We start from the raw sequence: 121896 nt of genomic DNA, 5'->3' as shown, positions 1-121896 counted from the left end.
GTTTGCATGGTTCTCCCCGTGTTTGTGTGGGTTTTCTCTGGGGGTTCCAGTTCCCTCCCACCATTCAAAATGTACCAGGAGTGTAGGTTAATGGGGTGTAAATTGGGTGGCAAGGGCACATGACCCAAAGTAGCCTGCTACTGTGCTACATATGTATGTAGGTATGTATGTAGTACAAAGGGAAGCAATTCAAACCATTGAATCCATTGCAGAGTTTGCCCATATCAATGAAAATGATCTAGCCTCTAAAGAATAATTGAACAAAACACATTTCAAAATAATTTAACATAAATGGAACTGAGAACTAATCTCTATGACCTTGTGTTATACACTAAAGATACTGGTAAATTCAATCTTTTTTGTCTCTCTGAGCATGTAGCAATTGTATACCTTAGGTGGGAGCATTAGTACTACAGAATGTTGTAGCCTAGTCAACCATCCAAGCTCCTTGGAAAACAGATTTTCCTTGGATCAATTCGATCCACCAATTCAATCTTAGAAGTTAAATTAAAAGCATGTCCCATGTAACTATTCCAAGGTTAAAAAAGAGTCTTTCCCAGGTATCTAGTATTTTTTCTTAATGCTGATATTGGTCTGTGGAAAGATGTCAATCAACATGACTCAAGTTAAAAGATAATTCAAGTTAGAATAAAATAAACACTGGCAGATTATTAGGACCAAAACTTTGACATTATATTCTAACACTGTAACAAATAGTTCCAAGGATTAGGATAAGATTCATTTTATTTATTTTCATCCATCTGAATATTGAACGATGAGGTAAAGAAAATATGGTAAAACAAAACTTGAGTTGGCAGAGAATTTGCACCCAACAGAACAAGGCAGATGGCTGTGCGGAAGAATACAATCCCTGGATCAGGATGCTCCAATTATCAGGATTTTCCAATATGCAGTACTTATAGTTATTCAACTGACTTGCAAAACTCCCATATATACATGAGCTTCTACAATCAATATCCTTTATAAGGAAAGTGATACCTTATTACCTTAAAAGTCTGTGTTATACTCTTATTTTTGTATCACTTTTCCTGTTGAATTGAAGACCAGGAACTCCAAACAATATATTTGATGCACTCACTCAGTGTGAAACATGAAAAGCCGCCACAACTCCAAAATGTCAAAGCTCAAAGAGATGAAAGAATATAACATGACAGCAGAATTTGAAATTAAGAGGTTTCATATCCAAAGATAAAGAGCAAAATTGCTTCTTTCCAAATTGAGCATTTGGTGCCTGCTCTACTTATATGATTTGTTCACTTATCCTGGCCATTTGTCAGGTTCATGGGAGCTTTCAGAATAATATAAGGTAGTGAGACCATTTGTAAACATGTGACATCTCCAGTTGTCCTTTCTTGGCTGATGCCCAAACTGATTGATGGGTCCAACAGCTGAGAATAATTGATTAAATTCCAATGGAAGGGCAACTACTTGAAAGGATAACTCAGTTTTTCTCCCTCTACAAATGCTGCATGACCTGCTGACAATCTCCATGGTTTCATTTTTTTTCAGATTTCAGATTTTACTTCCAATTTTCAGCATCATTTTTCAATTACATGATCATCATTTGCCTTAGCAACAAAACAGAAAGACCGGATCATGTTCTCAGATGTAGGATTGTAGAATCAATACTGTCGAGTCAAGCTTAGATCTGTAAATGATTTGCTGAAAAGGGGTTTGTAACATAGGCTTGAGACAGTTTCTACCCTGAAATGCTGGAGGAACTCAGTAGGTCCATCGGAGGTAAAGATGCATTATTGATGTTTTGGAACTGACCCCTTCCTCAAGGTATGAATAAAGAAGAGCCAGGTGTCTCAAGCACTGCCAGACTATGATCTCCCACAAATTGGAGGAACAACACCTCATTCACTCTGGTACCCTCTAACCAGATGGCATTTACATCGACATCCAGTTTCCATTAGCCCCCCTCTCCCATTTTCCCCTATGTCTCCAGCGCACGCTCTCTCTCTCTCTCTCTCTCTCCCTCTCTCTCTCTCCCTCTCTCTCTCTTCCCTTTTTCCTCTGCCTCCTTTCACAGAGCCAAAAGCAAACCCCCTCCCCAATCATTTCTCATCTTTCCTATCTCTTGTCCCCTTATCATATCCAATTAAAACCTTTTGTCTGTGGGTCTGTACTCCTCCCCCTACCATTTTTCCCTTTTCACCAGTCTTTTAATAGAAGACCTCTCCTTTCTTTACTCATACCTTGAGGAGGAAGAGCTCAGGCCTGAAACATCAGTAATATATCATTACCTCCTATAGAGGTTGTGAGACAAGGTAAGTCCCTCCAGAATTCTGTGTTTTTACTCCAATCACAGCATCTGCAGACTTCATTTAAGACACTTTCAATCTTGTGGCAATATAGAAGCTTTCACAAAAGTAATGTTAGCATCATTAATATTTGTTATGAGACAAAAGGAAAAGAGTAATTTGCATAGGTGGCTGAGTAAATCCTAGAATCTAACTGAGAAAGATGGTTTGAGTTAGGGCGTAAGCAAAGCAGCCTATTTATAAGGTAAATGAAAATTATTGTTATAATTGGGATTGAAATTATTGGGATTATACCATATTGCTCATTTAATCTATTGCAAAGAATGGTGTCAGATAATGTGAATGTATCTAAAGAGTTTGATATTCCAGTTTTGATCTCCTCAATTGTGATGGAGCAATTTAATGTAGTAAAGTGTTTTACCTAACACTCTAGGCACAGGGTCAGAAATTCCAAATTGTTCCATCTCATATGGGTGTCAATTAATTAAAATAAAATAAAAATGACAGAAACCTGAAACACTCTGCAGGTCAGACAGCATTGAAAGGGAAATAAAGGGAACAAAGTCCTTTGCAACAGAAACATTGGCTTTCCTCTCTGTAAATTAATACTGGAAACTTTTAATACAGTTATAATAAATGTAGTCTGTTCACTGAGATGGAAAGATATAGAATGTAGGGCAGGCTCCAATAAAATTTACCATCTCCTCAACTGAGGAAGGATGGAGGGAGGTCAAAGCATTTTGTTAGTAAAGAGTTAAGGGAACAAAAACAATGATTACGGTTCAAAAGAAAATTGTACAGATAAAATATATGGGAAATTTCTCTGTAAAAAGAGAGCTCAAATCTTCACTTAAGATGTGTTTCCTCAAACACATATTGAAGTGCAATTTATTTTTGAGGAATTGGCTGTTGCTCTTTGCAACTTGATAGCCGACCTTTGTTCTATAAGAGAAATGGAGTTTCCTTTACATAGTTGCGAGATCAGTATTTGGCAGGAAGCAATTTAGTGGCATTTATATGGTTGGGGTGTGGAATCTTATGTACTTTCATGGATGAAAATTTTCATCTAAAATACTTGGAGTATTTTCTACAATATCTAATCTTCTCTCCAACAATATTCCCCAGTTCTAGTGAAGATGGCCAGCATAAATGTTAAAAAAAAAGAATTAAGAAAATAAACTTTCTGGAGAACCATTTACACATGCAAACTTCCATAGGTATTTTCTAGCAGGCACACTTTTTCTCATTTGAGTTGGGAGTTTCAAGTTTTTGACCAGAACTTCCAGTGACCGATTCAGGTATTTGATTCTTGTCAACACACTCGTCCATACGCTGCATTATTAAGTCCAACAATGCATTTATAGAGTCATCAATTCCGGTTCCAGTGGCTGCACTAGTTTCAAAGTAGGGAATTCTGTGGAATGAAGAGAAGATTAGCTAATCTTCCATTTTATTTGCAAGGAAATTATGTATGGCAAGGAAAACAAAAATGAGGAGTTTGCTTATTCATTTGATTGTTGGAACATATCCTTACACTCAACAACTTTCCCTTTGATTCCACTTAATCACTCCAGATTAAAAATGTAGCTATGGGAACTCACATCAGTCCTAACTAGACCTGTATTTTTGTGGATATATGGACAGATCGAGTTGCAGGTTTAACTTTTTTTAAAATTTAGACATATAGCACGGTAACAGGCCATTCTAGTCTGTTAGGCCGTTATAGGAAGTGCCACCCAAATTCCCCAATTAACTTAAACTCCCGTATGTTTTGAAAGGTGGGAGGAGATCGGAGCACCTGAAGGAAACCCACATAGACATGCGGAGAAAATACAGATACCTTACAGATAGTGCCAGATTCGAACCCCGGTCACTGGCGCTGCAACCTCAGCATTGTGCCAACCTCAGCACTAACTGTGCCACCTTGTACCTGTCCAAATATCTTTTAAATGTGATGTGTCCCTGCCTCTACCATTTCCTCTGGTAGCTTGTTCCATATACCTAACAGCCTCTGTATGAAACAGTGTCCTTCAGGTCCTTTGAAAACCTTTCTCCTCTCACCTTACATCTTTGCCCTCCAGTTTTAAATTTCCCCTGTCCTAGGGAAAAGGCCTTCATAGATAGATGTCCTTACATAGACATACTGTAGATAAATTTACCTTATCCAAGCCCCTCATGATTTCATATACCCCAATAACATTCCCCCAACATCTTTCACAACCCCACAGACTCATTCAGTTGTCTTGACTATACATTCTGTTACCCTGTTTCCAGTAACAATACTCTTTCTCAATTTCTTAATTTCCATTGTATTTGTTCCATTGGTGAAGCCTTCTGCTCTGATGCCTTGGAAATGTCTTTTATCATCCTGAAATGTAACTTCCCTCTGCCAGAATCAATGAATCTCTTAGTTAAGTGCTCTATTTACCTCATCCAGGCACTTACTCCTTTTCCTAGATCAAAAATAAAATACCTCTGGTACTTGTATTCTACCCCACCAGTTCTCACATTCAGAACATTGGTCTTCACCATTTCCAGTGTGAACCCAGCTAATGATTCCTGTATCATTCCCATTCTTCTCAAGCATAAAACCATCATGCAACAGACATGGCAGCATAAACCACTATCTGAGGTTATATTCCAGTTGCTTCCTGTCTGCAACAAATAAGAAGGCACCAGTGATAAAATAATGATTTCTAATGAGTCTGGAAGTCAGTGAGTATTCTATCAAACTTCCACAGGTGCACTGTAGAAAGTATACTGGCAGATTCAGTAATTCTAATGCCCTGGAATGCAGAAGGCTGCATAAGGTACTAAACATAGTCAGGTCCATTCAGGCTCTGATCTCCCATCCATTGAAAGCATCTATGTGTAGTGCTGCCTCAAGAAGACACCCAACATCATAAAGGACCCCATCCTTTTGGTCACAACCTCTTCTCATTGTTACCTTGGGTAAGAAGGTATAGAAATTTGAAGCCCAACACCTTTCAGTTCAAGAACAGTTTATTTGCAACAGCTATCAGGATCTTGAATCTCCCCTTGTTACACTAATCAGGGACTGCTCCAATACCACCAAAAGACTGTCTGCAGAATTGCAAAGTCACTTTTTTCTTGCACAAGGATAACTGTGAATTTTGATTATCATTTATCTTTTGTATTTCATGTCTTTTATAATTCAAATTATGCATACTATTGCAGACTTTTATTTTAAGTATTTGTTCAACTACAGTAAGCAAGAATTTCAGTGCATATGTACAATACATATGATAATAAACACATTTTCAGTATTGTTATGAGTGTACAATTTACTTGTGAAGCAGTAACAAGTTTCTAATTCACGCCACCACCAAAAGTTAAAAATCACACCCATTTTAATTGACAAGTTTTCAAAAATGCTTCTGACAGGTCATATACAGAACACAGTTATTTACAATTGTTTGTTCCCAAACATACTTGATCAGAACAAACAATTTGCCACTGTCTGTGCTCCGAGAGAGCAAATAAAGAAATGACCATTTCAGCAAGCATAAGACTCACCCATATTTTTCTGCAAGCTCTTTTGCTTGCTTCTCGTCTACCTCCCTCTGATGAGATAAGTCTGCTTTGTTCCCAATTAAAACCACATCAGGATTCTCACAGTATGCATTTGCTTGAAGCTGACCTGAATGAAAAAAACAAGTAAAGAATAATTAGTAACCCAAGCAAACTGTAGGTGGCAGCGAGGAGTCTGAGATATTTCAAAGCAGGAAATTCAGAGCTAAATGCCGCTTGGCAAGCCAAAACAGCAAGAAACTTAAAACACATCTTTGAAGAAGTATGACATAGTCATAGACTTCACAGCCCAGAAACAGGCCCCTTTGGCCCATCTTGTCCATAATGCCCATTTGCCTGGTTTCGTCCTTATCCCTCTAAATCTTTCCTACACATGTACATATGTAAAAGTGTAGAAAGAGTTTAGAAGGATATACATGTACCTAAGTCCCACCTTACCCATCTTCATCTTATAATACAAGCCCCTCAGTTATAGCAACATCACTTTGAATATTTTCTGCACACCCTCCAGTTTAACAATATCCTTCCAATAGTTGGGTGCCCAAAAATTGTTCACAATACTTCAAGTATTGTATCAACAGTTGCATTCTGGCCTCCCTTCTCCTGTTCTCAATGCCCTGACCAATGACGCCAAGCATGCCAGACACTTTCTTCACCCTCCTGCCCATCAACGTCACCTCTTTCATGGAACTCAATACCTATAATCCCAAGAGTCTTTTTCTCTACAAAGCATTCTGGCCTCCCTTCTCCTGTTCTCAATGCCCTGACCAATGACGCCAAGCATGCCAGACACTTTCTTCACCCTCCTGCCCATCCACGTCACCTCTTTCATGGAACTCAATACCTATAATCCCAAGAGTCTTTTTCTCTACAAAGCATCACAGGGAACTACCATTGACAGTGCAAGTATTACCCTAGTTTAACCTACAAAAGTGCAACAGTTCAAACCTGTCCAAGTTAAATTACATCTGCCATTGCTTGGACCATTTTTCTGTTTTAATCTTAGATAACCCTTTTCACTGTCCATTAAACCAGCAATTCACCAATTTTATCCACCAATGCACTAACTATGCTTTCCCCATTGATATCAAAGTCATTAATATAGATGACAAACAACAGTGGACCCAGCTCCGTTCCCAATGGCACACCACTGGTCACAAGCCTCCAATATGAGTATCAACCCTCCATTTGTGATCCTACCATCAAGCCAAATCTGTATCCAATTGTCCATATGGAGTACCTGCTCTGTCCTCATCACTTCTCTTGGTCACAAAGAATGGAAGCATTGTGGACAGTGAGGAAGGCTTTCGAAGCTTGTTGGGAGAAGGGACTGAGAAATAGCAGATGGAATATAATGCAGGCAAGTGTGAGATGTTGCATTTTGGAAGGACAAATTAAGAAAGGACATACACAGTAAATGATAGGTCACTGAGAAGTGGAGTAGAACAGAGGGATCAGGGAATACCGAAACACAATTTCTGAAAGTTGTGCGAAAGGTAGATAGGGTTATAAAGAGAGCTTTTGGCATATTGGCCTTCATGAATCAAAGTATTGATTGAGATGTTATGGTAAAGTTGTATAAGACTTTGATGAGGCCAAATTTGGAGTACTGTGTGCAGTTTTGGTCACCTAACTACAGGGTAGATATCAATAAGATTGAAAAAGTGCAGAGAAGATTTACTAGGATGTGAAAGGGAAAGATTAAATAGGTTAGGACTTTACTCCCTGAAGCATAGAAGAATGAGAGGTATTTAAAATTATGAGGGGGATAGACAGAATAATTGTAGATAGGCTTTTTTCCACTGAGGGTAGGTGAAATACAAACCTGAGGACATGGGTTAAGGGTGAAAAGGGAAAAGTTTAAGGGAAATATGAGAGGGAACTTTTTCACACAGAGGGTGTTGGGAGTGTGGAATGAGCTGCTTGCTAAAGTGGTGAATACGGGCTCAAATTTAACATTTAAGAAGAATTTGGACAGGTACATGGATGGGAGGGGTATGGAGGGCTATGGACTGGGTGCAGGTCAGTGGCACTAGGCAGAATAATAGTTCAACACAGACTAGAAGGGCCAAAGGGCCTGTTTCTTTGTTGTAAAGTTCTATGTTTCTATGTTTCTAAAGCCATGTCTGATTGTCCTTAATTCGTCTTTGATTTTCCAAGTGCATGTAGATCCTATCTCGTAGGATCTGTCCAGTAGCATACTCACAAATGATGCTAAACTCCCTGGTCTGTAGTTCCCTGGCTTACTTTTCCAAACTTATGTTTTAAAATAAAGCACAATACGAGCTCTCTCCTGTTCTCAATGATGATGCAAATATTTCTTTCAGGGCTCCTGCAGTTCTTTCCCTAGCTTCCCATAATGTCCCAGGAGGCATTTGATCAGGTCCCAGGGATTTATCCACCTTAATATGTTTAAAACCTCCAGCACCTCCACTTCTGTAGTATGGGTTCTCTTCCGGGTATCACGATTTAGCTTTTCAAATTCCTTCGCCTCTATATCTTCCTCCATGGTACACACAGATGAAAAACTTGTTAAGAGCCAAAGTCATCTCTTGTGGTTCCATACGTAGATGGTCATTAAGGGACCCTATTCGTTTCCCTACTTACTCTTTTACCTTTCATATACTTGTAGAATCTTTTGGGATTCTCCTTAACCTTTTTTTTTTTACAGAGCCACCTCCTGATTTCCCTCTTAAGTGAACTTTTACGTTTTCTATTCTGCTCAAAGGATTCACTTGATGTCAAGTGTCTATAACTGAACATATGCTTTGTTGATTTTTTTTTTTTGCCAGGTCCTCAATATTTCTGGTCATCCAAGAGTTTGTTTGATCAGCTGCCTCTCTGCCACTTTTGACATGACCTCCTCTGCCACTGGTGGGTTATGGTCACCAGAGTGTACTTTCAATGGAGCAGATTACCTGCAACTTTTTGCCAAGGTTTCTTTCTTCCACCTGGTGTGACAAAGACACTGAAGATGTATGGGGACACTCTAAATATGTATTAGCATTTCAGAATTTTCACTGCTTGGTAAAAAATGCTGGAAATTGTTGTTTAACAGCATGGGTGAGTGGATAACGCCTTACCATATAAAATATATATAATTATGAGAACACAGGAGCAAGAGTAGGCCACTTGGCTCACAAATCTGCCTCACCATTGGACATGGGGGTAATCGATTTGCCCTGGACCTCACTGCCCCATAACTTTCAAATTCCACACCCCTGATCTTTTTTTCTTAAAAAAAAAAGCTGCTGTGCTTAAAAAAGTTGATTTCTCACATTTCCTCAAACTTGGGCTGATCTCAGTTAAGTCTTGACCACCGACAAGAATGGAGACATTTTTGAAAGGCTATAAAAATTCATCTGACTCATCAACCAGGCAAGTGCCTGGTTTGAGAAAGTTTTCCATTGTTAACTCAATGTTCTTGAGGAGACTGTAAGTTCGCAATAACCACTGCCTTGACAGGGTTACCCACATTCCAACAACTAACTAAAAACTGTTTCAGTTATTTCAACAGGAAAGTCTGTAGACACTGTAATATAGTAGAACAATAGACAAAAGTGCAGGAGAAACTCAACAGGTCACACAGCATCTATGGGAAGTGGAGGATAACAAACCCCTTTGACCTAAGCAAAAGGCAGACAGGTGCCTGAATAAAAACATGGTGGAGAGGATAGGAGGGAGGAAGGGGGGGTGGGGTGAAGGAGCACAGGCCAACAGCTCATCAGTGGATATGGGTGTAAGAGCGCAAGAGAAAAAGCTGAGGTTATGGGGGAGGGGGTGGTCCCTGAATGAATAGGGAAGAGGGATGGGAGCTGTAAGTTATAATTATTCTCTGCTCTGCAGGTTTTCAGCGCATTGATGGTATTCTGAAGAAAGACAACATTTTCTTTGATCTGGATTTGTGAACTTAGAATGTGCGTGTTCTAGGCCTTCACTTATAATTCTCATTAAAGGTCACTAATTCATTCATATTTCCAAGGCTTTTTTAAACATGTATCAGGCCAAGATCATGGTTGTTGCCAGATATCTTATGATAAAATATTTAGTACTTTTGGCCTCCAAGGCTGTTATATCCTATCATATCTCCAAATCCCAACGCATCCAAATCTCAAATTGCATAAAGTACTAAAATGAACCTATGATTGTGTGGTTCAAAATGGTAATGGTATTTTTCTCAACCTTTCTCTGATCTCAGCACAGGAGTCTAAAACGATTTTCAATTCTCTATCACCAGTATGATTTAAAATCTCATTTGAACTGTGCAAGAGCATCACTGGCAAAGTTGGCAATTTATAACTGTCCCATTGTCCTGGAGAAGGCAGTGGTGAGCAGGAACTTTAATAGGATAAATGGTTTACACTGGAGGTAAAACATGAAAGTCTGCAAACAATGTCATTAAAGTAAAAACACAATAGAGAAACTGAGCAGGTCGAACAGTGTAGCAAAGTTAAAAATACATAACCAATGTTTTGGGCTTGAGTCTTTCTTAAAGGTATAGACAAAATGTCAGCAGGCGCCCAAACTAAATGGAGGGGGAGAGGAGCCCGGTCCCACAGGCAGGAGGAAATTGGTGGATAAGGGAGGGAGGTCACAGCATCAGGCAGGTGAAGAGGAGAAGGCTCTGTGAATGGAGAGGGAAGGAGGTGGAGAGCTGGAGGAAAGAAGACAGAGGGAATGGGAGGGAAGGGAAAACTAATTTCCTAGCCCAGTTCAAATTCACTTCAATTTCATGAGTGTCAATTTCAACTTGGTGTCTCTTATGTGTGGCATAATCAAACCTTCCTGGAGGTCCTTAAGTAAAATATACAAAGTTATTCCCTCGTCTATGTTTCTGGTCATCTCTTCAAAAAAATAAACAAACATGCTCCTCAGGCAAGGCACTCTACAAAGCGATGCTGGCTCTATTTAATCATTTCAAACGTGTTCAGTTCCTCTATCCATGCTGTCAATCTAGTATTATCCTAATAATAGATGTGAGACCAACTACTTTATGATTTGTGGATTTTCCTCTTCTTTGAAATAGTGAAGTGACATTAAATCATTGTTCCAAACTTGGGAAGATTATGTTCACATCTGCCTAATTGTACTATGGATGAATATCATTTGGTCTTGCAGTTTTATTATATTTTATATAGGTGACATTGTTCTTTTTTATTATTGTTACTGACACCTGATCATTATTGGACAGCAAAGATACATTTTATCGATTACACTTCACCACTGAACAGTATCGTCCCCTTGAAACTGATCATCAGTCTCCAAGACCTGGGACTCAATATTCTACTGTATGACTGGATCCTTGATTACCTCACCTACCAACTACAATCAGTGATGATTGGTAAGAACATCTCTTCCACAATCTCCATCAGTACTGGAGCACCACAGGGCTACACTCTTAGCAGCCTGCTCTACTCATTTTACACTGATGTCTGTGTGGCTCAGTATGAAAACAACACCGTCTACAAATTCGCTGATGATACTATAGATTGTTTAAAAATGGTGATGAGTCAGCTTATGGGAGGAAAATTGAAAACTTGGCTGAATGTTGCACCAACAATGACCTCACACTTAATGTTACCGAAACCAACAAGCTGATTGTTTACTTCAGGAAGGGAACACCAGATGTATACAATACTGTGATCATTGGGGGATCAAAGGTGGACAGGGTGAGCAAACTTAAGTTCTTGGGAGTCACTTTCTCAGAGAATCTTTCCTGGATCCAACACACTGATGGCATTGAGACGTAAGCACATCAGAGTCTCTACTTCCTCAGGAGTTTGCAGAGGTTTGGTATGAGATCGGAAGCCCTGGTAAATTCATACAGATGTGTGGTGGAAAGTGTGCTCACGAGCTGCATCACATTACCCTTGAGCATAAAGCCCTGCAAAAGGCAGTGGACTTATCGCAGGATATCATAGACAAACTCTTTCCCACCAAAAAGAACATCTACAGCGAAAGCAGGTGTCGGAGAACGACAGCAATCATTAAGGATCTACAACACCCAACAAATGCTCTGTTCTCACTGCTACCACCAGGAAAGAGGTATAGGTACCACAAGACTCACACCATCATGTCCAGAAGCAGCTGTTACCCCTGTACTATCAGACTCCTCAACAACAAACCCAATCAGGAATTCATTTAAGGGCTTTTACTTTTGCATTTTATTGTTTGTGTTTCTTTTCTCCTCTCTGTATTACACGATCAGTTCCTTACATTCATTTATTTGTTTACATGCATAGATTGTGTACAGTTATTTTTTTGCCTGGCCTGCAGGAAAAAGAATCTCAGGGTTGTATGCGATGTCATGTATGTACTCTGACAATAAATCTGAAATCTGAATTTTTTTCTGTTCATTTTATTAAGTGTTTGTCCCTCATACAATATTAGTTTTCTTGTTCAGTATCTAACTGTACACCAGAATGTGTATATGGATTAACTGAAGGTGTTCAAATAAATGAAGTTATGATGTTTTCAAGGCAAGTTGAGAGAAATTCCAACTCACAATTACCCAATTGTTTCTAAGCATTTTTGCATTTCTCCATGTAGACAGAGAGGTTAGCTCGATCAATGACCACACACAGACATGAAGCACATGGCATGTGTCCTGAAACCTCCAGCATACAACGACATGCTTTTGGCCCAGATCCAAGGCTGGAATTGAGGGAGGAGACTAGGACTGTCAGCCTTTATTGGAAAAACTATGGAGAGGAGTTACCAGATCTGAGGCAGGCCAGCCTGAGCAGTCCATTGAGGTATTCCACCACACAGCCTTCAAAAAATAACTTTAATTGCAGCTGTTTACACAGTAACTTACTTATCCAGTTTCTCACATTCAGGAAACTCTGCTGATTGGTTAAGTCAAAGACCAGTAAAAATCCCATGGCATCCCTGAAGAAAGCAGTGGTGAGACTTCGAAACCTGCCAAAAGAAAACAAATGCATTGCATTGAACCATTTCCAAAATCCATACTTCAGTCAGGCAATCAATCATCATGGTTTGCCAAGATGAAATGTCTCATTGAAGAATTTCTATCTTTGCAAATGAGTCACTTAAATTTATAGAATATAATGTTTTGAGCATTACTTCCACTTTGCAGTGATAATTCGGCTTCATGGAATTCAAATGTGGGTCTCAAGGAGAATTATAGAGTGGGATAGAAACCAGAATACCACTCATAAAATAAGAAATTGTGAAAATTATAGAAAAGCCTTTGTAATGCCACTTTATATGACTAAGCAAGGAAGGAATGGCCTATTAAATATACGTTTAGGTTTCAGTCTAAGTAATTTAATTATTTAGAACTGATGGTACTCAGAACAAAACTTTGCATGATAGGCTTTGCATTAGTGAATGCAGCTCATTGTCTGAACAATGAGTGAAAGAATGAAGGGCGGCACAGTTGGCTCAACACCTTTACAGCACCAGTGGTCGGGACCTGACCGGGGTTTGAATCCCACACTGTCTGTAAGAAATTTGTATGTTAACCCTGAGTCAGAGTGGGTTTTCCCCGGGGTCTCCAGTTTCCTCTCACCATTCAAAATGTACTGGAGGTGTAGGTTAACGGAGTGTAAGTTGGCCGGCACAGACTTGTGGGTCGAAATGGCCTGTTACCATGTTGTATGTCTAAATTTATAATGTTTTTAAATTTAGGAGGAATCAAGCTGCTTGCTCATTATCTCGCTTACAACCTGCTGAAATCCATTTACAGAAAAGCAACATTTTCCAAATGTTGTAATTCAGAAATAAAAACAAACAAAATACAAGGAATGAATAACAATGTCACCTATATAAAATATAATAAAACTGCAAGACCAAATGATATTCATCCGATCTCATACCAAACCTCTGCAAACTCCTGAGGAAGTAGAGACTCTGATGTGCTTACTTCTCAATGCCAGGTGCCATCGGCAGAACGAGGAAAAGATTTAATGTTCGAAATGGAAAAAGATTGGGGAGCAAAGCAGAGAGGAATGAAAGAAGAGAGAACAAAGAGTTTCAATGTCACCTTAGTAGTTATCAATGAATAGATCCTGAGAGGGTAAGAAGCCAAACAGAGAAGTCCAGGTGGATTTGGATTTCTGAAGAGAGGCAAATTATAGATTGGGTGACACCTTTGCAGAATGGTTCCATGCTGCCCTCAAGAGAGACACTGAGCTCCCAGTTGTCTGTCACTTTAATTTTCCAACCCAGCCTTGCTTGGCCTCTCTGAATTTAGACCCAGACATTGTTGCAACGACTCCCATCCTAAAGTCATGGAACAGCATCTCATCTTCCAATTGGCACAAGACTTAACACTGGATTCAGCATTGTCATGCAACCAAGCCTTTCAGTTTGTGTCAGAACTGACCAAATATCACAAAAGGTCATCAGCCTGTAACATTTTCTCTTTTCAGAGAAATTATTGACTTGCTAAGTTTTTCTTGAGTCTCTTTTATTTCAGTTTCAAGGTTCTGTATTGTTTTATGTCTCTCAGTTCGAGCATCTCCTACTTTCTCATTTATCTCCTTCTATTTATGTCTCCTCCAGACATGTTATTTGTGATTAAGAAACCATTATTATTGCCTCTTGGCAAGCACCACAATTGCTTCTGCCATTTACTCTGCATTGGTTTCAACCCTATCATCGTCAACCTCTTCTGTGTAACTTTAACACCTCAACCTCGCTCCCTCCCTTCATATATTGTCTGATCTGTTGAGCACTTCCACCATTGTCTGTTTTATTCCAGATTTCCAATATTCACAGCTTTGTTTTTCTTAATTGATATTCTGGAACTCAGTCATTGATATTGAAGTTGTTAGTCAATGAGGTGTTGGACATTTTCTGTGGCAGCCAAACAGCCCGCAGTGTTTGTTTGGACATCCCATCTGTAAACTTCATTTTTACATCGGTGGACAGCGAAGTGTCCACCCACACAAGTAGAAGCAGCCCAGACTGAGTGCCCAGAGTTGCATCGCAAATGTTAGATCAGTTTTGGGGAAACTTGTCATAGACAGCACCCGAGGTGAGGACTGAACCCAGGCCTCCGGCACTGTGAGGGAATGACTCTGCTAGGTGCACCACTGCATCACCCATTCATCCATCCCCAGTTGCTCCAGTGCCAAGGATACAGTTAAAGATGGGCACAAAAAGGCCAAAGGACCTCATTCTGTGCTAGGGTGGCCATTCCAAAGGAAGACATGATCATAGATTACCGTATATTACTATATATATGCACACAATGCGTTTGCATTTGTTGTTTTTCCAATACCGTTTAATTTTTAAAAGATTATTTTACCATATATATATGGTAATATATAGTAACCTATGACTATGTCCTCCTTTGGAGTAGCCACCCTAATTGCTGTGCCTTTAACTTCAATAATTCTCTGCTTCTGTCTCTCAAGCCTTCTCTACCAGTAAATTATACTGCAGGGCACTGGCCTGCTGCACAGGATAATAGACTGCCGAGATTTTGCACGGAGCCAACAGAGTCTAAGGTTGGAAATATATTTCAGACAAAAACCCTTTCATTTAAAACCTTCTCTGCGATTCTCTCTTAGGTCTCTGATATGCAGCCACCTAATTGTAGCCCAAACCCTCCTTTTATCACATCCCAAACTCTATCCTATACTATTAGAGGGCAGATGATAATATTGATCTTAACAATTCATGTTAACTTTTACTTTCATGTGAATGCTATTTTTGCCACTTAAGAGATAAACTCACTGTTTGGTTTTATTATAGGGAAGAAATAAAATACACTACGAGTTTAATTAGGTGCAGTAACAAAGTAATGGGGGTTAATCAGTTTTCTTTTGAACTGGTTGCATTTTCCTTCAGTGACCTTCAAGTAGGGGAGGGCTGAAAGGGAAGGATTTGTTTGGTTTTTCAAGGTTGTTATTAACAATTTATTTTTTCTTCTTTTGTTTTGCAGCAATGATTCACAGATGCGGCCTCTGGACTAAAGGTGAAACATGTCCATTCATTTTGTTCTATATGTAAATAATGGCACCTATTAAAATTATATTATGGAATTTGAATGGGCTTAATGGGCCCATTAAAAAAAGGTTACTTGCTTATATTAATCATTTAAAGGCAAACATTACATTCTTTCAAGAAACACACATTAAAAAGGCAGATGTAGATAGACAAATGTTTAAATGGGCAGGGCAATGTTACCATTCATCTTCCAAAGCTAAAATCAGGGTGTCTCCTTTTAAATTCAACAAAATGTCCCATTTCTACTCCATAATAACATCATAGATAAAATGGGGTCCTATATCATCCTCACTAGGGCAATACATAAATTGATTGTTTTAGTTAATATTTACGCTCCGAATGAATGAACCAGGATTTTTTTTCAAAGATTTGTTGCCTTTTTACAGGATTTATCTAAATATTCACTAATTTTAGGTGAGGATTTTAAATGTTGTCTGAACATTTGAGTAGTGAATGTTTGGAATTCTCTAACCAGGGAAGTGGTTGAGGCTGCTTCATTAAACATATTTAAAATTCGGTTAGATACATTTTTACATGATAGAGGAATTAGGGGATATGGGGAGAAGGCATGTAGGTGGAGTAGGGTCATAAATTAGATCAGCCATGATCTTAATGAATGGTGGAGCAGGCTCGATGGGCCATTTTTGGCCTACTCCTGTTCCTACTTCCTATGTTCCTATGTTCCTATGACCATACTTCAAATAGAAAGGTTAATCTCTCCAAATCAGCTTTGGCAATACAGTCTTTCTTATCCAATAAGGGAGTATCTGATATATGGAGATTTTAAAATCCCTCTAGTAGAGATTTTTCTTGTGTGCACCGTGCTTACACCAGGATAGAATATTTTAAATTGATCATCAATTGATTAACATGATTAAATCATGCGAATATCAAGGCAAAGTTATATCAGACCATGCTCCAGTAATTTCAAATTTGGAGCTTCCAAGTATTCCAAGTGCTAAAAAACAGTGGTGATTTAATACCATATTACTTAAGAGCAAAGAGGTTTAGACTTTTTCGAAAATCAGATTCAATTTTTTCTTGATAGTAATTCAATCCCAGAGATTTCCAACTCAATAATCTGGGATGCAGTGAAAGCCTACTTACATGGTAAAATTATTTCATATACAGCTAGAATAAACAAGAAGACCAGAAAGAAAGAATAGATTTTATCAATTAGATTAAACAGATTGACCTAAAATTTGCCCAAAGTAGAGACCCAGAGTTATTTAAGGTGAACTGAATGCAAAACTAAATTTGATCTGCTTTCCACTAGTCCAATTGAACAACAGATATTGAGAATGAGTCAATTTTATATTCATGGAGAAAAATCTGGAAAATTACTAGCCAATCAATTGAAAGCTATTTCAATTTAAAAAAAATCAAATTAATAGGATTTCTCTCCCTAATGGTTCAATAGCCGCTAACCATTCTAAAATAAATAATGTTTTTAGAGATTTCTATTTTAAATTTTATTCTTCTGAATTTAACAATGAATATTATCTGATTAATTATTTTTTTTTACATAATTTGGATATACTGATGATATTCCAGGAAAACCACCAAAGTTTGGAAGCTCCAATTTCACAAGAAGAACTGCAAAAAGCAGTATCAGGCAAATCTCTGGGTCCAGAAGGATTTCCAGTGAAGTTTTACAAATTACTCTCTAAACAACATATTCTGCAACTAAACCTAGTACTGAATTATTCATTTTGAGAAGAGAAATTACCTCCTTCTTTTAGCGAGGATGCCATTTCTGTGATTTTTAAAAGAGGAAAGATCCTAATAATTGTGTGTCCTACAGACCGATTTCTTTACTCAATGTTAACCATATAACCATATAACTGTTCATGGCACAGAAACAGGCCATGTCGGCCCTTCGAGTCCACACCGGTTCACTCGAATAACTCCACTAGCTCAACCCTCCCACTCTCTGTCCATAACCCTCCAACTCCCTCACCTCCATATACACATCAACCTTCTCTTAAATGACAGAAGGGACCCTGCCGCAACTATCTCTTTTGGAAGATCATTCCATTCTGCCACCACTTACTGAATGAAAAAGCATCCTCTAATATTTCTCCTAAAGTTTTGCCCCCTTACCCTTAAATCATGCCCTCTTGTTCCAACCTCCCCTGACCTTAGGGGAAAGACTCTATTTATAAAAAATTTTAGCATATAGATTCAAGATTATTTTATCAGGAATAATAAATTTAGACCAAATGGGTTTTATAAAAAATACATAATATTCATAGATATTCACTTTGAGACATAGTTAGTCCTAATTTATGTCTGACCAATTTAATATTATCCAACAAAAATAACATCAGGTCCTGCGGGAGTTTAACCCCTAAAATTTTGTCCAAAAAAATTCCTACCTCTAACCAATAAGGTTTTACTCAAGGACACTTCCAAGTAGAATGCAAAAGCAAACCAACTTCATGACCACATCTAAAACATAAATCTGATAATATTGGATGTAATTGTTAATTTTTTTTGTGGAGTTAAGTATAATTGATGCAAAAAATTATATTGAGCAAGTCTATACCTAACATTAATAATTTTTGTCATATTTTCTTTACATAATTGCATTCTGTCATTTTCATCTATTTGTTTATTTAAATCAACCTCCCATCTGAACTTAGGAGCTTCTTTTTGTACATCTCCAAAATGAACATATTCAAGTCACCCTTACATATCAATAATTCTAATTCATTCTGTCTTGGTAGTATCAAATTAGGACCTAGCCTATCTACCAAGAAAGCCCTAATCTGATAATAACAGAAAAAGGTATTATTTGGAACATTCATTTTTCCTTCATTCATTGAAAAGTAATAAATTTACCAGCTTCAAAACAGTCTTCTATTTTTCCTAATCCCCATTCAACTCCAAATCTTCAAAAAATGATTATCCATAGAACAAGGAAGGTATATTTTGGTATAAATGCATTTTTCAAGAAATCAGACCTTTTCCTCCTATTTCTTAATCTATTTTATTCCATAATTAATCAAATGTTTCAAAATAGGCATATCTCTACTTCCTATTAACAATTTTGAATTCCTTTTGTAAATAAAATCCTACATGTTGTTTGCTCCTATTTTACTCAATTCTATTGAAATTTTACAACTAGCTTTAGCTGTTTCTTGGAAGTGTATAGCCATTACTTAGAAATCAGATACAGATTTAGGGATGGAGAGATGGCATGCTGAGTTGTGCACTAGTATTCCACTTGAGAAAGTAACTTATAATTTATGTAATATGTATCTTTTTTTAAAAATATGGAGCCCATACTTACAACACATTGGTTTGATAATTTGAAAGCCCATCCTGTTGGTAGCCCCCAGTTCCATTATTAGTAGTATTCATACTTTAGATTTTTTTTGACAGTCTCCCAACTCTTTCTTTTTTCCTTTATTTTCTTTGATATACTCTGAGGAGGAGGATGAGTGGGTGGGGGGAGGTGGAAGGCAGGGAGGTTTATATAGATAGATAGATATAGATAGAAATATATATAGATACACACACACACACACACACACACACACCTGTGTAGTTTTTTTCTCTCTTGTAGCTTTATTGAATATGTATACATAGTTGTGTTTTTAAAATTCTTAAATAAAATGTTCAACATAATATTCATAGATTAATGAATATTATATATTCTCCTACTCATCCTAATGAATATATTCCTTCCTTAGATGCTGAAGAAGCATTTGATAGAGTAGAATGTGAATACCTAATTGCCACTATAGTAAATTTAATTTTGCACCAGATTTTATTCAATGGATAAAACTTTTATATGCATCTCCAATAGCATAAATCTTTACTAATTTGCAACAATCAAAGCTTTTTAAAAAAAATTACAACAAGGCATGAGACAGGGTTGCCCTCCCCCCCAAGCCCTCTGGTTCTTGATTTAATAGTTGAGCTGCTAGCTGTTGTTATAGGAGCAAATGAAGGTTTAGAAGCTTGTTTAAAGCACCTATTAAGCATAGATTATCTCTATATGTAGATGATCTTTAACTTTTTGTGTCCACTCCAGAGGTATCCTTACCAAAGATATTGACATTACTTATATGCCTTAGTAAATCCACAGGATGTAAATTTAATCTGCATAAAAGTAAACTATTACCACTAATACTCTATATTCTAATTATCCTTTTAAAAGAGAGAAAGATTAATTTTAATATCTAGGTATTATGATAACTAAGATTTTTGTTTTAAATCTTTTTAAAGAAAACTTTGTAGTTCAATCAAACTAAAACAATATTTTCTGGATGGTCATTACTTTCCCTAACTATGATAGGCCATATTAATTCAATTAAAATGAATATTTTACTAAAATTTTTATACTTCTTTCAATCATTACCAATTTTTTATTTTTATGTCTTTCTTTGACACATTTGAATCATCTATTATGTCATATATATGGCAAGAAAAGAAACCAAGAATAAATAAAAGTTATCGTCAGAATACAAGAAATGATGGAGGACTGTTTTTACCTATTTTTAGATTTTATTATTGGGCAATGAACATAAAGAATATGTTATTGTTTTTACAGTTTGGTAATAGAGATGACTACCCCAAATGAATAGAAACAGAATCGAAATCCCTTAAGAATACTTCCTTATGGGCAGTATTGGGCTCACCTTTACCTCTCTCTATTCCAGAACTTACAAAGAATTTAATAATGAGACATATATTGAAGATTTAGAGTCAATTTATAAATTCTTTTGGAACTATGGAATTTATATTTACTAGTCCTATTCTATTCAATTACTTATTTCAACTTGCCATTTTAGATACAAACTATGAAGAATGGGATAGTTTAGGAATTAAAAAACTTTTAACGATCTTTTTATCCAACAAAATTTTGCAATGATGACATGTCAAACAGATATTTTTTTAGATATCAAATTAGACATTTTATTCATTGCAAACTTTCAGTATTTCCATATCTTCCAGTTCCAAATTTCATAGACAAACTTTTTGAAGTACAGTTTGTACATGAAGGAATAATATCCACGTTATAAAATATTGAATTCAAAAACAGTCTCTTTAATTGAGATCAAAACTGAATCGGAGAATGATCTCAATATGTCTATTTCAGATGAAGATTGGGTTTCAATTTTGGCTCTTATCCATGACTCACCTCTTGTGCTAGGGCACAGTTTGATTCAATTTAAAGTAATGCATAAAGTACCTTTTTCTAAAGTTATGCTCAGTCAAATTACCCAGATAGCAACTCACTGTGTGACAAATGTAAAAGATTTGAAGCCTCTTTCATACACATGTTTTGGTTTTGTCCCAATCTAGAAGAATATTGGGCAGCTATTTTCAGAAAATTTTCAGCCATTTTTGGGATCGATCTAGAATCATGTCTATCTGGCTTCTCCAGTGATGGAAACATATATTTGACATTTAACCAAAAACAGGTCTTAGCATTTTTTACATTACTGGCTAGAAGGGGAATATTGCTTAAATTGAAAGAGGATTTTCTACCCACCCACAGACAATGGTTACTGGATATTATGTCCTTTCTACTTTTGGAAAAAAAAAATCAGACATAATGTTAGGAAGATTAAGATCGCTTTCATTAAGTCTGGGGTCCATTTATAGCTTACTTGGAATAATACAAAAATGCAGTAAATGAGCATGTTTTGTTGGATCTCCGGAGCTGCTGCTTGATTTCACGTCTGTTTGAATATCAATTTCAACCTTGGTTGGTGGAAGGGTTTAAATAATTGTAATCAACCTTTTTTTCTCTTTTTGTCTTTTTTCTTTTCTTTTTTACTATTCACTATATGCTTAGATTGGAATATGAGCCCATGTATTATTATTTCTGTATGATACAAATTCAAATATATTATATTTAATTTATATGGACTTATAATGTATGATAAAACTCAGTAAAAATAATTTTAAAAGTAAAGGAGATAAATTCACTGAGTTCAGACAATGTGAGTGGAAACCAAAAGCAAAATTCCATCAAAAATTCTCCATTTTGTTTGAAAAAAATGTGCTCTTAATATCATTATTTTCCAACATTTTATTCATTCGCAGGAAATAAATGTTGGAAAATAGGAATAATTCGCAAGGTTAGCAATTTTTGCATATCCATGATTGCCCCCTGAGTTGCATGACTCAAGGCAAGCAGTCAAATATAAATGAGATTTATGGACCTGGCCAATTAAGATCAGCAGATTTCTTTCTCTAGAAGCATTTATAAATTGGGCCATCCATTGGCTTCATGCTCACCAAAGGCAGGTTACACTTCTAATTGCATTTAATTCCTTAGATTTAACTTCCCCCAGCTGTCCTGGTGTGATTTCATCTCATGACAATAGACAATAGGAGCTGGAGTAGGACCTTCGGCCCATCGAGCCAGCACCACCATTTTACAGATCATGACTGATCACTACCATCAGTACCCCTTTCCAGCCTTATCCCCATAACCCTTAACTCCTTTGCCCACTAGAGTCTTATCTAACTCTCTTTTGAACATAATCAGCGAATCTGCCTCTACCACCCTCTGTGGCAGAGCATTCCACAGATTCACACTTCTCTGGGTAAAAAAATGTTTTCTCATCTCCGTCCTAAAGGGCCTACCCTGTATTCTTAAAGTATGCCCTCTAGTCCTCGTCTCCCCCATCATTGGGAACAAGTAATCCGACTTCACCCTGTCTATCCCCCTGATAATTTTGTATACCTCAATCATGTCCCCCCTCATCCTTCTAAACTCCATCGGATACAAGTCTCATGTCACTGGATTCACAATCCAGGGGACACAAAGAGAAAGCAGATGCTGGAATCTGGAGCAAAAAAAAAACTACCTGCTGGAGGAACTCAGAAGGTCATTCAGCAAGAGTGGGAGAAAAAGAATTTAGAGAATCATAGAAAAACAGTGCAGGAGTAGGCCAATTCAGCCCTTTGAGTCTGCACCACCATTTGATATGACCATGGTGCACTTTCCCTATTTTAGATTCATAGAAACATATTTCTGCTCCATATTCCTTGATTCCATTAGCCATAAGGGCTACATCCAACTCCTTTTGAATATTTCTAAAAAGTAGCATTAATAACTTCATGTGGTAGGGAGTTTCACTAGTTCACAACACCCTGAATGAAGAAGTTTCTCCTATACTCAGTCTTAAATGGCTGTGATTCCCCATGTTTCGGACTTCCCTAATATTGGGAGCATTGTCTTATCCTGTCAGAATTTTATATGTAGCAATGAGATCTCATCTCATTCTTCTAAATTTCAAGTCTTCAAATTGTCGATGTTTGGGTTTGGATTCCTTCAACAAGACAGTCTTGATGAAGAGTTCCCATCTGAAACAGATAAATCATTGGTTTTCACTCAACAACCCAGGCCTCTAGATTACATAACCAGCTATCATATGTCAATGGCCTGATAGCATCAGGAAAAATTATGGCATGAGAACATTAAATTGGTAATTGTATTGCATACAAAAGTAATTGTAAAAACAGTATTTGAATTATTACCTTTCCTGTCCAGCTGTATCCCATAACTGGAGATGGATTTTAACAGGGGTACCTGTTTTACCATTTGAACTTCCAGCATGGTGCACCTTAAATACAAATAAAGTTTTTTTAGTGGCTTCGACTTGGGATGGCAAAGATGGCTTACTGCAGAGGGCGTAATCCATTGAAATAAATAATTATCTACAGCAGCCTACAGATATTGCCTAAAATGCAGGGGAACACAGTTTTCTTTGGGGTCCTCTCCATTTCACCTGAAAGATTGTACAGTAAATAGGTATGCACCCTCCAGGCCCGTTGCAGGCTCTTGCATATACCCCTCATTTACCCTGGCTCTTCCCTGGAACTGACTGATCACCCACCCCATACCCACCCAACCCATTAGTTTGTCTGCTTTTCTCTATGCAAAAGTGAAGGTCCAGCCGAGTGCTAACAACATGCTAGATCTGCTGAGTTACTCCAGCAGATTGGTCTGATTGTTGTAATTTGATTCTGGCACATCTTTTGCAGTGTCCACCAACCCCCCTCCCACCCACCCCCCCCTCCCCCGTCCCCTCTTCTTCCCCACCAATCCACCTCTCCCCAGTGTCCGAATCATGCAAATCTTCTTTAAGAGACCTGAATAATCCTTCCTCCTCAAACAGGCATTTTGAACAGATTTATCTGTAGAAATGTCACAGCAACTTTGGACTTTGGTTATATGGAAAGAGGTAGAAGAGAAGGAAGCATTTTAAGACAAGCAGTATAAGAATCTCTTTAATGTCTCAATCCTTTCATATTAAATAGTGCTCTTAACTGTGATATTTGATAAGGATTGTACTTAGCTTTCACTGTGGTCATTTGAGACCTACCATTTTTCCTTTCTCCTAGACAGTTAATTGAGCAACAGTGAACAACTTCATAAGAATTACAACAAACAACTGAATGGGATAGGTTTGATCATAGATCAAGAGGCACATGAGGTATGGAAGGTCAAGACTGGTGGCTGTTGGTTAGTTCAGAGCTTCCTAACTTTCAGTAGACCTGGTTTCAGGATTCTGAGACACCTCATGCTGTCAGTACTGATCTCATTTTACCAGATCTTTTGCCCAAAGGATGCTTCACTTGTTTAAAAAACATTACAATTAGTCTATCTCCAATAGATAGGGAGTGGTAAACCACTGTAATTAGCTACTGCTGGCTGGACTGCTTCGTGAGACTGATCCTACCAATTACCCCTCTGCATGCTCCCCACTCTTCCTGCCATGATCAGTCAATGAGGTTGGTTCCTGCTTCAGTCTATAGTCAATAAAATCCTATCAGTTTCACAACCTCAGTGTTTTGTGGTTATAGATGGTTATTGACTATATTTTTTCATATTTGCATTAAGATTGAAGGGGGAAAAGTTTAGGGGGAATTTGGTGGAATGAGCTTCCAGTCAAGTGGTAGATGCAGGTTCGATTTTAATATTTAGGGAAATGTTGGATAGGTATATGAACAAGAGAGGTGTGGGACAATGGAACTAGGTGGGAGAAGGTGTTCGGCATGGATTATAAGGGCTCAGCTGGCTTGTTTCTGTTCTGTAATTGTTACATGGAAAATAGATCAATACCTGAAACCAGAGAGACTCAACATAGAGCCTCGATATCCTCACACACCAAACATGTTTGAACTCTGGCTACCTTGCTTTGAGGAATTCCTGATGGCAGACGTGAATGTCGTTAACATGGACAAGGACAGAATGAAGCTCCTCTTCTCACGAGTCGGACCTCTGGTCTTCCTAATGATCAATGACATATGCAGAGGCCATGGGCACACTGGAGGTCCAGTATTGCAGAAGGACAAACGAGATCTATGCACAGCACCTCCTGGCCACCAGGAAGCAATGACCCAGTGAGTCAAATGTCGAGAACTCTGGTCTTTCTGCAGGGCATTCAACTGCAAAGTGTAACAGACACCCAGAACACAGAGGACCTTATCTGGGACACCTATATGGCTGGCATCTAGTCTGGATACATAAGACAGCAACTCCTGGAGCTGAAAGCACTCAACCTGCAAGGGGAAGTTGAATTAACAGAGATCCTGGAGGTGACCCTCCAAAGCTCGGATGACTACTTGGCTGCCTCTTGTCCGTCACGGGTGCCTCTATCTTGGGACAGGGAACCGTCTCACACCGTAAGCGAATGGTCACAGGCATGATCGAACTCCTCTAGCAACCTGACCTTGGGCGCTGAGATGGGTGATCATCTAAATTGTTGCTTCTGTGGGCGGGGCAAGCACCCTAGGAAATGATGCCCTGCCAAGGAGGCGGTATGTGCTAGATGCGGAAAAAGGGAACATTACGTGATATTGTGCCAGTCTAAGTTGCCCGCAAAACCTCGCCGTGCTGCATGCAGACAGCCACCACCCCAGGCAGCATGATTGGTGCCATTCCCTCTGTGGATCAGCAAATCCACGTGTGAGTCATGAGGCCACCATTTTGAACTGCACATCCGGTGCCATCTCCTCGGGCCTTCAGCACCATGGGGGAACAGGAAAGGTGGCCATCATGGGAACTTGGTCCCTCATTGGACTCGGATAGTGAGTCCATATTGGCCTCTATTACCCTGAACCAAGAGGGACCACACAAACTCACCAGGTCCATGATAGACGTCCAAGTAAACGGGCACGTAACAAAGTGTTTGTTTGTTAGCATGAGTATAGAAAGCTTTATTCACCCCAATACTGCTAAGTGTCTATCCCTTGAAGTTCGGCCAGTCAGCCATATCACTCACGTCCAAATCCTATAGGTAGACGTCCATGGGTCCTGTATGGTGATTTTGAACTTTGGAAGCACAGTTTACAAACACTTCAGCCTCCTTGTTATGCCACAGCTCTGAGGCCCCTTGCTACTGGGGCTGGACTTCCAGTGCAAACTTAAGAGCATTACATTCAAATTCAATGAGCCCCATCCTCCCATCACCATTTGCAACATACAGTTCATAGACGGCCCTCTGTGCATGGCATGTGGGTTCTCGACCCTCAAGGTAACCACCCCCCCACCACAGCCGTTCATGAACCTCACCCCCAACTGCTAGCCGGTGGCCACCAGGAGTAGGCAATACTACACCTAAGACAGAGTATTAATCAAATCAAAAATGCAGGGTTTGTTGGGCATCATCGATCAGCAATAGTCCCTGGAGAGCCCAGGTGAATGAGGTGAAGAATAGGATGGTCATACACTATAGCCAGACCATCAACCAGTACATGCAGCTCAATGCATATCCATTCACTTGCATATCCGATGTGGTTAACCAGATTACACAATATTGTGTATTCTCCACGATCGACCCCAAGTCGGCCTATCACCAGCTCCCAATCCACCTGGAGGACCACCAGTATACCGCATTCGAGGCAGATGGCCATCTCTACCACTTCCTCAGGGTCCTCTTTGGTGTCACCAATGGGATCTCCATTTTCCAGCGGGAGATGGATCGCATAGTGGGCCAGTATAAACTGCAGACTACTTTTCCATATTTTAACAATGTGACCATCTGCAGCCACAACCTGCAGAAACAACCTGTTCTGGACAATCTGTTCTGGACAACCTGACTAGCCATTCTTGGTTGCATGGTCAAAATGCTCAACAAGTCCCCAACTAGGTGGACAAGGCTCGTTCATTGGTCAAAGCCAACTCTTTCCCCCTTTTGGCAGAAGCCCCTGTGTAGCCTTCAGCCATATCAAGGACAAAATTGCCAAGGTGGCAATGCATACAATAGATGAGTCCTCACCTTTAAAAGTAGAGAGTGATGTGTCCGGCTTTGCCATGGCAGCCACATTGAACCAAGCGGGCAGACGCGTCACCTTCCTCTCACGCATGCTCCAACACCCTGAAATCCACCACTATTCAGTTGAAAAGGAAGCCCAGGCCATCATGGAGGCACTCCTTTGCTGGCATACGCTTCACCCTCCTCACAGACTAGTGGGTGGTCGCCTTCATGTTCAATAACAAGTAGACAGCCAAAAGTCAGGAATGATAAAATCCTCAGGATGAGAATTGAACTGTCCATCTATAACTACGATAACCTGTACAGGCCTGGCAAACTTAATGAGTCCCCGGATGCCCTCTCCATGGGACTTGTGCCAGTATCCTAATGTACAGACTGCAGACCCTCCACAACAGCCTCTGCCACCCTGGAATGACTAGAATCTTCCATTTCAATAAAGCACGGAACCTACCATAACTCCATTGAGGAAGTCAGAACAATGACCAAAAACTGTCAGATCTGCACCAAGTGCAAACCACACTTCTACCATCTGGACAAGGCACACCTGATCAAAGCTACTCGCCCATTCAAGCACCTTCCTCAAATTGGAGTGTATACTTCCTCACTGTCCTCGATGAGTATTCTCATTTCCCTTTCGCCATCCCCTGCCCGAACATGACCACGACTACAGTCGTCAAAGTTCTCCGCAATATCTCCACACTGCTTCATCCACAGTGACCAGGGACCACATTCATGAGCGACAAACTGCGGTAGTACCTGCTGGCCGGGGGCATTGTCGTGAGGAAGACCACCAACTAAAATCCCAGAGGGAATGGGAATGTGCATCGTAGAGGATTTTTAATAGAGTAAAGAGAGACAGTTTACAATGGATATCTGTGTATGTAGTTTTGAAACTTTTTTAGAGAATAAGAGCTGTTTTTGTTTTAAGTTCTACGTTAATAGCAATAAAAAAAATTAAAGTTCAATGCAGGGTTAAACCTGGGGAAAAGTTTTACTTTTTCTTATACTCTTGACATGAAGAGAATTTCCTGCAGTGTGCAATGCTTAGAAACATATTATGAGAAAATTCATCAAGGGGAATAGCAGAAGATAATTAATAGTTCATCCAGGTTTGGACATAAACCTCTAAACCATGTCACACTCTCTTTTGGGAGATTCTTTTTTCTTAAATGAAATAGGAAAACAAATGTTTGCATAAATATTTAAAAATAACTGCGCTAAAATATCCAGGCAATTTGTCTTTGAAGGCTTTCACGGAGAACAAGATTTGCATTACACATTTTTAAAATATTTTATTTAAAATTTAAACAATGATACATAAAATTAATAAACAATACAAATTGTAAAATATTAATAGGTATACGTGGCATATAACAAAAACCCCTCTAATCTCCCTTTATATACCCCTTACCTAAAACCACCTCCAAACTCCCCCCTAACTACCCCTTAAAAAGAAAAAAAGAAGAAAGGAGATGTAACCTATCATGACATAGATAAATATCATGGATTGAGACATTTCGCCACACCAAGGCAGAAGTATTCAAAATTTTAAACCGATATAATCCAAATAAGGGCTCCAAACATGCATAACTCATTTCATATTAATGGAAAGAAGTTCATCGTGGCTAGTAGGCAAATTGTAATGTGTGTTATACAATCCACATTCCATAAATGGATGAGCAAAGGGGCCTCAGCAGCTGGTGGGAAAGACAGAGTAGAAATATAATTTGTCTCGGCCTTGCTTATCCACCAGAAAGCTATGAGAGAGGAAGTGCAGAATGTTCTTAACAATCATTTCGATAGATATGTCCCTGGGATAAATGCTATATACACCAGGTTACTACAGGAAGTTAGAAAATAGATTGCTGGGAGGTTGACAATAATCTTTGTGTCCTCCCTGGCCACAGGAGAGGTACTGGAGGATGGAGAATAGCAAATAGTGTGTAGTCCCCTTGATCAAGAAAGGTAATAGGGAAATCCTTGTAATTATAGAGCAGTGAGTCTTATGTCAGTGGTTTGAAAACTATTGGAGTGGATTCTCAGGGAGAGTATTCATAAGCACTTAGAGGAGCATGGTCTTCTCAGGGATATACAACGTGACTCTGTGAGGTGCAGGATATGCTTCATGAGCCCAATTGATTTTTCGAGGAGGTGGGTGTGGTGATAATGGACATTATTAAGATGCTTTACAGGGTCCCCCATAGGAGGCTCATTCAGGAAGTCATGAGGCAGGGGATCCATTGAACCTTGACTGCATTGATTTGGAATTAGCTTGCCTACAGATGGCAAAGAGTGGTAGGAGATTAAATATATTCTGCCTCAAAGTCAGTGACTCGGTGTTCTGCAGAGATCTGTTCTTGGACCCTTGCTCTTTATAAGTTTTATAAATGACTTTGGACAAAGAAGTGGAGGGGTGAGTCAGTAAATTTGCATATGACACAAGGGTTGGAAGTATTGTAGATAGTGAGAAGGTTGTCATAGGTTACAATAGGATATAGACAGGATGCAGAATTGGGCGGAGAAGTGAAGTTCAATCAGGATAAGTGAATTGATGCACTTTGGAAGGCTGAATTTGAAAAGAGAAAATGTGGGTCATGGCAGAGTTTTTATGAGTGCAGAGGAGCAAAAGGATCTTGGGGTCCAAGTCCATAGAAACCTCAAGTTTGCCACACAAATTGGCAGAGTGGTTAAGAAAGCGTGTGGTGTGCTGGCCTTCATTCGTCCGGGGATTGAGTTCAAGAACTGTGAGGTAATGTTGTAGCCCGATAAAAGTCTGGTTAGACCACACTTAGAGTATTGTGTTCTCTTCTGATCATCTCATTGCAGGAATGATGCAGAAGCTTAAAAGAGGGCATAAGAAGATTTAGCAGACATTGGAGAGCATGTCTTATGAAGCATGGTGGACCGAACAAGTGTTTAAAAATTTTTTTGGACAATAGAGATTTATAAGATTATGAGAGGTATAGAGAGAGGGAATGCCTACACCTTTTCCCTGGGATAACAGCAAATAGCAGAGGGAACCTGTATGAGGTGATGGAAGGATAATTTAGGTGAGACATCAGGGGTAAGTTGTTTTACACAGATACCTGGAATGCATTGCTGGGGTTGATGGTACAATGGGAGTATTCAAAAGAGATGTGAGATAGGGAAGGATTAAATTGTTGTGGTGTAGGTTTGCATAGGTTAGCCCAATATTATGGCCCGAAGAGCCTGTAATGTTTTATGTTCTATAAAGAAGCAATCACAGCACTCAGCAATTTGTTTAATAACATAATATTTTTGCCTCTACAGTCCACTTAGGGAATGCAATGCATTGTTATTTGCAGAATGTCTAATTCCACTTTTATTGAGGGTAAGGTTGTAATTTACTTTTTTGATATATAATGTACCACAAGAATTTGAACCAACCCTTCCATTCCTGTTTATTTTTTTTTCCCGAGTTGGGACAATAACCTTGGATTTATTGCACTCGGTTGTTAAGAGGTGTGTAGATTTTGTGTAACCATGTAATAGAGGGAATATTGAATTGGCAGCATGCATTACAACTCTCCTTGTGTTCATGTCTGTTTACGTTTGTAATCATCTGTACGATTAGCCATTTTTGTACAGATGCCAATATCTTGCTGAATGTTTCCATCATTTTCTGCATTTATTTCAGATTTTCAGGATGTATATTTGTTTTATTTTCATTGGTGTCACTTGTAACCAAAGGGCTGAAAATGCTTTGCTAAAGGTTTCAGATGAAATATAACATACTGATCATCTCAGTAGCTTAAAAGCTAAAAATTCCATGGGGGTATTTGAGGCTAATTCTCAGCCTGCACATTTGTATGATACTTCTTTTACATGATAGAACCCGAATCAGAATCAGAATTTATTGTGATGAACAAGTCATGAAATTTATTGATTTGCTTATTGTTGTTTTGTGGGAGAATTATGTTGCAAACATTCATATTAGCCCTCTCACAAAAATAAATAAAAATGGTGCACAAAAAGTGAAAGTGAGGCAGTGACTTTGGTTCATTGATCATTCAGGAACGTGATGGCAGCGGGGAACAAGCTGACCTTGTGCCGCTGAGTGCTAGTCTTCTGGCTCCTGTACCTTTTTCCTGATGGTAGCAGAGTGAAGTGGGCCTGGGTGATGGGGGTCCTTGAGGATAGAGGCTGCTTTCTTAAGACACAGCCTCCTGTAGATGTTTTTGATGGAGTGAAGTCTGGTGCCCTTGATATTACAGACCGAGTTAACAATCTTCTGGAGTTTTTTTCTTCTCATTGGAAAATCCGTACCAGACGGTGATGCAACTAGCCAGAATGCTCTGCACAGTACACCTGCAGAAGTTTTCAAGAGTCTTCAGTGACATACCCAATCTCCTCAAATGCCTCAAAGTATAGCCGCTGGTGAGCATTCTTCATGATTGCATTAATGTGGAGACTCCAGGGCTGATGTTCAGAGATGTTGACTCCTAGGAATCTGATCTTCTTGAACTTCTCCACTACTGAGACCTTGATGAGGATGGTTTGTGTTCTCCTGACTTCCTCCTGAATCCACAATCATCTTCTTGGTTTTGCTAATGTTGGGTGCAAGGTTGTTGTTGTAGTGACACCAATCAACAAGCTGATCCATCTCCATTCTGCACACTTCCTCATTGTCGTTTGTGATTCTGCCGACAACCATGGTGTCTTTGATAAATCACGCATCCCTGAGATACGCCTGTGTTGAAAGTCACTGAGGAGGAGACGTTGTTCCCAATTCATACTGATTGTGGTCTTCCAATGAGGAAGTCAAGGATCCAATTGCAGAGCAGGATGCTGAGGCCCAGGATTTGGAGATTATTGACCAGCACTGAGGGAATTATTGAAGGCTGAGCTGTAATCAATGAAGAGCAGCCGTATGTATGAGTTGCTGTTTTCGAGATGATCCAGAGCGGTTTGGAAAACCAGTGACATTGCATCTGCTGTGGAGCGATTGTGACGATAGGTGAATTGCAGTGGGTCCAATCCTTTGCTTAGGTATGCATTAATTCTGGCCATGACCAACCTCTGAAAACATTTCATCACAGTAGAAATTAGTGCTACAAGGCGATATTTGTTGACATAGCTCACTCTGCTGTTCTTCTTGGGCACCAGGATAATTGATGAATTTTTGAAAACCATAAAACATTTTAACACAAGAACAGGCTCTTCACCCCACCTGGTCTGGGCTGAACTATTATTCTACTTAGTCCCTATGACCTGCACATGGATCATAGCCCTCCTTACTCGCCATATTTATGTACCTATCCAAATTTTTTTTTTAATGTCAACATTGAGGCTGCATTCACCACTTCAGCTGAAAGTTGTTTCTGCAGGAAGGTTTCCCCAAATGTTCCATTTAAACATTTCATTTTTCATCCTTAATCCATGTCCTCTAGTTCTTGTCTCACCTAACCTCAGTAGAAAAAGCCTGTTTTTGTATTTGTTCTATCTATACCTCTCATTATTTTGTATACCTCTATCAAATCACCCCTTCTACACTCCAGGGAATCATGTTTTAACTTGTTCCCTGTAACTTGGTTCCTCAAGTCCTGGCAATGTCCTTGTAGTCTTCTCTGTACTCTTTCAATCTTATTGGTATCTTTCCTGCAGTTGGGTAACCAAAACTGCATACAATACTTCAAATTTAGCCTCACCAATGTCTTAAGCAATTTCACCATACCATCACAACTCTGATACTTTGATTTATGAAGATCAACATGCTAAAAGTTCTCTTTATGATCCTATCTACCTGTGACACCACTTTCAGGGAATTATGCATCTGTATTCTCATATCACTCTGCTCTATTGCACTCCTTAGTGCTCTACCGTTTACTGCGCATGTCCTAAAATTCCATCTACCATTTTTCCAGCTGATCTAAATCCTGTAGAAAGCTTTGAATCCTTCTTCGCTGTTTACTACATGTCCAATTTTTATGCCATCAGCAAATTTGCTAATCCAATTTATAACATTATTATCCAGATCGTTGATGTAGATGACAAACAACAATGCACTCAATACTAATGCCGGAGGCATACCATTATTCACAGGCCTTCAGTCAGATCATCTACTACCTCTCTTTGCTTCTCCTACAATGCCAATGTTTAATCCAATTTAGTACCTTATCCTGAATACTGAGCAACTGAGCCTCTTGCCTAACTTCCCATGCGGGATCTTGTCAAAGGCCTCACTAAAGTTCATGTAGACAGCATCATTCCTTTTCCTTCATCAGCTTTCCTGGTAATCTCCTTGAACAACTTGACAAGATTGGTTAAACATGACCCATCATACACAAAGTCATGGTGACTGTCCTTAAACATTCCCTGTCTATCCAAATACTTGCATATCCAATCTCTTAGAATACCTTCCAACAACTTATCTGCAATTGATGTTATGCTCACTGGCCTATAATTTCCCAAATTATTCAGAGAATCTTTTTTTTTTTAAAAAATAACATCACAAAATTAGCCATCCTCCAATCCTCCAGAACCTCACTCATGGCTAAGGCCATTTGAAATACATTTGCTAAAGCCTCTGCAATTTTTACACCAGCCTCCCTCAGTGTTTGATAGAATATACTGCCAGGCCCTGGGGAATTTACCCGCCCTTATTTGCCTCAAGACTGCAAGCATCTCTTCTTCTTTAATCTGTATAGGTTCCATCACCTCATTGCTGGTTTGCTTCCCTTTTACAGACACCTGAGTAAATAGAAATGAGTTTTGACTCCATAGATAGCTCAAGAGGATCAATTTTGTCCCTTGATATTCTTTTGCTCTTAGCTGTCTTAGTTTTAGTTGATTATTTGCTGTAAAGAAACCAGGAATTTGACATGTCTGTTTGTACAACATATATTTTGTCATTCTATCTTAAACCTAATTGAAAGATTATTTCAAGAAAATGTATGATTTAGCTCTTGTTACCACAGATTTAATTACCTTCTTGGGCTAAGCATTCTACTCTTGGCATCCATCCTTTCCTATTTTTGACAATCCTCTCTTTAATTATGAATCCCTGCAGCGATGTCTTAAAAAAAAAAACAGCCTCTATTCTCAAAGACCCCCAACACCCAGGCCATGCCCTCTTCACTCTGCTACCATTGGGATAAAGGTACAGGAGCCTAAAGACGAGCACTCAATGGCACAGGGACAGCTTTTCTCCATGCCATCAGATTCCTGAATAATCAATGATACAAGGACACGATCTTACTTTTTGTGCAGTATTATTTTTTTTTTAAATTGTAATGTTGTGAGATGGTTATAATAAGAATGTTTGCTCTATGACGCTGCCACAAAAACACTGAATTTCATGACTTGTTCATGACAATAAATTCTGATTTTGATTATATATTTCATTTTTTTTTTTATTCGATGTTGGAGGGGAACACAACAGATCATTCCATCACTTGCGAGATTTTAATTTGATATCAACATGTGGCTGACAATATTTATAAATGTGTTTGTGATGCAACAACATTACTTAATAACTCTAACCCTTTTAAAGTACACTGTTTGTACACAGAAAGAGGAGAATACTTTATTTGTAATGTGCTGACAAAATTGTGTCAGGTATATTTGGTTCTGCACTTCACAAAGTGCTGTACATATGAATCATATTGTCAAAGATAGTATTCCTGTTCCATATTTGAAGTACTCTTTTCTTTGGTGACACCCTGTGGTTGCTTGGTCAGACCAGGAGAAACTATTCCCATTGGCAGGGAAAGGGGGGAGTGGAGACATCTTTAATCCTAGCATCAGGGAGGCAACACATCATGCTGGGTTCTTGCAGATGGTCGTAGAAATCCCTGTCTATCTCTCGGTCTAACGAGTCCTGTCATTATTATTCACCTCGATTTGTCTTGTGCTGCTTTACAATTGAGCCCATCATGGTGCAAATCCTCTAGCTTCATTGTAATTTAGCAAAGAGGAGCTCTCCTTTCTCCAGCACTCACATCAGTATACGGTCACAGGACACTCCTGCACTAACTGCCTGCCTCTCCTCAGAGTGGTGAAGGGAAAGGGGAGGGGGAGAATCACCAATCTATCTTACTGAACCTTTGGTGTAACCACCTCTCTGAAACTCCTATCTATGACAATTATTTATTCTCCCATTAATTCCCAATAAACTCCTTATTTCTCAATCAAACTGCTATCAAAAGAACACTACAAAATTTCAGTAGGTGCACTGAGGAAAATATACTGACGGGTTGCGTCACAGTCTGGTGAGGCAATTCAAGTGTCCAGGAATGCCTAAGACTGCAATAGATATCAAACGTAACCAGGTCCATCAAGGGCTCCTACCTCTCACCCATTGCAGACATCTATGTCAGGCGCTGCCTCAAGAAAGCAGCCAATATCATAATGGACCCCCACCATCCTTCTCACTGCTACCTTTGGGCAGAAGATAGAGAAGTCTGAAAATCATCACCTCTGGGTTCAAGAACATTTTCTTTCCAACAGATATCAGCCACTCGAATCTCCTCTCGGTACACTAATCATAGACTGATCTAACAGCGCAAAAAGACTTTCTGCACCATTGGACATTCACCTTTTTTTCTGCACGGATTACTGTGAATATTTGTTAACTATCTGATTTATTTATTGTCTTTTTTTAAAATTCAATTAATTTTATTATTATATTTTTCTTTTAGAAATATCTGTTCATCTGCAGCAAATAGAATTTTGGAGTAAATGGGGGACATTGTACAATGTATATGATAATAAACTAATCATTATTATTATTATTTTTATGAGTAAAATTACAATAAAACTATAAAGTATAGTTAGTTGCATTTCCTTCGTTCATCCAGAATTTGCCATGCATTATGACATTAGATTAGAGGTGAAACAGTGGGAAAAAAAGTAAACACTCACCAGTCTCTTTTCCCGAAAGTCAATTCCCACTGTGGTGACAAACTTGGGGTTGAATTTATTCTCTGTGTACCAATAGAGGAAGGTGGTCTTACCAACGCTTGTGTCTCCGAGAGCCAGAAGCTTAATCAGATAATCGTAGTCCCCATCAGTCATAGTGTTAGTTACTTTAATGCTGTGAAATTCAAATCAGAAATACTGCCCTTGAGATACACAATTTCAATGCAAAACCTTATTTTACTCTTCAGCTTCCATCCTTATTTTCATTAATATATAATTATGTTTCAATTCATTACAAAGATACAAGGTCACTGAATGATCCTCACCCTAGCAGCTAAATTATTTAATCAAAATATGCAATGTTACCGATGCAAGTCGCAAATTAATATTAAATCTAAAGGACACTGAGATTTGAGCAAGAGAACCTGAAATATAAGCAGGAGTGGGCCATCCAGCTCATTGGGCCTGCTCTGCCATTTAATTAAATCATGGCTGATCTCGCTGTGGATTCAACACCACTTATGCGCCTTTTTCCCATAACTTGATTCCCCTACAATGTAAACATCTGTCAAACAGTCCTCAGCATATTTAATGAGGTGGGCAGAGAATTCCAAAGATTTACTACACTCTGGGAAAAGCAGTTACTCCTCATCTTCATCCTATATCTACTCCCAGAAACTTAAGACTTATGTCCCCTCGTTCTACTCTAACCTAACAGTAGAAGCAACTCTCTGGCCTCCATCTCATCTATGCCTTTCATAATTTTATATGTTTTTAGAAGATCTCTCATTCTTCTAAATTCCAGCAAGTAGAGTCCCAGGTGACTCAATCTCTCCCCATAAGCTAACTTCCTTATTTCTGGAATCAATCTGGTGGACCTCCTCTGTGTCAACTCCAAGGCCAAGTACTCACCAGTACCCTGTACATTTGCAGCAGAACCTCTCTGCTCTTAATTTCAATCCCTGTAGCAGTGAAGGCCAACATTCCATTCACCTTCTTGATGACCTGTTATACCTGAAAATCAACATTCCGTGATTCATACACAAGCACCCCATCCCTTTGAACAACAGAGTATTACTATCTTTCACCATTTAAATAATAATCTGATCTTCCGTTTTGGAAGGAAAAATAGATGACCTCACATTTACCATAAATTGTAGGAAGTAAAACACCAAAGTCTGCAGACACCATGGTTGAAGTAAAAATACAACACTGGAAGAACCCTGGCCCTGGCCGCCACAGCTACCAACTTGAACCCTGGCCCCAGCTGTCTACTCACTGGAGCTCCCGACTCCACAACTGCCAACTTGAACCCTGGCCCTGGCTGCCTACCCACTGGAGCTCCTAATGCTGTGTTAGCCATCTTGAATCCTGGCCCGAGCTCCCTACTCACCAGAGCTCCAACTCCACAGTTGCCAACTTGAACCCTGGCCCTGGCTGCCTTCCCACCAGAGCTCCCAATGCTGCAGCTGCCACCTTGAATTCTGGGCCTAGCTGCCTACTTACCAGAGCTCCTGACACCACAGCCATCAACTTGAACCCTGGCCCTGGCCACCTACCCACTAGAGCTCCCAATGCTGCGGCTGCCACCTTGAATCCTGGCCCCAGCTGCCTATTTACCGGAGCTCCCAACTCCACAGCCTCCAACTTGAACCCTGGCCCTGGCTGCCTACCCACCAAATTTCTCAACACCGTGGCAGCCAACTCCAGTCCTGGCTGCCCACTTACCAGTGCTCCTGACAAGTTGGCTGCTGACTCCAGTCCTGGCTGCCTACCTGCAGGAGATCTCGACACTTCAGCCGCTGACCCTCACCTGGCCCCCGGCTGTCCTTGGGCTAGAGCTTCCCACACTGACTTCCACCATGACTCTAAATGTAGACACCTACTGTGGTCCTGACCTTACTACTAGATCCGACTCACTCATTCCCCAATTACCATTCCTTACCCTATCCCCTAAACCTCTCCCTACTCTAACCCCATCTCCACCTCTGAGCTCCCTTCCTATTCCCAACACCCTAACCCTCAGATCCCCCCTTCTCTCTAGTTCTTCCCCCTTCCCCTCCCCTATCTTTCCCCTCTGACCTCCCCAATTCTTTCCTTCCCCTTCTGACTTCCCCAACCTTCCCCTCCACCCTCTGACATCCCCAATTCTCCACCACCCCCTCTGACCTCCCCTACCATCCTTCTCTACCCTCTGAATTCCCTAACCCTCCACCTCTTCCCAACATCCTCCACCACACCGATTCCGACTGACCCCTGCTTGGTCTTTACCATCATCTCTGAACTTCCCCTCTCTGAGACAGAGTGCTCAGTCCTCAGTAATGGCCTTACATTTGTCCCCCTCCACCCATACCTGCGATGGTGAGCTTTTCTTCCGTCATCTCCATTTTCAGGACTACTTCCACAACTGCGACTCTCCACCCCCCTCCCCATCCCCTACTCCCCCCCCACCCCCTACTCCCCCCCCACCCCCTACTCCCCCCCCCACCCCCTACTCCCCCCCCACCACCCCCCTACCCCCTACTCCCCCCCCACCCAATATGCTTTAAGCCTTCTTGCTCCTCTTGGACACCTTGTCCTGGCCAGCTGCCTGCTCTGGATTCAATTGGCGCCAAGACATCAACTTCACCACTCCCCTCTCCTATTCTAATTCTACCTCCTTTGAACAGACTGTCCTCTACTCTCTGCAATAATTCAAACATCACCATCAAATCCGAGGACAAGGATGGTGCTGTTGTACTCTGGCATGCTGACCTCTACCTTGCTGAGGCCAGATGACAGCTTTCAGATACCTCCTCCTACATACCCCTTCCACAGGACCCCACCACAGATCATTAAGCCACCATCTCAAACCTCATCACCTCTGGTCACCTCAATCCTTGGCCTTCATCCTCATTGTCTCCCATCCTTACATTTCCCAGTTCTACCTTTTACTCAAGATACATTAGCTCAATCATCCTGCCAGACCCATTGTTTCTACTTGCTCTTGTCCCACCGAACTAGTTTAGTCTTACCTTAACTCTATCTTTTCTCCCGGTCCAATCTCCCCCCACCTACATCTGCGCTACTTCATGCCCTCCATCTCTTCAATTACTTCAGATTCCTCGAAGTGGACCACCTCATTTTTATGATGGATGTCCAATCCCTTTATACCTCCATAGACCTTACCAGTCACTGTTTACCACCACCCTCCTCCTCCTGGAAGAACTTGTCCTCACTCTAAACAACTTCTCCTTTCACTCATCTCACTTACTCCAAATCAAAGGAGTAACTATAGGTATGTGCATGGGCCCCAGCTACACCTGCCTGCTTGTAGGCTTTGTGGAGCAATCCATACTGCAAGCCTACACAGGCAAGACCCCTCAACTCTTTCTCCATTATATTGATGACTACATCGAGGCTGCCTCCTGCACCCACAATGAGTTTTTCAACTTTATTCACTTTGCGGCCAACTTCCACCGCAATCTCAAACTCATATGGCCCATCTACAACAACACATTCCCCTTTCTTGATTTCTTTGTCTCTATCTTGGGAGAAAAGATTTATACTGACATATATTACAAACTCACAAACTTCCACAACTACCTCGACTACACTTCCTCAAACCCTGTCCTCTGCAAGGATTCTATCCTCTTCTCGCAATTTTTCTGTCTCCATTGAATAAGATGAGGTCTTCAAGGCCAGATCTTCCGAAATATCTGCCTTCTTCCACAAACTTGGTTTTCCCTCCACCACCATTTCCTGCTTATCTGCCCTGACACGCTCTGCCCCCAGATGCAACAAACACAGGCTTCCCTTTGTCCTTAATTCTCACCCCACCACTCTCCTCATTCAACACATTATATCCTCTGAAATTTCCAGCGCTTACAACAGGGTCCAACTACCAGACATATCTTCCCCTTTCCTCCCCTCTCTGCCTTCCATATGGAATGCTCCCTGTGGTGATGCACCACTGTACACAGTTACTTGGTTACTGGCACTGTACATATGTTTGGTTCATATGTACGGCTGGCCCACCTCCTTCAGTGACTCCACCTCATGGAATCCCCTAATTAAGACAGTTAAGCCAAGTCTCTCCCTCAGTACGAGTCCTGGGATTGGGCCAGAACAGGAGCATGGTCCAAATCTTATGGTATTAAAAGTCTGTCATCCTGAAACTCCAATCTTGCATGAATTTTAATACCACAAAATTTTGCAATGGACAAGCTGCTAAAGCCGGACCATCTGGATGTAGATCCACAACTGCCCAATCACCTAGACCAATTTGAGCTCTGGCTTATCTGCTTCAATGACTTCTTGCATGCCAGCACTCAAGTCGTGAGTACCGACAATGACAAACTATGCTTGCTGCAATCGAGGGTTGGCCATTGGGCTTACCCCTTCATCAGAGGCTGTATGAGGTTCGATGAGGCCATGTGTAAACTCCAAATCAGATACAGCCCAAGACTCATGCAGTCTAGACCAGGCACCTCCTTGCTAAGTGCAAGCAATGGGCTGGTGAGCCCCTTGAAGAGTACATTCGGGCCCTGCGTGATTTTGAGAGGGCCTGCGATGGTAAAGACATAACTGCAGAAGTCTATACAGAGGAGCTCGTCCATGATGCCTGCTATGCAGGCATCCACTCAGACTATTTTTGTCACAGGCTATTGGAACTTGATGAACCAAGCTTGGAAAAAGCCATCAAGGTCACTGGATGTAAACCTCCATAACTCAGACTCTTTCGCATCTGATAACGCAGCTGCCTCGTGGGGATCATGGGCACCACCATTCTGGGATCCAGGGGTCCCACTCCGCCGCTCCCGAGCCCCCAAAGTGCTACTACTGCGACAGGCCGAAGCACCCCCAGAAAGACTGCCTAGCCAACGAAGCAGTGTGCTCAGGCTGCAGGAAGAAAGGGCATTCCGCTAAAGTGGGGTCAGCTATCTTGGCTGACGTCACTTTCGTCCCCGAACAATAGCACCGTATGAACACCAGGGAAGCCGCCATCTTCCTAGCCCTGGCTGTGGGCACCATCTTACCGGTCTGATATTGACAGCAACTAAGACCGGGTACTGGCTTCCATTTCAATCGAACAGCACAGCTCTCACCAACTCGCTTGCTCAATGATAGAGGTGAAGCAACACTGAAAGTTTTGTGCATTGGCATTGTGCAGGACTGTTCACTCGTGGCAAGTCCATCCAGTTGCAGGATATTCCTGTCATCCCAGTTACAGTAAGCAGGGACTCTGGGCCACTGCACGGCATCACTAACTGTACAGGGCACCAGTTATGATAGATTTAAACTGTTGGTCATGCCCCAGCTCGATGCTCTGGTAATCCTGGAGTTGGACTTCCAGTGTCACTTCAAAAGTGTCACTTTGGAATTCGATGGGTTCCATCCTCCTTTTACGGTCTCCACCACCAATTTTTAAACCGCATACTCTCCCAATGGGCACACCGTATCCTATTCACTGCGTCTGACCTGTAGGCTATCCACCCTTGGGTATTGCCCCACCCCTGTTTGCTAACCTCACCCCTAAATGCAAGCCAATCACTACCAAGTGCAAGCGACGGGGCATTTATCAAGTCAGAAGTGCAATGGCTACAGGCCGAGGGGATCAGAGAACTGAGCACAAGCCCCCGGAGGGCGCAGGTCGTGGAGGTCAAGAATGGGGAAAAACTCCGCATGGTTGTTGACTACAGTCAAACCATAAAACGGTTCACGCAGTTGGATGCGTACCCCCTTCCCCGCATCGTCGATATGGTAAAACAAATTGCCCAATACCGGTGTTCTCTACCATTGATTTAAAATCGGCATATCACCAACTCCCGATCCGCCTCAAGGACCATCAGTATTCCGCATTTGAGGTGGATAGTAACCTCTACCACTTCCTAAAGGTCCCTTTTGGGGTCACCAGTGGGGTCTCCGTTTTCCAACAGAAAATGGACCAGATAGTGGACCAGCATAGGCTCAAGGCCATGTTCCCATACTTGGATAATGTGACCATCTGCAGCCATGACATGAGGGACCAAGACACAAACCTGGAGAAATTTCTCCAGACAGCCAAGGCATTCGACCTCGCTAACAACAAAGCAAAATGTGTGCTCCGCACATCACGCCTGGCCATTCTCGGTTTTGTGTTGGAACAAGGTGTCATTGGGCCAGACCCTGACCCCCTGATGGAACTCCCTCTGCTTTTCAGTCTCAAGGTCCTGAAGAGGTACCTTGGATTTTTCTCTTATTATGCACAGTGGGTTCCCAATTAAGCCGACAAGATCCGACCCCTGGTGAAAGCCACATCCTTCTCACTCCATGCGGAAGCTCAGGAAGCCTTTATTACATCAAAGGGGACATCGCCAAGGCCATGATGCATGCTGGGATGAGTCCATCCCTTTCCAGGTGGAGAGCGATGCCTCTGATTTTGCTCTAGTGGGCACTCTCAACCAAGCGGGCAGACCGGTAGTGTTCTTTTCCCTCACCCTCCACGGCTCTGAGGCCCTGAGATATTTTTTGGTCTACTGCCTGTTCCAATATAATGTTATTTGGTGGCCTATAGACCCTCCCACCAGTGAAGTTTTCCCCTTACTACTCGTCATCTCTACCCTGATGAACAGGGGCGCAGTGCTAATTTTTTTAGGTGCTGGAGCTCACTATCATCTTGATCTCAGACTCAATTAAGTGGTGTTACCTCACCTCCCTAACTTTCCTGCCCATTTTTCTGAATCACCTGATACCCTTGGCTATTTAATTCCCAATCATTTCCACTCTACATCCCTGTTTCTGTCATGGCCACTAAATCATACCCTTTTACACTAATTTGTGCCACGTTCTTTAAAATTGTTTTGAACGCTACAGGCATTCAAGGAAAGTTCTCCAACACTCATTGACCTTTGGAATCTAGTGATCTTTGTGCTTTTTTCATTTGAATTTTTCTGTATTTCACTCTTTTTCTTTGGTCTTTGTATTGCTCCCTTCGGTCTTTCAGCATGGATTCCCATTTCCCTTCCGTATCAACTTAAACCCTCCCTGAGATCATTGATCCCAGTCTGAACCAAGTGTAGACCATCTGGTTCCACCTTCCCCAGAACTGGTTTCTATGCCCAAGAATCTAAAACTCTCCCTCCTGCATCACTGCTCTACCCATACATTCATCCAGACTATTTTGCTATTCATACACTGACAACTAATTGAGACATTCCTACCTTTCAGATCTTAATTTATCTCTCAACTCCCTAAATTCAGCTTGTAGGGCCTTATCCGACATTTAACCTTTATCATGGGTATCTACATGCATGATGACAACTGGCTGCTCTTCCTACCCTTTCAGCACTCTCCGACCAGGGGCTTGGACAGGCCTCACATAATGTTCCGCTCAGTTGACTGAAAAAAAAACCCAGTATGGTATAAACTGGATTTCATGATGAAACATCATCTGTTCTCCCCAAATGTATTGTCAAGTTCAAGTTTATTCTCCAATTCACAAAGCGAAGATAGAGATTTTTGACTAGTAGGCATATCATGAATAATATAAACATATAAATGTACAGAGTTACAGAGGTCAATTGGTGTGGTGCAAAGGAGACATTTAGTATTTTTAGCTTAAATCTGGAGTCTGATAATGGTGGGAAAGGAATCTGGTGATGTGTGATCTCATACTTCTTCCTGATGGGAGGGGAATGAGGAAAATGTGGCCAGGGTGGGATGACTCTTTTTAATATGCTGGCTGTTCTACCAAGACAGAGAGAATTATAGTTGGATTGAGGGGAGGGGACGCACGTGATGGCCTGAGGCACATTTACAATTCTCTGCAGTGGATTGTCAGCTTGTCGCGATGGAGAAGCTGTGTGGTCCTGAGATCCCGTGAGCGATGCCACCTAGGGGGTATGCTCCTGGTAGGGCCACCCATGTGTGAGGTCTCTGACAAAGAACAATCCAACCAAGTTCTCAACAGTGGAACAGGCAGACAAAGTTACTTCGAACTCAACAGTTGTAAAGGCGGACGAAGGCTGCAACAAATCCATCAGCTCCAATTGTCGTTTTTTCCATGCCAGTGGAATTAGTTGATTGATCAGTGAAGTATCATGTGCTCTTTGGAGTGCAACATTAAGTACACGTTAAACAAATATATGTGTAGGCATCTTCTATCTGTAGAAAATGAAATGAAGTCCATCATCCTCATCCTGAGGGATAGCCACAAGGACGGCAGTGTTGTGATGACCTGAGTGGACAGTTTCTGTACCAAGTAGTGATGCTTTCCGATAGGATGCACTCACTGATGTATCTGCAGAAGTTGTGAAGGGATGCTGACGACATTACATATTTCCTCAGACTTCTGAGGAAGTAGAAGCACTGGTGATTGAGGCCATTGAAATGGTTGGACCAGGACAGGTCACTGGTGATGCTCATTCCTCAGAACTTAAAACTGTCTACTATCTCCACCTCAGCACAATTGATGTGGACTGGAGAGGTGAGTCCCGTTCCACCTTCGGAAGTTTAATAGTTTTGCTAAGTTTGAGAAAGATGTTGTCCTGGCACTGAGACTCATGTCTTCTATACTCCCTCACTGTTAGAGATCCTGTCTGTGATGGTGGTGTCATTCACGAATTTATAGATGGAGTTGGAGGTGTGTTTGGCCATGCATTTATCAGTAGAAAGGGAGTTTAGGATCAGTGTACTCTTGGGTCTCCCGGTTTGGTCAACCATTAATGATCAACGTGTATAGTAAGACAAACAAAGAAGAAATGGCCTTCAACAACCTTTAGGACAAGGTATGTTGATGGAAGATTAGTTGAGACTATTCATGTAAGAGAACTGATATCCATTACAGCAGGACTTGGTGAGGCCAGATACCAAAAACAGAGCAAGGAGAAAGTGAATTGATATCCAATTCTATGAGGAAATCACAACACCCTTTCCAGCTCAAAGACACTTTGTCAGAACTTTCATTTCTGATTTCCAGCTTCTGGAGTTTCTTGATTTTCATTCACGAAACATTGTGATGGTAGAAAATCTATTCTGTTAAAAAATGTTGCTGTGTGAAGTTTAAGAAACATACCTCTGCCAGTTAAAAAAAAGTTTCAAAGGTGGGACTAAATTTGATATTACAAGTAGCTTTCCTTCAACAAGGATGTTGAGGCTCTCTTTCTGAGCAGCATACAGGGTGGAACTGCTATAGCAGAATTTGACCTTTCTCTATAGTTTATGTACCATCTTGTTCTTGTCTACTGAAATATGTTTAATGTGATACTTAACGCTAGAATAATTAATTCCTGTATAGTCAGTGTGAAGACTATTATATTGATCACTGTATTAAAATCCTTTTTTTTCCAGAAATAAGTGGTTATGGAAAGGCTGCAGGTGGTTATTTAAGCAGATAGATATTGAATAATGTGAAACGTATAATGTCAGGAAGGAGACAGCAACTCAATGGAAGGATTGCCAAATCCTCTGCCTGTACCTCAATCCCTGTAATAGTAAGTGAAAATTATCCTATCGTGTCCTCTCAATTATTTCACCCATAGAGTATAACAGAATTTCCAATTTGCTGCAACTTCCCCAACTATTCAGACAAAGTTGGGACAGTTGAGAAAATTGATCACAGAAGAAGGCCGTGCCTCATCTATTTTGAAAAAAATGAAGTCAATCCTCATGAAGAACATTAATTTTCCAATTACTTAAAAGCATGCATGCAGTTTAGAAGGTGTGTGATTGAGATGCAACTTCCCAGATCTTCCTGGATCAGCCCTATTTCTGTGTGGAGCACCGTAATATTCCATTTAGTGTGGCCATTCAGTCAGCCCTGGGAAAGTGATCAGATTGCCAATTCCCTCTTTTATTCCCCAGAGGGGATGGGTCTTCAGCACCATAAGTATGTTTGCACTACTTTCTCAGCACATTTTTGCACTACCAGCTATTTCCACTTAGAATACAGAATTTAGAACATAGATCAATACAGTTCATGGTCTTCAGTCCATAATGTTGTGCTATGTAAACCTACTCCACAGCAATCTAATTTTTCCCTAACTCACAGCAATAACATTTTTTTTCTTACATCCACGTACTTATCTGAGCCTTTTGAATGCCCCTATTGTTCCAGCCTCCACCTCCACCACCACCAGCAATGGTTTCCAGGCACCCACCACTCTGCGTAAAAATCTTGCATCCTAAACCTCCCTTATACTTTCCTCCACTCACCTTACACAGATGTCTATTGGCTTTTGCTATTACAGGCCTGGAAAATGGTGCTCTCTGTCCACCATTTAACCCCACCACTCTCCCACAGTACAGCACAGAAAAGGGCCCTTGAGACCACCATATCCATGGCCCCCTTTTGCCCTTCTACACCAATCCCATTTTCCTGCATAAGGACCCTCTCTTAAACATTTAATTTTAAACTGAGTGTTTATTGATTGGCTGAACTGAAGCGCCTCTTTGAAGGTGCTCATAATAATCCACAAATTTTGATTAGTTGGTATAGAAGAAGGAATATGCTAAAATCTAGTGGCCTTTCTCCTAGTTAAGTGTGTTTCACTCATCACTGCCAGATTTTTATTGGCCCAGATTGTATAAAGTTTTCATTATATTTAAAAATAAATGTAAACATGAGAACTTGTTTTTCTTTATGTAATGCAACTGACAAAGAACGTGGGATGCAGTGGGGCACAGGATTAACATTAATCAGGATTGTTTAATATTGTAAAGCTCAGCACGAATAATGAGCCATTCCATTATCAGATTTCTCTGCTCTGCCCTAAATATCTGAACATTTCAATATAATCTATTTGGTAATGAAGCATGTACAGAAAATTAAAAGCAGTGGCAATTCACACTATTTAATCTCTCACTCCGTCTCACACACTCTTACACACAACCACATAAATGCAGGTATGCGCATACGCGCACATGCCAGCACACACATGCACACATGCTCTCACACTCATCTCTGTTCGGCTAATAAGAAAATTGTAGCTGTATGAGCTACTCAAGACATGGCTTCAATCTTACCCATGAACTCAAATTGATACAAAAACATATTCCCTTTCTGTGGTCTTGGATCTAATTGTAGTTCTAATACTATGAAGCACAAACACCTGAAGAATGAAACCAATTTAGTTCTCATTGCTTCAAAAGAAAAACCCTTGCAAATGTATAAATTATCTCTGACAGCATACAAAGACATACTGGATCTTCAGCAGACCCTCGGGTCTCAGAGATTTAAAAAATGCCAAAAATTTACATGGGTCTAAAAAGTTGACACTGGAATGGATTCATCAGGTCATAAGTTATACTACTAAATTCCAATGCAAGGTCATGGAACTAAATTTTTATCTATTTGGCATGATAAGGATTTCTGGCATTTTTTTTTAATGAATTTCTCAATTTCCAGCTTTATTTGGTGCTATAACTACAAGGGGATAGTTCTCCTTTGAAGATTAATGTATTTTTGGAACAGAACATGGAAGTATCAACTGGAGCTAAATCTAGTTTGCCAACACTCCCTATTTACACTGTAAAAATGCTCCACCCTTCCAACATATACATTCCTTTCAATACCTAAAAATAGGACAGCAAGTCAAAAGGAATACTCTCTTTGTTCATTATCGCAAATACTCTGAGGAACAATACACATATTCCTTGTACTTAAGGTTCATTCATGATTGATGCGGAGAACCTAACACCAGATAATCTGCAAAACACCATCAATTATCATTAAAAGTTGTCAGATGTAATGTGGCAAATGACAATTCTCCACTGGAAAATCCTGGACAAGGAGGGCAGGTAGAAATGCACGAGAAGTGCAAGTGCTGGAACCTTCAGAAAGCAAAGAGGAGCCAGTGTAACTCGATTGGTCAGGAACCATCCACGGAGATAAATCTTTCACCAATGAGAGATCAATTGAAGCAATGTGAAGGAAATTGTCTTTGAATCCAGAGGTTTGTGGTTTTATGTATCTTTCACTTGATAGAAATGGTGGAGGAGGGGGTTGGAGTGGGTGGGGAGGAGGTGAAGAGAATATGACTGGGTGGATTGAGAGCTTTAATATATTAGCGATTTTCTCAAGACCTTCAGAGGGCAAGACAGATTGTTCTCGGAACGGCTGCATTGGAGACCGTCGCCCACCTCTTCGCCGTGTGTAAATTTGCATAGAGTATGTGGAGAGGGATGCAGGCGATTTTGTCACAGTTTATCTCTAGTGGCAGTGTGATCTATGGACTGTTCACAGGAACACATTCTGAGTCCGACATCCAGAACTGCTAGAAGGCCATCACCTCAGTGAAGAACACCTTTGGTTGGCCCGAAACCTGTTGGTTATTCAGAGATGTTGGTCCAGGAATCCTGCCGATTAGTCCTGAGGGAGGCGCTGAGGCTTAGAACAGCCAATGTGAGGGCAATGTGGAAAAGTAGCACAGTTTAGAGGCACCGAGGGGCTGACACTGAGGGGATTCCCCACAACCAATGAGGGGTCGACAGGAGAAACAAGGTGCCACAACGGTTCCACAGGGGTGCTAACAAAGTATTAAGAGAAGAATGTAAAATGTGAAATGTACATTGATGAGATGATTGATGCTATGTAAAAAGCTCTGAACAGTTTTTCCTGTATCTTAACTATTGTAAATTATTTGCCCAATATGATTGAAACTATGAATGTTAAAATCTTGAACAGTTTTTCTTTTCTTGTATATAATTTATTGCAAATAATGTATATTTTTTGAAAAAATGCTCATCAGTTGGTTACTGCTGTGATAGTCCAGGTCACTAGTTCTTCTTCTTCCCCATATGCTCCATTCTATTTTCTTCAATAGCACTCAACACTCTCCAACCACTTCAGGTTGAATGGTGACTCAGTGTTACATTATAATATTGTGAGGGGCTTAGAAAAGGTGGTCAGCCAGCACCGTTTTCCTGGGGTGGCAATAGCAACTACCAGTGGACATTAGTTTAAGGTGAGTGGAGGAAGGTTGAGGGGATACATCAGTGGTACAGGTATAACCTGCTTTATGAAAGTAGAGCGCTCCTAGGAAACCTTTCATAAGCCGAAATGGCGTAAAGCAAAGACCCATTCACTACTATTGTAGGGTATTTTTGTGAAAGTGAAAACCTATTCAAATTTCTCTCGGATACAGAATGAGTGGATGCCTGAAATAGATTGTTGGGGGTGATGCTGGAGGCTGCTACAATACGGACATTCAAAAGTCTCTTCGATAGGCTCATCTTGTAAACCAGGGGTTGCAAGTTCGTTCCTTGCTGGGGCCTCATTTATGTGAGGGGTGCTTGACAAAGTGGTGACTCTCTGTCATCCTTATGGTAGAAAAAAGTTAAAGAATTTCATGTGTGTTACTTTCTAAATGTAGTATTATATGAGAGTAATTGAACCTTTACCTTTACACGGATGCAAGAAAAATAAAGAGTTATGAGAATGAGGTCAGGAGAAATTAGATTATTGTGGAGTAGGTTTACACAGATCAGCAGAACATTAAGGGCTGAAAGGCTTGTACTGTGCTATAATGTTCTATGTTCCATGTTCTAAGTAATCAGAGGTGGAACCACCCCCCCACCCCCTCCTCAGATGTCTCTTGCCAGATGCATTTTACTTACCATGGAGGGTAAGTTGCCCAAATATAAACAGAGTAAGACGCATCATGTACTCTCAGTAGGAAGGTTGGGAAATATTACTAGAACCTGTAGATAACTCCCATCTGGTAGAAGATACGGGAGTATGAAAATACACCATCCCCATATACAACTCCTTTTCTGCTGTTATCAAACTCTTGATAACTAGAAAGTTCTATTAAGTATAAAATGCAAATGACAACAAACCCAAGGAAATTCTTGTTTTTATTTCCACCACGTTAAGTCCATAGTTGTGTTACTGCTCTGGTTATAGGACTACCTGGTTAGATGGTTCTTCCTAAATGGAAACTCTGCTTTGGCGTAATTAAGTAAGCCATTTACAAGTTAAGGCCTGTCAGACACCAAGGCCTGTCAGACACCAAGGCCTGTCAGACACCAAGGCCTGTCAGACACCAAGGCCTGTCAGACACCAAGGCCTGTCAGACACCAAGGCCTGTCAGACACCAAGGCCTGTCAGACACCAAGGCCTGTCAGACACCAAGGCCTGTCAGACACCAAGGCCTGTCAGACACCAAGGCCTGTCAGACACCAAGGCCTGTCAGACACCAAGGCCAGTCAGACACCAAGGCCTGTCAGACACCAAGGCCTGTCAGACACCAAGGCCTGTCTGACACCAAGCCCTGTCTGACACCAAGCCCTGTCTGACACCAAGCCCTGTCTGACACCATTGGTTTTGATTCAGATTCTGTTCAGCCTTTCAGATCCACCTAATCCTGGAAGATAATCACTTTAGGTAAGAAACGGTTACAAAGGCACCAACAGATTACTCAGAGGTCAATAAATATTGCAGAGGAGTGCAGGCATTCCTGAATTAATCCTTCGACAGAACTATCACACAGCAGCTCAAGTGCAACTTTATACTGGTAAAAACATGTTTTTACACAAAACAGATACCCTAAGTGAGCAGTAGTACAAAGCAAATCGGCTATCCCACCTGAATTATCAACATCCATGAGGATATTTAAGGTAAAGATTTACTTACTGCGTCCAGGGACACCCTTGCTCTTTTTCCTGTCACTCTGCAAGTGAAAATATTTTTTTTTCAAAAAGGCTCCACCTTAGAATACTATTTGACTGCAGACCAAAGGCGTGGCTTGCAGCAGCAATTTGAGAAATGTAACTAGAGCTAATCATTTTTTAGATGTGAACTTACCTGAGTGGAGAAAACCAAGTCTCAGTTGAATATCTCTGCAAATATTTCAGTCATGTGGCCCATCCTTCTCTTAACACAACCCCAAAAATAAATAGACAAACCAGGTGCTTAGAATAAGTGGTTACAACTTTTCCCATTAGGAATTTACATCAACAAAATTAACACTGTTGATACAAATCGACAGTCTTCAAGAAACATTGCTTGGGAGAGGGAGTTGTTTATTATTTTATTACTTTCTCTTTCTTCTTCAAAGTTATTTATGTGACCACATGGACTGATAGTAGGTGGTTGAGTGGCAGGGCATTGCTGCCAATGGCCTAAGTTTTTCAGGATTGCAGAATTGTAAGCATCAAACTGCATTTGTGTAATCCTGGCAAACTGGAAATGTGATTTAGGTGGGAATTATCTTCCAGGTCCTCCATCAGCCAGCTCCCCACCATGACTACCAGCCCTCCCACATCTCCATCGGGCACACAAAACTCAAATCGGTCAACCAGTTTACCTATCTCGGCTGCACCATTTCATCAGATGCAAGGAACGACAACGAGATAGACAACAGACTCGCCAAGGCAAATAGCGCCTTTGGAAGACTACACAAAAGAGTCTGGAAAAACAACCAACTGAAAAACCTCACAAAGATAAGCGTATACAGAGCCGTTGTCATACCCATACTCCTGTTCGGCTCCGAATCATGGGTCCTCTACCGGCATCACCTACGGCTCCTAGAACGCTTCCACCAGCGTTGTCTCCGCTCCATCCTCAAGATTCATTGGACCGCTTTCATCCCTAACGTCGAAGTACTCGAGATGGCAGAGGTCGACAGCATCGAGTCCACGTTGCTGAAGATCCAGCTGCGCTGGGTGGGTCACGTCTCCAGAATGGAGGACCATCGCCTTCCCAAGATCGTGTTATATGGCGAGCTCTCCACTGGCCACCGTGACAGAGGTGCACCAAAGAAAAGGTACAAGGACTGCCTAAAGAAATCTCTTGGTGCCTGCCACATTGACCACCGCCAGTGGGCTGATATCACCTCAAACCGTGCATCTTGGCGCCTCACAGTTTGGTGGGCAGCAACCTCCTTTGAAGAAGACCGCAGAGCCCACCTCACTGACAAAAGGCAAAGGAGGAAAAACCCAACACCCAACCCCAACCAACCAATTTTCCCCTGCAACCGCTGCAACCGTGTCTGCCTGTCCCGCATCGGACTTGTCAGCCACCAACGAGCCTGCAGCTGACGTGGACATTTACCCCCTCCATAAATCTTCGTCCGCGAAGCCAAGCCAAAGAAGAAGAATCTTCCAGGTGGGGAATCTGTTTGATGCTTTGGATTTATAATGACCTAAGTCAACATATCTTGAACTGAACAGAAGTTATACAAAGTATTTTACAGATTCTTAAAATTCAGCACTTGTATTTGTTAACGAATCTCAATGGAAGGCTATTTAAATGAATAATATTGAATAAATCTCCCCTCTATTGACTCTATCTTTACTTTCCACTGCCTTGGGAAATCAGCCATTATGTTAAATGACACATCAGATCCCACTACACCCTCTTCTCACCATTCCCATCTGGTACAAGATAGGTGAGTATGAAAATACACCATCCCCATATACAATTCCTTTTCTGCTGTTATCAAACTCTTGAATAGATCTTTTGATAGTAAAAGGTGATGTCTTATTCCATTTAACTATGTTTTACTATATTCTTCTCTTTAACACCATCCACTGCACATTTGTTTCATTCCTGCTCTACCTGTATTATCTTCTTCCCCTGATGCTTTCCCCAGCTCTCTCTCTCTCTTTCTCCCCTTTTCCCTCTTTCTCCTTTCACAAAACCAAAATCAATTCTCACCATTCCTCATATCCATTTAACACCTTTTAACTGTTGTATAGACCCCTCCTCCTGCCATTCTTCAGTCTTTATTCGGCTGCCTTCCTGCTTTTCGCTTATGAAGAAGGGCTCAGGCATCTTTACCTCCTATGGACACTGCAAGACTGGCTCAGTTCCTCCAGCTTTTCTGTGTGTCTGAACAATATATGCTGTTGGTTGATTTAGCTGGAGAGCAAACAAAACAGAAATGTTTTCTCTATATTTTGATACAGGTGATAATAAACCAATGTGTATAGTTCCAGGGGCTGAACTAGCATATCGAGTTCATGGGAGTAGTTCATTCATCCCACCTTTTACCTCTATCAATCAGCCAGGCAGGAAAGATCTACAAAGGCAATCATCTCCCAGGTTTCTTTGTTCCTCTACATACACCATTCTACTTTCTTTCATTTACTTTATATTCACTCACCTTGTTGAATCTCCCCAAATGGATTACCTCCCAATTCTCTGTATTAAAGGTTGCTGCACTTCTGTGCAACTGTCCAGGCCATCGTCACCTTTCTGCAGTCTAGAGCTCTCCTCTTCAATCACATGTCCAATTTTTATGTCACTTGCAAACTTTATCATGCTCCCTACTTTAACGTGAATGTTGGTGCCGTCACATACTTACCTGCATCAGGAGCGGTGTTGGTCACTGCTGATAAAGTATCTCAGCAACGTGTTGGGGTAGAAGTGTGCATGTGCAGATCTAATCAGAAGGCTGTGTACATTGTGATGGATTTTGGACGCAGGAGGAGGAGATTGAGGGCATTGAGATCACCCAAGAGACGATGAAATTTAGCTGGATGGCGTTTCGTGGGATGAAGAATCCATTGTTGTAATTGAGAAGAATAAAGAGAGTCAACTCCATTTTGCACAAGTAAGTGTATTCTTTCAATTGTGTGAATACCAGGTAAATTACAGTCCGTGAACTACTCTTTGCAGATGATGCCGCTTTAGTTGCCCATTCAGAGCCAGCTCTTCAGCGCTTGACGTCCTGCTTTGCGGAAACTGCCAAAATGTTTGGCCTGGAAGTCAGCCTGAAGAAAACTGAGGTCCTCCATCAGCCAGCTCCCCACCATGACTACCAGCCCCCCCACATCTCCATCGGGCACACAAAACTCAAAACGGTCAACCAGTTTACCTATCTCGGCTGCACCATTTCATCAGATGCAAGGATCGACAATGAGATAGACAACAGACTCGCCAAGGCAAATAGCGCCTTTGGAAGACTACACAAAAGAGTCTGGAAAAACAACCAACTGAAAAACCTCACAAAGATAAGCGTATACAGAGCCGTTGTCATACCCACACTCCTGTTCGGCTCCGAATCATGGGTCCTCTACCGGCACCACCTACGGCTCCTAGAACGCTTCCACCAGCGTTGTCTCCGCTCCATCCTCAACATCCATTGGAGCGCTCACACCCCTAACGTCGAGATACTCGAGATGGCAGAGGTCGACAGCATCGAGTCCACGCTGCTGAAGATCCAGCTGCGCTGGATGGGTCACGTCTCCAGAATGGAGGACCATCGCCTTCCCAAGATCGTATTATATGGCGAGCTCTCCACTGGCCACCGTGACAGAGGTGCACCAAAGAAAAGGTACAAGGACTGCCTAAAGAAATCTCTTGGTGCCTGCCACATTGACCACCGCCAGTGGGCTGATAACGCCTCAAACCGTGCATCTTGGCGCCTCACAGTTTGGCGGGCAGCAGCCTCCTTTGAAGAAGACCGCAGAGCCCACCTCACTGACAAAAGGCAAAGGAGGAAAAACCCAACACCCAACCCCAACCAACCAATTTTCCCTTGCAACCGCTGCAATCGTGTCTGCCTGTCCCGCATCGGACTGGTCAGCCACAAACGAGCCTGCAGCTGACGTGGACTTTTTACCCCCTCCATAAATCTTCGTCCGCGAAGCCAAGCCAAAGAGAAGACAGTAGTTACAGGACGAAAAGCAGCAGATGGAGTATTGCATGTCCAGTGATGACAGCCTTCCAATCGGAGAACAAGGGTCAACCATTTCCCTTTCCTTCCTGCCACTGAGTTAGGCTGGGAAATAGCTTCTTCTCACAGCTGTGAGACTGATGAACCTTTCGCTGAATAAATCATCCCAAAAGATTTATATATTATATATAGGTATTCAAATGATATCTTTATGCACATTTGCAATTTTTATGTGCTGTGTATTGTGTGTGTTTTTGCGTACTGTGATATAGTCAAATGATATTGAACTTGAACTTGAAATTAATTTTGCCACTCTCCTTTGGATCATTTGAGTTTTTAACCTTTTGGTCACTATGGCTCCATGTTGGTGTTGTTAAAATTCTGGCAAAAATTCATTTGTCCTACATTAAATACACTCCCATCATTATCCTTATTACCTCCTCAAAATGTTCAAGCATTTTCCATGACTACATCCATCCCGTAACAAATACAATCTCACTGAGACTGATGATTGCTTTTCCAAATGAAGATTTAGACTGTCTTATGAATGGATTTTAACATCACCCAAGTTAAGCTAACTAACCTACATCAATATCAACTTCTCCAATTTCCTGACAGCCCCTCCTCCATTATCTCACTTTTTCCTCACAGCTCTGATTCCCTTCATCTAGCTCCTCAGCCCCTTCCCTTCCTTTCTCCTTTCTCAGCAATCTGGCCCCTCCCCATATCACCTCACAGATGCTCTCTCTTCTTCCTCCTCCCATCTCTCTATCAGCTCTATGCCTCCACTTTTTCTTTCCTCCTAACTCCCTCCACCACCCCCCCCCACCCCCGCACCTTCTTATTTGAGCCAATAGAAGCAGAGCTGCTGGCCTATTTCGACTCCTCATGTGTGTGTCTTCCTTCCACACTCAATTTAGCGCATATGATAGAGGGATATATTTCATCTGGTTTGATGATTCACCATGTTTAAAGATCTAAGTCTCTTAATTCTATCTTCTTCATTTATTGCATCACTTTTCACTCTTGTCAGTACATCAGTGCAGTGGGTGGAGGTGCTGCCCCATTGCTCCGCGCACCCAGGTTCAATCCTGATCTCCGGTGCTGACTGTGAGGAGTTTTATGTTCTATCTGTAACCATGTGTATTTTCCACATGCTTTCCTCTCACAACCCAAAGATGGTAGTAAGAGGAGCCAGATGATAAGACTGAGAGAAAAATAAAATGAGATTAGTGTGGGATGCATGTAAATGTATCCATGATGCTTGGAGTGGTCTCAGTTGATCAAAGGCTTTGAATCCATGGACTTTGAACCATGGTATTAGATCTGGGATTCATGAGGAAGTTGAGGGCAAGGAGGCCCCTAGACGCCGAAGGTTTTCTCATTGTGTTGAAGGTTTGGATCTAGGTTCAAGTTGCCAATAATTTGAACGGAACGGGAGTTTTGTGCAGCTGCAGAGGCGAATGCATGGACACTCAGTGACTCTGGGGGACTCTCTTTGTCTCTCTTTCTATGACTGTAAGGGGTGCAGGGCAATACAAATGATAAAGGCAAATCTTCGTCTGCCTTAAGGCAATCTGAAGGCAATCTCACGGAATATATTTCTGTATTATCACATAACATTATATAGTATCTGTCCTTATCCAACCATTGCCACTATCATCTTCTTGTAAAGACAGTTGAGAAATATTCGAGAACATTGCCCACATTCTTCTCTGTCACACACATGACCTCAGTACATCAAACTTTTTTCATTTGGACATCCTTTGTGTACTGATAAAATATTCTTGGCTTTAACTTGATTTTATTTGATCACAGTTTTTAAAACATTATTCTCTCTGCTTTCCCATGTTTCCTTTTAAATTCACTCTGATATATACCCTGTACTTTCTACTTTGCCCTTCACCCTATTTTATCTTTTCCCTTTTCCATCTAAATCTAACTGAACCATGATTACTGCTATAAAATTGCTCTCACTGATGCTCTTTCCATCTGCCCAGCCTCATTCACTAAAATTAAATCTAGAATTATTCCTTCTCTTATTGGACTTGCAAAATGCCACCATTTAATGCTCACGCGAATGCCATTTACAAATGCTATGCCCTCCTCACAGCTCGGAATGCTCCTTTAATTGACATTTTCGTCATTTTTTTTTGTTTATCTCTTTATCTTATTGCATAACCATTACTATGGTACGCCTGTGTTAGGGTGCCCAACTCAGAGCATGATTTGTCCTCAAGGAAGTTAAATCATTGGATTATCCAATGTCATCATTTTTTTTTAATTATGCACCTTTCTATTGCTTCCTTTTAAAAGGGAATAGTTAGCTAAGTGGCTGGTAGAACCCAACGGGGCAAACAGTGGGTTGGATTTAAAATGCAGTTCTGATTTCATTAGCCCTCTCTCCCTTCTTCTGTAATCTTTCTGCTCCTTCCTTCCCTTCTTTTTGTCACCCTTCCCAACTACCCCTTCCCAGCTTGATACCCATCCTCATTGCCTCTCCTCTCTGGTTCTTTCCCCCACCCCTGTCTCCTTACTGGATTCTTCTGCACCCTTCCCTCCCTCTGTTTCCACCCGGGCTCTCACCATTCTCACCTCAACTTATCAGATTCTATCCCTGGCTGCCTTTGTCTTCTGATCCCCCACTTCACCCTGTATCACTCATCATTCTCCACCTGACTCCTTTGTCTTTCTTGCCTCTCTTTCCCTTTGCCTGGCATTTGCCACTCTTTTTTTTTGAATAATTTATTTATAAATTTTCAAACTCGAACAGTGTCAACCATTCATAATAATAAAAACACACTATATTTTCCAATTATATACAAGCTTCACCATTGAGTCCAATTCCTCCCCCTTATCCCCCCACCACCTTATCCCAACTAATATATACAGAAATAAAATTAAATAGAGAGTTACCCTAAAAAGAAAGACTGCATGTGCTTGTCCACTATTCCTATACCATTTTACAGTGCCCCTTTACCTTCCAGAGATATTAGGGACATAAGGACCATAAAGTAAAACAAAAAATGTACTCATAAAAAAAATTCTTACAAAAAAGTAAAAACAAACTCAACGAAAGGACAGAAATTGTAGGATTCATTGGGACCCAACCACCGGCCTCCAGGCTTTTAAATTTTAATGGCTCAACTTAATTAAGATGGATAGATTTTCCTTCCACACCCCCTCCCCCCCCCCAAGGAGAAGGTAGAGAGGAATGGACAGAGCGACAAAGCACAAGGAACCGCACTACATCTTTGCTCCTATATAATGCAGGTAAGGTATCATATTTCCCCCTGAAGTGGTAGGTTACTTTCTGCAGAGAAACACAGCTCTGCATTTCCACATTCCAGCATGCAATGCCTAGATGAGAGTCTAACTTCCAAGCACCTGCTGTGCACTTCCTGGCCACTGCCAAAGCAATCAACAGAAATTGGATTTGAAATTTTGACAGCTTCATAATAAGTCTTATGTCCATGATATTTCCCAACAGGAGCAGCTCTGGGTCCTGTGGAAATTCTTTACCTATGATTTTTTTCTAGGTCTTGGCCTAGCTCTACCCAAAAGTGACTCAATTTAGAGCATGACTAGGTTGAGTTCCCGTATCTATACCGCACCTAAAACATCAATCTGAAATTTCTGGGTTAGCTTTGTTCTATTTGTGCAGCATGCAGTACAACTGGTGTAGAAAATTATACTGCACCAGCCTGTATCAAATATTAATAGTTGCGGTCATGCTTTCATGACACAGGTCTGACCAGCACCGTTCATCAATCGTTACACCTACGTCTGAGCCTAGATTTAGCTTTGGGCTTTTGCTTGGAGTAAGAAATAAATTGCCGTCATAAACCTAAGTGTATTCACCTTTTGAATCAGGGCCCCCATGCCTCTACATGGACCTAATTTGTCCCTTAAAAAAGATCTTAACTGAAGAGAGCAAAAGAATGTCCTGTTTGACAAATCATATTTATTTTTAAGTTGTTTAAATGATATAAGCTGCCCCTGCTCATAACTGTCCTCAATACACCTGATTCCTTTCTGGCACCAGGTGTCTAGGATCTTGTTAGCTATTGTCCATGGTATTAAGCCATTCTGAGGCAGGGATATTTTCGATGACAGCCCCACTTTAACCCAATGCATTGATTAATCTTCTTCCATACATAATGAGTATGTTGTATGCTGCTGAGTAAAGAGACGTCCACAGAGCGTGAGGGTGAACCAAAGAATGACTTTATCGGTTTGAATTCACCATGTCTCCACGCTAGTCTGCCCATTTCCAGTGATGTAGCTGCCGGCTTGCAGAAGTGACAGCATTGTGTCGCAATGTCACTCTCCGGTTGGCGGGCCACTATGCAGAAGTGGAGGACTCTTTAGCCCACACGTAGCGGTAGGTGCAGGCTCCTTCTCGGCAGTGAAGGGGAGCCCATGCCATCTTGGACCAGTCACATGTTGCGGCGATTTAACCCATTTACTTATGCAGTTGCTTGGCCCACTGCAATGTTTTAATAAGGGCCATTGGCCATTCTTCTGCCTCTGGCCATCATATTCCACCTCTACCTGGTTGTCCAATCTGCTGTAGGGGCCCTGCCTCACTACTTTTGCCCTGAACACTTTACACTACTCCTGGACTAACTTTCCTCTGCCCTGATGAAGAGTCTTGGTTTGAAATGTCAGCTATACTTTTTCTCCCACTGATACTGCTTGACCTCCTGAGTTCCTCCAGCCAATTGTGTTTGGCTTCAGATTCCAGCATCCGCAATCTCCAGTGTGTCTGTCAATAGAATATTAATCAGTCCATTGAGTAACTAAACATGCCTCCATCCTCTCTGTGGGCTGCTGGACACATGGGAGTCAGGTATCGGACCTGGGATTCAAGAGGATGCTGAGGGCAAGAAGGGCTCCAAAGGGCCTTGGGTGCTGGCGACTTCCTGACCATGTCAGAGGTTTGGAGCTTGGGTTGCCGATTAATCAAACAGGAGCTTGTGTGGTTGCAGAGGCTGCGGGAATGCTGGAGGCAAATCCACGGACACTCAGTGATTTTTAAAGGGACTCACTTTTGCTTCTCATTCTTTCTTTAGGGCCATCAGGTGACACGAATGGCGACTTTTTGTCTGCCTTACAGGAGGGAGAAGGTGAAATATTACATGTTCCGTATTATTATATGACAATAAAGTAATTTTGAATCTCAAACCTTGAATTTTTCAGTGTTAATCAGAATATTACTGAATGAATTAGATTGCTTTCATTTGCTGCGGCTGGCTTTCAGTTTTACGATAAAATCTGAGAAGTTCAGAATGGTTGTCGCAGCAAGCTGCTTCAACACTAATGAAATCATTTGCATTTTTGAGTAACTACGGGGCCAGACTTTAAAGGCATGAGTAAACAATGAAAGGAAGTGCAACTACAAGTATCTAATTATGTCTTGTTAAGAACAGAAATGAAATTAGCATCTTGGTTTGCATGGATTAAGATGTGCAATGGATCAATGCATTGATTTCTTGTCTCCAAACGGCATCACCCCATTTAATTTGAACATGAACAATATATTGATCCAAAAATGTTTTCATTTCAAATTGATAAATAAATGTAATTTGACATCGATAATGGGAGCACAAGGTGAATGGCAGTATTCCGAGAAAAAGAGAGGAGCAGTGGGAGCAGAAGTCTACAGTTCACTAGAGGCAAAAGGATAGATAAATGAGATGGCTCTGAAGAAATGTGGTTTACTTAATTATTGTTGATAGAATACTCTTGTATTCAAGAGTAAGGTCATTATAGTGCCATTTTAAACACAAGTTAAGCCAGTGGAGTGCAACATACAGTGTACACAACAGGAAGAATGTGAAAGTATGAGAAAAGATGTACAGAAAGTTTAAAATAATGTTCCCAGGGCAGGGGAAGTTTAGTTAACTGATGAAATTGACAAAGATCAGGGATCATTTTTATGGTTATTTAATCAAGGTGGGTTAAATCGTGCAAGTGCTGGAGAAACTCAGCAGGTCCCACAGCATCCATGGAGAGCAAAGAAGGTTCCTTGAGAAAAGGGCTTAGGCCAAAATGTTGGTTTTATATCTTTGCCTCCTATGGGTGCTGAAGGACCTGCTGAGTTTTTCCTGCACTTTTGGTATTAACTAGAATCACAGTGTCTGCAGATGTTTTAGTTTCACTCCACGCTAAATCTCAACTTTCTAGAGATGATTGGTAGAATTTATTTTGTTCAGCAATTTGATAAGATTTCAGTTTTCAGTGGGAGGATACAGGAAATAGAGGAAAAGAACATTCACACAATGCTTGGTGGTGTTTGTATTTCACTTAATGAGAGGGTGATGAAGAGAAGACTGCTTAGCTCCTTTTAATAGTCTTGATGAACACATTAAGCAATGTAAAAATTCTAAATTTTAAAATATGACTCCAGCTTCCTGCTTTTAATGGGAGTGTGGGCAAGCACCCAAGTTTTCCAAGCGTAGAACCCCCACATAAGTATTTTAATGTATATGGGAGAGGGGGTGTGCCATACCAACCTGCTGATGGAACAAGGAGAACACTTGCTTCCCGCATATCACTCATCTAACCTGCTTCCCTCCACCCCGTTTCCCCCCTCATGCCGCTTCAATTCCTCTAATTAATTGTCAAAACTCCATTGCAGTTACAACCTACTTTAGAGATCCACCCACACCTCACCATTGTAAATTTCACCAATTATCACAAATATGTCCAAAGTAAGTCTTAAATACCCTTTACACACCTCCAATGGTGACGTACCTTTTGAGGAAGTGTACAGTCAAAATCTCTGGCAAATATACAGTATTTTTATTCAATTTAAAAATAATGATCCATTGATCCTGCTGGAGAGAAGTGTCATCCTATGTCATCAATTCTTTCTGTTAATTTACACAATTTAGTTTCATTGCTCTTCAACCTCCTCCCCCTCGTTGAATACACATTGAGTTCTCCCTGGCATTCACCACAAATTAGTCTTGTCATCACAGTGAATCAGTCCTAAACTTTTTGTAAGTTCATTATATCCTTTTAGCACTTAATATAATGCCAAGGCTGGGGACTGGATTGTACTTTTTTTAAATTGCTGCTCCTTTCCTTAATGTCATGACCCCATGCATTTAATTTGGCTTCCTTAACCAGTCAGCCTCCTCAATATGGCATATAGATAAGACAATTTTAGATTATTATTCTGTTATGTGATGATGTTACATCATTTTATCCACCATATGAAAGAATGAATTTCCCTCATAAGCTTTGCATCTTTCCTCAACTTTATGATGAGCCCCTGCATTTAATTAAGCTTCCTCAAGTTGTCAACTCTTTAGGAGTGGCTTATGGACCTTGTTAGATTTTCACACTTATTAGAGTAGTGGTTCTCAACCTTTTTCTTTGCCACTTTTAGTATTTCCTATGCCATCAGTGTTCTGTGATTAATAAGGGATTGCTTAAGGTGGATTGTGAGTGGGAAGGGAAGGGAAGGGTGAGAACCCTTTTTCTCAAGCAAATTATTTCAGTAACAATTGGGTCTAGAGCAAAGAAAAATTGTCCTTGGCTCATTTTCTTTGGAGTTACGAAACTGTGCACATAATGAGTCAATTATGAATGATTAAAACAGTGGTTTTCAACCTTTTTCTTTCCACCCACATAACGCCTTAAGCAATCCCTTACTAATCACAGAGCACCTATGGCATAGGGAATACTTAAAGTGATACATGAGTGGAAAGAAAAAGGTTGAGAACCACTGCTTTAAAGAATTCCCATTGCCCCAATTTATCGTACATTTATTTAACATATGTTTGCTACAATAAAGGATTTAATACAATTAATTTTTCTCTGAAAATAAGATTAATAAGGATGTTACTGGGACTGAAGAGGTTGGAGAAGCTATGAGTTTTTTTTTCCCCTGGAAATTAGGAGGTGGAGGGGTGATCTTATAGAGGTCTTCAAAATCACCTGGTGCAAAGATAAACTGAATGGTCAGGGTCTTTCCCCCAGGATAGGAAAGTTTAAAACTAGAGGGCAGAGTTCAAAATAAAAGTCAGAAGATTTCAAAAGAGGGTGGTGGATATAAGGAAGAGCTGCCCACGGATGTGGTAGAAGAGAGTACAATTACAACATTAAAAAATATATTTTTTATAGATAAAAATATATAGATAGGAAACGTTTCGAGGGAGTGATCTGGGCAAACACAAGCAAATGGGACCAGCTATGATGGGCAACTTGGTTGGCATGAACAAATGGGGCTGAAGGTCCTGTTCCCATGCTATCGAGCTGGAAGTTCTGCATAACCAGTGAAAGGAGTTCATCACCTCACAAACTACCTGATGACAAAGTTACAGACAGAGACAGAGAAATGGGATAGAACATAGAACATCACAGGCCCTTTGGCCCACAATGTGAGCCACCTATATATACCTAAAAAAAACCCCAAACCTTCCATACCACGGTTGGTGTAGCAGTTAGTGCAACACCTTTACAGACCCAGTGATTATGAATGGGGTTTGAATCCCACACTGTTTGTAAGGAGTTTGTATGTTCTTTCCATGTCTCTGTAGGTTTTCCCCCTGGGCTCTTCCCACCATTTGAAACATACCAGGGGAATAGGATAATTGGGTGTAAATTGGGCAGCACTGGCTCATGGGCTGAAATGGCCTGTTACTGTGCTGTGTGTCTAAATTTATTTTTTTTTTAAATTACCTCATACCCCTCTATTTTTCATTCATCCATGTGCCTGTCTAAGAGACTCTTAAATGCCCCTATTGTTCCAGCCCCCAACACTACCCCTCATAATGCATTCTAGGCATCCACAACTCTCTGTGTAAAAAAACTTACCCCTGATGTCTCCCCTAAACTTTCCTCCCTTCAGTTCGTGCAGATGTGCTCTGGTATTTGCTGCTCCCACTAGGGTGGCCATTTCCAAATCTCCAAAAAGGAGAACATTCAGGGTCATCAGAAAACTCTCTCAGCACCAGCGACCAGGGTTCAAATCTGGCGCTGTGAGGAGTTTGTACGCTTTCCCTGTGTCTGCGTGGGTTTCCTTTAGGTGCTTTGGTTTCCTCCCACCATTTGAAGATGTACCAGGATTGTAGATACCAGGGTGTAATTGGGCAGCACAAGGTAGTGGGCTGAAAGGGCCTGATACTGTGCTGTATGTCTAAATATTTTTAACAAAAAAAAAACTGTCTGTCTTTTAACTCCAATCATTCCTTTGATTCCATAACCCTCAGATACTTTCTTGCAGCCCGGGATGCAGATTGCCAAATTGGGTACAACTTTATATGACTGAAACCAATTATTTAAAAATAAAAAAAAGGAAATAAATTAAAATTCAAAATACTGAAAGCTGGCCAAAATAATGATTTACCAAAAATTATTATTTAATTCTGCATTAGGTTTATAATTCATAAAACCTATCTAATCCACACCATCTCATGAATAAATGCAAGATACAGAATGCATCAGAAAATGAGAGTGCAAAACCTGATTACCAACTGGGTGGTGTGTGTGACTCACTGTCAAAGGAATTGGGAGTTTTTATAATATTTGTTTTTATGCAAGAATTTTACAACAATGTGATTTGAATAAGAAATCAAGTTTATGATGCAATGTAATTTATAAAGTAATCAACCAGGCACAAAATTCATACTCTTGGCAAACTGAATAGGATTGGGTGTGGAGTTGTTTGATTATGTCTGTGCATCTGTCACCCAAATGTGCACAAGTATCCACGTTTAAATAATGTTAGTTCTGTGCCTTCACTTATTACAAGGAATTCTGCCAATTGCTTGGTGTTCACTTGATGGGAATTTGGAAGAATCCCCAGAAAAAAAAAAACAGGAATATTTGTTTTATTTGTTTTCAAGAATGTTTGACTATATTCCACTCTACAACAGAAAATAAGAACAAATGGCTGATTAAAAAAAAATCTGACTGTACAGTAATGATCCCTTTTAACTGTTGGCAACTCAAGGTGAGGTACCCAGGCAGGCGGCGGACTGCTGGAGACTGGCTCGAGACTGGTTGAAGGGGTACCGGGTATTGGAGCTAGAATGCGAGCAGGTGCCAAAGGTGCGGAAGGTTTCCTGATCTTGTCGGAGGTTCAGATCTGGAGCTCTGGCTGCTATTTTTTGGACTGGACCGTGCGGCTGCGGGGGCTGTGGGAGCAATGGAGGTGAATCCACGGACACTCAGTGACTCTGAAGGGACTCTTTTGCTTCTCTTTCTCTAACTGTAAGAGGCATTTCAGGCAGTTTCTGCTAATGGTAAATCTATCTGTCTTTTTAGCAGGCGAAAGCAAATTCCTTGTAATATTGCACTGTTTTATTAAATGACAATAAATTAATCTTAAATCTTGTATCTTGACAGCTTAAATAAATGTATTTACACAGCAACCTAAAAGGGGTGAAGCAATAAAGCAATAAAAAAAAGTCCAAGCATATTTGTTTCCTGGACTTTAATAATATCCAGGTAAACTGGTCATCCAAGGAATGCTCAACACAATGAAGGAGATGGGTAGGGCTAAAAACATTGTTGAGAGCTCCTGACTGTAGCCAAGTTGGGCAGAATAAATACATTTAAGTTGTCACAAATGTAATAAGAAGAATGCTTAAAACCACACTGGACAGAAACACAAGAGACTTAAAACATGAACATGTGCCCCACTCAAACCAGGCTTCATGCTGAGAGCTTTGTGACACCAAATTTATCATAACTGCAATGACTTGTGGGTCCCAGATCTTTGTAGCTGGGCTGAACCCACAAGCTTCTGACTCAGAGGTGAAATTACTATCAACTGAGACAGAAATAGAGCTGACATATCAGCCAGCTAGTGGTCATAGAAATCAATTTGCAATGGTTACTTTTCACTGCTGTTAAAATAAGGTAACAATCTTTATATTCAACGTAGCATTTAACAAATTTACATTCAAGTTCAATTTTTTTTATCATCCAAGTGTGACAGTGCAACCCAGTGTTCTCCAGTCCATGGTGCCAAACAGTGAAAACACACCTACAGACATAACATACACATAAACTATATACATACACTAAAATAAATATTATTAATAAATAGTAGTGTCACGGAGACTAAAGCTGGACCTTTTTTGTGTCATTACAGGGACTACAACAAACCTAGTTGCTGACAACTATAATGTCTGCCTAGTGTTCAGGTTAAAGTATTGGTTCTCAACCTTTTTTTCTCCACTCATATTCCACTTTAAGTTTCTTCTTTGGCTTGGCTTGGCGGACGAAGATTTATGGAGGGGTATGTCCACGTCTGCTGCAGGCTCGTTGGTGACTGACAAGTCCAATGCGGGACAGGCAGGCACGGTTGCAGCAATTGCAAGGGAAAATTGATTGGTTGGGGTTGGGTGTTGGGTTTTAACTCCTTTGTCTTTTGTCAGTGAGGTGGGCTCTGCTTTAAGTAATCACTGACTAACCACAGAGCATCTGTGGCATCCTATGTGAGTAGTAAAAAAGGTTGAGAACTACTGGGTTAAGTTTTAACTTGGGTTTTTCATGCTGTAACTGTTATGGAACTTAAGGTTGAAGTTCACTGACTTTATGGAGGTTGTTTTCTATTTCTGCTTTTTAGTAAACTGCTGCTTTTTAAAAAAAAACTCACTGTATAAATGGATCATAGATTTCCTCGCCTCCAGATTATAATCAGTAATGTTTGGTGAGAACATCTCCAAAATCTCCATCAGTACCAGATCAGCTCAGGGCTTGACTGCGTAATTGGAAAGCTGCGTTCTTAGCTCCCTGCTCTACTCACTTTACATCTACGTCTGTGTGGCTCAGTACGACAATAACACCATCTACAGATTTGCCAGTGATACCACGGTAGCTGGATGCATAAAGTAAGACGATGAGACAGCATACAGGAGGGAGACTGAACGCTTGGCTAAATGGTGCACCAACAACAATCTTGCACTCAATGTCACCAAAACCTAGGAGTTGATTGTTGACTTCAGGAAAAGAAAGGCAGAGGTGTACAATCCAGTGATCATTGGGGGAATCAGAGATGGAGAGGGTGAGCAAAATTAAACACTTGGGAGTCACTCTCTCGGAGGATCTTTCCTGGACCCCACACACCAATGGCATTGTGAAGAAAGCATTTCAGCACCTCTACTTCCTCTGAAGTTTGAGGAGGTTTGGTATGACATCAGAAACCCTGGTGTGGTGGAAAGTGTGCTGACCAGCTGCATCACATTTTGGTATGGGGATACAAATAGATGCCCTGAAAAGGTAATGGACACAGCCCAGGATATTACAGGCAAAACCCTCCCCACTATGAAGAACATCTACAGGAAACGCTGCCGTCGGTAAGCAACAGAAATCATCAAGGATCCACACCACCCAGCACACGCTTTGTTCTCGCTGCTGCCATCAGGGAAGAGGTATAGGTGCCACAAGACTTGCTCAATCTGGTTCAAGAACAGCTGCTACCCCTCCACCATCAGAGTCCTCAACAACAAACTCGTTGACTCATTTAAAGACTTTTACTTGTGCACTTTATTGATTTCTTTAATCTCTCTGTATTGCACAGCTTGCATTCGTTGTCTGTTTACAGTTCTCTATTTGTTTAAATGTGTATGTTGTGTACAGTTGTTTTTTGAACCACCAATAAGTGGTAATTCTGCCTGGCCCACAGAAAAAAAGAATCTCACAGTTGTATGTGATGTCATGTATGTACTCTAACAATAAATCTGAAATCTGAAATACTGATTATTTTCTAAACCAATGTAATTTTGTTTTCAGTTGTATTCTTTGAAAATGTCTTAAATACTTTCAAATTATTTGACAATCCACATTGTCAGGTTAATTCCTGGAATGCTGGTTTGAAATGTGCCATGATTCTTGTCAAGCTAGCCCAAATTGTCATAAAAAGTACAAGCTCCAGAAAGTCCAGGAAGTATAAACAATACTCTACTGAGTGCAGCCTACAGTAGCCAGTCATGTGTAAACACATTTCACAGTAAGACTGGTTTCACCAATTTTATTAGTACAACATGATGTCTTTGTGAGTATTGTTTACATTGGATGGCGAAAGAGATGGGTGAAGTAACCTCTTAAACTCATTGCCAGTGGAATCTTGGGAAATGAAAACGGATCCCATATTGACTTAATGTAAATATTGCAAGCAAACCTTACAATATCTTTGAATACAATGAGTAATTGCAAAGGCATATCTGCACAGACAACCTCACATTATGGTGGGGTGGTTTCCTCTGAGAAAACAGACCATATCCTGATTTTCCATGACATGAAGCCACATCAGCTGCACGTGAGTCAAAAAATGCAATTTGAAGTGACAATTTTCCTAACACAAATTTCATGAATTTTACTAAAACAATTTTCCTAACACAAATTTCATGAATTTTACTTCATATTTCAAATTTTTTGGATAATAATTTGTGAATTTTGTCAAGATGAATTTCCGTGACCCCAGTGGAGCTTGTATTGTACAATTGTGAATTTACATTTACAATTTTCTGGGGAAAGAAGTGGCATCAAAATGGATTTACATTGGAGACGAAAGTCTGCGAATGCTGTGATTGTAGTAAAACACACACACACACACAGATTCTGGAGGAAGACAGCCAGTCTCGCAGAATCCATAGGAGGGAAAGATACATTACTGAAGCTTTGGGCCTGGGCCCTTCTTCGCTGCATAGCCAAGAACAGGAAGGCATCAGAATGAAGACTGAAAAATGAAAGGGGGAGAAGTCCAGACCAACAAAAGGTGTTAATTGATTTGATTAAAGGAGAGGTGAGAATTGATTTTGGCTCTGTGTAAAGAGGCAGAGGGAAGAGAGAAATAGTCAGAGAGACAAAAGACCCTTTAATGCCAAGCCTCTGCCTGGAGGTCAGCTATAAGCGCAGAGGGAAAAATATAAACTTATCTTTCATGGAGCAGCCCTAAACATTCATGTTGAAAGGCGCCTCGTAGGGCCCTCTGGAGCCAATGGAGGTGGGGCGATTGGTGCCGTGGCACCGCATATCATAAATACGCGACAGAGTAATGGCTGTCTTCCCTACATATAATCCCCCACACAGCTGGGAAACACAGCCAGAGAGGCTATCGGGGCTGTCACAGCCCACACTAGCTGTTCCCTGACAGCTCCCACTGGCTGCCCCTGCCCAGATGGCCCCCGCCAGCCACCCTTGCCCTGAGGGGGACGTAGAGGGAGTGGGGAGATAGTTTGCGGGCTGACAGTGTCATCGCAACATTATCAGCCCGTCCCCTAGAAAGTTGCTTACAGCAGCATTGCATTCATGTGAGGTGGAGGAGCACAGCACTCTGTTGGTGATCCTTCCCCAAGAGGGATTGCAGTCGGCGCCTTGGAGCCAGCCAAGGTGCTTTCATGATGGTAAGTGTCCTGACATAAGAGTGGAGAATCTCAGCCTTTACACTCGGGCTTTTTCACTGCATGAAAGGGGCTAGAGAGAGAGAGAGAGAGAGAGAGAGAGAGAGAGAGAGAGAGAGAGAGAAAGAAAGAGGGAGACCGAGAAAAACAGAGAGAGAGAGACAGAGTGAGACAGCAAGACCGAGCTATGGGAAAGGCGACAGGAGAAGTAGAAGAGGAGGTAGGGTTTAATGGATGCCAGAGAGGTCGGTGATAATGCCAGAAGTAATAGTGACTGGCTCAACCTACTGGATTCATTCATTTAGTAACGATTTGATGTTACAGCACAGAGCAGACCATTTGGCTTGCATTCAGATGTTTTCGTCCTGAGTCACCTGGTTGCAATCCCAATCCTGATCATCCTGCACTTTAGTACTCACTTCTAAACTTGACTTAACATGTACCTTAAGGACAACAATTCAAAAGTTGCCTGTTGCACAGAATATGGATTGCAGAATTGTAAGAAATAAGGATGAATTTCAGGCACCCATGATGAGCTCATCACTTTTATCTACTGCTACTAATTTTCACGCCGACCTCAAATTCACTTGGTTCATCTCTTGCAACCCTCTCCCCTTTGTTGATCTCTCTGACTCCATCTCAGGAAACAAACTCTTCAGATATTTTCTATAAATCCACCAGCTCCCACAGTTTCCTCAACTGTACCTCTCCCCTGTAAAGATTCCATTCATTTCTCTCAAATCTTTTACCTCCCAGAATGAAATCTTCCATTCCAGAACATTCGAGATATCCTCCTTCTTTCAAAAACATATCTTCCCCTCTACTACCATCGACTCAGTTAAACCCTTACCCACATACCCTCTACTTCCCACACAACTCCCTTGGCTCCCTCTGAGCCTTGATGCAACAAGAACAGGATTCCCCTTGTCCTCCCCTACCATCTGACCAGCCTCTACATCTCTGCTACATACAAAGTGATCCCACCACCAGGCACATCTTCCCCTCTCCGTTTTCTGCAGAGACTTCACCCTCCAGGACTCACTCATCCACTAATTGCCCCTTTGGTACCTACCCCTCAGTCCATGAGAAATGCTTCCCTACCTTCCCACACCTCCTCAAAACCACCATTTGGGGGCCCCAAACAGTCCTTCCATGTGAAGCAACACCACGTGAATCTGCATCTACTACAGCTGGTGCCCCCGTTGTGGTCTCTTCTACATCTGGGAGACTGTTGCATTGAGCACCTTGACTCTGTCTGCTGCAGTAATGGGGACCTCCAAATAGTCAACCATTTTAATTCCAAACTCCATTCCTACAGCAACAAATCGGTCCATAGCCTCATACACTGACAAACCAGACTACCCCCACATTGGAGGAAAAAAACCTAATATTCTATCTGGACCCTCTCCAACCAGACAACATTAACAATGACATCTCCAGATACTGTTTGCTCTCTCCCAACACCCCCCCCCCTCACTATTCATCTCCTCTGTCCTCTTGCCTCCAGCTTTCCATCCCTTCCTTCCATTCAAAGAGGTATCCCCTTCCTCTACTCCTTCTCAACATCTTTTCACTTTTCCCCCCCTACCTACATCCACCTAGGTCCTCTTGCCTGTGGCCTGTGCTCCTGCCCCTGCACCTACCTCCCTCCTCTCCTCTCCTTTTCCACCCCCACCTTTTTATTCATGCACCTGCCTGCTTTTTGCTCATACCTTAATGAAGGGCTCAGGCCTGAATCATTTGCTTCCAATAGTCAATGCATGGCCTGCTCAATTTCTCCAACACTCTAGTGTTTTGCACAATAGCTATAATGTCTGCAGACTTTCTTGTTTAACTGGGTTGCAAGTAAGTTACTTTTTTTATAGTTGTTAACATAAATGCTTTATATATTTTTAAATTTTTTTGTCATGTCATTAATTTTTGGTTTATTCAATACTTTTTCTTTATAGTCTGTAATGTATTATCTTACATTTGTTGAATAGTTGTTAGTGTCAGACTCTTCAGAGAAAGGCATAACCACACGGCAAGGCAACTTGGGGGTTTTAGTTCAGAAAACCCTGTTGTGAATGTCAGAGCCTTTTCCTTGAAGAAGATATGACATGAAATATCTGCTCAAGATCTGAGCAAGTTTGGGCAGTTAATCAGAAATGAGCATGAGCGATAAGCTAGTCCAAGCAAATTCTGAGATAAAAGGTGTGGTGATGTGTGTGTGTATATATTATACATATATATATATATATATATATATATATATATACTGCTCCGTATGTCAGTGACTGAATCTCCCTACCCCCTTCCATTCATTCGAGCACATGGATTTGGGCCAGCTACCATCTAATATGTATTAAAGCCTCTCGTTCCTCACTCAGTCTTTGGAGTCGTTGATCGTGTGCATCAACAAGTTGTTCAATGATGATAGCTAAGAGAAAATATTGATCACAGTGAAATGTGGTGTTTCCCATTTTCTCCGAGGGCCTCAGTTTGTGGCTTCATTTGAAAAATAGCAATTCCTCAGAGCTGCAAGGGTATGTTAGGTCTTTGTTCTTCTCTGGGATTCAAGGCACTCATGGCTGGTCATGAGCCTTCTAATTCAGAGTGTGACGATTGATTCACAGCTCACTTTTAAATGTAGATAGAAAAAGAATTCTTATCCTTGTGGGTTTATGCTGCTGCATTCCTATTGCTTCCACACTTTTCCTCTGATCAAGAGCCCTGAAATGGGTCCTGTAAAGCAAAGTAATTCTCATACTAGCTCCTTCCCTGAGAGACTAATGCATTGGTCAGAGGTCACTCTACTTAATATTCCATACTGCTGTTGGAAATCCATTTGAGCTAAGCAGTGAGAAAGGACGTGGCGGGGAGCGGAACAATGTGCTTAGCTGTACACAAGGTCTGGCAGGTAAATGGATATTGACCCTTTGAATGGAATCATAACCTACAGGAAGATCTATGGGAAAACTCATGAGGGTGTGGCTTGGATCTAAGGAAAGATTCATTTAGTGCCTTGATGAAAGATTCTGAGTTATAAAGAGAGAATGGATAGATCTGTTTTGCCTGGGACGTAGGAGACCGAAGGGGGGTACGATTCGTGGAGAGGGATGAGTGCAAGAGGGAGTTGTGGAGGGGCTATAAAATTATGATGGGTATAAAAAAGGTAGATTGTCACAGCCTTTTTCCCAGAGTAGTGGTGTCTGGTGTCTGCAACCAGAAGGAGAACAATATATTTACTGTATGAAGGGAAAGACATAAAGGGGATCTGAGGAATGTTTTCACACAGAAGGTGGTGGGCAAATAAAACAAGCGGCCAGAGGAGGTAGTAGAGGAGGGTAAAATTGTAATGCTTAACAAAGATTTGAACATGAATAGGAAAGGTTTAGAGGATTATGGGCCAAATACAGGTAAATGGGATTAGTTTAGGTATGTGTCTCAGTTGGTACGGATGAGTTGGTTGATTGGCTTTTTTCCCTGCTGTTGTAGCGTGCCTCGAGGTTCTAGGTCAGAAATAAGGCACACACAAGGAGTGCAGTGCTCTCTTTTATATGATCATGCAGACCCTGGCTTCCATGTGACCGACGGGCGTCACCCGTGCCCCTTTGACCTGCTGATGGCGATTAGTTGGATCAGCACGTTTTGCTGCAGTGTCGTTGATGGGTGTGGTTTGTGCAGCCTTGGGCGCCGATTTGCCCTTTAGTGATCTGTCACCGGCGATTGGCTGGCAGAGCCCATTTTGCAGAAACCTATGGGAACAGGCTGCTGACGTCTCAAGCAGCCCACTCGATAGCTGCGTTCAAACAGCGATGGCTGTATTGCTCTATGAATCTAAAGTTGAGTGTGGCTAAATTATTTCATGTTATTATATATTTTTTAAATTGCATAACAAATAGGAGTAGGTTAGTTGCCTCCAATCAATAAAATCGTAGCTTTTCATGAACCTCAGTACTATTTGCTTACACTAGTCCCATAAACCCAATTGCTTTGATATCTAAAAAAACCGTCGATCTCTATCTTGACGATACTAAGTCACTGAGCCTCCATTGCCCTCTGATATCACAAGTAGTTCAAAAAAATTCAAAAGTTTTTGACTGCATTGAGATTGCATGGGTCCTGCTCAGCTTTATGCTTCTGCAGAAGTTCCGTGTGAGTGACAAGTTTCAGTGGAAATCTGCCCCTTACATACAAATGTTAATTCATCAAGTGTAAATCTTGCTCAAAACTCGTTAATAGATTCATTAGTATCTGCAAAACCTGCTTCCACTCCTGGACCTGACTCAAAATGCTCTGAAATTGCTTTATCCACCATCAGATTTCCTCAGCAAGATTTTAATATTAAATAAAATTTCTCAACAATGTGTAGGTTTCAGCCTTGGAATTGTTTTCTTGTATTGTTGACTTTCTTCAATATTTTTGCCTCACTTTCTCCAAAAGACTAAGCCAGAATTTAATATCCTCTGAGAGGTGCTTGGCTTTGCAACCCAGCTGAGAAAAGGACGGTACTGCTGGAGCTGCTGTGATTGCAGCACTGTCGCTGGTGCGGACCTATGGAGGGTGGGGAGCAGAGTCGCAGTGGTCCCATGGGGTCCATTTGCCCAGTCCGACTGTTGTCAGCTCCACACAGGCTTTAAACGGTCTGTTAAAGTAGCCAAAGGTGGTTATATTTAAATATCCTGTGACCATGGGGTCTGCACTCAAGATGGCGGCACCTCTGATCGGCAGCAGCCATGAGGGGTTGCAGACTCAGGGAAAGCAGAGGACTGGTGCAAGGCACCAGAAAACAGGGAGATACCCCACCCCCCCATGTCTGAGTAGGAGAAGAAAAGGAGATGACCCATGAGACGGTGACCATTCGGCTCAAAAGTGAAGGGTTCTGTGGTTGAGGAACACATAGGCTGTTGGTCACTCAAGGAGAGGAATCCAGGCAGGCTATGGGCTGCTGGACATTCTGGTCAAGGGACTCACACCAGGCTGTGGTCTGCTGGAGACTTGATGAAGGGGTACCAAGTATTGGAACCAGGATGTGAGAGGGTGCAGAAGGGTTCCTGATCATGTCGGCGTTTCAGATCTGGAGCTCGGGTTGCTGATGGTTTGGACTGGGCTCTATGTGCCTGCGGAGGTTGCGGGAGCACTGAAGGCAAATGCACGGACACTCGATAACTATGGATCTGCCAATGGCGAATCTGTCTGTCTTACTGCAGACAAAAAGCACTTTAGTGTTATATGACACTTTTTAAATTACATGACAATCATTTGAATCTTGAGTGTGATGTAGCCAATTTTTAGGAATAAATTTAGCCATTCATCTCTCAGACCAACATGCTTGTCTGACAGTTAAAATATTTTGAGATAATATAAGCTGAAGCAATGCTAGAATATTCTTGAGGCTATCTTTGAAACCCATGACCTCCATTGCCTAAAGTGATACAGGAATGTAGAAGCAGAGAACCATAAAATACTACGGCACAGAAACAGGCCCTTTAGCCCGTCTAGATAATGCCAGACTATTATACTGCATTGACCCCCAAACCCTTTTCATCCATGTACCAATCCAAATTTCTCTTAAATGTCAACAATGTATTCACATCCACCATTTCAGCTGGCAGCTTGTTTCATGCTTTCTTCACTTCTGAAAGTAGAGGTTCCCCCAATGTTCCCCTAAAACATTTCACATTTCACCCTGAACCCACATTCTTCAGCTGTTGTCTCACCCAACCGCAGTGGAAAAGGCCAGCTTGGATTTACTCCATCTATGCTCCTTATAATTTTTGTATACATCCATCAAATTCCCCTCTTTCTCTGGTGCTCCAGGAAATAAGGACTTTACCTAGGATTCAGCTCAAGTCCTGGCTACATCATTGTAAATTTTCTCTCCACTCCTTTAATATTAATGATATTTTTTCCAGTCAAGCAGGTGACCAGAACTGCACACAATACTCCAAATGTGGCCTCACATTTATACAATTTCAACATAATATCCCATCTCCTGTGGCTAAATACTTTGACTTATGAATGTCAATGTGCCAAAAGCTCTCATCACAACACTATCTAACTATGGCACCTCTTCCAAAGAATTATGCATCTACTCTGTAAATTTGCTAATCCATTTACCACATTATCATCTAGATCACTGATATAGATGACAAAAAAAAACAATGGACTCAGCACCCATCCCTGAGTCTCTAACCTTCAGTTAGAGAGGCAATCATCTACTACCTCGCTTCAGCATGTCCCACAAAGCCAATACATAATCTCATCCTGAATACTGAGTAACTGAACCTTCTTGCCTAACTTCTCATGCAGGACCTTGACAAAGGCATTAAGAAGTCCATGTAGACAACATCCATGGCCTTTCCTTCATCAACTTTTCTGGTAATCTCCTTGTGAAACTATAAAATTGTTTAAATATGATCTTTCATGGACAAAGCCATGTTGTCTATCCCTAATCACATCAATCCGAGCATTTTTACGTGCAGTCAATTACACAGGCCTATAACTTACCAGATTATTTTCAGAACCTTTCTTAACAGTAGAACAAAACTTACTCTCCTCCGATCAACTGCCACCTCACCTATGGCCAAGGATGCTAGGGTCCCTGAAATTTCTGTACTAGCCTCTCTCAATGTCAGAGGGAATATCTTGTTTGGCTGTGGGGATTATCTACCCTTATTTGCCTCAAGACAACAAACATCGGTATAGAATTAATGAACTCACTCCTGCTTTGCCTATAGACTCAGTGTCCATCTCCTGAACAAATACAGATGCAAAATATTAGTGTAAGATTTCCCCACATCTCTTTTGGCTCCATATACAGGTGACCACTCTGGTCTTCTAGAGGATCAATTTTGACACTTGCTATCCTTTAGCTCTTATCTGCAGAAACCTTTGGGATTTCATTCAGCTATTCTACCAAAGCTAAATCATGCCACCTTTTAGCCACAGCTCACCCTGATTTCATTCTTAAGTATTTTATTACTTTTCTTATTCTCCTCAAGTATCTCCATTTGTTCATTGTTACCTATATCTACTATGCACCACCTTCTTCTTCAGGATCTCAATATCTCCTGAAAACCAAAGTTCCCTGTACCTGTTAGTCTTTCATTCTTACAGGAACAGACACACTTTGTATCCTCAAACCTTCCACCTTACCAAGCACACCTTTGCCAGAAAACATCCTATCCAATCTACAGTTACCAGATCCTTTCTGATTCCATCAAAATGGTTATTTCTCCAATTTAAAATCACAACCTGAGGACCAGATATATCATTTTCCATAGTTATATTGATACAAATGGTATTGTGATCACTAGTTCCAAAGTGTTCTCACACATACTTTTCTTCCCTGCCCTGTCATGTTCCCTAATAGGAGATCTAGTATCGTACTCTCCCTAGTTGTGACCTTGATATATTGATAAAGGAAATATTCCAGAACAGATTTTTCAAACTAACCCATCCAAACCTTTTACATATGGGAGTCCCAGTCAATATGTGGAAAGTTAAAATCATATATCACATCCTTATGTTTCTTGCAACTGCCTGCTATCTCTCTCCAAATATTGCTCTCCAATTCCCACTGTTTGATTCTTCCATTTCACCCATTTAGCCACATTAGATGAGCCCTCATGTCAATCCTGCTGTGACATTTTACCTGACTAGCAATACCGCCACTCCCCCTTTCATCCCTTTCTGTTTATCACCTTTAAAATAATGGAATCCCAGAACATTGAGCTATTAGTCCTTCCCCTCCTGCATTCAAGTCTCACTAATAGCCACTGTGTCATAATTCCATATGGCAATCCATGCTCTTTGCTCATCTTCCTTTCCTACAATACTTTGTGTATTGCAATAGATGTGTCTGAACATTATTCTTACCTTGATCAACCTTCTTCTTTCTGAATTTCTCTGTAGGCTTAACAACATATTTTTCTACAAGCACTCCACTATCTGCTCTGGTCCCCACCCCCCTGCAATTCTAACTTAAAGCCTCTCTGGAGCAGCACTATGTACAAGCCTTCCCATAAGGATATTGGTCCCCTTCTAGTTCAGATGCAAACCATCTTGCCTCTAAAGGTCCCACCTTCTGTGGAAGAGAGGCCAATGGTGTAAGCATCTGAAGCCCTCCCTCCTGTACCATCTTCTTTGCCACATATTAAGTCATATTATCCTCCTATTTCTGGCCTTGCTAGTGCGTGGCATGGTAGCAAAGCTAAGATCACAACCTGGTGGTCCTTTCCTTTATCTTAATACCTAACTCCCTTGCAGGACCTCATCATCCTTCCTACACATGGACCACAACATCTGGCTTCTCACTCTCCCACAATGCACCCTTGATCCCATCCAAGAGATATAGTATTCAGAATTCAAAAGGTTCAACAATTCCCCTCTCTCCGAAATATTCATATCCTGCAGAACGATTTTTGTTTTACTTCCCAATTAACAGGAAATAACTAATTAAAGTGAACCAAACTGGTTTATTAATGTGCTTTAGCATTGTGCTAACTGCTACGCCAACCATGCCACCCGAACAAAATGTCACTTGATGCTGGGTCAAATCAATAACCCATAACTACCCTATGAAGTGATCTCCTGACCCAGTCAGTTGTATTGAACTGATGAAGCAAGATGGAGTTAGAAGGGGACAGACAATAAATGCAGTGCTCTAGAACTCTAGATTCCCCTAACAACTACCGTCAGCAAGAAAATGCTTGGCTAACATGAAGAGAAGCAAGAAAAGTCGAATCTTGGATTGGCGCACAGCACTCAAAACAGCCATGAATAAGGTTCTGAAAACTTGTTTGGAAATAGATTGGTAAATAAAATTAAACCAATTAAGAGCTTTACAGTTGAGCACAGAACTCTCACACTTGCTGAACAATTTGACCTCAGACAACAGTCGAAGTTTTTTCCTGCAATTTACAAAATTGCAGAAAGAAACGCATAAACACTTGATATATAACTTACTGTCACCAGATGTGTAATTGATTGTCAACATCCAAATGTAGTTTTTACTGAGACCGGATAAACATCATGTTGAGCATTCATTCAAGATTGATGAAATATGAAACATTTAAGAAAGGCAGAGGGCCATGGTATGGCCCCACTAGATTTCCAATCAACTGCAAGGCATCTACTTCTTCGCAATAACAGTTACATACAGGAAACTCCAGTTTGCCGCAAGTGATCTTATCACCTTCTCGTTCTGTTTCAAAGCAGAGGAAGATATTCTAAGTACAAACTGGGACATTTCATCATTCGGCATTTGCTTGATTTCACAACATTAAGTCCCCAACAAAACCATGTACACTCAGCACTAGGAAATTACTTTTAACCACATCCAGTTTTTAAAACACCATCTCACTGGATAAAGATAAACTATGAATATCTGAACCTGAGTCTCAATAACTTGTCTTGATTAAACTATTAATTTCAAGATCTTGGCGTGTTTTACCACACAGGTATTTGGAAATGCACACAGGCAACAGTTTCCATTCCAATTTTTAACAACTGTTTTTAGTCTCACTGTACATCTTACTTTGAATCAATCTTTGAAATGAATCAACTATAATTCCTCAACATTCTTTTTTAATTCATTTTTAGTACATGTTCATCAATGGCCAACATCTTGCACATCGATTGTCTGATAAAGTCCTCTACCGGCATCACCTACGGCTCCTAGAACGCTTCCACCAGCGTTGTCTCCGCTCCATCCTCAACATTCATTGGAGCGACTTCATCCCCAACATCGAAGTACTCGAGATGGCAGAGGCCGACAGCATCGAATCCACGCTGCTGAAGATCCAACTGCACTGGGTAGGTCACGTATCCAGAATGGAGGACCATCGCCTTCCCAAGATCATGTTATATGGCGAGCTCTCCACTGGCCATCGCGTCAGAGGTGCACCAAAGAAGAGGTACAAGGACTGCCTAAAGAAATCTCTTGGTGCCTGCCACATTGACCACCGCCGGTGGGCTGATATCGCCTCAAACCGTGCATCTTGGCGCCTCACAGTTTGGCGGGCAGCAACCTCCTTTGAAGAAGACCGCAGAGCCCACCTCACTGACAAAAGACAAAGGAGGAAAAACCCAACACCCAACCCCAACCCACCAATTTTCCCCTGCAACTGCTGCAACCGTGTCTGCCTGTCCCGCATCGGACTTGTCAACCACAAACGAGCCTGCAGCTGACGTGGACATTTACCCCCTCCATAAATCTTCGTCCACGAAGCCAAGCCGAAGAGAAAAGACTGCAAATACGTTGTTGAGTGATGGCATCCCATACCTCTGCTTTTCTTGTCCTGGGGGATAGTGTGGTCAAGGAAACCATAGTTGATTGACGCAGTGCATCCTATCAATTGCCCATGGATCAAACATGTTAAAATCCCGAATCTAACATGTACCCTCAGTCAATGGTGCTAAACGTCCCGCATAAATGGGGCTCACACATTGCATGCCTCTGAAATTAATTTCTCTAAGGGTCTCTGACCTGAACCATTTACCTTGTTTCTCTTTTCATAGCTACTGCCTAATTTGCTGAATGTTTCTGGCATTTTCTGTTCGCATTGCAATATCATCAAGTTTAGTATATAGAAAAATATTCTTAGTTTTTTTCTTAAATTTAGGCATACAGCATGGTAACAGGCCCTTTCAATCTACGAGCCCATGCCGCTCAATTACACCCATTTGACCTACAACTCCCAGTTCAATTTTGAATGCTGGGAGAAAATCAGACCACCTGGAAAAAACCCATGCAGGCATGAGGAGAATGTACTGTTACTAGCCCAAAGGACTCAGAAGCCAGTAGCAACAGAAATTCACCAAGACAATGGCTACTTAAACAAAATGGATGTAGTGGGCCAGATTGATCCACAAGTGAACCAGGACGTGGAGGTGCAGGCTCACACTGGGCTGACATCACAATGGTCCAGAGGGTGGGGTGGGGGGGGGAGCGGGGGGGGGGGAGGAAACAAAGGATCTTGGGAGTGGTGCTGATAAGCTCTCGAATATTTCCAGTAATATCAGTTGATTGGTTCAACTTACAGCTTCTGTGTGGTTTTTTTCTTTTGTTCGCTTCACAGCACACCAACCATTCTGGTTTTATTTTCTTAGCACATAATAATGAGATCAATATTTAAATTATTATTAATAACTTTACTCAACTTAATCTAACTCAGCGCCCTTCTAATTCTAAGCGCATGTGTATATAATGTTTATCTGTTCAGGAAAGTTCCTTTTCACTGTCCAATCATTCACTTTTCACTCCTCCAAGTTCACTGGTATCAGACAATCTTCCACACTATGCACAGAATTTAACATTTATGATCTTCACCAGGCTCTGGTGCTTTAACTTAAGTTTTTACCACTCATGAAGGTCTTTGTAGGTTTTAGAGAGATATTTGTTGCCACAAAGAGTTATCCTTTTCCCCTATTTTAGGAGAAACACAATAACCAGCCACAGCTTCTCAATTGATTACCGAATAGAATAGGCTGAAATCAGAACTCAAAACCCATCTTGAAATGGGGTCTTGCAGCAGGTCTGCCAATTTGAAGCCATCACACAAACTGTTGCAGAATACACTCCCAAACAATGGATGTTTTCTCCCTGTTTGCAAAACCACGTGGCCCCTCTTAGGACAACAAACTTCAACCAGACATTTAAAACTGCAACCAGTTTAAAAGCAAAAGAGTTCTCAGTTCTTGAGCCTGGAGACTATTCAAACATGCTGGTCCATTAACATCTACTTGTGAAACTCTCAGAAGCACCTCCCATTGACTCTGCAAAGCCAAATGTCGACACAAAGTGTACCCTTGCATAGCTCTTGTACAGCAAATGAGATGTTTGTTTGTGAAATGTAGCCTAACAACTAAACCTCACAATCTTACCCCCTTTAAGATATATTTTATCATAATTTTATTAACCTAGCCTGTAACAGTACAAACTCCTTACAGCCAGCGCGCTATTCGAATGCTGGTCTTGATTGGTGGTGCTGTAATAGTGTTGTGCTAACCACTATGGCAACCATGCCACCCTACAGTGGAGAATTTTGGAGATAGAACCCAATAAATTTATGTTCTATAAACCTATGTGATTATACATATCCAGTACATAATGCAGTACCAGCCAAGGATGACTACTTTGGTGCCCACTCTGAAATAGAGACAAAATTCTAAACAATAATTGCAAACTATTATAACTGGATGGACAATGAGTAGACCAATTAAGAATTGATGCATCAGGAGCCTGAAGGTAAATTTATATGTTGAGTCTGTAGTGAAGAATGCAAATGCAATGCTGGTATTCATTTTAAAAGGAATAGAACATGACCAGGGATGTGATGTTGAGGCTTTATAAGGCACTGGTGAGACCTCAGTTGGAGTATTGTGAGCAGTTTTGGGCTCTTCATTTAAGAAAAGATGTGCTGATGTTAGAAAGGTTTCAGAGCTGGTTCACAAGGATGATTCTGGGAATGAAAATATTATTATACGAGGAGTGTCTGACAGGTCTTGGCATGTTCTCGTTTGAATTTATAGGAATGAGGGAGGATCTAATTGAAACATTTCAAATGTTGAAAGATGTAGACAGAGTAGATGTAGAAAGGTTGTTTCCTATTGTAGGATTCTATCGGACAAGAGGGCACAAATTCAGGATTGAAGGGCATCTGCTTGGAACGGAAATGCGGATGTATTTCTTTAGCCAGAGGGTGGCAAATTTGAAATGTATTGCCACAGCTAGTTGTGGATCCAAGATCTTTCGGTGTATTGAAGGCAGAGATAGATAGGTTTTTGATCACACAAGGCATCAAAGGTTATGGGGAGAAGGCCGGGCTGAGTGGGAAAATGGATCAGCTCATGATTAAATAGTGGGGCAGACTCGATGGGCTGAACAGACTATTTCTGGGCCTATGTCTCATGGCTTTATAGTTTAATATAAGGGAGATATGGTTAGCATTGAGGTCAGCACAACACGGTTACAGAACCACCAACCTAGCTTCATATCTGACACCTTCTATAAGGAGTTTGTATATTCTCCCCATGATCACATGGATTTCCACTGTGTGCTTCTGTTATCTCCCAGCCTTCAAAAGCATATGGAGATTGTAGGTTAATTGGTGTATTTGGGAAGCACGGACTCATGAACTGTTAGGGCCTGTTAACATGTTGTATCTCAAAATTTTATGAAAAACCTACAATTCCCATCCTTGAGTCACTCCTGAGTTTCTATAGCTACATTATAAAACATTGTCAGCTTTGAAGGCCACAAAATCAATTCTAAGCCAATCTTTATATTTTAAATGTGAAGAAAGTTCTCAAAGGGACAAAGTATTCATGACAAGCAGGAAGTGTTTACCCAACATAAAATTGAAGGCAATTTTTACAATGGCAGAACTTTAATACTACGTGTCTCTTCATTTTAATTTTTAAAAAAATTGAATCTACACATGTAGCATATTGACAGGCGCTTTTGGCCCACGAGCCTGTGCCGTCCAATTACACTCAATTGACTTACAACCCCTGCTACTTTTTTGAGCAATGGGAGGAAACCAGTGTACCCACAGGAAACCCAAACAGACACGAGAACATACAAACTCCTTACAGACAGCGCCATGTTCGAACCCCAGTTGCTGGCACTGCAATAGTGTTGAGCTACCTGCTACATTAACCATGCCATCCACCTTCTTGGTAGATGATCAGGGAAAATGGTCATCATAAAAGGGTAAAAGCAGCTAGAACCAGGATTTACAGGGTAGAAACCATTAATTAAATTAAATAAAAACCATCCCTTAAACTGTAATCCATCCTTTATTTTTTTAATCAGGATTACTGCATAAACAAACAGCATAATCTGTGAAAGCAGCAGGCTACTTTTTGGCCTTGTCTGCTTCCACCTGCCACTCTCTCCTCACTCCACCACGCTCCCTCCACAATCTGGATCCATCCACCCATCATCCTTCATCTCTCCTCAGACAACCTATCCACTACTGGCCCCTGTTTCCACTCTGAGTACTGACGCAGTCCTCAACCTGAAATGTTGATAACTCCTTTCCCCAGTTCCTTCAGCAGTTTGTCATTTCCTCCTGTACATGTTTGCTTGTTCTAAAATAATGACCTGTGATGCATGTCTTCTCACTGTGCCTCAATTATCATCACATCGTTACCAATTATTTCCTTCTTGAGCCAGCACAGTCTGTTTGAGTCATTTCATTCAAACGGTTGACTCAATAAATCACTTGTAAAGGTGCAGAGGAGTTTGAGAGCATCATGATTCAAGCTTGATGTGACATTTTGACCAGGTTTCCCTGATTCCTTCCTAAAAGATATTTATAGAGTGGTAAGGTTATTAATGTTAATCTAACAGTTTTCTAACAAAGTCAAACTTCTATTTGAATTTAAAATAGAAAATATTATAACTATTTTACATTTTAGACAGCATCGGTGCAGGGGAACATAGAGTTAATGATTGATTACCTTTCATTAAAATTCCTATCTTTTTTCAATGTTAGTGAAGCCACTGAACCCCAGTAAAGTGTTACATATCATCACATCCAGGTCATAATGAATAAATGTAAAATTAGTCTTTATTTAAACTCAGCTAATGGGGAGAAGCACTCTCCAGACCAGAATGGAGAAAGGATATGCAATTTAATATAATATTTAGCACAACTTCTAATTTAACGTTAAATACTTAGAATATGAAGAAGTACAGAGAACATAGAACAATAAACCACAGGAATAGGCCCTTCAATTGAAGTTTCTGTAAGGAACATGATGCCCAAATCAAACTTGCTGGCCCCCTTCATATTTATGTGTCCATCTTGGCCGATTAAATACCACTATTGTTTCTGCTTCCACCATTCCTCCAGCAAGTGTATTTCAGGCACACACCACTCTCTGTGTAAATTTGCTCTTCCTCACCTTAAACAGCGCTGTCACTGGTGTGGACTTGGGCAGATCGGGGAGCGGAGATACAGCACTCCTCCAGAGGGCTGAACCTCCTGGTCCTAATACAGATGGCGCCATACAGGCTTTCAATGGCCTGTTAAAGGAGTCAGCAGTGTTTTTATTTAAAATCCTGCAACAGCAGGGCCAATGTCCAAGATGATGGCAGCCAGGGTCAGCAACAGAACAAGTCGTATTTGGGGGGCATTAGGGTAACTGGGGAGGGGGAGGCACGCAATTTGCCACTCAAAATCTCGCTCACGAGGGGCAGGGTGGATGGTGGGAGAGGCACTTACCTTGTTAAATGCAGAATCCCGGGGTCTGTAGGACATGCTCGGCCATGTTTCCTCTTGCGTGCACGCTCTAGCGCCACCTGGTGTATGCACAATGGATTGGAGTACTGGGGCCTTGAGTCACTAGTATAATTTCCCCCTCCCTCTGACAGAAGTGATGCTAGTGGCCCTGGTACTCCAATCTATTGCGCATGCACCAGCTGGCACTAGCACATGCACACAAGAAGAAATATGGCCGTGCATGGCCTATGGACCCCAGGACACCACAGATGAAGGACAGCTGGACTGTCTGGCCTAAAATCCTGAGTTCATAATACCTTGCAGGGGTTGCAGACTCTGGGGGAGGAGCAGACCAGCACAGGGCCACAGAAATGGGGAGAACACCACCCCCATCCCCTGTTGAGATGTAGAGGCATAGTAGACAACCCTTCAAGATGTTGACCATGGCAGCAGATCAGCTATGGACTCAGCAGCTGAGGGACCCACATGGGCTGCAGGCTGTTGGTGATTTGTAGTCAAAGGACTCACACAGGCTGCTGGAGACTGGCTCATGGGAACCAAGTACAGAAATCAGGATCCAAGAGTGTGCTGAGGGCAAGAAGAGCTCCTGAAGGGTCTCGGACACTGAAGGCATTTCAAATTGTATCAGAGGCTTGGATCTAGAGCTTAGGTTGCCAATCGATTGGACAGGAATCTGTGTGGTTGTAGGGGCTGGGGGGAGTACTTGAGGCGAATCCACAGACTCTCTTTTGCTTCTCTTTCTCTTACTGTAATGGGCACCAGGCAATGCTAATTGTGACTAAAAGCAATTTCATGTAATATTACATTTTCTGTTTTATTACATGACAATAAAAGAATCTTATATCTTGAATATTTTATCCTGGGGAAAAGATTCTGACTGACCATCCTATTAATGTCTTTTATGATTTTTAAACCTCTCTTGTGTTGCCCTTCAGTTTCCTATACTCCCGTGACTACCGAGAAGTCTCGAAGGCCTAACTGGGGCATGTGCGTGGCCAGGCTCAGCTCTGGCTATGTCAGACAGAGGCTACTAGAAAAGGGTGGTCTGATCCTGCAGGAGGTAATGGGCCTGATTAAATCGCTGGAGACTGCACAGAGAAGCACCGAGCACCGGCCACTGCATGGGGGATATGGGTTCCACCACCTTGCAACGTGGGATCCCACGTCACTACCGCCACTATTGAGTGTCTGAAATGCTATTTCTGCGGGAATGGGAAGCACACCCATAAGCACTGCCCAGCCCTAAGTGCTGCGTGCTCTGCTTGCGGGAAGGGCACTATGCGAAAGTGTGGAGGTCTGTCTTGAGTAAACTTGTACCTCTCATTTTGTTCGTTTTAGATTGGTCACAGTGTTTGAGCTACTGAAAGAAAAGAGACACACACACTGAGAGCAGTTCAGTTATACAAATGTTTATTACAAATTCAAAAGCTGATTTCAAACTACAATATGCAAGCCCTTCCCAACTATACTTATCAACACCTGGACTGGTCCCAACTGCTGAAGCGAAGCAACGACTGCACACTTGTAGTAGGTTGTTAGGGCGCTGGTAGCAGCTTCTCCACCTCCCCCGACCGGAACGTTGGCTGGACTCTAGTTCTTCTTCTTGCTGAGAGATGTTGCCACCTCTCGGAGAGTCTCAAACTTCAGCAGCGGGACCATGGCTTATATTACCAAAAAACTGCTTACCCAAGCACCTATTCCCAGCACAGCAAGAAAGATAAGCGAGCAAGCTAGCATGCTAGACTTCTATCGAATAACGTAATTTTCAGCTTTTCACTTTGAATACAATGGTTTATTTTGCATCAAGGCTAGGCCTCTGACAGTCTGTGACCAAAACAAGCAGGAAGATTAAATGTTCTTGGTACACAGATGTCCTTCCGTCAGATAACAGCATCTCTGGCCCCTCGATGGAATTTAGCTCATGTCTGCTGATTCTAAAAAATAACAAGCAGGTTCTCAGCCTTGCAGAAGCAAAGGCTGCAAAAGTAAAAAACACGGTTAGAATCTTCCTTTACAAGGTCTCAACCTTCCCCTAGCAGCGCCACAAGCGGCTGACAACTGTCACCATCTTGGACTGCCCCACTTCAGATGTCACTTCCGTTGGCCATGTACGGATCAACGGGGCCCTGGGGATGACAAGCCGGGGCGGCACCACAAGACAGCACCGCATGCGCGACGTGGGGGAAATCATCTTACCGAGCACCCCCAAACCAACACAGCAGCAATTTGGACAATGATCAAACACTTATCTCCATCATCCTCAATCAAAACAGCCATACAAAATGGCCAAAGCCATAATGAATGATGAGGAAAACACCCCCCTATGGACTGTTTATTCGACACCGGAAGTACCGAGAGCTTCATCCACCTGGGTGCTGTACAGCAGTACTCCCTTGTAGTGACCCCAACGCAATGTAAAGTCTTGTTGGCCTCCCAATCCCACTTGGCTGGGATTATTAGCTTCTGCACCATGACATTGAGTGTGCAGGGCACCAAGTACTGGAATTTTAAACTCCTGATCATGCAGTACCTCTGCACACCAGTCACATTGCGACTAGATTTCCAATGCCAGCTGCAGAACGTCTGTTTGCAGTTCAATGGCCCCCACCTGCCCCTCATGGTCTGCAACACCTACCGGCCAACCCCCCCTTGAACATGACCTCCGGCCTCTCTACACTGTGGGACCCTCCACTGCCTTTGTTCCAGAATCTCAGCCCCGACTGCAAGCTGGTAGCCACGAAGAGCAGACGGTACATCGGTGGGGACTAAGCATTCATTAAAGTGGAGGTCAAATGGCTCCTAGCAGAAGGGGTCATAGAAACCAACACCAACCCATGAAGAGCCCAGATAGTGGTAGTGAAGAATGATGAGGAATAACACAAGGTCATTGTGATAGTACAGATCTATCACCAATGTACATAGTGTATATAGTTACTGTATCTAGACTGTGCTTACAGCGATTGGCTGAGAGCTAAGCCACGCCTATTGTCTGGGCCTTAAAGGGTTGTGTCCCTAGCCAGGTCCGACCAGTCTGGAATGCCTATTTGGCCGGGCTGCGATCGTACGAAGTGAGGCTGTGCTTGCTCGAGCAAGGGGTAGAAAAACTAGAGGACGTGGCCCGGATTGCAATCACAATGGAGGATGCAGCCTTAAAGTCCACCGAGTTCTCTAGGGACTGGACCCCACGTTCTGATGTGAGTAGAGTGCCCTTCTACCCTACCACCCCCCGAGATACTGACGGCCTGTCGGCTGCTGCTTCACTGCCCCGTGTGAACCCAAAATGTTATTTCTGCGGGAGGGACAAGCACAGCAGGTCCCAGTGCCCAGCAAGAAAAGCCAGGTGCCAGAAGTGCCTTAAAAAGGGCCACTTTGCTGCGGTCTGTAGGTCTAAAATGGCCACCAGCAAACACAGTGCCTCGTGTGAAGCCCATTCGCCACTATCCCATTCAAACTCTTCTTCCCCAGAGCTCTCGTCCAATGAGAGCGAGGGCTCCCCTGCATGGCAACGCCTGACGTCACGGAGACGCTGAACCCGGAAGGGGCAGCCCACTCTCGCAACCATGGTGTTGGCCCGCCTCTCGCCCAGTGCGGAATACTCGACCCGGCCTCGGTCCCGACTGTGGCAACCGCTCCTACTGCCGCCGCCACAGACACCCCTGGGGCCGACGCTACCGCTGCTGCCGCCGCCGCCACAGCCACACCTGTGGCCAACCAGGTACTCACCCTAGCATCCATTGCTGACGACCGCCGGGGCCCAACCGCCGCGACCGACGACCTACCCACCGCCAACCGCGAGCAACTACAAACACTACTACTTACCTTTCATCCGCCGACGCCGCCAGAACAGCACTTCCGGGAGTTCCTCCAACCTGCTCCTCCTGCGTTGACTACGTCTATTACGTCATCCCGTTGCGTGACATCATCCCGTTGTATGACTTCATCCCGTTGCGTGACATCATCACGCGAAACTCCCCTGTCAACTGCTTCTATAACACTAAACCAGCAATGCTCTCATCCCCTCACCAGAGCAATGGAACTGATTAAAGTGCATAGACACTACACCAATTGCTTAGTTGACTCTGGGTCAACTGACAGTTTTATCCAGCCAGATCTGGTCCTCCGTTGGGGACTTGACATTATCCCCACTACCCAGAGGATCTCATTAGCGACGAGGTCGCACTCGACCGGGATAAAGGGGTATTGCATCGCCACGCTGGAAGTTCAGGGCGTAACGGTCACCCACTTCAAATTATTCATCCTTCCCCAATTGTGCGCCCCAGTGTTGCTGGGATTAGACGTTCTGTGTCAGTTCCGAACGGTGTCTCTACACTTTGGGGGACCCCACGACCCCCTCTCGGTCTGCCATCGCCCCACCCCCGAAGCACCCGAGCAACCCGCCCCCGTGCCCCGGGGCCAATCCTACGGCCTTTCCACACTCCGGATTGCCCCGCCAGCACTCTTCGCAAACCTCACCCCTGGCTGGAAGCCTGTGGCCACCAAAAGTCAGCAATATAGTTATGAAAACAGGCAATTCATTAGGAGTGAGGTGCGTAGATTGCTGGATGAGGGTATCATCGAACCCAGTTTAAGCCCCAGGTGGTGGTTGTCAAGAACGGGGGAAAAACTACAGATGTTGGTCGACTATAGCCAGACCATTAACCGCTTCACGCTCCTGGATGCGTACCCCCTGCCACGCATCACGGATGTGGTGAACCAGATCGCCCAATACCGCATATTCTCCACCATTGACCTACGTTCGGCCTACCACCAGCTCCCGATCCGCTGTGAGGACTGACCATTCTCGGCCTTTGAAGCGAATAGGCGGCTATATCAATTTCTCAGGGTCCATTCTGGGTCACGAATGGTGTCGCGGTCTTCCAGCGGGAAATGGACCGGATGGTGGACCAGAACGGGCTAACCGCTACCTTCCCGTATCTGGACAATATCACCATCTGCAGCCACGACACGCAGGACCACGACACCAACCTAGACAAATTTCTTCAAACTGCCCGTCGGCTGAACCTGACTTACAATTTGGACAAGTGTGTCTTCCGGACCACACGACTCGCTATTCTAGGTTGCGTGGTGGAGAACGGGATAGTCATGCCAGATCCTGACCGCATGCGTCCCCTAATGGACTTACCCTCCCCCCATACCCAGAAAGCGCTCAAACGCTGCCTGGGCCTTTTCTCGTATTACGCCCAATGGGTTCCACACTACGCCGACAAGGCGCATCCTCTTATCAAGACCACCTCCTTTCCCCTCTCGACCGAAGCCAGAGCGGCTTTCGATTGAATCAAATCCGACATCACCGCTGCGACGCTGCATGCGATCGATGAGTCTGTCCCGTTTCAAGTCAAGAGCAATGCATCCGACTTCACCCTGGCAGCCACCTTGAACCAGGCCGGTTGGCCTGTAGCCTTCTTCTCCAGAACCCTCCAGGGTCCAGAGAGTAGACACTCCTCGATCGAGAAGGAGGCCCAGGCCATAGTTGAAGCGGTGCGTCGTTGGAGACATTACCTCGCTGGGAGGCGCTTTACACTGTTGACTAATCAACGCGCGGTCTCCTTCATGTTCAGCAACACCCAGCATGGTAAGATAAAAAACGGCAAAATCGCCAGATGGAGAATCGAACTCTCCACCTTTAACTATGACATCCTGTACTGGCCTGGTAAGCTCAACGATCCGCCTGACACGCTCTCCAGGGGGACGTGCGCCAGCATACAGATGGACAGACTACAGAAACTCCATGAGGTGCTCTGTCATCCAGGGATCATTAGGTTTGCCCACTTTGTGAAGGCGCGCAACCTACCCTACAGTCGAGGAGATCCGCTCCATGACCCGAGCCTGTTCGGTGTGCACTGAATGCAAGCCCCACTTCTTCCGTCCGGATAACTCCCACGTTATCAAAGCCACCTGCCCCTTCGAGCGTCTTAGCGTAGACTTTAAGGGGCCCCTACCGTCGACCAACCGTAATAACTACATCCTTACGGCCATCGACGAGTACTCCCGCTTCCTGTTGGCTGTGCCCTGCCCAGACACCATTGCCACCTCAGTGATACAGGCCCTTCATAGTATTTTCGCCATCTTCGGGTACCCCAATTCCATCCACAGTGATAGGGGGTCCTTATTCATGAGCGCAGAGCTGCAACAGTACCTTCTGGAGTGTGGTATCGCTTCAAGCAGGACCACGAGCTATAACCCACGCGGTAATGGCCAGGTCAAGAGGGAGAATGCCACCATATGGAGAGCGGTTATACTGGTTCTCCGGTCTAAAGGTCTCCCCACCTCTCACTGGCAGGAGGTTCTCACTAGTGCCTTACACTCCATCCGCTCCCTCCTATGTACCGCAACAAATGCCACCCCTCACGAAAGGATGTTCCTTTCCCCGAGGAAATCCGAATCAGGAACCATTGTACCGGCATGGCTCACAATCCCTGGCCCCGTCCTTTTGCGATGCCACGTCCGGCACTCAAAGAACGACCCCTTGGTCGACCGAGTGACTCTACTCCACGCGAACCCACATTACGCTTACATTGAGTTCCCAGGCGTGAGGACACTGTTTCGGTGCGGGACCTAGCTCAGGACGCAGTAGACCCAGCAAACCCCCCAACCCAACCTTCCCCAACTCTTTAATCACCAGGCCCCGTGCCACAACAGAAGGACCAACAGCACCCCAATGACCCGGGCCACCCTGCAGACAACACGACTGGGGAATTGAGCGAAGGAGCGGTCGCACCCGACGAGCCCGCTGGCGAAATCACTCCAGCGACCCCAATCCCGGCACCACGGCGGTCACGCCAGATGGTCAGACCCCCTGACCACTACAGTCCTTAACCTACCCCTTCCTTTCATTCTCTCCCTCGTTTTTTTGTTTTTTTTCCAGGGTCAGTTCTCCAAGAAGGGGTGAATGTGATAGTACAGATCTATCACCAATGTACATAGTGTATATAGTTACTGTATCTAGACTGTGCTTACAGCGATTGGCTGAGAGCTAAGCCATGCCTATTGTCTGGGCCTTAAAGGGTTGTGTCCCTAGCCAGGTCGGATCATTCCGGACTGGTCGGCCACCTGTGAAGAGCTCCTGTCTTTTGCTAATAAAAGCCTTGGTTTGGATCAACAAGTCTTTGGTTCTTTCGTCGAGCTCTACAGTCATTGACTACAGTCAGACCATAAACCGCTTCACCCTGGTGGATGCCTACCCTCTTCCCCACATCGCCAACATGGTCAACAAGATGGCCCAGTTCTGGGTTTTCTCGACCATTGACCTCAAGTCGGCTTATTTCCAGCTACTAATCCGGCCAGAGGACGCCCTTACACTGCCTTCGAGGTGGACGGCCACCTCTACCACTTTTGTAGTCACCAGCGGGGTCTCGGCCAACCTCCATAAGCCCCAATCTGACCTATAACCAAAAGAGGTGCATCTTTAGCACCTCCATAAGCCCCAATCTGACCTATAACCAAAAGAGGTGCGTCTTTAGCACTTCACGGCTGGCCATCCAGGGCTACGTGGTGGAGAATGGCATCATTGGGCCAGACCTGGACCACATGTGCCTGCTGTTGGAACTCCCATTACTCCATACCCTCAAGGGCCTGAATAGGTATTTGGGCCTCTTCTCCTACTATGCCCTGTGTAGCCTCAATTGCGCGGACAAAGCCTGCTCCTAATAAAATTGGCCACTATCCCCCGTCGGCAGAAACCCAAATGGCATTCACACGCATCAAGGGCAACATCACCAAGGCATGCTGTGGATGAATCCATCCTTCCAGGTGGAGAATGATGTGTCCAACATTTCCCTGGCTGCCACACTCAACCAGACAGGCAGGCCCATAGCTTTCTTTTCCAGAATCCTCCAGGTTCCTAAGATCTGGCACTCAGCTGTCGATAAAAGAGGCCCAAGCCATAGTGGAAGCTCTGCATTATTGGAGGCACTACCGTGCTGGAAAACCGTTCACCCTGCTGAGTGACCAATGTGCAGTTTCTTTTGTGTTTAACAACAAACAGCGGGAAATAAAATAAAGAGCGACAAGATCGTAAGGTGGAAAATTGAATTATCCACCTATAACACAGAGCTGGATCATATCCAAGTCCTCCACAACAACCTCCACCACCCTGGAGTCACCAGGCTCCACCATTTTGTTAGAGCCTGCAATCTCCCCTACTTGGTCGAAGAAATCAGGGTGTTGACACGCAACTGCCTGGTCTGCGCCAAGTGCAAACTCCAGTTCTATCGGCCAGACAAAACCCATCGTATCAAATTCACTCATCCCTTTGACAGCTGAGCATGGACTTTAAGGGGCCTCTCCCATCCACCAACAGGAATGTGCATTTCCTGAACATCGTGGACAAATACTCCCACTTCCCTTTTGCCATCCCCTGTCCAGATATAACCACAGCCACGGTCATAAAAGTGCTGTGCAGAATCTTTTCTCTGATCTGATACCCCTGCTATATCCATAGCGACTGAGGATCCTCCTTTATGAGTGAGGAGCTGCGCCAATACCTGTTGGCCAAGGACATAGCCATGAGCAGGACCTCAGGCTATAATCCCCAGGGGAATGGACAGGTCAAGAGGTAAAGTGCCACAGTTTGGAGGGCAGTTCTCTTAGCTCTTAAATCAAAAGTACTACCCACCTCCCGGTGGCAATATGCCCTCCCTGACGCACTCCATGCCACCAGGTCCCTTCTCTGTACGGCCACAAATGCAACACAGCATGAAAGGCTCTTTTGGTTCCCCAGGAAGTCGGCATCTGGAACTGCACTAGCCTGGGCTGGTGCTGCTCCAAAGGCACATCAGACACCACAAAACTGCCCCTCTGATCAAGAAGGTCCACCTCCAACCACCAATATGCCTATATGGAGTATCAGGATGGTCGACAGGACATTGTCTCCATCTGGGACCTGGCAGATGCAGGAGACCCCTCAACATACCAGCCAGTCCTTTCCCCCAGTATCCCTGACCAACCAGCCCCACCTGATTTCATGTCCCAAACTCCAATGAACCTGAGCACCCCTCAGTCACCAGAGGAACCACCTGTGGCACAAGACACTCCCTGGAAAATGACAGCTGTTCCACAGCAGACCCTGTGATGGTCCCAGCCACAGATGAGTCCATTGCGCAGGCTGAACCTGTAAGGGACTTTGGAACTGCAATGAACACTAAAACCATAAAACCATAAAAAGTCCAAGCTGGACTGACACTTTAAGGTGATTAAAGCCTATTAATCTCTACTCTTTGTCTGATTGTGACCACAACTCCCTGACCTTTAACAGAGCTATGGACAATGATAGGAGCAGATGAAAAAAGAATGTGTTTAATTGGGGAAGGGCTAATTCCCATGGGATAAAGCAGAAATTTGGAAGAGTAAATTCGGAACATACGTTTGCAGTGAAATGCAGAGCAGGAATGTGGAGGAACCTTTTTCATGGGTTTCTGGATAGGTTTGTACCACTGAGATATGGAAAAGATGCTAAGATAAAAAAGAGAGGTCAAACAGCTAGTCAAGAGGAAGAACGAAGCGTACATCAGATTTAGCAAACAAAAGTCAGGAAGGGTTCATGAAAATTATAAGGTAGCCAGGAAGGACTTAGGAGAACCAGAAGGGGGCAATAGAAGTCCTTAGCAAGCAGGATTAAGAAAACCCTAAGGTGTTCTACACGGATGAGAAGGATGATGAGAATTAAGGTTGAGCTGTTCAGGGATAAAGAGAGAAATGTGCTTGGAAGGAAATGGGATGAGGGAGGTTCTTAATGAGCATTTTGATTCAGTGTTAATTCGGGAGAGGGACCTTGGTGAATGTGATGCCAGTGTAGAACAGGCAAATGTGCTGGAGCATGTTGAGGTTAAGAAAGATAACGTATTTGAGCCACTGAAAAACAATCAGATAGATAAGTCCCGGGGACTAGACGCAATATATCCCAGGTTACTACCGGAAGCAAGGGAAGAGATTGCTGGGGCATTGGTGATGATCTTTGCATCCTCCCTGGATACCAGAGTGGCACTGGATGCAAAATATAGTTCCCTCATTGAAGAAAGGTAGGAGAGTGGTAGTGAGTCTTGCGTCAGTGGTGGACAAACTGTTGGAACGGATTCTTAGGGACAGAATTTAAGAGCATTTAGAGAAGTATATTCTTTGCAGGGATAATCAGTATGGCTCAGTCATGCTTCATATGCCTAATTAAATTTTTCAAGACCATGAAAGAAACTGATGAGGGTAAGAAGCTGGATGTAGTGTATCTAGATTTTAATAAAGTGTTTGACATGTCCCGCTTGGTGGGCTCATCCAGAAAGTCATGAGGCATGGGATATATGGAAACCTGGCTGCATGGATTCAGAATGCGCTTGCTTGCAGAAGGCGGAGAATGGTAGTAGATAGAACCACTGCCTGGAGTTCCGTGACTAGTGGCGTTCAGCTAGATCTGCAGCTATTTGTGATTTTTATAAATTACAGAGGAAGAAGTGGAGGTTTGGGTCACACAAAGGTTGGTGTTGTGGATAGTGTAGAAGGTTGTCATAGACTACAACAGGATATAGACATGAAATTCCATTACTGCTACAGCAATGGTATTGTTGAAGAATCAACCTGCTTTCTTAAAACTTTATTACTAGCAAATACTATAACTCTATCATGATGTCATGACCTGGCATATAACTGAACAACTGTAGATCCATCAAAATCTTGATTTAAAATAGCATGAATGTTCTTTGGAAAAAAAAGGGGAAAATAATTAATTAAATTAATGATAGGTTAGTAGTTTGTGGAAGACGTGAAGGTTCGAGGGGTTGTGGATGGAGCTGAAGGTTGTCGAATGTTACATGAGGATAAAGACAGAACGTAGAGTTGGGCAGGAAAGAGACAGATGATTTCAATCCAGTTAAGTGTGAGGTAATGTATTTTGGAAAGAAAAACCAGAAGGTTGAGTACAGGATTAATGGTTGGTTACTTAAGAATGTAGATGAACAGAGGGTCCTTGGGATGCAAATTCATATATCCCTCCAGGTCACAGCACAGGTTGATAGGAGAGATGAAAAGGTGTCATTAATAGGGGGATTGAATTCAGGAGTAGAGAGGTCATGTTGTAACTTGACAAATCTCTGGTAAGACCATATTTAGAGTATTGTGTTCAGTTCTAGTCACCTATTATAGGAAGGATGTGAAAGCTATGGAAAGGTTGCCGAGATTTACCAGGTTGCCTGGATTGGAAAACAAGTCTTATGAGGCAAGGTTAGCAGAGCTGGGACTTTTCTCTTTGGAGCATAGAAAGATGAGAGGAGACTTGATAGAGGCCTGCAAGATTATGAGAGGCAAATAGGGAGGAAAGCCAGCACCTGTTTTCCAGGGCAGGATCTGCAAACACCAGGGAACATAAATGCAAAGTTAAGGGAGGAAAGTTTAGGGGAGACATCAGGGGTAGGTTTTTTACACAGAGAGTTATGGGTGCCTGGAATGCCTTGCCAGGGATGGTGGTGGAGGTTGAAACATTGTGGTCATTTAAAAGACACATGTGTCACATTTGTGGCCCGAAATGTGAAATTAATAACACAGTGCTTTACCATTTGAACATCTCAGTGTCTTTATTTTCCTGCTTCCCTTATTTCATCATACTGCACCTTCCACCTCCAGTGCATACCATCTGACTTCCGGTCAGGTTAATACATGTCATGCATATTCATTATCATGAACATCCCTCCTTTCACCAGAAATAAACTTTATGTCTTTATGTTTAAATGTAAACACTTTAATACTATCAATAACATTTTTCTGCCTTCTGAACCAACAAAACAACTTCAAATTCAAAACAAAAACAACTTCAAATTCCCTCTTCACAAAATGTAACATAAACATGTAATATAACAGCTCAACTGTTCTTCTGTAATTATACTAATACAATGCTCGCCTCATATGCAAAATGTAAACATTTAAATTTATACACCTCACATGTTTAAATTCCAATACTTTTGTTTTTTCTTCATTTAATACCAAATAGTCGAATAAACAAAAATGCAATTCATACAGCACTCATACATGTACTTTATGATGTCTTGATCAAATCACTGTCCAAATGTTCCCATTATCATTTCTCTTCCTTGGTGAGTAACATTACTGCGCTTCATTGAAACTCATTCCAACTATCACAAACTTTCACTTTCGTGATAATGTGGGTATGATTATAAATATGGCACAAAATCTTCATATCGCTTAGGTGGTTTCCTGTCCTGTCTCGGCCTTCCTGCAACGCTACTGTCGCAATTTGGTTGTTCACCCTCAGCACCGGAAACACTGCTCGCTGTGGCCTCTGGTGTTTCTGGTACTCTGGCCACTTCATCAGGAATGCTGGTAACTACCTCTGGAGCATCATCTGGTCCCTCAGGTTGAGCATCTCGTATTGGACTTCCAACCACTTCACTCAGTGTCGCTCTGGATTGGTACTTTTTTACACCAGTCACGTTTCTTTTGTACAGGACTCCATCTGGAGACTTGACTGTCACCATACTGCCGCTTCTGGATACAACAGTGTAAGGTTGATGGTAATAAGGTGTGTCTAGCTTGCCACCACTCTCTTGCCTCACCAGAACATTATCTCCAGGCATGATGTCTGTGTACCTGGCCCCACGCCTCGAATCTGCATACAGCTTTGCTGCTCCCTTCTTTTCAGCATCATGGTCCCTCATCTCCTGGTCGTCCCTGATTTCCTTTATTTCGGGCATTTTTGTGCAGATTTTCCTCCCAAAAAGTACTTCTGCTGGACTTTTTCCTGTGATTGCATGAGGCGTTGCCCGATAGACAGCTACATAGGATAGTAATGCTTCTCTCCAGTTCTGTCCTTCTGCATGAGCAATCCGTAATTGTTTTTCGATGGACTGATTTTGTCTCTCAACTTCCCCATTGGCTTGCGGCCATTTAGGAGTTACTTTATGATGGTGGATACCTGTGGTCCTCATGTATTCAGCAAATGTCTCTGAGATGAACTGTGGACCATTGTCAGAGTACAGCGTAACAGGCAATCCATATCTCGCGAAGATCTCTGCCAATGCTTGTATTGTTTTTTCAGTGGTCGTTGACCTCATCACAGAGTACTCATAGTATCTGCTGTAGTAATCTACCACTTCCATGATTGACTCACCAGTTGGTAAAGGTCCGAGAAAGTCAACAGCTACATCGATCCATGGTCCTGTCGGGAGTTGCGTACTCCGGATCGGCTCTGGGGGATTACTCCTACTTGTGAGTGACACCCATGGCAGGTTTTGATGAATTTCTCTGCATCTTTATCACAACCTGGCCACCATACTTTACTCCTGAGGTTTTGCTTGGTACCAACAATACCTAGGTGTCCTTCATGAGCTAATGATACGATATTCGGTCTCAACCTCTGTGGTATCACCAATCTACACCCCCTCAATATACACTGCCCGATGCAACAAAGTTTGTCTCTAATGGGAATATATGCCTTGTGAATGCACTTGTCCCATTGTCCACTTTGGATACATTCTCTAATTTCCATGAGTTCTGAGTCATGTTTGGACTCTCTCTCGACTTCCCTCGTTGTCACAGCTTCCGGTGTCGACTGAATAGTTATGAAACGTACAAAACTCTCTGCTTCTGTTCCCAATTCTGTCTTGGATTGTGGGCATCAATCTTTCAACAATCTGGACAGTGGATCAGCAATGTTTGCTTTCCCGGCAATGTGAACTACTCTGTACTTGTACGGATGGAGTCTGAGCACCCATCGTTCTATCCTGGCACACGGTTTGGTCCTAGCGGCATAGATCACCTCCAATGGTTTATGGTCCGTGATGAGTTCAAATTCAATGCCATACAAATATGCATGGAATCTCTTGCAGGCCCATACAAGTCCGAGTGCTTCTTTCTCTGTCTGAGAATATCTCCTTTCAACGTCTGTCAAAGATCTGCTGGCATAGGCAATGATTCTTGGTCCCACATCACGCATCTGGACCAACACAGCTTCTAAACCCACAGGACTAGCATCCGCTATGACTTTGGTTGGTGCAGCCGGATCATAATACCCAAGAGTATCGGCATTCGTCAGACTTTGTTTCAGAGCTGTGAATGCTTGCTTCTGCTCAGAGCCAAAATGGAATGGTACACCTTTCCATTTTAGTTTCCTCAGTGGTTCTGCCAGTGTAGCAAAGTTAGGGAAGAACTTTGCGCAATAATTAACCAATTCCAAGAAGCTCCTCATCTCCGTTGCATTCTGGGGTTCACGTGCATCTGCAACAGCTTTCACCTTGGCATCAGCTGGGTTCAGTTCTTCCCGTGTAAGCCTGTGTCCCATTAAGTCCATCTCTGAGACACCAAACTGGCACTTGTCTCCATTCATGGTAAGGCCTGCCCCCTGTAGTCTGGATAGCACATACCTCAACCATCTGTCATGCTCCTTTGTAGCAGCATGGACTATGATGTCATCAGAAATGTTGGCAACTCCAGGAATGCCTTGAATCACTCGATGGATTTTGTACTGGTAGATCTCAGGAGCTGCATTGATGCTGAACGATAGTCTCTTGTACTGGTACAATCCACAGTTAGTCACAAATATTGTCACATCCCTGGATTCTGGGTCCAGCTCTAATTGATGATAGCCCCATTTTAAATCAATTTTTGAGAACACCTGACTGGTAGTTAACGTACTTGCATCCCACAGCCAGTGGTCGCAATCTCGTCACGTACTGGGAAACCATTTCTCCATCTTCTTGTTTTGTTTTGCGAAACAAATGGCGTGGAAATGTAGCATTCAGTGTCACCACATAGGATCTACGGCTTTCTGGTATTCCTCCTTCCTTCCAGTATTCGAAAGCGTCTTAAAAGTTTCCCGAACTGCGGGTCCTGCGGTGAAGAGAAATAACGCCCTCCGCTGAGCTTTCTGTTCCACCGTACTGCTATCGAGAAATAGGCCACGACTGTCGGCGTAGGCTTCAAATTCTTCCAGCCATGCCTTCCACTTCACACTCACAGTGCTTGCATCACCTATCGGGTCAAAATGAGGAACACCTCGAAGTGCTAGAAATTCAGCTCCTGTGACTGCCGTGAAGAAAACCTTCCAGCTCAAAGCCACCGATTCAAAATCCAAAATGTTTATCACATTTAAAATCCAAAATGTTTATCCTCGTCGCCAATGTCACACTTGTGGCCCGAAATGTGAAATTAATAACACCATCACCACATGCTTTACCAGTTGAACATCTCAGTGTCTTTATTTTCCTGCTTCCCTTATTTCATCATCCTGCACCTTCCACCTCCAGTGCATACCATCTGACTTCCGGTCAGGTTAATACATCTCATACATATTCATTATCATGACAACATGGATGAAAGAAAATATATGGTTCTGGGTAGGGAGGGTTTAATATATGATTCAGCACAACATCGAGGGCCGAAGGGCCTGTTCTGTGCTGTATTATTCTATGTTCTATGATACCAAACATTATTGGTGTTCTGTCAGCAGGTTCCCTGGATATTCCTATGCATAGTACGTTTCCGATTACCAGTTATCTGTGAAAATTTTCAGTGGTGACATGATGTCATAAGTTGAAAAAAAGTTGATTTTTTTTACCTACTGCGCTCAAGTGGGACTCTAATGTGCTGGTAGCGCCATTTTGATTCAAACAGAGCTCTCATGTACTTAAGTGTACTCAAGGTAAGAATTAAACTTCATTTTATGCTTGAAAAATCATTCCCTTTTTCTTTGTTGTTGTTTTAACTGTTGATACTGTACAAGTATTATGCTGATGCTACTGGGGACCTCAGGATCCCAGGAAGCTCTGGTCCGAGGGTGACAGGGGCTCAGGTGAGACTCAGCGGCATCAGAGTCAGGATCTCCTGCAGGTAGTCGGGCCGGATCAACAATGCTGGATTTGGTGGTCAATGCATCAGGAGCTCTGGTGAGTAGATGGTTGGGGTACTGCTTAGAATTTGCAGCCGTGGTGTCGGGAGCTCCAATGGGTTGGCGGCAGGGACCATTGCTTTGGTCGGCAGCAGTGGCCAGTGTTCGGGTCAGTGGTCATAACATTGGAAGCTCTGATAGGTCGGCAGCTGGGGCCAGTGTTCAAGACAACGGCCTTGACATCAGGAGCTCAGTTGGGTCAGCGGCTGTGGCATCAGGAGCTCCACTGGGTTGGTGGTTGGGGCCAGGCCTCGAGTTCCCTGGACAGGTTCTACACTGGCAATGGGGAGGTATCAGGGATCCAAGCAGGGACCTTGAGTGGCTAGGAAGGATCTGTGATGGTGGTGGGGAGGGGTTGGAGATCCGAGTGTGGACCTCAGGCTCCCAGCCAGGTTCAGTGACGATAGTGGGGAGGTGCCTGGGATCCAAGCAGGGTCCTCGGGCACCTAGACAAGATCGGCAATGGCCAATACAAGTATTCTGCTGTTTAAACTGGGCTGCAGATCAGATATCCAGAAAATGCAGTTAACAGCCAATCCCGGGTGTGATATATTGAATTATTCATTGTGTTCTGGTTGTCTCTTGAAACCTTCTTATAAGAGACGCAGCAATATAAATAATTTTCATAAACTTTTCAGAATGTGTCATTGTATATTTAGCCAATGAGGTACTTTTGAAATATTGTTACTTGTGTTTGAGAATTATAGGCAGTTTACAATGCAGATGGAGACCTTTTGCCCAGTATCCCATGGTGAGTTAACCAGCTCAATCCACTTTTGCTACAAGTTATGACACATCAAACATATCCATGGACAGTTTAAATGTGATGGGAATCTGTGCTTCTACCTCCTTTCACGTGTGATTTATCATCTTCCAGAAACTCCTTTAAAGCTATACTCTTTGGGGTTTTTTGTATTAAAAGAAATTCATCCATCCCGTTCACTCCATCTGGCACTCACATAATTTCATACACTTTTATTTCAGTCTTCCTTTTTCTTCCTCTGTTACTATATCCATTGTAAGCTCGTTTTACACTGGAATAACTGTGAATATTTATAATGTATCTATCATTTACATTTAGTGTCTCTCTGTGAAAAAAATAAGAATAGTACACTTAATTGAATTAAAAGATACTATTCTTTGGCTGGAAGTAGAAATTTGGGTGCATATGTACATTGTACAATGTACATGACAATATATATTGCAACTATAATTACAAAGGAAACAGCATTAGCTTATCTAATCTAACCTCGTCACTAGAATGTTCCATTCACACGAAAATCCTTATACATTTCTTCTGCAGCCTCTCTGCTGCAATCACATCTTTTTCTTTAATCTTTGAGGGGACTATTGGAGTGCTATTGACCGAGGGCTCAAGCTGTAACCACGCTAATGCTATATTTGAGACATAAAAGACTGGAGATGCTAGAATCTGAACAGAAGAGCAACCTGTTGGAGGAACTTGGTGAATCCAGCAGCACCAGCGGAGGACAAACATCTGTCAACATAAACAGTTCTGATGAAAGTTACTGATCCAAAATGTTAGCAATTCTTTTTCTCCAATAATGTTGCCTGACTCGCTGAGTTCCACCAGCAGGTGGTTTATTGGTTTATTCAGTTTGAATACAACCTCTTTGTTCTGATATTGCGTGCCATAACTGACTATAGAAAGAATCTCACCTGCGTTTTTTCACCACCTTATAATACTGTCTTCCTTCCTTTAAGGATCTAAGGATATAGCCACAGTTCCTCTACTACACCATTCAATATCATCCCATTTATTGCACATTCCTAAATCCTCTAGATTAAATTCCAGTTCCAACTTTTCTGCCCATCTGACAAGATCACCTCGATCTTACTTCAGTCTGAAATTTTCCTCTTCAACATCAAACACACAGCCAATTGTTGTTTAATTTGTAAACTATGATCATCGTCCCGGCATATATCTAAATTATTAACAGATATAGGAAAAGAACTGAGCCCTGGGGAAACATTTGATTTAGGAACACAAACAGTCAAATGGGCTCCTATAGCCTGTCCTATTTTTTGAAATCTCTGTAACATTTCACTTCCTTCCTCTACTTTAAAAATGTTCAAAGACTCTCATTGCTGTTCAAAGGCTGACGATGCTCTGGTAGGAAAATACATGCTTCATTCCTTAAACAGGTGACTTTTAATGTTAATTATTGACCTCCCAGATTTAGATTCTCTCACTAGATGAATCATCCTCTTCACATCCACCCTATCAACACTTCTCAGCATCTCCTGTGCTTCATATGCTTCCTGTTACTGAGCCATCAACCTTGCACCAGCAGTCAAGTGACAAATAACCAGACAGCCTGTTGTTTATAAGAAATGTTGCGTTTAGAAATATTTGCTGAGATTTCTATCATCCTCTTCACATCTAGTTGAAATTATACTGTAAAATGGAGATTTTGCTGCCTGAACATTTTTTGGTGCATTTTATGGATTTTGGGTTGCTGATCATCAGAAATGATTTTAAATTTTCCTATCGTGGACTATTTATTTATCAATATAACCGATATTGTGATTTCCTGTCATATTTTAAGACTGCTAGTATATTACTGACAAAGCAAGCTGTTTTGGTCAATTCAAGCATGCCTGAGCATGGTCAGTGCCAAGGTGGGGGAGGGGCAGCATCCACAGGCATTGCCGCCCCCCACCAAGCGAGGTGCTGTGCCCCCCCCCCAATACAGTCGCGGCCATCGCTCGCCATCAGACCCGACCCCAGCTCTCTGGCATCACTAGCATGTGTCAGGTGTCATTAACATCTCTCTTGACACATGCTAGCAACTCTCCACCTGCCCCTGGCTGCATGTGTCAAGCGTCACTAGCAGCTTGATGCCATATAAGAAACGCTCTCAACATCTACATCAGAGAGGCGGATGATAGTAACAGCATTCCCCCACCCACTAACCGGGTTTAGGAGGGTTGCAGTGTGACTCCTCCCCCCCCCGCACCCCGCCAACATGCTAATGCCTTCCTCTAACATTCGTTCTAATGCTGACGCTCAGTACAGGTGCTATGCAAATGCTGGCTTAGGCTTGGGCATGCTTAGTCAGGAAAGATGTCGAGAGGCGATAAAGCAGCTCACATATTAGGATGGTGTGCATTATATTGATATAGATTGAACACATGTTGATGCATATGTTCTTGAGGGAATGGCACAGAGACTGTACTTAACGATAGCATTTATTGTCTTCAGGAACATTCAATGCAGCAGAAATGTCTCAAATATTGCAACAATGTGATACATTCTGTTACATTTGTGGCAAGTATGCGCATAATGCTCAAAGACGCAGCATGACTGCACTTACGAAGAAAGCCTATGACCTCTAATTTGGTTGTAAAATTGATAGCCAAGACAAACCCTGGGCAACATGGGCGGTCAACCTGAGAGCTTCAGGTTTTAGCAGGTCTGACAAAACCCAGAGCATTTGACCTTCAGAATGCGCACAGTCTTGGAGTCATGCCCTTTAAATCAGCTCCCTTCACATTGGGTGCCAATTTGTTGCTGACATGGATAGGTGTCAGCATGCTGTGCCTCATCGCTGAGGTTTGCCTGCGGCTTGCCGTAGGCAAAGGATGCAATACAAAATTCCCACTGAGTTTTCTCTTTCCTGGTATCAGTCAGGGTTCTTAGCTTACCTCTCTGACCGGACTCGTGAACAGCATCAAGCTGAGACATAAACCAAAAAAAAAGGTTTACTCAGAAGGTCAGGCAGAATCTGTGGAACAAAACACAAATTTAATGTTTCAGGCTGAAGTCCCTGCAGCAGTTCCCTGTCACATTAGCGCCCTTTTTTAAAAATCTTTCCACAAATGTTCCCTGACATGCTGAATGTTTCCAACTATTTTGTCTTTAATTTAGATTACAGATCACAAGAAGATCTCGTGAGTTATAGACAATGATGCCTCCCTTCCAAACAAATTAAACATCTTCTTGGGACAGTTTGATGAGAAGAACAGGCTGATGCAGAAGAAAACTCCAGGTCCCCATGATGAATGGGCCCTGTGCATAGTGGTGGCCAGGTTGAGGAGAACCCTATCCAAAAGGAACCCACACCAGGAGGCAGAACCAGACCACATACTTGAAGGAATGCACAAACCAACTGACAGAAGTCCTTACGTATATCTTCAATGCATCATTGCAGGAGTCCATCGTCCCCGTGGGTTTCAATACAGTTACCATCATCCAGATACCAAAGAGGGTGATATTAACAGGCCTCAATGACCCATGGGATTGACCTCCATCATTATGAAATGCTTCAATCAGCAGGTGATGGAACACATCAAAACGCTCTTTCCAAAGACACTGGACCCATCTCAACTTGCCTATAGATGAAATCATTTCAGTAATGATGTTATAGCCTTGTTCTTCCACTTGGAATCAGGCTGCTGTTCATTGACTTCAGCTTGGTGTTTAATACAATCATTCCCCAGAGGCTGGTGGAGAAGCTGGGACTCAACACCCCTCTCTGTATCTGGATTCTTGATTTTCTAATGGCAAGACCACAGTCTATCTGAGTCGGCAACAGAATGATGAGCACAGGTTTGTGTGCTCAGCTCACTCCTGTTCATGCTACTGACCCATAACTGCAACGTCAGATCCAGCTCCAACAGACTCATCAGTTTGCAGATGACACAACAGTAGTTGGCCTCATCAGCAACAACAATGAGTCGCACTACAGAGAAGAGGTGAAAAATCTCATCATATGGTGCAAGGTTAACAATCTGAGTCAGAACATGGACAAGTCTAAGGAGATGACTGTGGACTTTAGAAAGACCAGGAACAACTACCCTCCAGTACACAATAACTCAGAAGTTCCTGGAAGTCAACTTAACAAGTGACTTACCCTGGACACACATCTCCTCAGTTATCAGGAAGGCACAACAGCGACTGCACTTCCTGAGAAGACTGAGGCGAGCAAGGCTACTGGACACCATTTTGCCAATTTTCTACAGAAGCTCCATTGATAGAGTCCTGGATGTGGTAAGTTTGCTGTCAATCCACAAGACCATAATAGGAGCAGAGAGGATTACTGAGGTCTCTCACCCCCTCATTGACATGATCTACCAGGATCACTGTCTGAGGAGGGCACACAAAATCACTGAAGACACCTACTATAGCTTTTTTCAGCTCGTCCTGTAGGGAAAGAGATACAGGAGTATCAAAGCCAAAACCACCAGGCTTCTTCCCATGGGCAGTGGAATTGCTCAATGACTGAATGAACTGCTCACACAAACCCCGTGAGTCTCTGCTATTTATTTATTTTTGTATATGTGCTGCATATGTATTGTTTATCTGTATTATGTGTTTTATGTCGAGTTGGGTTGACATGATTTTGCACTTAGGACCAATGAATGCTGAGAGAAACACAATAGAATTCAGAGGCTGTGATTGTAGTAAAAACATCAAAATGCTTGAGGAATTCAGCTGATCTCTTCAGCGTCTATAGGATCTTTTGACAAAAATATATTGCCGAAGTTTCAGGCCTGAGCCCTTCTTCAAGGAAAATTCAGAAAAGGCAGAAGCCGAATATGTAAAAAAAAACTCAGATTCAAACAATAAGGGAGGAATCTAGACCAACAAAAGGTGTTAATTGGATGTGATAAGGGACTAGGTAGAAATGAAACTAGCAAAGGGGAGACCACGGTGGAAGCGAGAGGGTGAGATGGGGGAAATTTTAACCAAAGCCAGAGAAGTCAGTATTAATGTCATCCGATTGGAGGGTGCCCAGGCAGAAAATGAGGTGTTGTTCCTTCAATTTATAGATTGTCTCATTCTGGCAGTTCATGAGACCATGGACAGATATGTCAGCAAAAGAATGGAATGGAGAATTGAAATGGGTGGTCACGGGGAGATCCACGCTGTTGTGGCAGATAGAGCAGAGGTGCTCAACAAAGCAATCTCCCAGACTGAGTCTAATTTCTCCGATGTAGAGGAGACCACAATGGAAGCACCAGTGACCCCTGCAGATTCATAAGTGAAATGTTGCTTCACTTAGGGGAAGGACTGTTTTGGGCCCTGAATGGTGCTGATGGAGGAGGTGTGAGTGCAAGTGGAGCATCTCCTGAGGTCCCAATGGGACGATTGGTGGGGAGGGAGGAGTGGACAAGGGAGGTGGAGAGGGGAGGAAAGGGGTATATGTATCTAGTGGTGGCATCACGTAGTAGGTGGCGGAGGAAATGGTGGAGGAGGATGTATAAGATGCGGAGATTGGTGGGTTGGTACGTGAGGACAACAGGAATCCTGTTCTTGTTGCATGTGGGGGTAGAGGGTGCCAGGGCAGATGTGCAGATTAAGAAAGATATGTAGGTGAATGCCAAGTTGATGGTGGTAGAGGTAAAGCCACATTGTTTGAAGAAGGAGGACATCTCTGTCAGTATGAACTGGAAGAAACGTCTCCTCCTCAATGATTATCAACAATGGTACACCCCAAGGATGTGTGCTCAGCCCATTGATCTGCTCATTATATACCCATGACTGAGCGACCAAGCACAATTCCAATACTATTGACAAGTTTGCCGATGATATCACAGTTGTCAGTAGAATCACAAATGGCGTGGCAAGATGGCGTAAAGGCAAGACGTGTATTCCACCTTCTCCCAGCTGGAACATTAAACAGCCGACTTTAAGTTGTTTAAAATTAGTTTAAAATAATATTTTTAATTTTTTGAACAATAGTAAATTACTATGGCAACTAATGTAAAAAAAATCTAAGGCTCAACTCCAAAAGAAATTGCTATTTAAAAGTACAGAAGAATTGAGGCCTACCTGTACAGCGGAATCCTCAGAGTCGATTTCGGCAATTCCCAAGGATCAGAGAACCCCAGCTTGGCCGCTCTTGACACCGGCGCCGACCTGGTTCCCGCAAGGTGACGCTGGCACCCTGGTGAGCTCGGCTGCTGCCGATCCGCGTGCACGTGAAGCTGTTCACGCAGATGACACGATCAGCAAAGGGACCCATGGCCCCGCGATCTTGCCGGGCGGCTTGAGGACATGCGGAGTAGTGTCGGAAGACGCTCCGACATGCCCCGTGGCTTTGCCCGGCTTGTGTGGAGCATCGCAGGTCCGGGAGCTCCTTGACAAGATGTGGGCTGTGGGGGAGCTCAAACGCCGGCGCCCCAAAAAGGTCAGGTCCTGGCGTCATGTGTCCAGACCCGCAGCCGCACTGTCAAGGCATCTACACCGACAGAAGAAGAGGAATTACTTACCTTCACAGAACACGTCCAGCAGGGGGAGCCAACAACCTTTGAAGGTAAACCTCAAAAAGAGGAACTGGAATCTGGAATGGAATCAGTATTTATAGTTCTGGAAGGGATTGCCTATCAGATGGGAAATATGTCAAAACAAATATCAGATCAAATGAATCATGGATTTATGGAGGTGAAAATGAATATTTTATGTGAAGAAATGTCAAATATGAAGCAAGATATGAATGTAGCCAAAAGTGACATTAATAGATGTATAAAATCTATTGATACTGTACAAGAAAATTTTAAGAAAATTGAGACAGCTTTTTCTGTGTGTCAAAGTCAAGTGGAACGTAATAGAGAAAAAAATGGAAGGATCTTTCATAGATTGGGGAATTCAAAAAAGAGACATTGAAGAAGATTGATTCTTTGGAAAATCAATCGGAGAAATAATGTGAAGATAGTTGGTCTTCCGGAAGATATTGAAGGCTCTGATTCTATAAAATTCTTTAAACACTGGATCCCAGAAGTTTTGGGTAAAGAGTTCTTTCCTGAAGGTTTGGAGTTATATAGGGCTCATAAAGCTCTGAGAAGAAAACCGCTTCCAGGACAACCGACGAGAGCAATTTTGATTCATTGTTTAAAATACCAGGATAGAGAAATGATTTTATATATGGCAGTACAAAAAGCACGACAAAATCAATCCCCATTAATGGTTTAAAACAACAGAGTGTTCTTTTATGCTGATTTGAGCCAGGACGTTATTCGTAGACAGCGAGAATTCAATAGAACTAAAGATGTTTTGCGGCGAAAAGGTTATAAATTTGCTCTTCATTACCCTGCAATTTTGAAGGTTTTTTATCGAAACTTTCAATCTCAATTTTTTGAAAATGATCATGATGCCTTAGTTTTTGCGAACTCTCTGCCGGAATTGAGAAGAAATGTTCATTCTCCTCCTTTGTCTCCTAAAAGGAGATTAAATGGAAATGGAAATGGCAGTGACAATGGAAAGAATGGGAAGAATGGAAAAAATGGAAAGAAAGAAAAAATACAGAATCCTCATGTTATCGAAGATCCAGAGCAATTGTTGGGTGTGGAGTTACTGGGTTGAAGATATGGACTATATTTGAATGTGTTTCTCTATATCATAAATATGTATCCAGGTGGGGAGTGGAGTGGATGACATTGAAAAATTTGTTAGTCATTTGCCACCAGTGGGTTTCCCACACCCAGATATTTAGGGTAGTACTGCCTTTGGGTGTTTTTTTTTGCTTGTGTTGTTTTTTTTTAAGTGGGGTTTTTTCCTCCTTTTTTTTTAAACTTTGAAGGATTATAAAGGGGAGCATTATTTTATAGAGTTTAATTTTTTTAGTGTGTGTATTTACTAATAGCTAAAATTATGCCTAGATTGAACTTTGCAACTTTAAATGTTCAGAGAAAGAGAGTATTGGCGTATATGAAAAAGAGAAAATTGATGTTGCTTTTTTACAATAAACACATTTGACTGAGAAAGAACATTTGAAATTGAAAAGAGATTGGGTTGGTCAAGTTTTTTATTCTTCTTTTAATTCTAAAGCAAAAGGAGTAGCGATTTTAATTCAAAAGAACTTACCATTTGAATTGGAATCTACTGAAGGGAATGGTGGTAGAGTTTTAAGAGTTAATTGTAAATTTTTTGCAGAATTTTGGACACTGTTTAATTTATATGCACCCAATACAGATGATGAGTGGTTTATTTCAAAGCTTTTTTCTTGTTAAATCAGGTTAATGGGAATATTTTAGTAGGTGGTGATTTTAATTGTGTTTTGGATCCTTTATTAGATAGAAATCCCAAGAATATAAGGAAGTCAAAGATGGCAATACAACTTAATGAGTTAATGAAAGATTTAAATTTGGTAGATATTTGGAGAAAAGTTAATCCTACAGAGAAAGATTGCTAAATATTTACCTAAATTAGTACATATTGATCAAACAGGTTTTATTAAGAATATAAATGCCTCAGATAATATACTTTGATTGCTTACTTTGATCAATGTTTATCGGCAGCAATCTAATCATCCTATGATAGTTGCATTAGATGCTGAAAAAAGCTTTTGATAGGGTTGAATGGGACTTTTTATTTAAGGTATTAGAGAAATTTAAATTTGGCCCTTTCTTTATTGGTTTCTTTATTGGCTTTATATATGAATCCGATTGCTAGGGTGGTAACAAATGGACATCTTTACCTTTTAAATTGACTCGATCAACTCGTCAAGTCTGCCCATTGTCAGCAGCCCTATTTGCATTGGCTATAGAACCATTAGCACAGGCTATTAGACAAAATGAGGATATTAGACGGAGGAGGATTAAGGATATAAAATTAATTTATTTGCAGATGATGTGTTGATATATTTGACAGAGCTTGAGAGATCATTGAAACAGTTACAGGAGTGTTTATCGAAATTTAGAGAATTGTCGGGATATAAAGTTAATTGAGATAAAAGTTAAATTTTACCAATTGGAGTAGAAGAGTATTCTGAATTTAAAAATATTACAAAATTAAGTTGGATGAATAAAATCAAATACTTAGGTGTGTTTGTGGTCAATGACTATCAATTAAATTATATACCTATATTGATGTGGATTAAAGCAGACTTAATTAAATGGAAAGATCTTCCATTAACTTTAATTTGATGTGTTAATTGTATTAAGATGAATATCTTCCCTCGGATTCAATATTTATTTCAATCAATACCTTGTTTGATTTCAAAGAGGTTTTTTTCAGGATTTGAATAAAGCAGTACGTGAGTTTTTGTGGAAAGGTAAATTAGCCTTGGAAAAATGCATTGGGTGGCTTACAATTGCCACATTTTCAAAATTATTATGAGGCAGCTCAGTTGAAGTTTATTAGTAGATTGATGGATTTGAATCAACCTCCAAGTTGGGCTAAGATGAAGATATCATGTCTACCTAGAATGGAGATACATGAATTTATATTCTGTTGGAATTTGATTTTATTACAGGAATATGATATGCCAATACAGAAACATTTATTAAAGATTTGGATTAAAAAAATAAAATTTTAGGGTCGAAAGATAAATGACCAATTTTAATTCCATTATACAATAATCAACTTACTCCTTTTTCAATGTTTAATAGTTATTTAAAGATTTGGAATTCTAAAGGTATAAAGACAATACAGGACTGTTTTGTAGAGGGACAATTTCTTACTTTTATTCATTTGAGAGAAGGATTTGAAATACCTTTAAATTCTTTATTTGTGATTTATTAGCTTAGAGCTTTGGTAAAAGATAATTATGGTAGAGAGGTATATTTACCTACTTTGTCAAAATTTGAATGATTGACTTCTACTAAACCAAAGAAGGATTATGTTTCAGTTATGTATGATTTATTACAAGATAATATAGATAAGTCAGATTGGGAAAAATCTAAACTTAAATGGGAAACTGATTTAGTGTTTACTTTTCCTGAAGATAATTGGGTGAACCTGTGTCAGGACAATGTAATTAAATTGACTAATGTAAGATATGGTATGGTCAATTATAATTTTTTACATCAATTGTATTTGACCCTGGGTTTAGTAATTCAGTTTCTTGTTTTAGATGTGGTTTATGCATTGGTACTTTTTTACATGCTGTTTGGACCTATGTGAAAGTCCAACCATTTTGGCAAGAAATTAAAATAATTTTGGAAAAATTGTATAATTTTAAACTACCTTTGGATACAACAAGTGTTTTGTTAGAAGATTTGTATTCATTAAAGAGAAAGGGTTTGGATAAAGTTCAAATTGCTTTTGTACATTTGGTGTTGCTGGTAGCGTGTAAATGTATTGCTATTAATTGGAAAGATGATGTAGAAATTAATATAATACACTGGCATAATGAATTTACATGATAATTATTCTTTTTTTGTTGATAAGTGGTCTCCGTATTTGAAATATATGCAATTAGATGTATTTTGAACTGTTATTAACATTTATATTTTTTATATATATGATTTATATTTTTGGCTCCCCTTAAGGGGAAGGGGTGGGTGGGGGGAAGGGTTTTTAAAAAATGTTTGTTGTGTTTTGTTTATATATAAATCTTTGTAAAATTACTTTGAATATCTAGATTGTATGTTATACTTTTTACTTATCTTTTAAATAAAGTTTTTTAAAAAAATACAAATGGCAATGAGGAAGCATACAGGAGAGAGATAGATCAGCTCTTTGAGTGATTTCACAACAAAATCCTTGCACTCAATGTTAGCAAAACCAAGGACATGATTGTGGACTTCAGGAGGGAGTCAGGGGAACACAACCCACTCCTCATCAAGGGATCAGTAGTGGAGAGGATCAATGTGTCCAGGACCTGTCCTGTCCATGTTGATGCAATCATGAAGAAGGCTGCCAGTGGCTATATTTTGTGAGGTGCTTGAGGAGATTCAGTATGTCACTGTAGACCCTCAAAAACATCCACAGGTGTACTGTGGAGGACATACTATCAGGATGCATCACTGTTTGATATGGAGGTGCCAACTCTCAGGACAAGAAAAAAACTCTAGAGGGTTGTTAACTTGGCCTGCAACATCACAGACACCAGACTTCATTCCATTGAGATATCTATGAGGTGGTGTTTTAAAAAAGCAGCCTCTATCCTCAAAGACCCCCACCATACAGGCCATGCCCTCTTCACACTGCTACCATTGGGGGAAAAGGTACAGGAGCCTAAAGATGATCACTCAGTGGTACAAGGACAGCTTCTTCCCCGCTGCCATTAGATTCCTGAATAATCAATGAACAAAAGATACTGCCTTACATTTCATGCCCTACTATTTTTTTTTGTTATTTTTATATATTGAAGATGGTTGATAATATGAATATTTTCACTATGATGTTACTGTAAAATGCCGAATTTCGTGACTTGTTCATGACAATAAATTTTGATTCTGGTTTTGATGATCTGGCATGGAAGTCCTCATCCTAGGTGCAGATGTGACAGAGACGGAGGAATTGAGAGAATACATTTGGATTCCTTACAGGGGACAGGGTGGGAGGAGGTGTAGTCAAAGAAGCTGTGGGAGTTGGTGGGTTTATCAAAGATGTCTGTTGAGAATTTATCTCCTGAGATGGAGACAGAGATTGAGGAAAGAGGGAGTGCTGCTAGAGATGGACCAAGTGAATTTGAGGTCGGCATGGAAGTTGGGAACAAAGAGGATGAAGTTACCGAGCTTATCATGGGTACATAAGGCAGCACCAAAGTAATCATCAATGTAACAGAGGAAGAGTTGAGAGGCCTTGTCTGTGTAGGCTTGGAACATGGATTGCTCCACAGAGCCAACAAAAAAGGTAGGCATAGCTGGGGCCCATATTTCGATGAATGCTGTTACCTTGGGTTGCACTTGTACAAATGGATAATAAACTTGGACTTGAATTTGAACTTGAAAGATGTCCAGCTTCTGCAATATTTTTCTTATTTTGATTTAGTTTCTTTAAGCTTTTCTTTAAGGGTTTTTCTCATCAACTATCATTTTTTTCTACTTTAACCAGATTGTCCAATCTATTTTCTCACCTGAATAAATGTTCCCCTTACTGTTTGACAGCTGGTGGTGAAGCAGCCCTCCCTTTCCTTTCCAAGGTAGCTAGAAAACCACATATAGTTTAGTGACATGCTCCATTGGTTCAAGTCCTGACCTACACTGCTCTGCCCACCGTCACTCTCCATTTCTTTGTCTGCATATCATTCTGCTACTGCTTTTCCACATCTGTCCATCACTGCATTCGGGAGCTCAACAGCCTTGATATTCATTAATAGGAAACTTCACCTTCTTTTCCTTCAGTCCACAGGGGAAGGAAAATCTGGTAAATTGTAGACTTACTCCGAGTGCAGTTATTTATAAGGTCTTCACAAAGGTGTCCCAGGCAACTTCTCATTGGGAACACTTGATCATAGCCAAAGAGGATCTCCAGAGCCATATGCATAAAGTGCACAATTCCCAGGATCACTGTGCCACATTGAACTTTCCAGATCCCTCTGGCCCCTTGGCAGTATTCTCCCATCATTGAAAGATCCACTCAGTTGCAAAACACTTCAGTTGATGCAAATGTAGCAAACATGCCCAAGTCCATCACAAGCTCCGACCTTTCATCCACTGAAGAAACTATGTGAGGCACTGCCTCAAGAAGGTACCAGACATCTTTACTCCCATCACTTCTTATAACTTCTTCTTACTACTACCTTCAGAAAGAAGGTACAGAATCCTTGGGTCCAGCACCTCTAGGTTCACGAACAGTCTTTTTCAAATAGTTATTAACCTCTTGAAACTTCCTTTACTACCCTAAAAACTACTCTGGCACTACAAAAGACTATTGCACTATTTCATTTACTGAACATTTTTTTTCTTGCACTCACTCTAAATGCAATTATTTATTACCTATCTTTTTTTTATATATTTACTATCTCTTTCCATACTTGAGTAATTTAACATTGTATTTTTTTGCACAGAAAAGTACCTGTTTGGCTGTACCAAGTGAGAATTTTGGTGCAGCCAAGCGGCACTTCAATTTTCTCAGAAACCTGTGCATGTCACTAGTGACCGTTTACAACTTCTGCAGATGCAACATTGAAAGTATTCAGATTTTGCTTGCCTGCAGAAAGCAGAGTAGTAATTGATAGAATGTATTCTGCCAGGAGGTCAATGACTAGTGGAGTTTCACAGAAATTTGTTCTTTGTGATTTTTATAAATTATCTGGACGAAGAAGTAGAGGTCAGTAAGTTTGCAGATGACATGAAGATTGGAAGTGTTGTGCATAGTGTAGAAGTTTGTCATAGGCTACAACAGGATACAGATTTGGGCAGAAAAATGGCAGGTGGAGTTTAATCTGGATAAGTGTGAAGTGATGCATTTCAGAAGGCCACACTTGAAGGTCACACAGAGTACATGGTTAATAGCAGGATTATTAACAGTGTGGAAGAACAGAGAGATCTTGCAAGGTTGTTGAGCAGGTTGATAGGGTAGTTAAGAAGGCTTATAGTATGCTGGCTTTCATTAGTCAGGGGAGTGAGTTCAAGAGTCAAGAGGTAATGTTGCAGGTCTATAAAACTCTGGTTAGGCTACACATGGAATATTATATTCAGTTGTGGACTCTTCATTACAGGAAGGATGTAGAAACTTTAGAGAGGGTGAAAGGAGATTTACCATGAAGTTTCCTGGATTGGAGTAGGTGTCTTATGAGGCAACATTAACAGAGCTAGTGCTTTTCTCTTTGGAAAAAAGGATGAGTGATGACTTAATAGAGGTCTACAGCCATCACCTTTTTCCTTGGGCAAGAATAACAAACACCAGAGAACATCAGTACAAGGTGAGGGGCAGAGGTTTAGGGGAGATGTCTGTGGTAAGTGTTTTACACAGAGAGTAGTGGGTGCCTGGAATGCATTGCTATGATGAGGTTGCATTGAAGAGGTTGGTACTATAGGAACATTTAAAAGATTCTGAGTAAAACACATGGATGCAAGAAAAATAGAGGTAGGGATGGTTTAGTTTGTTGAATAGATTTATATAGATTGGCATAACTTATATTGGTCTGTCCTATGCTATAATGTTCTATGTCCTATCTTGTCTGGGTGCATCGAAGCATGGCACAAAAGTTGTTCTGCCCAAGATCATAGGAAATTATAGAGAGTTGTGATCACAGCTCAAACCACGCTGTTTGACTGCTGAGTTTCTCCAGCATTGTGTTTTTACTTCATTCACTTTCGCGTTTTACTTCTTTCACACTGCATCTGATACTTGTGACAACAAACTTGAACTTGTTACATTGACGTATTCCTCTTTCTGCCTGAGGGGCACATGGTACCCATAGTCCGCGCATGCACCACTAACAATGCTGGAAGAGGCATCCTTATGTATAGGTTTACAGGCTTTTCTGTACAATAGTACATCAAATGCTTAGAGGACTAAAAAGAAAAATCAGAGAGTTCATGAAACTCGCAACATATCCACAATTTTTCAAATGCTTCATTATTGCAAGGTCCTTGCTAATGCATGCTCTCACTTCCTGTCTGTCTATGCCTCACCTCTATATTGTATCACCTCTGAAGCCCATCCTCAGCTTCTTTCTATTTGTACTTTCACTTATTCTATCTTTGTTTTGATGAAGGATTCACTTTCAGACCCAAAACATTGACTGGCCATTTCTACCTATGGATTCTGTCTGACATACTGAGTTCCTCCCGCAATTATTTGTGCTAGTTATCACCAATCCGTGCTGAGTTCTTCAGGAGGTGATTGCAAAGCATAGAGAGTCACACATATCTCAGAACAATGGGAAGAAAAAGCAAATGAGGATGGGTGGTATTTTCACATCTCTGATTCTGTGCTGAGCTGCTTTGCTGACACGTGGAAATAAAGTGGATCCAACTTGGCTTACAATTTTTTTTAGCAAATTTCACCAGTTGGATTCACCAGGAAATTGACATAGTTGTATTATTTCCAAAGAGCTTCAATGAAGTATTTCCATCCTGAATACATTCTGAACTTAATCCAAGTTTGGTAATGGATTAATAAATCATGTTTCAGAAGCAAAACCAAAAGTGCCTTGTGTCTTAATAAACAGTACATCAAATCAGAAAAAGCAATAATAAGCGGCCATTAAGCAAATCACAGTGGCACAGATCCTCAACAGCCATTCCTTTGTTTCCAGCTGTGTTTTCATAGTAATGGCCCAATCATTTCCTAAGGAACGGTGTATTTCCCATTCACTATCCCCATAGAATGTGAAATGCAACCTAGTCATATGCATTTAAGAACTTTTTAGAACCAAAGGTATTAAATTTTCCAAAATTTGGCTTTGCAGAGTGGGAGAATGACAACTTCTTCAGGATAGGCATCCCTCAAATCAGGGCCGGTGCCAAGGTGGGGGGCATTGGCCAGTCGGTCACGATCGGTTTTCAGAACCAGATGCTTTCCTTAGATTTACTCTCTTGAAGGTAGCCCCTATGTCATCTTTGGATTAGACTCGTGAGGCATGACCTTCCTTTCACAAAGCCAAGCTGACTATTCTTGAGTAGACTGTTCTTCTCCAAATCCTCATAGCTCCTATTCTTAAGAATCCTCTTCAATAGTTTGCACACGGCGTCACGGTTGGTGCAGTTGTTAGCACAATGCCTTTACCACACCAGCGATCAGGATAGGGGGGGGAGAGGGGAGTTCGAATCTTGTACTGTCTGTAAGGATTTTGTATGTTCTCCTCGTGTCTGCATGGGTTTTTCTCGGGGGCTCCAGTTTCCTCCCACCGTTCAAAACATATTGGGGGTGTAGGTTAATTGGATGTAAATTGGGTGGCACAGACTCATGTTACCGTGCTATATGTCTAAATAAATGAAGCATGTGACCCACACCCACTCACAGGCATTTCCCCCCCAAATGAGGATCTGTGACCCCACCTCCACCCACAGCACTAGAGTCACTGACTTCACTAGTCTCTATACCATATAAGCAATGTGTTTGTCGGTCACATCAGAGGGAGGGGAAATGTGACGGCAGTGGCACGTGGAGGAAATTTATAGTAGGTAGGTAAGCACCACCCACCCCCTGCTGAGTGAGTTTTCAAATGTCAGATTGTGCCCCCACCCCATGGTTACCCTGTGGTTAGACTTGTAATGATGCCGACCCTGCTCCAAATAGTCTGTATCTGGACTTGGAAATAATTGTCCTGCATTCACGAGGCTAGCTGGACACAGCGGTGAAGCACCCTGCTCTTCCAAATATTTGCAGCCATGGGGAAACACCACAATCTCCTCACATATTAGCCCCCCATTGGTGCTTTACTTGCCAGTTTGTGAAATTAGGACATGAGAGCAGAAATGCAGAGCTGTAGCACAGGACCAACAGGCTAAATTGTGCTAAAAATAGAAAAGAAAGTGAGGCAATATCACAGATGTATGACCTGGCGCATTCTGATGCTGACAGAGAAGGCAAGTTACCTGAAGTGTGGGTTTCAGTATCGAGTCTGGAAGGCTACAACATCCCGAGGTGGAATATTAGGGTGCGATTCTATAAGCTTATGCTGGCCTGGTCATAATAGTGCAGGAGGTCACAGGCAGAGAGGTGAGAGTGGGAAAAGGATGGAGAATAAAGTTGGAAGCTACAGATAAAAGGGAAGGGATGGAGTGAACAGAAGGAAAGTAAGGGTCTGCAAGAGGATATTCTTCTTTCTCTCTGAAATTAACTGGTTTCATTACTATATTGTGTCATCTCATTACAGGAAAGAAGTGGAATCTATGGAGAGGGTGCAGAGGAGATTTACCAGGATGTTGCCAGGATTGGAACATATGTCTTATGAGGCAAAGATAGTAGAGCTAGGGCTTTTCTCTCTGGAGTGAAGAAGGATGAGCAGTGATTTAATAGAGGTCCACAAGATTATGAAAGGCAGAGACAAGGTAGACAGTCAGCACCTTTTTCCCGGGGCGAGAGTAGAAAACACCAGAGGACATCTGTACAAAGTGAAGGAAGGAAAGTTTAGGGAAGGTATCAGGGATAAGCTTTTTTTTGCATAGAGAGTTGTGGATACCTGGAATGCATTGCCCGGGGTGGTGGTGGAAACTGAAATATTGGAGCCATTTCAGAGACTCTTAGACAGGCACATGGATGAAGGAAAATAGAGGGTTATAAGTGGGGAGGGGTTTAATTTTTACTTTTTTTTTAACAATAGTTTTTTTTTAAAGTTTATATGGCTTGACACAAAATTCTGGGCCAAAGGACCCATCTTTGGATGGTGCAACATCTTCTATGTTAACTTTTCCCAGATTTGATGAAATGGCATCAGTGTGAAGCATTAATTCTGACTTGTTCCCCACAGATGTTGTCTGACAGGCTACATAACTCCAGTGCTTCCTATTTTTATTTTCACAGCCTCTGTGATCCTAAAGCAGGGTTGTGACCTCGAACAATGACTGTCCACCTTCCTCCATGGATGCAGCTTGACCTGCGACCTAATCTTTGACACTTTTATTTCACTACCCAAAGGTGCTCGACGGGTATCCAGCATTATCAAACTGCTGTAAGCTGCCTTAGCTCCTTTTACCTTTTCAAGGTCATTGCCTAATTTATTTCCTCTTTTCACAAGATCACAAGATAAAGGAACAGAAGCAGGCCATTCAGCCCATCAAGTCTGTTCCGCCATGAGCCAAACCATTCTCACATCTGATTCCAATTTCTGGCCTTTTCCCCATATCCCTTGATACCCTGACTAATTAGGTACCTATCAATCTCCTCCTTAAATGTGACAATGAATTCCACAAATCCACCACCCTCTGGCTAAAAAAATTTCTCCTCATCTCTGTTTTAAATGAGTACCCTCTAATTCTAAGACTGTGCCCTCTTGTCCTGGACTGACCTACCAAGGGAAACATCTTATTCACATCTACTCTCTCCAATCCTTTCAGCATTCAAAATGTTTTTTTTATAAGATCCCCTTTCATTCTTCTATACTTCAATGAATGCAGTCCAAGAGCCAATAAATGCACCTCATATGTTAGCCCTTGCATTCCAGGAAACATCCCGGTAAATCTTCTCTGAACTGTCTCCAATGTCAGTACATCCGTTCTAAAATAAATGGCCCAAAACTGCACAGAGTACTCACCGGTGCCCCATGGAGCCTCATCAACACCTCCTTACTCTTATACATTATTGCTCTTAAAATGAATGCCAACATAGTATTCACTTTCTTTACTGCCAATCCAACCTGGTGGTATCCTGCATGAGGGCTCCCAAGTCCCTATGCACATCCATATTTTGAATTTTCTCACTCTCTAATGTCTAACCACTACTGTAATGATAGTGATCATGGTTGCAATGCAACTAGCAAAGCCTTAGGAATTATAGCTCCCATTTGATTATACTTGGCTGCCAGCAGGGCAGTATGTTAGATCTATAATGGAGCCTCATGGCATGCCTCATGGTGCTGTTTACAACAACTTTAAAGAAAATAACCTTTTCCATGTGTTGTCTATGAACTCACACATATGACCCCAGAGGACCCCAAAACCCAGCAGCAATATATATTCACCAAGACAAATGGTTTCTTAAACAAAAGTTGCTTTTAATTATCTTTAAACATGAAAACAGAATCACACTTTAACTTATCACTATTGACTTAACTAACCTAGCTTAACCCCCTTCTAATTCTAAGTGCACATGTATGTAATGCATGTGTAAGTTCAGAAAAGTTATTTGGTTCACAGTCCAATCTCACTTCTCATTCCTCCAAGTTCACTGGTTGCAAGCAATTCCTATACTGTGCACAGACTTTAACATTTATAAAGTTCACCAGGCTTTGGTGCTTGAAAGGTAAATGCTGGAAGGTTCTTGTTGGTTTTCAGAGAGAGATTTTGTTGTACAAAGGACACCCAACCACTTCAGTATCTTGCTGATGAAACTTGCTCCCTTCAGGGTTCTCCAGATGATAACTTCCTTCTTTCAGGTCACCACAGAGTTCCTTTCTGTTGCGCTTATTCCAAGTGAAACATTAGACAGCCAGACCTCTCCTCTTGCATGAACCACGAGGGCTTTGACCAGGCTGAACTAAACATTCACAATCCATCTTCCAAATGGGGTTTTCTTCAAGTTTGCCAGCTTGTCCTGTTCCAGTCCCAGCTGCTGTTGCTGAATGTAACACTGTAGAAGTAATCTCTCTCTCTCTCTCTCTCTCTCTCTCTCTCTCTCTCTCTCTCACTCTTTCAGAGAGAAAAAGCCTGTTTGACTCTCTCTGCTTGTTAAACCACATGACTTTCTTAGAACAGCTCCAGACAATCTGCGGCTCCAACAAGATCTTTCATGAGTTGTCTTTTTGTTAACAAAAATTCATTAGTGAAGTCTCTTGGGCACTCTCCAAAGCTCTTTCAAAGACTGTTGGTCCACTCATGTCTAGCATTAACAGAACTCCAGTATTTTAAAAAGATATGTTTTAAAGTGTTTGTATGTGACCTACACTATAAAAAAACCTGCCCCAATTTATCACCCAAAAATATATCTATATACCCTTTCACAATACGAATACAAGATGAAACAACTACCAGAAAACTAATTCCTCTTGGATACTCTATGCAATGATCTTGGGTCTAACAATTAAAATTTATCACAGCCTCACAGACACATTTGGATCAAATGCACCAAGTGATAACTATTCAACCAAGATGGAGACATTACTCAAAGTCTCTGCTCAGCAGACACTGACAGAATTCATTCCATCATACATGACTTTGGGTAGCAGCAGCTGTCAGTGAACAAATTTCCCACCTACACCCCCATAGAGGGAGAATGCACAACATTTCAGAAGGTGATGATGATGAGGTTATGGCTTGATTCAAGGCTGAAATAATAGAAGATAAACTTTCATTACCCACTTCCCTTTCATGCCATGAGTTATGGTGGAAATGTGGAGCTGTAATTCTATTCCCCTCTCCCTTCTCTGTCACTTTACCCTGTGCTTTTCTCCCTTCAGATTCCCAAGCTTGGCTTTAAAGATGGAGGAATAAGGAGACAAGAAATATCTTCACTCAATTTTACATTGTCCATGCTTTTAACGTGCAACCAACTGTGGGGTCATTTACACCTGAGGCACTGTAGACAGCCACTCCTATTGGCAGTCTGCACCCTCTGCAGTCACTGTACTCAGAAAAGATTCTGTGCATCAGATCATCTTCGGCCAGACTTATCTGGTGTACCACTCTGCTGAACGAAACAAGACCCATGTCCATGCTTGCGCTCAGGCCCAGCAGAGCCAGGACGTTTCTTGGACTATGAAAAAAGTTATTTTGTGCAGCTGTCCTTGAACGTAGCACTGCAGTTGCACTGTGCCGTCAATTCTAATTTGCTGCCCCCGTACGCCACTAGACTTGTGGACTTGGAGCACGGTATTGTAATGATGTAATATATTATGCTGACTGTTTGCTATTGGTTATGACCGTAGATTGGTTCCACCCTACTGGTATAACAGATGGTGCAACCTATCCCACTGGTCAGTAGAGGTGGCTTCTTCTGTTAATAAAAGCCTATAGTATGATACAAGACTTGTCCTTGCTTATGGCATCTCAATTTTATTAACAGAAGAAAATTATGGATACTTCCTTGAAACCTGGAAGACTCGAATTAATCAAGATGCCAGGCTTGGCTTTAAAGATGGAGGAATAAGGAGACAAGAAATATCTTCACTCAATTTTACATTGTCCATGCTTTTAACGTGCAACCAACTGGAGAAAGGCTCCACCACTGGCTCCAGTGTTTTGAACATACATGCGAAAGAACAATGTCGTGCAAGACGGTGAGAAAACGGACCATTTTGTAGCTCTCCTCGGAGACGTCCCCTACTCCATGGTCAGAGAGGTAGCTGGCTATCCGAATGCAGTGAATCTCCTTAGAGCCTATCATGATAGGCCTCAGAACACCCTGTTGCCAAGACACCAGCTTCACATTAGGAAGTAACAAGCAGGTGAGAGCGTAGATGTTTTCGCGCTCATCTTGAAAGCTATCCAGGGACTGTGCCTGAGTTGCCGTCTCAGCAGAAGCCTTCCGTGAGTTCCTGATGTTAGACACGTTGATAAGCGATCTGGAATCAGGATACTTTAGACAGCGTCTACTGGAGACTCCAGGTTTGACATT

At 42.0% G+C, this 121896-nt stretch overlaps 1 protein-coding gene across 3 annotated transcripts; it reads right to left on the bottom strand.

Moving 5' to 3' along the window:
• Positions 1-726: 726 nt before the first annotated feature.
• On the bottom strand, positions 727-78072 carry rab27b (RAB27B, member RAS oncogene family). 3 transcript variants are annotated; one of them, XM_069923928.1, is made up of 8 exons: positions 77850-78072; positions 50544-50580; positions 36863-36964; positions 35954-36125; positions 23328-23413; positions 12658-12761; positions 5826-5949; positions 727-3702 (listed from the first exon to the last, which is right to left on the bottom strand). In XM_069923928.1, exons 3-8 carry the CDS (start codon positions 36937-36939, stop codon positions 3513-3515), a joined length of 753 nt encoding a protein of 250 aa, XP_069780029.1. In that variant the 5' UTR covers positions 36940-36964; positions 50544-50580; positions 77850-78072; the 3' UTR covers positions 727-3512. The 3 variants fall into 3 exon arrangements, with proteins under 3 accessions (XP_069780029.1, XP_069780030.1, XP_069780031.1); XM_069923929.1 differs by lacking the exon at positions 36863-36964 and having other exon boundaries at positions 77850-78071; XM_069923930.1 differs by lacking the exons at positions 36863-36964; positions 50544-50580 and having other exon boundaries at positions 77850-78071.
• Positions 78073-121896: the final 43824 nt, after the last annotated feature.

Source organism: Narcine bancroftii, chromosome 3, assembly GCF_036971445.1.
Source record: "Narcine bancroftii isolate sNarBan1 chromosome 3, sNarBan1.hap1, whole genome shotgun sequence".
NCBI lineage: Eukaryota > Metazoa > Chordata > Chondrichthyes > Torpediniformes > Narcinidae > Narcine > Narcine bancroftii.
Note: the sequence above shows the minus strand (reverse complement) of the source record. Positions and strands in the feature narration are given on the sequence as shown.

Coding starts and splice junctions, on each gene's coding strand:
- rab27b (XM_069923928.1), bottom strand. CDS start 36,939: ATGGAATGTTGGCCTTCACTGCTACAGGGATTGAAATTAAGAGCAGAG. Junction 23,414..35,953: donor ACTTTCGGGAAAAGAGACTG/GTGAGTGTTTAC, acceptor TTTGTATTTAAG/GTGCACCATGCTGGAAGTTC. Junction 5,950..12,657: donor GAATGTGAGAAACTGGATAA/GTAAGTTACTGT, acceptor TTTTTCATTCAG/GTCAGCTTCAAGCAAATGCA.